We start from the raw sequence: 144,179 nt of genomic DNA, 5'->3' as shown, positions 1-144,179 counted from the left end.
AGATAACAAAGAAATGAAAAAAAATACTTAACCAAATAAGAAGTCAAAAGAGAAAAGACTCAAAGTGAATAACAAATTTGAAGAAAAATAGGAATTTTATTTCATTTAAATTTGAATAATACAAAGCATACAATGGTTGGATGAATGAAATATGAAAATTGGAAAATATAATAAATTAATAAAATACAATATAGTTACAAATTAAAAATAAAAAAAAATACGTTATTAAAAATATCAAATAAATTGAATCAAATTAAAACAATACAATAATTTGAAAAAATGCTATACAACTATCGAGTATAAAAAAAAAAAAATATTGACTTCATCATTTTCTCCTATTGTTCTTGACTTTGATCATCTATTTCAAGTGAAACATGAGGTATAGTATAATGTCCTCCTTTGTCTTGTAATTTACCATCAACATCCAGCCAATCTTTAAAATATATGTATATCTTTAGACTTTCATCATTCATACAGCTTCTCTTACCACCCAACACCCTAATACCTGCACTAAAACAAATCTTCGATGGAACTGTAAACACCGAAGGAGTTAGTAGATCATGTGTCATAGCGGCGAGAGCTGGATAATTTTTTGCATATTCACTCTACCAAAATATAAACTTTTGCTTGTAAATAAAAATTAAGTTCAGCAAATGAACTTGTTGTTGAGACAATGGATTTCTGCATCTTACTTGTTAAATAAAAAAGTTTTTCACTTCCAATATTGGACTCATGTTTAGAAGTGAAAGATGCAATTGTACAAGTTGTAGAATTTTTATTATACCATGTTAATTCAGATTCATATAAACTATACATTTCAAATAATAAACTACTAATTCTTATTTTTTTATTTCTAATTTCAATATTCATATTATCACAATATGTTTCAAGTAAAATATCTAAACCATCTTTCCTAATCTTAGGGTCTAATGTTGTAGCTAAGCAAGAAAGAGGAGAAATGTTCTCCTAATATTTTTTAAATTTATTTTCCATTAATTCAACAATGCTTTTAAATTATGAATTCTTTCTATATTTTGCAGCATAATCACTAACCATCATTAATTGATAAGATAAATTACAACTATTTGGATAATAAATACATAATAATTCATTAGTTGCATCATAAAAATGTTTTAAAAAATCTCTTATACAAATTGCCATTTCCCTGTGTTCCTCAAATATAAGATCGGTAGGTATTTTTGCATTATAAAAATCACTAAGAATTTGTTTGTGAGAAATACAACTTTCTAATATAGCATAGGTAGAATTCCACCTATGTTTAACATCTAATATAAAATGTTTATATTTTAAACCATAATTTTGACATAAATATTTAAATTCTTGTTTTCTTGCTTCAAAACTTCTAATATATATAATATGATTTCTAATTTTAGAAATACGAGTAGAACTAATATTTAAAGCATCCTGAATACATAAATTTAAGATGTGACATGCACATCTGATATGAAATAATTTACCATTTAAACATGGTTTTAATCGAGATTTTAAAATATTTATTGTTGAATCATTATTACTAGTATTATCAAAACTAATAGAAAATATTTGATTGTCAATTCCATAAGCATGTAAAGTATTTAAAATACTTGCAACAATAGTTGGGCCAGTATGTGGCCATTCAAGCCTAGTAAAACTTAAAATTCTTTTATTTAAAAACCAATTTTTATCAATAAAATGACCAGTAACACAAATATAACTTATATTAAATCTATAAGTCCAAATATCATAAGTAATTACAACTTTAGAATTAAGATTTGATAACATATAAATTAAGTTTTGTTTATATGAATAAAAAAAAATTAAAGAATCTGGTCTAATAGTATTCCTAGAAACTTTTTTAAATTGTGGATTTACAGAATTATGTAACCATTTTTAGTTTAGTATCTTCAGCTAACAAAAATAGTTGTTCAGCATATACAGTGTATTTTGCTAATCCGTGCCACATCTTTTCTTGAGAATGAATATTTAAAAGTACCAAACCCCCACCTTTGCCTAATTTGTGTTTGTATTGTTTCTCTCCCTTCTTCTTCTTCTTCTTTCTCATGGGTGAGCAAATGTTTGCCCAAATGGCCAGCACCAGCCTTACTACAATAGCTAAAGTTTTTCTTACATTTTTTTGGCAAACAACTCTTTTTCCCTTCTTCTGAACCTCTTCTACTTTAAATATTTTCCAAATCGGGCTAATCAACTTAGTGGCCTTCTTTTTCCTTCCCCTAGTATCAATACTAGGGGTGGAAGTTCTGTCAATATCAATAGCATCCATAGTGCTAACACTACCATGTTACGACTAAATATCGTCGACATTGAACATGTTGGGAAATGGTTTCAAGAGGAGCCCGGCCATTTTTTTTTAATTCTAAAAAAATTAAAAATTAGTTTAATTGCAATTACCCAGATTGCTAGTTTAGAATCTCAACTTGATTTCAATGGTTAAAGCCTTTCAACTCCAAGAGGCCAAGACTCCCAAATTGCTAACTTGAGATACTTGAGCTGTTGAAACTTCAATCAAGTTGAGAATTGGAGAATCAGAGAATGTATGAGAGATTGAGACTTGAGAGAGTATGAGAACTAGAGAAAAGATTAAGAGAATTTTTTAATTGGTGTGATGAGAATAGGGACTATATACCCCCCTATATATTTGTTAGGGGGTATTTTTGTAAAAAAAAGAACCCAAAAACCTAAAACTAGACATGGAAACCCCCAACGGTTGGTTCATCGGGCGGGCCAAGCGCGGCCAACTACGGGTCCACGGGCTATGCCACGTGTCATGCCGTGGGCTGGGCCATGCCGGCCTGTGGACCTGGAACCCCAGGCCTAGCATGGCCCAGACCATTGTGCCAAGCCTGGCACAACTCGCATGTCGTTGTTTCATGTCGTGCTGAGCCGGCCCAAATTTGGGTTGGGTCATACTGGGCCACGGGTGGCACAACCTGATTTACACCACTAGATCCAACCAAATGTTTTAAAAACCGACACTTCTGCCTTTGGGTCACAAGCCACTAGATCCAACCAAATGTTTTAAACTCGCCATTTATAACTCAGTTTTTTAAATTTTTATTTATAAAAAATGCTAAAAATTGTGATTTTTCCAAAAAAAAAAAAGATCACCATAATCGAACATCAAAATGCAAAATTATGGCCTCTGGAAGCATATTCATACATTGAGTGTGCAACTTGCAACCCGGTGACTAGGTTGAACAGGTTAATGATACAACCGCCTGGTCGAACGGTTTTTGATTAAGTCAACTTTTTTTTACTAAATGGCGAGTTTCAGCAGAACCGAACCCAAAATCAAAGTTAGATGATGGTTTCAACGGTTCAACTGATCAGGTCAATGGTAGGTTGAAAACATTGGATGTAACTTGGGCGGGTTCGGTTGAATTTTTGTCAAAAAAAAAAATGAATGAACCCATTTCAAAGGCCCAAGTCAGAAATAGTGTAAAACCGTGTTTTAAGACTCGGCCAGACCAAACAGTCAGACCATTAAAACTAGGGACCAGTGGCCTTTCCAGGTCCCGATTAAATGACAGTTTTGGCCGATTAGATGGGCAAACCGCCCAATTAACTGGTAAAACCAGGACCCAAAGAGCATTCCAGTTTTTACTCCGGTCCAAGTCTTTAACACCGTTGTAAAATGCTATCTCGAGCCAATCTAAATTGCACCCTTATTGAGATCAGATAAGCTTATGAATTCAGAGTTTTTGCATTATTGGGGTGTCACTCCGAAGTTCTAATTTGTTGATCATAAAATACTAACCACATCCTATGCACCATACATTGGAAACATCAAGAGATGTTTCAGTTGTGCAATTGTAGGGAATCTTGTACAAAGCATTTTGTGGTCAGCACATCCAGTCTTGTTATTCCCAAGGGAGTTTGATATCACCGAGAAGCAAAGGCAATCATGAAGTGATCTGCTGAAGATCGACACAGCTGATCATTTGGTTTCAACATTTGAAATTCTGAACTAGCTACGGCATATGAAGGCGTATGCATGCTAATTTGACGGGCTGACCAGGTCAGGCAAGGATGAAGACTGCATACTAGGGCTTGTGGAGGAGCCCACCACAGCCCAGCCCAGCCCAACCACTATCTTGGGTTGGGCCGTGATAGAACAGTAGAATTGTTGAAATTTGAAAATGTTTTAGAATTTTGAGCTTTTATGGTTCGATACCTCAATCGTCATCATTGTCACCGGGTAGCTCGGTATGCTGGCTGACAGGCCCATGCAAGAGCTCCGGTTGGGCCCATCTACGTTAAGCATACCAACCGAAAGAACAAGATCACAGAGGGCACCTCAGAAACGTCCTACATGCATATCTAGGGTAGGGTATTCGTGCAAATTGCCCTATCCATTATCAAATCCACCTATGTATCCCTAATTCTAAACCTGTCCCAAACCCATATAACTTTCCCTTTTAATTTCCCAAACCCATTAAACCCGTCCCACCTATTAAACACATTGACCAAATGTTTTCTACTAAAAAAAATTCTTAATGCTTACAGTGTCACTTGAACCCAAATCAATTAATGATAGCATCAAATCCCTTAGCACTACTTTAAGCCACTAACCCATCTAGCCTTTTGTATTATTTAATGAAATAAAGTAAATTTTATTAATTTTTGTGTTCATCAAAACAAACAATACATATTTATGATTAACAATTCCAACTAAAAATTAAAAGAAATGATATTTAAAAGTAGCATTTTATAACTAAAGGAAATAAACAATCTATCAAATCCAAATTTACATTAAATGATGATATTAATCCCAGAAAATTTATAAAATAAAATATTAATAAAGAATAATTATCTTAGTACTTAAAATTTATAAATTTGTGCATAAAATATAATATAATAGGTTCATATTTATGTATCCCGGCTATCTGGTAATCGGATACCCTAAAGTCAAAACCCAAACCCTATAAAATTGTACGGTTTTGATAAATGAGTCCTATTAGGGCCAGAACAAGTTGAATTCCCGAAAATTCCCGTAAAATTACCATCCCTATGCACATCTCAGCATATAGAACAAACATCTCCCGAAATTGTTAGTGGGAGATGTTCCCAATACACGATTAAAATATGCTGTGGGGCGTTTGCGGGGCGCCCTCTGTAAGGCGCAAATGTGAATTCCAAAAGAACAACCTCAGAAATTCCCATCCATTCAAATAACAGCCTCGGGGAATGGATTGGTCCAATTAAATGATATTTTTTGTTCGATTGCACATAAAATGAAGGAAAATGAATGATTCTTTGAAAATTTCTCCTGATGTTTGGTTTGAAAAACAAAATGAACCACCCTATTGGAAAAATGATTCACAGAAAATTAGGAAAATGTTATTTTTTCCTCTTCCTGCTCACTTTTTGGAAAACATTTATTTTTCATGACTATTATTGTAAGAAAATAAGTATAGTACAATAGAAATTTTCAGAAAATCATTTGTTTTCTTCATTTTACATGCAACCAAACAATGTCATGATGGTTTTCCAAAAAACAAAATATGCTCATTTCCATTATTTTCCCAAAATTATAAATGAGTTGGTTTCACTTTCAGGATAGAATAGGCTCCGCGTGCCACCATCTACTTTACTTACCAAAAACTTGTTACTCCAGACTGTTTATTTTATGAATAATCTTACAGATTCAGAGTTTTCAATTCAACCCGAGATTTTACCATTAAACCAAACAATGCCCCTTAAAAATCTCATCAATTTAACTTAGTAATTCTATCAGTCAAGATTCAGCATCAACACCAGCCTTCTTAAGCTGTTAAGAAGCTTGGCACATTACAGGAATCAAATTTTTTCAGATGATTGTTCTATTTTGTTCAACAAAGAAAATTTCTTTTCCTTTCCCTTACCAGAACACGAAGGGCTAATCAAAATTCCGAAACCCAAAATCATCTGCATGCATTACAACTTTTCCTACAAGAACCGTAGTAGTCAGGAGTACCAATCATGTATACAGGATTCCTCTGGCACTCTCCCAGAGCAGCCCACCTCGGACAACTTTCTTCTTCATCCGTGCACTCGCTGTTGCCTAATTCAGACAGAACCTTCTCCCCACTAATAGCTCTGATGTAGAAGAATTTCATGGCACACCACTTTTCCCCATCAAGGACAGGACATCTAGAATACGAGCTGCTCTCGTCAGGGATCGTATTGGGATGGGCATTAAAGAATAGTAGTGCATTTCCTTTAATAGGTTTGAGGGCAAAAGTATGTTTTGCACAGTCAGACCATGAGCCATCTTTCAGATAAGTGTTCTTGAGCTGTTGGTATTAAAAAATTAAACACCCATCAGATCTTACTATTCATACAAGAAAAATGATGGATGCTAGTATATAATTACTTCTATATCCCATGTTGTATCAAATTCCATTCACTACTAATTGTAAAGTAGAAAACAAATATCTGTCTCACCTTTAATTTGGGGAAGATAGTCTCACCACCTTGAGTGACATTCGACAGATACAAGACCACTGTTGCCATCAAAGGCTGACTCCTGCCTTCATCACCATGATAATCAAGATGCTTCTTTGTCTCTTCTATCCCATAATGCAAAACATGCAGAGGAGTGCTGCTTACTGAAGGGCAAAAGACATTTAGTAATATTTTTTGAAAATAAAAAACAAAACATCATCATACAGAAATAGGTACCAAGCAGTTTATGGAGTTCTAAAAACCTAAGGGCAGCAAGGATTGATACCTTTGGGAAGAAAGGTCCAAGTGGAAATTCTGTTCTCAATCCTTGCAACTACATCATCCTAGAGAAAAACAAATTAAAAAGGTCAGTGGCTTGTCACAGATCATTGAATGATAAAGAACTATATGCATTATTGCAGTTTTTGGATATTCAAAGTGTTAGCAGTAACAGGTTATGTCATGTCTCAAGAGTGCATTGAAAGTGATGGAGCACGATCCGGCTGGTCTTAGCTGTCCGCTGCCGTGCTTCCGAACGGGGTAGCAGGGAACCTGAAACGGAGGAGATGGGAAAGCTCCGGGGGGAACCCGGTGTAGAGGCTCCGAAGCTCAAGTTAGAATCCTTCAAAAGCAAGGTAATACCAGATAGCACAAAGTTTGCATACTTCCGTTGTCGGAGGGCAGGGGGCTCTTATAGTCACTTCGTGTACTCGTCCCGAGGCCCTTGTCAGATCGGGTATGATTACCCTTGTGCTTGTCAATTCGGTCGTCGTCCTTTCTGCTGAGACAGAACCGTCACTGCCTAACCGTCTAACTAGAGATGGCGGCGTCAGTGGTGGTGGCAGGTGGCCGTTTAGAGTGCTGCTACCAAACGTCAGATCCCAAGTCAATCAGGCGTGGCGCCCTCGGGCACAGACTTCCCTAGTGTCAGGCATGGTACGACTTGTTTGGCTTTGGTGCCCAGAAGGTGATGCGAAGTGTTGAGCGAGGCGGTCTTGAGCTCGGAGGTATCTATAGGGCAGGTCAGTTTCGGCGAGGTGTATCCCGAACTGTTACAAGGTGGGTCAGTTCGGCGAAGTGTATCCCGAGCTATTACAAGGTGGGTCAGTTCGGCGAAGTGTATCCCGAGCTGTTACAAGGGTCAGTTCGGCGATGTGTGTCCCCTTGTTCCCGCCTAGGCTTGGCCCCTTTTGTCAAGCTGTTGTTTCTGCCATGTGTCACATGAGAGAGGTCGGGCCAAATCTTCCTTCATCAATTGCCCCCCACTCCTTGCGCCGGGGGTCTTGCCATGGTGCGGGGAGTTTTCGCGAGGTAGCTGGTGGATTTGTCCCGTCCTTCGAACCTTCACTGCTCGAGACGCTTTTGCTAGGGTTCTTTCGGTTTCCGAGAAGGCTGGAAACGTGCTTACTCAAGAACGCTGGTGGTTGTGACCGGAAGTTGAGCAGGGCTTCTTTTACTTTGGCCAAATATGCGATCATGGAGAGATCGCATGCTTCGTATTCGCCGGTAACTTGGTTTACCACGAGCTGAGAATCACTGCAGATGACCAAGTGTTTTGCCTTAACCTTTCGCGCTAGGTCCAGCCCAGCGATCAGCGCTTCGTACTCTGCCTCGTTGTTGGATGCCGCGAACTCAAAGCGTAGTGCGTATTCTACTTTTGTGCCGCTCGGGCCGCACAAGACTATTCCAGCTCTGCTACCTTGCCGGTTCGAGGAACCATCCACGTGAAGGATCCAGGGCTCCTCATCCCAATTCGCTCTTCGCCTGACCAGGAGAGATGCCACACTAGCTGCTACTTCACGGGGTTTGGACTCTATGGGCTCAGGAGCTCCGGGTTCGCCGCAACTGGGGACCTCGGGCTCAACCTGTGGGGCTTCGTGGCTGAAAGTGCACTCGGCGATAAAATCTGCCAAAGCTTGGGCCTTGATAGCGGTTCTCGATTTGTACTGGAGGTCGTACTCGCTGAGTTCGATGGCCCATTTCGTCAGTTGACCGGAGACTTCGGGTTTGAGTAAAACTTGTCTATGAGGTTTGTCACTTAGGACGATGACGGTGTGAGCCTGGAAGTACGGGCGGAGTTTACGAGCTGCTATTACTAGGGCATATGCTAGTTTTTCTATCTCCGGGTACCTTGCCTCTACTCCCTGCAAAATTTTACTAACATAATATATGGGTCGTTGGACCCGGTCTGTTTCCTTTATTAGTACCGAACTGACCGCCTCGTCGCTCGCCGAGAGGTACAGTTCTAAGACCTTGCCCACCTCGGGTCGGGCTAAGGTTGGCACACTAGCGAGGTAACCTTTTAGTTCGTCGAACGCGAACTGGCAGTCCTGGGTCCACTCGAACCCTTTGCCTTTGACTGCCTTGAAGAAGGGTAGGCAGCGGTCTGCTGACTTAGACAAGAAGCGGCTTAGAGCGGCTATGCGGCCGTTTAGCCTCTGAACCTCTTTTACTTTCCAAGGTGGTTTCATATCTAGAATGGCTTTTATTTTGTCCGGGTTCGCCTCAATACCGCGTCGATTGACAATGTAGCCTAGGAACTTGCCCGAGGTGACGCCGAAGACACACTTGTTGGGATTCAACTTCATGCTAAACTGACGCAGGATTTGGAAAACAGAATCTAAGTCTTGTATTAACTCTTGTGAAAACTGAGTCTTGACGACCATGTCGTCTACATAGCACTCTATCTTCGTACCAATCAGGGGCCGAAATAGCTTATTTACAAGTCTTTGGAAAGTTGCCCCGGCATTTTTTAGTCCGAAGGGCATGACTTTGTAGCAATACAGGCCAAACTCGGTTATGAAGCTGGTTTTTTCCTCATCGGATGGATCCATCCTAACTTGCTTGTAGCCCGAGTAGGCGTCCAAGAAGCTTAGCAACTCGTTTCCTGAGGTCGCGTCCACTAGGCGGTCAATTCTGGGGAGGGGGAAGCAATCTTTCGGGCAAGCTCGGTTCAGGTCGGTATATTCGACGCACATGCACCACTTGCCGCTTGCCTTTTTTACCAACACCGGGTTGGCCACCCAGCTCGGGTAGTGGACTTCCCTTATGAAGTTTGCTGCGAGGAGCTTCTCAACCTCCTCGTCGACCGCTCTCCAGCGTTTTGGGGCTAAGTTGCGTTTCTTCTGTCTAACGGGTCTGACTACAGGGTCAGTATTAAGTTTGTGAGTTATTAGTCTGGGGTTAATGTCGGGCATGTCGGTCGCGGACCAGGCAAAAATATCTAAATTTTGAAGTAAAAAACTCACCAGTTCGGCTCGTAGGGGGTCTTCGATGGAAGCTCCGATGCTTAGTGTGCGAGCTGGGTCCGTAGCTGAAGTCGGGATTGCGACTGCTTCCTCCGTGGGCGAAGCTCGCTCCTCACCTTGCTCCGCCGGCCGCTCCAGTTCGAGGTCGTCGGCTGCCTTGGTTTTTCCCTTTAGGGCAGCAACGTAGCACTTGCGGGACTCGAGCTGGTCACCCCGCGTTACCCCTATACCAAAGTCCGTAGGGAACTTCATGGCCAAATAGTAGGTGGAGACCGCCGCCCGTAGGATATGCGTGATCGGCCGCCCTATTATGGCATTGTATGGGGAGGGGGTCGCAACTACCAGGAAATCATGGTTGAGTCTGACCGCACAAGGCCATGTGCCGACTTCCACAGGGACAGTTACTTTTCCGAGGGGCCTGACTTCCTCTCCGCTGAAACCTACCAGGGGAGTGTTCGCGGGCTTCAGCTCGCTCCTCTTTAACTGCAGCTGGTCAAATGCTGATTTGAAGAGGATGTCCGCTGAGCTGCCCGAATCTACGAGTACGCGCCTGACCTCGAAGTCGCTGATCCTTAGCTTAATGACAAGCGCGTCATCATGGGGGTAGTGGACTCCTCGCGCGTCGTCCTCCGTGAAAAAGATTGGTTCTTCGGTCTTTGGTCTCTTTGGGGGGTTCCGTTCTTCGAGGGCCGCTTCGCGAACTGAAGTCCGGGCTGCTGCCGAGGTACACCCCGCTACCACCGAACCTCCCACTATTACACGGATGGTTCCCCGAACTGGCCTCTCTTCCGGAGGCTGCTTCTGCAATGGTTCGGCAGGTCTGTTGCTAGACTTGGGGGCATCCTTTTCGTGCTCCCTTTGCCGACATGCTTTATTGTTATTGCTATGCTGTACAAAGTTTCTCAAGTATCCGCGACGGATGAGTCCCTCTATCTCGTCCCGGAGGTTATTACACTGTTCGGTGCTATGACCATGGTCTCTATGGAAACTACAATACAAATTCTTGTTTCTCTCGTTCGGATTTCCTTTTAGGCAAGGTGGCCACTTAACGTACGGAGCGTCTTTGATCGTCATTAAGATCTCTGTCTGCCTCGTGTTTAACGGCGTGTAGTCCGTCCGAACTGCTAGGGGGGCCCAGAAGGACTGGTTCGGCTTCGGCTCCCGGGTCGGGTTTTTTCTATTCACCGGGTTGGAGAGCTCGCCTTCTCTCTTTCTTTTCTCGTTCCCGCCTTCGGTTCGTTGGTTGATTTCTTCCTCTGTCCTCGTGAACTTATCCGCGAGTTTGAGGAATTCGGCCACGGTCGCGGGCTGGTTGGCCACCATGTGCCATTTGAACTCTTTGTGCGTCACCCCTCTTTTGGCCGCCGCGAGCTGCACTGCGGGGTCCAACCGCGGTATTTGCAATCATGCTTCGTTGAACCGCTTGATGTAGCCCCGAATAGATTCTCCTTCTCTTTGGACCACTCCGAAGATGCTTTCCTCTGTTCTGGGGCACCGTCGGCTGGTGACGAAGTGTGTGGTGAAGACTTGCACGAATTGGGCCCAGCACTTTATCGACTCGGGGGCCAGGTTCCTGTACCAAGTGCGGGCTACCCCCCTGAGGGTGATGGTAAAGGCCACGCACATGCACGATTCGCTAGCCCTGGCGAGGTGCATTTGCGACTGAAAGGTGTCAACGTGGTCGTTGGGGTCGAAGGACCCGTCGTACTTGTCCAGAGGTGGGAGCTTGAAGTCTCTAGGTAAGGGGACCGCCAGGAGTTCCGATGCGAGGGGGGAAGGAACGAAGAGAGCTGGGGCAGCCCCTACCTTGTCCGAGCTCGTGTCTTTGCCTCTGAATTCCGACAAGGCGCGGGTGGCGGTTTGGCGACTTCGCCGGCGCCTTCGGCGTTGAGCGGGCCTTGTGCTGGCGCTGCTGGCCTCCGTGTTACCGAGCTCGATGGGCCTGGAGTGCTGGTAGTCTGCCGCCAGGGCGCTGAATCGGTTTTCGGTGAGCGGGAGCTCGGGCTTGGAGCGCCGGGTGCCGACCTCGCGGACGAGGTTCCCGACCCGCCTGCGGGTTGCGAGGCGGGGATGACATTTTTCTCTCTTCGGCCTGGGGACGAGGCCTGGCTGTTGGGGTGGTTCTAGGGCCGGGAGGCCTTCGCCTGGCGGGGGCGCCCATCCTGTGGGGAGGCCTTGACCGGCCTCGGAGCGGGGTGGCGAGGTGGAAGTAGTGGTTGGTTCAGTGGCAGTTGGGGGAACTTTTGTTGATAGTGATACTGGGAGATGTTGTGTAGCACTTGGTGCTGGTGAAGCTGGTGTTGCTGGAACTATTGCATTTGGGCTTGCATTGCCCGCATGCACTGCATCAGGTCCTCCAATCGGTTTTGGCTAGCTGCCAGGGGGACGGCAGTTGGTTCAGTGAAGGTTGTCTCAATGGGGAGAGGAAAGGGGACGCTTGTGGTAGGAGGGTTTACGGGTGCCATTGCTTGTGGCGTGCTCAAGATAGGGATCCCATCCGCCGAAAGGGGGATGGTGAATTGTCCAACGCACACTACGGGGACCTGAAGTTGCTCCCCGATGGCGTTTGTCTCCGTGCCACGTCCGGTGTTGCTGGAGGAGGCCATGAGTGTTGGGTTTTTTGAAGAAAAAAGGGGGGTATCGAAGTTTGGAGGGAGACTTTTTGAAGCGATTCCCACAGACGGCGCCAATTGATGGAGCGCGATCCGGCTGGTCTTAGCTGTCCGCTGCCTAGCTTCCGAACGGGGTAGCAGGGAACCTGAAACGGAGGAGATGGGAAAGCTCCGGGGGGAACCCGGTGTAGAGGCTCCGAAGCTCAAGTTAGAATCCTTCAAAAGCAAGGTAATACCAGATAGCGCAAAGTTTGCATACCTCCGTTGTCGGGGGGCAGGGGGCTCTTATAGTCACTTCGTGTACTCGTCCCGAGGCCCTTGTCAGATCGGGTATGATTACCCTTGTGCTTGTCAATTCGGCCGTCGTCCTTTCTGCTGAGACAGAACCGTCACTGCCTAACCGTCTAACTGGAGATGGCGGCATCAGTGGTGGTGGCAGGTGGCCGTTTAGAGTGCTACTGCCAAACGTCAGATCCCAAGTCAGTCAGGCGTGGCGCCCTCGGGCACGGACTTCCCTAGTGTCAGGCATGGTACGACTTGTTTGGCTTTGGTGCCCAGAAGGTGATGCGAAGTGCTGAGCGAGGCGGTCTTGAGCTCGGAGGTATCTATAGGGCAGGTCAGTTTCGGCGAGGTGTATCCCGAGCTGTTACAAGGTGGGTCAGTTCGGCGAAGTGTATCCCGAGCTGTTACAAGGGTCAATTCGGCGAAGTGTATCCCGACCTGTTACAAGGGTCAGTTCGGCGAAGTGTATCCCGAGCTGTTACAAGGTGGGTCAGTTCGGCGAAGTGTATCCCGAGCTGTTACAAGGTGGGTCAGTTCGGCGAAGTGTATCCCGAGCTGTTACAAGGGTCAGTTCGGCGAAGTGTGTCCCCTTGTTCCCGCCTAGGCTTGGCCCCTTTTGCCGAGCTGTTGTTTCTGCCACGTGTCACATGAGAGAGGTCGGGCCAAATCTTCCTTCATCAAAAAGCATAGAAGGCTTATACCTTGAAGCACATTTTGATGCAAAGCTCAAATAAAAGGCCTCAAGGCTCAACTCTAGGGCTCCATTTGACAAGAGTGCAAATGCCAGTTTAGAGCATATATGCACTCTGGTAAAAAACTAAGGAACTATCCAAATTCTGTATAGCTCCTTTATATCCATCTTGTGTGATTACAGATGACATATTGACCATTCCATATATATGGTGTTTGCTACATGAACTCTGTGTTCCACCATTCCACTATGTTCAGTGTTGTCAGCACCCGATTTTTGCTAGGTTTGCCACCTGAACCCCCAATTCACCCCAAATTCCTGATCAGACCCTTCCAATCCCTCCAAAATGCCAAAAAAATCCAAAGAACCCAAATTTTGCCCCGAGAACCCTCAAATCCACCGTTAAATTTGCCCAATACCAATCCGATGGCCCCAATCAACCCGTCTACACTTTGACCCTCAGATCAAACATGACCATCAAACTCAAGACCTCCCAAAATACCTACCCAGAAAATCTCAACTCACAACTCCTCAGTTTACCCTCTCATCAAGCAAAGATTCCATTTCAGCCCCTCTTGTTAGCCTAAAACACCTACAACCTAGATTCCCTTGATCCAAACACACTTAAGCCAATTGAACTGTATGATTGAGTCCTAGATATACCAAAACACCTGCCCATAAAGTTTCAACCCAAAACACCCCCATTTATCCTTTCATTGTACTGAGATTCCATTTCGAGGTTCTGGATTGACCGAATTCCAAATCCGTCTAATCCGGACCCAATCGAACCCAATTTGACCCTACCAATCAACCCAGAATGCTCAAAAACCGTATCTTGTGAAATTTCAACCGAAAATACCCTTGGTTGCCCATTCATTCAAAAAGATTCAGTTTCGATCAATCTTATTGGCCCACACATGTAATTGCAAAACCCTTCACTATACCCAAAACCCATCTTAACCCTCTGATCATTGACCCAAAACCCCCCATCATTGAACCAAAACCCTAGTTTGGCCCCCCTTAGACCATTTTTTACCTAGGTTTTCAAAATTACAAAACTGCCCTTAAATTTCACAAAAATTATGAAAATACCCCTGGTGCTCAATATAAAAGTGACCAAATGTTTCAATTCGCCCTAATCTACAGTTTACTGTTCACCACTACTGTTTATCGTCTTCTTCGCTGAACAGTGGCATTTCCCCTTCTCTCTCAACAATATCCCTCCATCTTCGCCTTCCCCTCTTTTTCTTTCTGTTTCATTTTCTCTCATTCTTCCCGTTAATATTCTCTCCTCCTTTCTCTGGTCGTTGCTACTCCCTCTCTGCAAAAATAGGACACGTCAGTGGCGGAATCCTCATTTTCTACTAGATTCAGTGAGAGCTTCGTGGTCTTTAGCATCGTCTCTCCTATCTTGTCCGTTTTTCCGGTGGTGTTTTCTGCTCTTAACATTCTATAGCAAACCGAGACTTCCCCTGTTCCACGAGCTTCACCTTGAGTCGAGCAAGTTGCAGACGTTGTCGCCTGTTTGCTCACACTTGGAAGGTGGAAGCAAACTCAATCGACTTGCCATAGTCCCTGATCCCTACCTGCGGAGCACATCGAACCGAAATTTCTCTGCATTTGTTTTGACAATGAGGATTGAGGTTGGGGAGTAGATCGATGGAGTAGGTTCCATCGGACTCACTCCCGTAGATCTTATCCTCAACCCAATCCAACCTGAAATCTGCTGCCTACTCCATGCCTAGTTAGATTCGAAAGTTGCATCGGTAGGGATTAGACCGCTATTAGTCTTCTTTTGCTCTTTTCCTCTTACCGTCTTACCTTTGAGAAGTAGATTTTCTCATGTTTAATGCTGTCAATAATATGGTTGTTCGTCCAGCTCTGCCATCAGTTTCATTCCCCCTATTTTTAGTCTTATTCTCCCTGTTATGTAGGTTAGGTTGTGGATTGTTACAGATACGAGTTTTCTTTGTAATGGTGTTATTGATTCTATCTTTGAAGATCAAGACATGATAAAAAACAAAAAAAAAAAAGATGGTGAAATTTATATTCTGTTCTGAGATTATAATACCGGTTGTTAGTTTCGAATGAGAGTAGATTTCTTTAATTGTTACAGACATGATTTCGTTCATCTATTTAGTTGCAGCAGTTTATGATACTGATTATGTTTAGAATTTGTTCAAACGTGAGTTTCTCAGTTTTGTTCATTTTATTTTATTTTATTGTTTTTTCTTCTTTCTTAAAACTGGTGATTATGCTAACGTATAATGTTTGAATGGCAGTCTTAGCCCGATGGAATAGATGCACAAGAGTCTGGAAATGTGTTAGATTCAGTCCTACTGAGCTTTGATTTCACAAAGTCCTAGAAGTTGATCTGATGCCGAATGGACTGTAATAACCCAAAATGGAAAATAAAAAAGAAATATAAAATACATGTACATAAAAATAAAAATAAATAAAACGCAGAGTTGAAATAGGAAGGGTTTCCTTTTTGTTGATTTGTTCTATTCTCTCATATTAGCATGTTTCTATTGAATTAAATATTTGCATTTATGCTTGTTGGTATCCCATGTGGGCCCCACCTATTGGATCCGGGAGAAGGGTGCCTAACCCCTTCCCTCTCCCATCCGAGTCTTACCCAGACTGGTGTTGTGAGTGCCTGGGCTTTGGAGTCACTATTAAAACAAAAACAACTTTTGAAAACTATTCTCGGAGGTCCCATCACCTCTAATTCCTCCAAATGATAGGTGGCGACAGGCGACTCCAAATCCAGCCCAAGTGAGTCGTTTTCCGACGCTCACATGATTGAAATTACAAGCCATGAAATCATCACCTATGTTCTTCTTGGCCTGCCAGTACTATTAACCCTTCAAGTACCAATTACTTATTCTCACTGGTGTTGTAGATGGCTCTCTCTATGTCACCAAACCATTTTTTATTATCAATAACAGAAAATTTTCATTAATTAAGAAAAAGGTTTAAATACAAAGGTGGGGGGAGGCAAACTATCATAACTCTCCCCCAAAAGGAAAATTACAGTGTAGCCACAAATGACTTCTCCCCACCCCCTATTTAGCCAGAGCTCTGCAAATGAATTGGCACATCTTTTAACCCACTGGATACACACTTCCATTCCTTGAGTTAACCACTTGAATTGCCTTCGTTCATTAATGTATGTCCATAACCCATCATGTCTTCTCTATCCAGCCAATTACCACTTATGTATCTCCTTCAATAAATAACCTGTTTATACTTAGCTCATTAGCCCTTTTCACCCTCTCTAACAGAGTCAGAATTTCTACTCTCAATGAATCCCCGAATCCAATTGGTCCTGAAAAAAGAGCTATTATTGAACCTGCCTCTAATCTGAAAACACCACCAACCCCTGATGGCCCTGGATTTCCTTCACTGCTCCTATCAAAGTTGAGTTTGATAAAACCTTCCATTGGAGGATGGCCACAAAGGATGGACACAGATTCTGCTTGGAGCTGAGACTGCTATTTCTTGCCAGGTATTCACAATGGTCTCTATTGGAGCATCATCAAATAGGACCATTGTCTTTACCCATAGTCCCTCAAAGTAATCACTTCTATAATTGTGTCCCTGCTTCTTTCTTTTTTAGCAAATATCTTGTGGTTCCTTTCCCCCCAAATTGTCCAACAAACCACTTTCTTGGTGCACCTCCACAAGATTTTTCCCCTCTTTTTGATCCAGCTACCAATTGAAGAGACAAAGAGGCTTTGAATGCTAGACGGGGGAGTCCACCTACAACCAAATAAAGAGAAAAACCCATTCCCAAATAGAAGAAGTAAAATGATAGGATATAAGTAAAAAAGCAAGACTCACCATTGACTTTACAAAGGGTACACCAGTTCGGGGACAAGCACCAAAAAGGCTTCTTTCTTTGAAGTTGATCGCAACTATTAATTCTTTCCAACACTATTTCCCAGAAAAGTGCTCTGACCTTACGTAGGACCGATCTCCCCCACACTTCTTTAGAAGGAAAGGGATTGGAAAGAGGAGTGGGTTGAGTTAGGGCATTGAAAAAAGAAGCACAACTAAAAGAGCCTGAAGAAGAAAGGGTCCAAATTTAGGAATCCCCCCTAGACAGGTCCAAGAGGACCTTTTGAAGTACCTGAACCAAGGACCACACCACCTCCACCTCTAAATCTCTGAGACCTCGTCTAAACCCCAAATCCCAATTAAGTTCAGGCCCTGGACCAATGGATGAACTAAGGATGAGGCAGTCAAATTTTTGTACCTAGAAAGGGAGAACAGGGAAGGGAATTGGTCTTTTAAGTGGTGCCTCCCCCACCCACACATGTTCCTAGAACCTTACAATGTTTCCATAGCACAAGTTATACCTGATGAAAGGTAGAAAACAAGGAAGAATGGCATGGACGGCTTTCCAAGGTGTTGCAGTAGTTGCTCTAGCCAAAATTCTTGCATCCTATCCATCTACTGTCTACCCATGTATACTCTTAATCACCTTTGTCCACAATTTACCCTGATCCACTGGAAATCTCCATAACCATTTTCCCAACAAGGCTGTTTTCCTCTTCTAAATGTTCCTGGTTACTAGACCCCCTAGCTCCTTACTTCTACTTACCACTTCCCAACTCACCCTATGATCCCTCTTTTCCTCTCTCAGCTCCCATAAAAAATCCCTCATTTGTTTCTCCAACCTTCTACAAATTTCCACAGCATAGTTGTCAAGGCATCGCCTAGGCACCTTGCCCAAACGCCTTGACTTTTAGCAACTAGGCACCCTTCTAGGCGACTAGGTGCCCGCAGGAAACTAAGCGCCCACCTAAGCGACAAAAATGACAAGGCGGGTGCCTTTTATAATATCATTTACATTGTTGTATCTTATTAATGTATGTTTAATACATTTTACTATATGCTATATATATATACATATATATATATATATATATCAATAATACTTTGTTTTAATGTTTTACTATTGAAATTTAAAAGATCAAAGGGTTTTGAGAAGAGAAGAAGAAAGAAAGAAAGAAAAGAAAGAGGAAAGAAAGAAAAGAATAATAAAGTTCTTTTTTTCTATTCTCTTTCTCTCTAATTAAATAAACAGAAACTCCATCCTTGTTTTTTTTTTCTATTTTACTTTCCATCTTGAATATTTATCATATAAAGTTAATAACCTTCTTTAGTTGCTAATTAATATATGAATTTTCTCCATTAAATATTTATTATAGTAGTATTATTTTTTAAAATAATGAAATTAATATATGTAAAAGATTTTTATCTTTTAGATGTGATGATTTGCCACATTTTTAGAGAAAATTTAATGTTCTTAATAAAGAGAATTGCTATTTTTTCAATTAGCATACATGCTGAATGGTATATAAAACTAGGAAACTAGCCAAAAGCTAGTTTTTTATATTATAAAATTTTTATCGCCTAGGCAACTAGGCGATTAGGCGCCCCCGTGTCGCCCAGAATCGCCTAGACGCCTTGAAAACTATGTTCCACAGGTATCCTAAAAACTGAAAGGATGCAGACTGGCAGATTAGCCAAAGTTGATTTGATCAAGGTAATTCTTCCACCCATTGAGAGATAATTCCTTTTCCAGGAAGCAAGCCTTTTGAGAACCTATCCACCACTGGGTTCCAAAAATGCACACTTCTAGGGTTGCCCCCCGGAGGTAAACCCAAATAATTCATAAGCCACTAGAATAACCCAAAACCCAAAATTGTTACACATTCATATACCTCTTCATCATCCATGTTGATACCTGCCACACATGTCTTATTGAAGTTAACTTTCAGATTTGTCATTTTCTCAAAGACTTGGACCACCTCCTTCATATTCCTCACCCAATTTAGATCAGCTCCCTCACAAAATAGGACAGTATCATCGGCAAACTGCAAGTGAGTAATAGGCACTCTTTCTCTTCCCACCCTCCAACCTCTCACCAAACCCCTCAAATCTGCTCTCTGGAAAAGAATACAAAGCACTTCAGCTACTAGTGTGAATAAGAAAGGAGAGAGTGGGTCCCCTTGTCTAATACCTTTGATGGCTGGAAAGTGATCAACAACTTTGCTATTAACCAAAATTGAGTAATAACAAGTACTAACGCATCCTTTAATCCACTTGCACCACCTATCTCCAAATACAAAGTTTCTCATCACTTCCAATAAGAAATCCCAATCCACCAAATCATATGCTTTCTCTAGATCGAGCTTGCAAATCAAACTTTTCTTTCCATATCTTTTTAGCTTCTCCACACTCTCATTAGCAATAAGGATTTGATCGATGATCTGCCTATCCTTGACAAAGGCTCCTCGATTTAAGGAAATAATAGAAGGAAGCACTGATTTAATTCTTCTTGATAGCACCTTAGCAATAATTTTGTAAAGGATGTGAACTAGACTAATGGACCTAAACTCCTTGGGTTGTATTGCCTCTACTTTCTTTGGAATCAAGTCAATGAATGTAGAATTTAATTCTGGATTAATTACGCCTCTACAAAAAAAAAAACATCAAACACCTTTTGGATATCCTCCTTCAAGATGTCCCAACAGTCCTGGTAGAAAGCCATAGTAAAACCATCTAGACCTGGTGCTTTAGATCTATCCATCGAAAAAACTACTTCCTTTATTTCCTCCAAATTAAACCTTTCTAACCAACTTTTTTGCTCATCCAAAACTCTTGGCCACTCCAACCCTTCCACACAAAGTCTTTCTAAATATAGGTTTTCTAAAGATCAACTTGAAATGGTTCACAAGGGCACTAGCAATTTCATTTTGTTGATCAATAGTCTCCCCTTCAACTTCCAATTTGGAGATGAGATTTTTCCTTCTTCCATTATTGGCTAAGGCATGGAAGTGGTAAAAGATTCCCCAATGAATAGGTTCCACAGGAGGTATGTGACCAAGATTAAGTCACCCTCCTATAGGTCTTTGAGACACCAACAACATTCCTTTTTTTTGTAGAAGATATAATCTCTTAACCAAACTAAATCTGGAATGATGAGCATCAAAAGCCTATCCATTAAGATTAAGTCCTAGAGTGTTTTTTACCGGTAACCAAAAAGGCAAAAACTTGAATTAATTTGAACTCCCAACCCAAGCCAAACCCACACAAATCTTATGAGTACAAGTTAGCCCAGAAAAGTTGCTCCCTAGTCACCTGTTGCTTTTCTAAAGAATCTGCCAATGCATCTGCTGACCTATTAACCCATTTCAAAGTGGCCTAAACCTCTCTTGCTAGCCTCCTGATTTCCATTATTACACATCTGAATGCCCACAAACCCTCACTATTGTTCACCGTCCAGCCCCTTCACCAACATGGAGTTATCCTCAATCTCTATATGTTTCAAATTCAGCTTGTCTTGCTAATTTTAGAGAAGTTACCATCCATTATTCCACTACCAGTTTTGCTCCAACAGCTTCAACAACTTTATCAGACCCCACTGCTAATAAGTTGGAAGAAAAGGATTCTCCAATGGAGAAAAAGCGGTAATAATAGAGTAGCTTTCAGAAACCAATGCAGCATTCACCAGTGAAACTCTAGAAGCAGCCTAAGGTAGAAACCCCAATATAATTGTATACTTTGTGGCAATACAAACTTAAAGTCAAGAAAGAGAAACAAGGAAGAAGATGAGTTTATGGGAAATTGCAGATCATGCAAATTTTAATTCTAGTAGCTTGTATCTATACCAGATCACTAGAGCAGAAGTCTAAAGAGAAGCAACCAAGCACCAACTTGTAGCTGCAGTTACTGATAGAAAGCATCCATGCATGCCTCGAACTACAGTAGATAAAAAAGTCTACATTCATGACTGCAAGGTAAATGGTTACCATATTTTCCTTCTAATGCAATATCTATGTTGAATACATCCATAACATTAATTCTATATTGATAATTCCCATGTCCAACATTTATCCAAAAAAAATTCCCAAGTCCAACCACTGATGCTGCAATAGAAACTTACTTGGTCTGTTTCCAAGGGAGTTGCAGAACTTGAAAGTTGAGATTTTGTAACAGAACTCTCTGAGTCACTTTCATTTAAAGCAAACTTTTCTAGCTTTCCACGTGCCTGAACGCAAAACACAGTCTCAGAACCAAGGTAAGGGCAATGGATTAATAGATAGCAAGTGATAAGCCAGGAATTACCAACGAAACAAGGTGCCCACACTCCTCGTCAGATAGAAAACCTTTATACAAGAAGACCCTATTTCATTGAAAAAAAAGAAAAAGAAATGTCAGATGTTATAAGCAAACAAGGAAAAATCAATACAAATATGGACTTGTATTTTTAGAAGTTGAAGTCTTCCCTCCTCAATTCCATCTGGCAAAGATTTTCACTATTTTATGCTTAGTTTAAAATACAATGCCATCTCCTGACATTACTTTCCCAGAAAAGACAATGATCCACCATCTATCACCTGTTAGAAGAAGTGATCTATTACAAATTGAAGGGGCTAAATGAGCTAGGGAAAGACAGAAAAGGACTTGGGTTGAAGTAGTAAGAAACGATTTAAGCGCCCATAATTTAACAATGGATATGGCACCTAATAGAACGAAATGGTGAAACAGGATTCATCTAGCCAACCACATAGAGTTTAGATAAGGCTTAGATGATGATCGTGATCATGATCATGATGACCTATGTTTAAGAGATGTATATTTGCATATTTGATCAAGATGTGTACTCACATAAGACCACCTCATATGTGATGACACAAGTGACATAATAACAAATTTGCTGAAGTACATGACCTTGGTCGCCAAGAGATTTGGATAACCCGCGATGGGTCAACTCTTGTGGATTGAGCTGTATGGACCACTTTCACATCTTCCTGGTTCACCTCCTTATTTCGCAGCTCCTTCCTGAAACAATTGAAATGTGTGCCAAGACACAACAATAAAATACCAAAAGTTTACTAGATGAATCTCCATTCTTCCCTTATTTGGTACCAAGCATTCTTGTCTATGCTCAGCAAACTATCCAGAAACAGAACTGGAGCTCAAATTCATTATTGTCATTGTTGGAACAGTCACAACCAATGTAGGGGAGGGGGCCCAATAGAAATCAAAAGAATTTTCAGAACAATATGTAAGGTCATTCTCTTTAGGAACTGCTTCTAAAGAAGCTTGTTGGAACAGTCACAACCAAGGTGGGGGAGGGGGCCCAATAGAAATCAAAAGAATTTTCAGAAGAATATGTAAGGTCATTCTCTTTAGGAACTGCTTCTAAAGAAGCCTCATATTCTAAGTAGAATCCATAGCAGAATTTCTTATATCTTCAGAATTTCCATTTACAAAAAAAAAAAACAAAAAAAAAAAAAACAAACAGACAAACAAATATTCTCACATTTTACAGAGTAACCCGGTTGGCTATATTTCAGTTACTACATTATTTTCTGTCACTAAATATCTGGTAATGGAAGAAAGTGATAGAACTCATATGGATCTGTTTAATCAGAGGTACTAAATCGACAAAGGTTACAGTGAATTAGGCAACGATGGCCTTTCTTCACTACTAAATGGATTTCTCGACGTAATCTTCTCAAAACACCCTAAGGACCAAAAAAAAGGAAAATTTTATACCAGAATCACTGTCAAACTCGTTTCTGCTTGCTCTAAGCAAAGTCCACAAGCCCATGTCGAGAGTGACAATAGAATCTCCTTCACAATTTTTAATTCCAAAACAGATCCCACGAGCAAATAAATAATAATTAACATTATCTTTCATCAAAAACCAAACGTGTATCCTAACACAAGTTATATGTCATGGAATCTCGAACAAAATCAAAAGAAACCAACGGATAAAAGGTATTTCAGAAACCTCTCCTTCGCCAAAACAAGGATAAACTCATCCATGAAAAAAAAAAATCCCGCGATTCCATTGGGAGTCAGGCCATTAATGATGAGAAATCTATCCTTTACATAAAAGACCACAAACCCGGTACAAAAACCAAACTTTTAAGGCATTCTGACAAAACCCACTTGGATTTCATTACAAAATCCTTTTATGTACACACAGTAACAAAGACTTAATGAATATTCCACATTAAAGTAAAGTTGCATACAGATGAGAATAAAAAGCAAGAGTTCTTGCCTATAGGCTGAAGAGATAGAAAGAGAACATAGAAGCGCCAGAACTAGAAAAAATGACAGAACGGATTGCATGGAATTCCTGTGTAAGAACCGTCACAAGGTGATCCCAATGACTAGAAGACGAACAGAGATCTAAACGGAACCTGCAAAGCTGAAGTATCCGATTCGTTTTCCTCCCTTCTCTACGTTCTAGCGTGTTTCAGTGTTCCTTGTTATTTGGCTCATCCAATTTCACCGCCTACATTCAATAAGTCGGTAATCGCTCGGATCTGCCACCTACACGAACGGAATTTCACCCAACCCATAAAACTAAACTTTGGGCGTTCGATAATATGGTTGGTTTTGTTCTTGCTTTCAAAAACAAGGGTAAAATACAAACGTCTCGCTGAAGTTTTGACAATCATAAAAATCTCCCTATAGTTTTACTTTACTAAAAATCTCCTCTTATTTTTGAAAAATTCAATAAATACCTCCCTTTCGTATTGACGAAGACGGAAAACGTTAAGAAGATGATATTTTTTCAAAATATCTATTTTGCCCTTTTATGAATTAATATGCATTTGTTTTTATTAAAATAGCCATATCTCAACAACTCAGTGTTCATCTTCTTCCTTAAGAAGACTGCAACAGAATGGCGGTGAACTCCCCCCAACCTTCCCTCTACTTTAATTTCTCTATGATTATTTCTCTCTCCCCAACGATGTGGCCTCTACTTCTCTACTCCTCATCTCAACTGTAACAACCACACCTGTGGTTTGTCCCCGGAGAACACCATCACTGGCACTGTCACCAGCGATGAGCTTGCAATAGACGTGATAGTCCTTCCCTCTGCTTACAGATCAGAACCTGGCCCAATTGTTGTCGCCCATCACTTCCTCTTCTTGTGTGTTCCAACTCCCCTCTTGGCTCATTTGGCGAACGGTGTCAAGGGAATGGTGGCCTTTGGTCGTAACCGAATTGGGTTACCGTCGCAGCTCGCAGCAGCGTTTAATTTCGATCGGAAGTTCGCTATCTGTTTGACATCATCAACTGCATTTAGGAACGGCGGGGTGGGTTCAGGGTGCATTCCCCATCCCCGACCCCGACCCCTAAATCACCTCAGTCCCCGTCTCCGATCCCCGCGGGGAAAGGAATCCCCCCTCCATCCCCGCCCCCGACGGGGATGAATTTCCTATCGGAGACCCGAATCCCGGACGGACTAAGAGGTTGAGACAAAGAGAATGAGAGATTGAGACTGAGAGAGAGAGGACTCTTGGGAGAGTTAAGATCGGCGATGAGAGAGAGTGTGACGAGCTACGGCGTCACAACGACTGCGGTCAGTGACGATAGGCGAAGGTTAGAAGGACTGACAACTAAAACTCTTCTTTATCTATTCTCTATCATTCGAGAATGCACGAAACTAGGGTTTTGAATCTTCTGCGGCGATGACGGGCGACAACAACGGCGGTCGGCGATTCGGCGGTGAAGAATCAAAGATGAAGGAAGGCGAATCAGCGAAACTGTCCTAGAGAGAGACAAGTTGAGATTTCTCGACTTCTCCGAGTGTCTCTTCTCTTTGTCGACGGATTTAAACTTTAGTTTAGTATTTTACATTTTTACTAATTTTTTAGTTTTAATAATTAATATTTCAAAAATTAATAATAATATTATATATATTAATCGGAGATGGGTCAGGGTGGGGATTGCATTCCCCGTCCCCGTCCCCAATCGGCAATGGGCCTTATACGGTGGTTCCAAGCATTGACATGTCGGAAACACTTCAGTTGGAGAAGAATCTTGTACAGTTGGATGTGGGTGCTTCGAGACTAGGGTTCAGTTCTTCGCTCTTGACCAGACAAACGACGTGCTCAGACTTCAACCTCCATCCAATTCGTAGAGGCTCCTCATAGTTTTTTTTTTCCTCTTTGATTTATTAGGATTTGTATTAACAATTTTGCGCAATTTTTTTGGACTAAACACGTGAATTTTAATTTACTGATGTGTAATAGGATGTTTGTCACATGTGAGTGAAATTTTACTTTTTCCATCAAAGGAGATGGATAAAGGCAAATTCCCAAATAATAGTATTACACCAAAAAATCTGGAAAATTCATTTGAAATCTGACATGGGTTTTGCTTATTTGGCCTAAAATAATCGAACCCATATAATTTTCTAGAGTTTTTATTTAATGTGAGAGCAAAAGAATTTGCAAAAATCAGAGAAAAATTCGTGTGGGGAATTGAAAGACATGACTGAAATTTTTTCAAAGAAGGTTGGAGAATGGTGTTTTAGATCAGTTTATCAAGAGAACAATTCATTGGATGGCTGACAGTTCATGAGCCCGGAGGTGGAGATTGATAGTTAGTCCACCATCCCAATACCATCATTGGACGACTGATAGTTTGGATGGCCAGAGGTGGAGATCGAATTCAATCGCCATCGCTTGTTTGTTTTAATCGAAGAGAGGGGAATGATGAATAGTGCTATTATGTGTTGGTGGAGAGAGAGAGAGAATTAGAGGGAAATTAAAGAAGAGGGAAGGTTGGAGGGGGGAGTGCACCACCATTCTGCTGTTGTGCGTCGTGAGGAAGAAGATGAACAATGTTCGAGCAAATTATGGAGTTGTTGAGATAGGGCTATTTTAGTAAAAACATATGCACATTAATTCATAAAAGGGTATAATAGACATTTAAAAAATGATCATCTCTTTAACGTTTTCCATCTTGGTCATTGACGAAAGGGAGGTATTTGTTGAATTTTTCAAAAATAAAGGAGAGGTTTTTGCTAAAGTGAAACTATAGGGGAGTTTTTTATGATTGTCAAAAACTTCAAATGAGGCTTTTGTATTTTACCCCAAAAACAAAATGTTGTCCAACATCCCCTAATAGGGTCACTCGCTACATCACCCCACATAGGTGTTAGTGTTTATTGTGCATGAAACCATTGTTTGGTTTTAAAATTTATCAAATAAACACTAAAAAACATAAATGCTTAGGTGGCATTTGATAACACTTTTCAAACTTTTGAAGTCTGAAAATGTTGCTTTTTAAACATCAGAGGTGTTTGGAAGTGTATCTGAATTTGAGTCTAAAAATCATTTTCAGATCTAAAATAATAAGACATGGGCCAGGTGTTGAACGTGTTAAGATGTGTTTCAAACCTGACTGGAAGTCCAAAATACCCTTGAACTCTCGCCTCTCCTCTCTCTATCTCCCCTTTCTTCTTCTTCTTCTTCTTCTTCTTCTTCTTCTTCTTCTTCTCTCGCCGCTGCAACTCCTCCGATGAACTAGTGGTGGCGAGTTCCGGCCTTCTCTCTCTCTCTCTCACTATTGCAACTCCTCCGGTGAACTAACGGCGACAAGTTCTAGCCTTCTCCCTCCCTCCCTCATTTTCACTCTCCTTTCTTCTTCTTTCTCTCGTCGTTGCAACTCTCGCTGCTACAACTCCTCCAACAAACTAGCAGTAGTGAGTTTCGTTACTTCTTGACTTTGGCGAGAAACCTCTCCATAGTTCCGAGGGGGTTTCACTCCGTGGCACCAAGAAAACTTCTCATGTCAAACTCCCTTTATTGTCGTGGTGAGTCATACGGCCGGGTCGAGGTGCAGGCACTCTTCATTGAATCTGTTGATGTAACTTCTGATGGTCTCATTATCCCTCTGCACCACATCCAGAAAGTCGCTGCCAACTTCAAGCGCTTCTTACATGTGACAAAGTGGGCAGTGAATTTATCGGCAAACTGCGCCCAACTCTTAATCGAGCCCAGCGCTAGAATCCTGTACCACGTCCTAGTGGTACCACTGAGCATCGTCGAAAAGGCTACGCACATGCAAGCTTCGTCCGCTCCGACAAGGCTACGAACTAGAAGGCGTACCTGGGTCTTGGGGATTTATGCCCTTATATAGTAGAGTGTCGTGGGTTTCAGGAAATGTTTTCGAGATCCACTCTCGCGTTATTATGAGTATGTTCCGTACCAGATAGTAGTTATTGTGTCATCAAATAATGCTTATCGTGCCTGCTCAAATCAGGCGGGCTGAGGATAAAGCCATCGGTTACGAGGCATGATCCCAGAGGTGTTGGGGATGGCTGGCGGGCTTCTAGAAGGCTGCTATGTGTCACCTCGATAGGTTGGGCTGTCCTGAGCTGCTCCCACCTCGGTCATAGCCGAGATGGCCGAGATACCCAAGGTGGCTCGTCCTGCCGAGGTGATGGGGAGTGCTGAGTCATCATCTTGCTATCGGATTGCGTCCAAGTGTCCCTTGCTCAATAGGTCAGGCCGAATCAGCCTGCATTAGGTCTCTCTCTAATTGTAAGGACACATGTAATTTAAACAACCACTTTTCTCCTCATTCAAATCCTTCTCATTATGTTCGTTTGCATTGAATCCTAAAGTTTGAATGCCTCTAAAACTGTAACAATTACTTTAAGAGGTGTATTGGAGTTGGTGAACTTTTCTTGGTTCTGAAGTCTAAATGCAAAAAATGTTGTTATTAAATATGAATGCTGAATTCTAAAAAGTAACAAAGTCATTTTAGCCCTTTATATGAGAAAATTTCTTTTTTACTGGTAACAAACAAATTCAATAATAATAATTATTGTTAAAAATTAATATTCTTAAAACAATATTCTTAAAATAATAACAAAATAATAATAATAATAATAATAATAACAACAACAACAACAATAATATATTAATAAATATAAATAATATTTTAATCATTAATGGTAATGATAATAACTACTAATATCATATTTATTAATAATTATTGTTATCATTAGTAATATTAATATTAATTATTAATAATAAATATACATAATATATAATAATAATATTGATAGTAATAATTAACAATATAAATAGTATATAATTATAGTAATAAATACACATAATATATAATAACAATAATAATATTGTAGTAAATATAAATAAAAATATTAATAATATTAATAATAATAATTATATAACATATAATAATAAAGAGGAACAATAACAATCATATAAATAACAATAATAATAATAATAATAATAATAATAATAATAATAATAATAACAATAATAGTAATAAAATATTAATAATTAACAATATAAATAATGTATAATGTATTTCTTATGGATAGTGTAAAGTAATACAAAAAAATAACTATAGACATTAAAATTTTCATGGGCTCCTAAATAGGCCATACCCCCATAAACTCAAATTTGCTCATGGGCCATGTCCCATACTCTTAAATATGTGCATGGGCCTTAACATTTGGGCTTTTCTGTTGCAAATCCATTAGCATGGTGAAAGGGTTCATGTGGAACCCACTTTAAAGTCAAGCTTAAATTCAAATTTAAATTTAAATTACAAGTCCTAATGGTTAATGGAAATAATCCAACTTAGAGCCCATTTCAAGTCCGAAAGATGGAAGTCTAGTCAATGATTGAAGAGAGAATAATTGATTAAAAATCATTCTCTCTGTAAAGGGTAAATTACCAACCCTCTTCTTTGGAAAAAGTAACTAGAGTCAATCAAATCTCTAGTCAATCAAGACGCATCTTCCCATAAATGGAAATTAGTTAATAATTGAAGAGAGAATAATGGATGATAAATTATTCTCTTAAGGAAGAAAGAAGCACATACACCATCTTTTAAAGAGGAAAGCCATAATACTTTTGGCGTCTAGTAGAATCCTTCTTTTGGTCGAGCTTTCAAAGCCCAATTGAAGGAGGTAATTCCACTATTGTTTGAAGTATAGGAGTACATCATACAAAACTCTGCTTTAACTCAAATCTAAATCCTCAAGTTGCAAAAAACACTATCAAGAGATAATCAAAGGTTTTATCTCTTTTATAAGAGAGTTTCAAATACAAAGAGTTTGTATCCCATTTATTTCAAATATATAAGAAAATCAATTTATTTGAATTTGTGTTCATTTTTCTTTTATTTGGATTTATACATGAAATTTGTGTCAATAAATTTTTAGCACGCCTAGTGGAACACTATTTTTTTCTCATTTTTCTCAAGTTAACACTTTTTTTTTTTAAGTTATTAATTGACCAAGGGCTTCAAAAAGGTATTCTATAGCTATTAGCAGCAAGAAAATGGATGGCCTTAACTTACCTGTATTAGCACTAGCCATACGGGCCCAACAACTCGAGACGGGGTTAAAGATGGAGTTGCTCAACCATTTGGATGCACTTCCCTTGTAAATCATGGAAAGTCTACCCAACAAAAAGCATTCATTTCACTAGCTACACTTAAAACCAACATGGGAGAGGAAAGTGCATCTCCAAGACATGTTATGATAAAGGCTCCATCACAAAAGGATGCCTACACATCTTGTGATGAAAAGTCTATCACTAGATCAAGGCCAGGATCACCATTAGTGGCGTCATCATCACAAGAAGGGTTTTAAAACTAGGCTCTTTCTAAATCCTTGGGGTATTCTATTGTTATACTCGTCATAATGGCAAGGGATGCCAAAATTGAGGCACAACTTGCTGAAAATGGTTGTAACTATTGCAAAATTGACTTAAGGCAATGAAAGAGAATAATTTCCAAATCATTTCTCTTATGAATAGTTTAGAACGAGCTCAAGGTGTAACATCCAGCCAAGAACCTTCCCACGCACCTAGAACCACTCTACAAGCAAATTTTGTGCAAGACTTACGAGAAAATGTTCTTCCACATGATATTCAACATGTTTTAGTTGCATCCCTTTCTATGCAACAACTTCAAAATATGATTGCAGATACAATATGGGCCCAATGTTTTGGAACTTTGGGGGTTGATATCCCAAGGGCATAGGCAAGTTGTCAATATGCTCTATATACGTCTTAGTCTAGACTACAGAAGATTGTGGAATCATAGTTCATAAAAACACACAACAATGCAAAAACTTATGGTAATTTGATGGTGTAGCAATTTGTACATTCATTTAAGGGGAAATGCCTTTTATTAGTATACTGACCTCTCACCAATTCCATCAATAGTTGAGACCAATTGGAAAAAGAATTTTTGGATCATTTTTATAACACTTGTCATACGGTTAGCATGCATAAGCTAACTACGACAATGTAGAAAAGAGATGAGCTTGCTATTGAATACATTGATAAATAGAAAAATCTCTATTTAAACTGCTAGGATAAGCTTAGTGAAACTTTAAATCGATACATGTATTCAAAGAATGCATTGGGGGTTACACTATATCCTCAAGGGAATAAAGCCTTGAAGTTTTGAAGAGTTGACAACTCATGCTCATGGCATGGGACTAAGTGTAAATGCCTTTGGAGAGAAACAAGCTCATGCCTTTTGAAAAGAAAATGACATAAAGAAAGAAGAAAAATCCTCTAAGCCAATGGTAGTTATGACAATTACTATTGCACCTATTAAAATTTCAAGAAATAAAAAAAAAGTAAGGAAGAAACAAGAAAAATGTCTCTCAAGATAAAGGGAAACAAAAATTCACCTTGAAAGAAATGGAGTATCCATTTCCAGATTCTGATGTTCCAGAAATGTTAGATGCTTTCTTAGCTCGAAAGCTCATAAACAACAGACTTTAGTACTCTTGAATCATGTGTGGTGCCCTTCCATCCAGGATCATGTTGAAATCACATATAAGACATTCTAGTAGCATTACTTTCCATCCCTACCTCGATAAGGTATTGTCTCATCTTATGGTACAATTATAGGGATGAGAGTCCCATCCAAGGCACCAATCTCGCCCTTTGCCACTGTAAAACCATCGTTAGCAAAATGAGAAAACAATGACTACAAAAAATTGCAGAAAATAACTACAACATGCATACCTATAAAATCTACTGAAACCTCCTATGTTGTTTAGGGATATTTGGGTTTGGATCCCAAATCACTGGAATTATAATTTAACTTTCAAAAATCATTATGGCATCAAACACTTGATAAAGAACACATGAAAATCGTGTCCTTTGAATGCTAACAATGACTAACACATGGAAAGAACATTGCCATCTTCTCCTCAAGTGTAATTTGGCGGTTATCATGTAGCCACCCCTTTCTCAAAAGCGCATGTATGAACACCTAAATCCACTTATTGTCATCATAAAGAGGTTATGAGTTTATTCACCCCAACTTATTAATATCTCACTTGTGAACTTATGATCGGTAATAGAAGAAGTACATTATGGTCTCGGATGGATTAGCTTAAACTTTAACAACCATAGTTGAATTACAAGCACAACCAATGCTTTACTAGCCTCGAGAGACATCTGTAAGGAATTGTATACAAAATATCATGTAAATGTCATTTATGAGATAAATGAACATGATTTTCAACATGTAACCAAAATAATAATCAAAGACGATTCATTTAAATAAAATGTAAGCATAATGTTATACATTAAATAACCATCATTGTTAATCAAAATGTTCTGTAACACCAATAGAAGAAACTACCATGTCAATAAGACCACCAAAGTCATTCTATTTAAGCAATTTATATCAGAAATCTACAATATCTAAATAACCTTTTCACCATCATCTGCAACCACATGACTTGTACAGACACTTATGCACTGTTGTGCATGTGCATCTACTCTATTCAATACTTTACATCCTCAACAAATAGAATGTAGGCAGAAATGTACATTGGATGGGTGTCATTCACTCCCAACTATGTAAGTACTTCTATGCATTCAAGAACTATTGGCATTGCTTCAACTTCACCTATTGGTAGGGGTGGTTGTTGTTGGATTATTTTAGACTAGTCTATCAATTCACTAAATATGTGCACTAGTTTGTCAATGGACTGTGAAATCATAGCAATTTTTGCATTCAGGCCCCTCTTTTGCCTTTTGCTATAAGAAGTTGATGGTTTATAAAGATCAGGTATAGAAGGTGCAAGAGATGCATCATGATCTTCTTGTGAAGATTCATCATCATTACTTGAAACCTTTACCTCATCTTCTTGTTGAGAGTGAATGTCTAATAGCGATCCACTACTAAATTGAATAGTACCACCAAATCCTCATTTTGACCCAGACAATGAATTTCTTTGAATGGGTCCTCATGTTGCATGACCCTAACGATTTGAGCCTGTAACAACTGCCCTCATAAAACAATGCTCTACATTCACCTAAATTGTAGGGCTTTGGAATGGATTTGCTATTTTACCATATCATATGTTACAACTTAAAAGACGTTATGGATTATTTGAATGTTGAGTGGGTTTGTGAATATTACCTTTAGATACTCATCCCATTGCTCATTAGGTTAGTTCATTGTGCCGGTGGTTAGATTGTAGCCACCTCTTGTAACGTTAGTTAGGACCACCCATTCATTATATTGGCATTTCAAATAATCAAATTAAGTTTTAAATTGTCATTGGTCCATAATTTATGCATGCATGTACATTTGAGACAATATTAAATATAAGTATCAAAAACATATAGAAAATTAGAATTAAAAATCATACAAAAAGCAATTATACATATAAATACATATGCATAATTAAGATAGGACATAATACTATATTATATAATATTTTGATAAATAATATTATATTATATTATAATATATTATGTTATAATATACTACATATATAGTGTATATAGTATAATATATATTATCTTTTAAATATAATTTTTTGAATACGAAAGTGGGAAAATTCCCATATTTATCAGTTTAAAATATTTTATATCATAAATTTAATTTTTTAAGTTTACATATTTTGAACAAACAAACGAAACCGAAAGTCGACCCAAACTGATACAACCCGGTTGAGCTGGCTGGTTTTTACTAATGATCAGTCAATTTCGGGTTACCAACTCCTGACTTGACCAGGTTGATTTGGTTGGCGAAACAGCCTACAACTAGGTTGAATCGATCTGTGAATTATAATTTGAGTAACATTTAAATTTAATAATCCATAGAATTATAATTATATTATTAGTACATAATTTCATGATGAATTTTGTAAAAATATAGAATTATTAATAATATGAATATTATTAAGTCTATTATAATTTTTTTTGTGTTTTTAATAAATATTTTAAAGTTAGTATATACTTTTGTTGTAATATTTAAATAATTCTAAAATTTTTTAATTGAAACTTTCTTTAGATAGATATAGATAAAGGTGGGAGAGAGGATAAATATGAATTAGAGATAATTTAGGAGAAAGTGGGGATAGTGGTGCCTCTTGGCTAGACATTAAAAAAAGCAAATCCCTCTTTCTTTATGGTTGTTATAGATAATTTAGCCTATGTTGTTTCCTTATTGGAGAGATAGGCATGATGACATGGACAACCTTGCTTTGTATATGCATAGATAGATTGGTTATTATTAGTTAGTAATTGGTTATAGTTACTAGTTATAATTAATAATTATTATTAGTTACAATTAGAAATTAATAATTATTTCTAGATCGGTTCAAGAAAACAAAACGTAACCGGTTTAGTAGTTCAAACCAATCTAGATTGGGTTTAAAAACATGTACTTATGTTATAATGGGTCGGACTCAAGCGGGCTATCAAAAATCTGACCCAGTTGAATCATCTTCCTAACCCGAACATATGAATAATGGCCATAAAAACCAATTATGATAAGAAGTTTTCAGCATAGTTTTATATACCATTGACCCCCCAAAATATGTTGGGCAGAGTCATCAACAATAATAATAGGTGTTAAGAGTATAAAATTGAAAATATGATAAAATAATGGGGATTGATAGTATGAAATTGAAAAAATGATAAAGATTGTTTAGGGAGACTTAAATCTGACAATGGAAAAAACATAAACTTGCGATAGTGATCGTTAAGGGAGACTTTAACAATAACCTTAAAAGAACATAACTTCCTTGACCTCGGACAATGTCTCCAACCGAGACTTAAAGTTTGAAAATGTACATGTGTTTGAGATTGAAAAACAACCGATGACTAAATGATGGATAGTTGCAGAGGCTGATCACCTAAAAAATAAACGATTAGCAAAAAAACAAAAAAAAAACGAGTACAGACTCTCCCCTATTTTGGCCTGTTCAAGTATGAATACAATTAGCATAATAGACATGGGCATAAACACCAAAAGTACCTAGAAACACCAAACGACACCTCGACGGTCATACATTGGCGGTTACACCCCAATGGTCACACTTCGGCGGTCACACCTCAGCGGTCACACCTTGCCAGTCACACCTCGGCAGTCATACCTTGACGATCACACCTTGACGGTCACACCTCGACAGTCACACCTCGATGGTCACACCCCGATGGTCACACCCCGACGGTCACACCCCGACGGTCATACCTCGGCGGTCACACCTCGGCGGTCACACCCCGACGGTTACAACTCGGTGGTCACACCTTGGCAGGCACACCTCGACGGTCACACCCCAGTGATCACACCTTGGCAATCACACCTCGGTCGCCCCCTCTACTCGCCTCTCGATGGACACTTGACCCGCACATGGACTCCACAAGTCCTCGGCCCCAATAGCTCTCAGGCTTCACAGGTCAGTGACCTCAGCAACCCTTGGACTCCACAGGTCCTCGGCCTCAGTAGTCCTCAACCTCAACAGGTCCTTGGCCACAACAGTCTTCAGACTCCACAGGTCCTCGGCCTTAGCAATCATCGGCTTCAACAGCCCTTAGGCTTCACAGGTCCTGGGCCTCAACATCCTTTAGGCTTCACAGAGCTTTAGCCTCAACAGTCCTCGGACTCCACAAGTCCTCGGCCTCAACGTCCTTTAGGCTTCATAGGTCTTTAGCCTCAACAGTCCTTGGACTCCACAGGTCCTCGGCCTCAGCAGTCCTCAGGCCCCATAGGTCCTCAGCCTCAACAGTCCTTGGACTCCACAAGTCCTCGGCCTCAATAGCCCTCAGGCTTCATAGGTCTTTGGCCTCAACAGTCCTCAAACACCACAGGTCCTCGACCTCAACTATCATCAAGCCCCATAGGTCCTCGACCTTAACACCTCCATGCCTGAAGACCACTCTCACTAGTTCGGCCGTAGTTGAGGTCCTCACCATAGAAGACCACTCGATGCCTCCCAGCAAGGATGACACACTCTCTTCGGCCGAAACCGAAGTCCTCAGCCAAGACCTCCATCGTGGCCTCGAGAGTGGGGGACAAATGATGTAGGCACTTTAGGTAGGCCAGTAGTATGTTGACACACAGCTGAGTGCGGTGCACAGCATGGGAATAATGGCACGGCCACACGCAGTGAACTCAGATGGCAATCTCAAGTACAAATAGGCGCTACCCCCCTCAAGGTAATCATTTGAAACCTGGGCTAGAAACCCACTACTCCAAGCTCTCTAGCTCCTAGGCGACCTTGTTTGAGCTACTTAACTCATGCCTCATCCGCCCTCTTTACTGTGCCCTCACTAACTTGACCGTTGGAGTCCCTACCTTGGGCTAGCGCTTGGGGCCTCTGACGTCCCCTTCTTTGCAGGTCCTCGGCCTCGGCACCCCTCGAACCCCATAGGTCCTCGACCTTGGCACTCCTTGAGCCCCACTAGTCCTTGACCTCGGCCCTCCTCGGGCCCCACTGGTCTTCGGCCTTGGCCCTCCTCAGGCCCCACTGGTTGGCATTGGCCCTCCTCAGACCCCATTGGTCCTCAGCCTTAGTCCTCCTCGGGCCCCACTAGTCCTCAGCCTCGGCCCTCCTTGGACTCCAATAGTCCTTGGCCTTGGCCTTCCTTGGTCTCAGCCAACCTCGGTCACAACGAACTCTTCCATCTACCAGCTCATCCTCGGCCACAACACTCTTTCATCTGCCAGGAAGCGAAGCTACAAAGTTGTCCTCAACCCATTCTGAGCATCAACAATATATATATATATATATATATATATTAAAATTATGTATATATAATGATTTTATATATCATATAGATTGTATTCTTTATATATATACACGATGCAAAGATAGGGGATATTCTTTATGACAATTGTAGAACAAGTATCGCTAGTGGTTGGTGATCATTTCGACCACATCGGAATCATTGTTGGTGACCAGCAGCTGGATATCCATGAGCAATTCCTTCCATAATGATGGAAAAAAAAAACTGCAATGTAGGAAAATAGGGGAGTGGTGATCGTTTGACCACATGGGAAGCATTTCTAGCACCCCCTTGATCATTTCGACCATGCTAGAAGCATCACTAGCGACCAAAATACCCATGAATAGTCCCCTCTATAATTAAAAAAAGATTGTAGTGGCTAACCTGAATAAACGATTCAGAGCTGTAACCGATGAAACTACAACCGAAAACGCCTGTTTTGAGAACATGATCTCCTCTCTATAACGGTGAAAAAACAAAGCTACGACAGGGTGGAGGAGAAAATGACCGAAAGATTGTTCTACAACAACAAAAATTGCCTGAATAGGTGGGGTCACTAGGGGGCCAACATTTGCTTTAAATGGAGAATTGAGTGAGGGTATTTCGGGAATTACTCCAATTGAATATATTCTTTTAGTTGATGATTTAACATTTCAGACTTAAAACAATTTTTTGGTAGCCGAAAGCATTGAGTGCCTCTTAATTACTTTTCAGAGTTCAGCAATAGAGGTGATGTAACCAGTTCTGGTCATGTATCATTTTTTTTTGTGATGTGTCAATTTTTTGGCTAAGTACCTCGTCATCTCATCTGCTCCCATGTAGTCGGTGACTTAGAGGCTGAAGTGGAGCTCCCTGGTGGTGAACTACCTTGATGAACTGCTTGGAGGTGAGCTACCTTGATGAGCTGCCTTGAGGTGAGCAACCTTGTTGAGCTGCTTGGATGTGAGCTACCTTGATGAGCTACCTTGAGGTGAGCTACCTTGATGGGCTGCCTGGAGGTGAACTACCTTGATGAGCTGCTTGGATGTGAACTACCTTGAGGTGAGCTACCTGGAGGTGAACTACTTTGATGAGCTGCTTGGATGTGAGCTACCTTGATGAGCTGCCTGGAGGTGAACTACCTTGATGAGTTGCTTGGAGGTGAGCTACCTTGATGAGCTGCCTGGAGGTGAGCTACCTAGTGTAGTGCAACCCAACTGCTACCGATAGGAGGTGATTTGGCTACTAGTAACGACGGGAGCTGAGGAACCTACAAGAACCAAATCTAAGAACCCGGGGGTGTTTACCGGTGAGGTTACTCCGATGGCTAAATTAGAGCATAGTGATAGCAGTAGAGAGCTTGAAGATGATAAGAGAATGAGAGAGCTAGAGAGCAAAGGTTACCCATCCCTTTTTGCATCATCTTGCATACCTCCACCCCTGGGGGGTGAAGTCTTTATTTACTGGAGTCCTCATGGGTTAGGTGGAGCAGTTCTTGGATCCCAGCTGTGATGGAACTGGCTTGCGTGTTAGGTGGGTGAAATGCCATCAAACCGTAAAACTATCCCTTCCCGTTAGAATTGGGGAGTGGGTGAGCTGATATAGCCATTACAAGTCACAATCCCGTAAAATGCAAGGTACGGAGGTGTGTTCCTCAAGGTTGTTAGGTTGGCGCCTATGTCAAGCCGCCAAGTCAGTGCCTGGACCAGGCCACCAGCTCATGCCAGGGCTAGGTCGCGCCAGGGCCAAGCTGACAGATCGTGCCAGGGCCAGGTTGCCAACTCGTGCTAGGGCCAGGCTGCCAGCTCGTGCCAGGGCCAGGTCACGCCAGGGCCAGGCTGCCAGCTTGTGTTAGGGCCAGGTTGCCAACTCGTGCCAGGCCGCGCCTGGTGGGACACCATCAACTTGGCAAAGGCAAGTTGTTGTCAAAGTGGTCCCGGGTGTCGCCTAGTTGTTCTGAGGTGCCAAGCTACAAGATGGCAAGCTGCCTAGTGGCGAGTTGCCTATGTGTTGTAATGATGGCGAGCTGCCAAGTGGCGAGCTTGAGTTGTCTAGCTGTCAAGGGGCTGCACTTATTTGGCATGAGGTATCAGGTGTCACAATGTTGTTGGAGGGCCAAATCTGCCCTCATCAGTTGCCCCCCACTCCCGAGCTGAAAGTAACTCGGCAAAGGGAGTAGATTTCTCCTTTTGGCCCATAATTCGATGAGCTTGTAAGCACTGATTCAGTTTCTTAGGCTCTGGGAGCTACTTGGAAGCGAGCTGCTCATAAGGTGCTAAGGTCTCGTCCGGTTCGGTACTGTAGCCCTTAGGCTCTGGGAGCGACTTATAGTCAACTTTTGTTGATTTTGCCCATGCTGACGAAGCGACTGAGTCTTGTGCAGTATTACTGCCCATACCATAAAGGCGACTAGGTCTTTCAGCAATAGTGTTGCCCATGCCGTAGAGGCGACTGGGTCTTTCAGCAGCAGTGTTGCCCATGCTGTACAGGTGACTGGGTCTTTCAGTAGTATTGGCCATTAGGTTTTGGGAGGGAGCTGTAGTCCGCTCTTGAACTTTTGTCCATGCTGTAAAGGCAACTGGGTCTTTCAGCAATAATGTGGCCCTTAGGCTTTGGGAGGGACCCATAGTCCACTCTTGTACTTTGCCCATGCCGGAGAGGCGACTAGGTCTTCTTGTGGCCCTTAGGCTTTGGGAGGGACCCGTAGTCCACTCTTGAACTTCACCCACGCCGAAGCAGCAACTGGGTGTTCTTGTGGCCCTTAGGCTTTGGGAGGGACCCATAGCCCACTCCTGAAGTTTTGCCCATGCCGTAGAGGCAACTGGGTCTTGTTGTGGCCCTTAAGCTTTGGGAGGGACCCGTAGTCCGCTCTTGAATTGCTTTTTTACAAATCATACTTTTTTATCATTAATAAAAAATATTTTTTTACATATCATACTTTTTTTTTTATTTAGTATGATAAATATATAATATTAGAGATACACTCAATTCTTTCTTGTTTTCTATATTTTTAAATTTTAATATGTTTTGAAATTTTTGCAATTTAATTATGGTACCATCGATTTTAATGTTGAGAAACAAATATACATTATATATGGGACATAATGAAAGAGAATTGGAAAATGGTTTCATTTCTAGTTGTTTTAAATTTTATATTGCATTTCCATCATTAATATTTTTTTTTATTTATCAAATATGTGTCCAATTTTTTTTGCAAATTTTCTTTATATTTTATATTTGTGTACTTTATTTATTTTTTAAATTTTTATTATTTAATTATGGTATCATGGAGTCAATTATGGTATGTCAATTATGGTGAATTTAATAAGCATTAACTAAGGTAATTAAATTTGAATTTAAATTTTGAAAAATTATACCAACAATAGGTATGCATAATAAGGTTGGGTCATAACGGGTTTGGGAAATTAGGATGATGAATTAAACAGGTTAGGGATCAAGGGTAGTAAGTGGGTTCAGGAATGGGAAGGGCAATTTTTACAGGTAACCTAGTTGTTGCCATTCCTAGCCTCAAGACATTTTAAGGCACAAGCCTTGAACAAAAAAGAAAAAGAATGATATAATCCATAAAAACTAAAGACATGAAAAGCATAAAAATAAGATTTTATAAGTTTTTTTATATATTAAACATGGCTTCAAATCTATTTACCCTAAACTCTAATTACCATATAAATCTAGTTGCTTACCTCAAGGATATGAACCGACAATGTTTTAAGAACAAGGCATTCTTATTTATTTATTGAACCTATATGCATTAGTGAAGAGTGACCACCTATGTGATTCATGTGCTTTAAAAAAAAATAGATTATCAACTATGGGGTAAATGGGCAAGTGGGCAAGAATAACTCATGAACAAAGAAACAATCTATTTTCATATGCATTTATTTGGTATTTTTATATTTGTTTATTTGTGCAATATACTAATACAAAACAAGGAATTCTTTTCTGTCTTATTTTTCTATTTTACACTTATATAAACCTTGATATTCAACATTGGCATGCCAAGTTCTTGAGGTTCAAGCCTTGGATATCACAAGACCGAAGGCCCAAAGGCGTAAGCCTCAAAAAATTCAAGGCCTAAGCCTTTCTACTGGGGTTTGAAGCTACTGTGGCCAGGCTTTTTTTTTTTCTAGCCTCGCCTCATCAACCTTTTAAACAATGATTTAAATATACATGCTTTTCTTTGTTAAAAGTTTATATTGTATCTATGACTTAAATTGGATTTCACCAAAAAAATATATTACTAAAATTGGTTTGAATGTTTTGCTTTTACCATATTGTCATACATTCGTGTTTTATAATTTACACAAATTATTTTTCGATTCATTTTATTCATGAAACAAAATATCAAAGTTGCATTTTAATTCATTTTTTTAGTAATATATAATATATTGATCATTTTTAGTTTAACTCATTAATACTATTCAATATTTGATTACAACTTGAATTCAAATGAATTTGAATATAAATGAATCAAATTTATATCTTATATCAGATTCATTTGCAAATCAAATTTATAGTTTTTAGGACAAATCTCTTAAAGTATCCCTAAGTTTTAGGAAATTAACTAATTTTACCCCTACTATTTAGATATCGTCTTAAAGTGCCCCCAAGTTTTTTGATAATTGACTAAATCCTCCCCTGCCGTTAGCATCCATTAGCATTCCATCACAATCCATTCATATGTGACACCATGTGACGTATAGAAGTTTTTAAAACCCAATATTACCCTTTTGTGGTCGCTTTTTCCCTCTATTATTCTTGACATTTTCAAAATAAAATTCAACATCCACCTTGTAGACAAAAACACAACCTTCAACCTTTACTCGATTGAAAGTCAATAACACAAATGGACATTGAGCTAGGTAGAGTTAAAATGGCATCCTCAATATCTAGTTTTTGGGTGGGAGACGATCTCTTGTTCACTTGTTTAGAGATCTTTGCAGCAATAGAGAGAGGAAATGATCCCATCTAGTTTTTGGGTTGCAAATAGAAAAAGGAGAAAGATTGGAGAAGAAAGGAAAAAGAAAGGAGGAATTCGATAATCTCCTCTTTCTCCACTAATCTTTTAATAAATTTGCTTAAGTTACATAATTTACAAGATTGCCCTTAAGTAGGCATCCACATCAATACTATACTTAGAAAACACAAACAATAGCTAAAGGCCCATAAAGAAAAGGCCCAATAAGAAAACATAATAAGAAAGAACTAATAAGAAAGACACTAATGGGCTAGGGCCCATTCGGCCTAGTCTCTCTACACTCCCCCTCAAGCTAAGCATATATATCTATCATGCCTAGCTTGCTTATATAATAAACCAACTTTCCTTTAGGAACAACTTTTGTCAAAACATCAATCAACTGTTCTTCAAAAGCAACAAATGGTAGATAGAATTCTCCTAAGGCAACTCTTTCTCGTATAAAATGCCTGTCAACTTCAATGTGCATAGTTCTATCATGTTGAACAGGATTGTGTGCAATGTTGATAGCAGTCTAGTTGTCACAATATAACATCATTGGCTTCTCACAGTCTATACCCAATTCATCTAAAAGTGATATCAGCCACAAAAGTTTAGAAACTCCATGTACCATTGCGTTGTACTCTGCTTCAGTTGAAGATCTTGCCACTACAAACTACTTCTTATTCCTCCCTGATACAATATTCCCTACTACTATTGCATAGTAACCCGAAGTAGATCTCCTATCATCAATACATCCGGCCTAGTCAGCATTAGTGTATGCTTCTAGCTTCATGTGTCCATGTTAGCAAACAAGATACCTTTCCCTGGAGTTCCTTTTAGATAACACTTAACTCTCTCAGTAGTTGCTAAATGTGCATCTCTAAGTGAATGCATAAACTGGCTTATTACTCTATTCGCATAGGAAATATCTAGTCGAGTCACGCAAAGATAAAGTAACTTCCCAACCAATCTCTAGAACACCCCCTTATCAGGCAACAGTTCACCTTCAGTGGCTAACAACTTATGATTTAGGTCAATAGGAGTAGAAGTAGGTCGAGTCCCCAGTTTCCCAGTCTTTACAAGGAGATTAAGAATATACTTCCGTTAAGAAATTAAAATACCATCCTTAGATCTGGCAACTTCAATTCCCAAGAAATATCTGAATTCTCCCAAGTCTTTAATTTCAAATTCAATGTTAAGAAAACTCTTGAGATGAATAACTTCCCGAGTATCATTTCCTGTAACCACAATATCAACATAGACAATTAAGAGGGTCACTAAGGAATCTCTCCTCTTAACAAACAAAGTATGATCCGCTTGAATTTGTGTACCCAAAAGCAATGAGTTGTATGACAGGTGTTTGGAAATACAATGAGTTGTGCATTACCGTTTTCCTTTGCGAAGGGCAATAGGGGGATCAAGGTCAGGGAAGGTATCCGAAGTGGTAGAAGAGGGTTTACCTGTTATCTCAGTAGTGATGGAATGAGCAAGAGGCACACCTAAAGGCGTGGAAACAACTTGCATGTCTCTGAGTCTTTATCTCTGGTACCACCTCTAGATAATAGGATGGGAAGGAAAAGTAGGGGGTGAGTAGGAGGAGGAGAGGGAGTAGGGATAGATGACTCGATTAGAGGAGACTCTATAGAAGATTCAATGGGAGTTGGAAGAGGAACAAATGGTGACAATGCAAATAATTCGTCTGAATGCTCCCTCTCAAGTGAAGTACCAAAGAAAGGAATGAACTCTGCAAATGCGATATCTCTAGAAACAAAATGAGTGCCACGAACTGGACCAAAACAACAATACCCTTTCTGTGTGGAGACATATCCCAAAAAGACACACTCGTATGCTTTAGGCTCAAATTTATGCCTTTGATGACTGTGAACATGGACATAGCAAGTGCACCCAAACACCCTGAGAGGAAGAGGAAACATATCCTCATTTGGGAAAAGCAAGCTAAAGGGAGTTTTAAACCTCATAACCCAAGAAGGCATTCGGTTTCTCAAGTATGTAGCTATAAAAACAACATCACCCCAAAACTTAACAGGAACATGGGAAGCAAAAAGAAGGCTCCTCACAACTTCACCACATGCTGGTTTTTCCTTTTTGCCACTCCATTTTGTTGAGGATGTAGGAACAAAAACTCTAATTAATAACTCCAAAGGTATCAAAGTAGGAGGAGAGACTATTCTCAAAATATTCTTTTGCATTATCAGATCAGAATATTTTGGTCAAAGTGTTAAACTTGGTAAGTATAAGTTCAGGAAACTTTTGTACAATATTTGGTACTTCATCTTGGGATTTCAGAAGATAAATCTATGTGTAATGAGAAAAATCATCAATGAAAAGAATGAAATACTTGTAGCCCTCCATAGCAGGTAAATGATATGGCCTCCACACATTAGAGTGTACAATATGGAAAGGAAAAACATATCTTTTATTACTCACTGAAAAAGATTGTTTACAATGTTTAACAAGTTCGCATGACTCACAATGAAGACTTAATAGGGATATTCCCTTAAACATTTATGAAAACAAATGACTTAAAGCAGAAAAAGACAAATGACCAAATCTGAAATGACATGTCATGAATCTACTAACTAACTCTAATAAAACAGACTCCAAAGCAACTCCACTAGGTAATCCAGGACTTTGATCAAAGACATCCAACAAGTATATATCCCATTCGCCTCATGGCCACTCCAAATCATCCTCTGAGACTTCAGGTCCTAATAAACATAATAAGTAGGAAAGAAGTTTATGTTGCAGTTCATTGATTTTGTTAAACTACTAACAAATAAAAGGTTAGTGCTAAGTTTGGGAACATGAATGACAGAGGATAATACAAGTGAATCAGAGACTTTAATATTCCCCTTGCCAGAGATGAGCAAGAAATCCATTGGCAAGAGAAATCTTCTCTCTACCCAAGAGGAGTTGGTATGAACAAAAAAGGTTAGGTAGGATAGTCATATGGTCTGATGCACTAGAATCTATGATCCAAGGAATTCTATGATTACCTGAGACTATAGCATGATTTGCAGAAGCACAAATATCTTAATGGACAAAAGCGGATGTAGAGGAGGTGCTTAAGGAGGAAGATGCAATAGTAGACTCCAAGTGATTTATTAGCTTCTCATATCTCTCAAATTCTGCCTTCACTATTGCCAACTATTCCACAACAGATTTTTCTTCACATTCAAACACTGTGGCAACATTTGCATTCTTGGGTTTTTCAGACTGGCCACCCTTCTTAAAGTTGTTTCGAAACCTCTCAAGAAGAAGATCTGGATGAAGCTTCCAACAGGAATCCTTAGTATGTTTTGGCTTCTTGCAGTATTCAAATATCACATCATTTTTCTCATTTAGCCCCTTTGGTTTTATTCCAACATGTGCAAAATGTTCCAAAAGAGGTGGGGTATGTAGCTATACATGTCACATGCTTTCTTCACTGCTCACCATAGAGTATGCTTGTGCAAGTGACACTTCATCCTTGGCCAAGATATTTTGCCTTGTAATATCAAATTCAGGATTGAGTCCTGAAAGGAACTCAAACACCCTATTTCTTTCCACAAATTTCTTGAAAGTTTCGACATCTTTAGTGATTTTCCATACAAATGCTTCCAAAACATCCAACTCCCCTGCCATAGTGACTTCAACATCGAATAATAGACAGCCACACTAAATTCTTCACATCACTCTTTAGTTTGTAAGCCCTTGCAACATTTAATTTCTGAGAGTATGTCTTTGTCACACTATCCTGAATCTCTTTGGCTGAAGTCATCTACAGATAGTGTTGACTTATATGGGGCTGCATAGAATTTACCAACCACCCAATAATTGTGTAGTTATACTGCATCCATTTCCCATATGTAGGGTCAGACTCATCCGACATTGCCTTACTACCCATTAGAAACCCTAGTTTACCTCTACTATAGACATGGATCTTAATAGAATGTGCCCAAGCGAGGTAATTTGTTCCGTCAAGTTTAATTGTAGTCACTCTTGTCAAAAAGGAATCTACGAGACCAACCCCCCGACATCGGGATCTGCTTCACCTCACTTTCAAAATGCTCCATCAATCAAACGAAAAAAAAATGTTTTTAACATTTATAAACCTAACTAAGGTCAATCAAACACTCAAAATCCCCAAAACTAGGGTTTCACCGTACTTGCCCTTCGGAGAGAGAGAGAAGAAGTAACCGCTCAAACCAGATCTACCAAACCATTTCCAACTATAGCTGCCTACTTTTGGAGATAAAAAGGAACACTCCAAGCCTTAAGTGCCACACCCAAACAACCTCTTCAACCCATAACTAGAAATTCTCTAGTCGGCTAGGGTTTTGGAAAAAAAATCTTCAATCCCACTTTCTAGGCAATCTTCGACCAGATTTTGACTCTCCAAAGCCTCTACCAACTAGGAAAACAAAATCTCTGAATAATCAACAATTTATCTCTCCATACACCTTTCGATTAAAAAAAAAGGTATATGGAAAAAAAAGAAAAAAGGAAAAACAGAAGGGAAACCTGCTTTGATACCAAGATCTGATTCAAACCAATAAAATTAGTAGAATATTTCAAAATAAAGCAAACGAAATTAGGGAAGAAGAAGCAGACAACAAGACGAAGGAGGAAGATTGGAGAAAAAAGGAGAAAGAAATGAGGAGTTCGATAATCTCATCTTTCTCCCACTAATCTTTTAATAAACTTGCTTAAATTACATAATTTACAAGATTGCCCTTAAGTAGGCGTCCACATCAACACTATACTTAGAAAACATAAACAATAGCTAAAGGCCCATAAGAAAAAGGCCCAATAAAGAAAACATAACAAGAAAGAACTAATAAGAAAGACACTAATGGGCTAGGGCCCATTTGGCCCAATCTCTCTACACAAATAATTTCATTGGACATCTCTATCTATTAGAAAGCTATGCCAAACAAGGAAAAATTGCCATGAGGAGAAGACCAACAAGATGTTATCAAATGTTGTAATTTGAAAGTTTAAAGAAGAATGATGGATATATTAGTCTTTTTCATATTTCCATTAATGAAGACTAACGATATGGAAGGATTTAGCAATTGTCAAAAAAAAAAAAACTTCAGAGTATTTTAAGGTAATTTTTAAACATAGGCAATTACATAAAAAATATAATCACTATATATAAAAAAAATAATATGTATTCTATTCGATCTTTGATCATACTAATTGAATGGGTAAAGTGTAAACTCATAGAGTAAATTGCTAAATCCTTCCCTATGGTTTCTGAATGTAGTTGAATCCTCTCCTAGAGTTTGGTATTTACAATCACCTCCCCTAAACTTTCCAACACATTTGCAAGTAGACCCCTTTATCATAATCTTTTAACAAGAGGCATAAAAATGCCCTAAATACCCATCCAATTACATTTTACCAAAATGTTTATATTTCAAATTTTATCTTCTTCTCATTTGTTACCTCAAACTGTTCCAATAGGGGTGTCAATGGTATTCGAAAATCTGATTTCGAAATCGAGATTAGACATAATTGAATCAGTTTCGAATATTTTGAATATCTAATCGGTCGAATTCGGATATCCTCTTCATACTGAATAGCTAATCGGATTCGAATTCGGATATGACCTGATTCGATTCGATAAATATCTGAATTCGATCAATTACTTAATTCTTATATATAATATATAACATTTTAAATGTTTTATATAATTTTTATATATAATAATTAAATTATATAAATAATTTATATATTTATATACTTTATATAAGTAAAATATTTATTTTATATATTTATTAATTATCTAAAATAAATAATTAGTCGAATTCAAATTGAATCGGATATTCGAATATTTAATCGGATTCGAATTTGGATATTAATTTTCAATATTCGTCCGATATCGAATCAAATTTGAATATTGAATTTTTTAATTGGATTCGAATTCTTATTGCTTGATCTGATTCGAATTCGATCTATTTACACCCCTACGTTCCAATCTCTTTTCAAATTTGATTTATTTTCCAAATTTACCATTCTTATCAATCGCTCAAAGGTATTTTAAAATTTTTTGCGTCTAGAGGATTCTAACAAAGGGGGTCTAGCTTTAAAGGGAAGTGATTGATGATTGCAATTACTAAACTTTAAAGGAGGTTTCAGCAATCATAAAAAACTTGAGGGAATGTTTCAGCAATTTACCCTAAATTATAATATTTTCATACTAGTGTGTAGGGCTGTAATCAGATCGGATGCAGCAAAATCCGCATCCCATCCATTTATTGATAGCATACATCCGAATTTGATTGGATTTAAAGACTTGGATTCGAATCTGAATCCTAACAGACTCGGATCGGATTCAGATTTAATCCGATTCCACTACAAATTTTCTAATATATCAGAAATATTGAAATTTTGTTTACTTATTTTAAAGTTTATATAATAAATTAATATAAATATAACACACTAAATTTATTATATACATAAATTCACATATAATATAATATATAGAATATCTTTTTATAATTTTAAATATAATTATGTAAAACTTATATTAAAAATTAATAAATGTTTTATTATAATTGGATTGAATGGGCCAAATCCAAATTTGATTATTAATCGGATGTAAATTGTAACATCTGAATCTGATTCGATTATATATACATCATTCGAATTTGAGATAATTGGACCAGATATTGGATTGAATCTTGAATTTTTAGGTAAAACACTACTAGTCAAGACAATTGGACATGAAGCGAAAGCATGCATCAGATTGCTTTCTTGTAGGATGCAAATGGACCGAATCAAATTTGAATTAGGATATGTCCGAATCCAATCTGACACTGTTCATGTCGAATAAGATCAGATTAGATCGAATCTAATAGGCCTTGATTTGAATTCAAATCCTATCGGTAAGTGAAATCTTTGGATCTGATCCGATCTTACTTGTTTTCTTTAAAAATTAATAAATTATTAAAAATAAAATAAAATATACCAATTTAAATAAAAAACAATAAAAAAATATAAATACTTTTTAATTATTTCATTATATATACATATTTTTTATAAAAAATAAATAGTATAACAAATTTATAAAAATACAATATAATATAATATATTTATAAATAATATATATAGCATATATCGAATCGAATAAAGGGGTCATCCAAATTCGATCTGATCCGAATTCGACGAAATAAGATCGGATTCTTTCCAGTTTCAACAGTTCCTACAGATATTAACACGAATCAGTTGGTTCACGAACTAGTGCCCTCTGCAGATGACGCCCTCTAAACCCGCGTGCGTAATCCACACCATCGGCACGTGTGACACGTGTCGTTCGCACGGCCGTTCGATTATTTCTCTTGCCGATGTTCATTCGTGTTAGCATAAACTCAAGCAAGTGGCCGCACACGCGTGAAACCCTAGAATCCGCAGCTTCCCATGAACTCTTTCTCCGATCGCCGGAAACACGCCGGAAGTCACAAATCCGATCCATTGAAACCAAATAAAAACCTCCAATAGTCAAATCTGTAACAGATCTGTTTATGCACGCCGGAGAACTTCCAGTTTCGAGACAATTCGCCGGAAAAGGTTTCAATTCCACCGGAGAAGGCCTAGGAATTTCTAAAGCTCGCCAGGAAATCTGACATTGGTCGAGAAAGGTGAGATTTTGTTAGGTGACTTCGCCGTAAATGTCCGCATCTATGGGAAAGTAGAAAGTGAGGTTGTCAAGGATTCAATTAGTTCTGATTCAAGGGGAAACCCTAAGTATTGACAGAGAGGAGAGAGCGACGTGTTGAAGTGAGCATTCACCGTCTAAACTTGAAAGAAAAGCTGCAAAGAGACTCAGATTTCCATGACTTCTTAGGCGGATGGCGCGAATGAATCGGGATGTAGTTTTCCAGTCGACAAGATAATAGAGAAGGTAACATCGGAAAGCTCAAATTTATTCAAATTATAAAGGGTTTAATTTAATTTTACCTTCTCTTCAATTTCTTTGTCTAAACGAAATCCAATCCATACGCAGTTCGAAATAAGGCGGCAGAAAAAGTCAAGATCACCAGCAAAATTAATACATAATCTTCCAAATTTCACTCAGGAAATAGAGAATCACGTTTTATTGAGCTAACACCAGAGTCTGCAGCAATTCCACAGCCTTAAAATGAAAGGAGTGCTCAGATCTGGACAGCAGCGTAGCATAATCGCTATTTGACAGAAACGAATTATGCGAAGAAGGTAAGGAATTATAGTTTTGGCATTTCAAAAAGAAAATAAAGGTCAGGAATTATAGTTTTATCATTTTAAAAAAGAAAATAAAAGAAAAGGAGAGAAAAGAAACAGAAAAATAGGTACCATGACCCAAGAGATGGAGAAACTAGGGGGAACAAGCGAAGAAGATGACGAAGAAATGGAAATGGGAGTAAAAGAAGACGACGATGAAGACGAAGACGATGAAGGGAAGAAAGCGAACAGCGCGAACGAAATGGCCGTCGCGGATGAAGGAATTGAACCAAACAGCACAAATCAGTTTCAACAACAACATCAAGAGCAACTGTCTGCCTCCGGTGGGGTTCGAAGGTGTCGACCAAAAGAGGAGAAAGAACGAACAAAGCTACGAGAGCGGCACCGGAGATCGATCACAGCAAGGATCTTGGCAGGACTCCGCAGGCACGGCAACTATAGCCTCAGAGTTAGAGCTGACATTAACGATGTGATAGCTGCTCTGGCGCGAGAGGCTGGCTGGATCGTCCTTCCAGACGGAACCACCTTTCCGTCTAGAAATCAGGTGCCTTCTCTCTCGCCCCCTTACTCTTTTTATATGGATACATATCTGCCTTTGTTTCGGCGAAGCCTTCTCTCTCTCTGTTCTTTTTCCTTTTTATTGTTCGAAAATCGAAACTTCGAATTGAATTTCTACTGGCTCCTTCTGCTTCTACGGCTCCATCGAGTCACCGATCTCTTCGGAGTTCGGACGTTTTCTCTTTGCTTACTGGATTTTGATGAATGAAATGTTTTGTGTTAACCAGCAAGTCTCTGAGTCTCCTCTCTCGTAGCATCATCTATCACGAACTTTGATGTGATGGAATTCTATAGTAGTAGAAACTTACTTATAACCATCCGATTGGAATTGTTTTTCTGTGGACAAGTTAATGGAACATCGGAGATGAAAGATCCCAATTTAGTGGCATTTTTCATGAGGCTGTAGATGCCGTTTGGAGTAGCGTCACGTTCCTTGAAATCGCTTCGGTTCGGTGCAAGCTGAGTTTTTAGCTGCGAGACACATCACCTCTCGGACCCAGTATTTGATGAGTCCGGATCACCTGCCAACATAACATCTTTCAACACTACCAATATAATCTCACACCGCACATCTCGGGTTCAAGTCTAATGTGTGGTGTTACATCAAGTTCGTATTAGACTGGATCTACTCCACTTCTCCACACACCTGGCGCCTGGGAGGCGTCTCACACGGATATCCTAGAATATCTTCCGTATTTATTAGTTATTATGGGAGATGTTCTCAATGCGGTGGATGTGCATGTAAGGTGCCCAGATCCTGTCACTAAATTGATAGAGGGTTGGATGTTGGAATGTGTTTTATAGGCAGAACAGAAGATCCCATCCCATGCTGTCTTTTTGATCTTCTGCCAGCAAAGCGGCACATTAGTGTATTGTTGGGACGTTTGTTGGGATATCATTTGAAATGACCATGGATGTGCCTGTGAGGCGCAGATCCCGTCACTAAGTTGGTAGAGGGTTGGATGTTGGAACGTGTTTTGTTGGCAGAACTGAAGATCCCATCCCATGCTGTCTTTCCGATCTTCTCCCAGCAAAGCAGCACATTAGTGAATTGTTGGGATGTTTGTTGGGATATCATTCGAAATGACGTCTATGCTTCAAACGGTTATAACGGTTTCATGCGATCACCCAGATCATGGAACCTGCTATGCAGATTTGAAGCTGGACTTGCAGTCTCAAATCTGACAGCTCCTGTCACGGATTTCTTTCCCGGCCCCCTCTCTCGACCCATTTATCTGTGTGTTTGTTGTGCGCGCGCGATTGTTTTCAAGTTGGTTTGAGAATGCTAAATTCAGCTTGTGATCTCCATTTCTAGTCTAGGAAGTCCGAAAAAAACCTAAATGGGGATTTTATCTATTCAAAATTTTCAGGGTGCAAGGCCTGCTGGTGCCCCTTCTAATGCGGCCGCAACTTCGTCGTCGCACATGATGCCGGTACAGACTCCGCCAGCTTCCACGAAAGGAGTCTCATCTGGGTTCCACAGTACAGTGGATTATCGCTCTGGTCGTATGAAGAGTGTGTTCATGCCAACTTCATTGCCTTACCAGAGGTCATCCTCTACTCGGTCTAGAACGCTTGGCATGGTGGGAAATAAAGGACAGAGGATTGAGAATTCTCTTCTCGGTAGTGGTGCGGACACTGTTGACGATGATCAGGTACAACTGTGCAAGCACAAGTCCTTGTTCTGATTTTTTATTTTATTCTATTTATTTGAAATTTCATAATAAACACTGCTTAACTGTCTATGAGTTTAATTTCGAATTTTAATTCGTTGCCATTTTTAGTTTGGTATCATTCAACATGTGTCAGCTTTTATTTGAATGGTTCTAAATTCTAAAGTGGCCAAGTTACGTTTTAGTAAAAGGATTAGAAAAATGGAATATATAAGAAATGGATCAAACTGTTGAATAGCTTAGTTGAAACTTTGAAAGTTTGGCCTGGCACAACTCTTATTTCCATCACTGCGTGTTTGCTTTGGAACATTTTAGGAGTATATACCCTTTATTTGATGTGCAATGTCTTTCTTGTACATCTAATCTTCTATGTTCGTTCAGCTATCCCTTTGTCCTTGTATATGTGCATGTCTGTGTGAATGTAATCCAATAATGGCAGAATGGAATACTGTAACAAAATTGTGGGGCTAGAGACTGGGTTTTCTCTAGTTTTCTGTTTGTATGGAAGCCTATGCTGGTTGTAGAGTAGCCTGCTTTTGAATTATTCTGAAGAGTAGGCTTTTCTACCTTTTTTACCAATTTCATTTATAAAATCTCTTTTATCATTGTTACTGATAAAAAATATCCCATTATTTGCATAGGTAGGAAATAACTTTAGAAGTCTAGAGAGCCCTTGGAAACATATCTTTGTCAACTTTGTGGTTAGATCAGGAACTGGTTTCTCTTTTCTTATGGTAGGTATAAAAGAAACGACAATAAACTTTTTTTTTTTGTGTGTGCTGGAGAGGAGCAAAGAGCTGCAGGCACAATAAGCAGTTATATCTGTCACAATTCTCTACATCAAATCCCTGATGACCCTGCAAGTTTGGAAACAATATTTGCACAAACATTTGATGCTCTAGGTGGGCAGAAAACTTTTTTAATAGTTGTCCGAGGATATCTTTGGCTTGCTTTTTTCCTATGAATTTCTGAATCAGCAGTTTCAGATGGCAAGATGATGTAGGGCAGCTTCAACTCTTTGTAGGTAAGTCAAAGACTAAGGCTGCGGTTTGGTCATGGTTACCTGGTTGAGTTGATTGGATTTGCAGTTGTAATTTTCTCTCCCTAAATGAATCTGGTTTATTAGGGGTAGACTCCTAAAATTAGTGTTTTGGTTCACTTTCCTTTTTTCATGATAGATAAATATGATTTTGTTTCACTTATGTTCACCACAATTGGTTATTTGAAAGGCCTTGACTAGGGGTGATCATTCCATTGCAGCCTAGCTCAACCAACTAATTTCGGGCCTGGGCCTGGGTTTTGAGTGCGCGCCAGGGTCATAGTCATTTTAGAACACCTCCCTTGATTTTTTTCCTTCTTTCCATCTCAGTTTCCACTTCCTCCTGACCAATCCAGAAACACCGAGTGGTTTATATGGCTGGAAAGTTTTAGTTTAGCGATGATTTTAGCACTAAGAAGATGATGCTTAGAGGTTAGGACTCAACTGTGAAGAAATGTAGAATTCATATGGTCAACCCCAAGGATATGATCTATAGGTAGTTTACAAATTATGAGACACAAGAGAAAAGTATTAAAGAGATGGACGATCCTAAATCTCTCAACAGATGCCTAGAATCACTCTAAGGTTTATGCAGTATGGTTCTTGATAGGTTAGAATGGGAAAATAGAATTTATATGGCTAATCCCATGAATGTGGGATAAAGATGCTGAAAGGGGGGGGGGGGCATAGTCCTAATTTTTTTTAGTTGCTAGAAAGTCAACAATATGATCTTAACAAAAGAAAAGCAATTTGGAATTTACACTTAGGTCATCAAATCTAATTCAGTTGTGACACCAATCTGTGGTGTAACTTCGGTCATTTTTGAATTTGCTTCTGGTTTTCACATTCTTACCCACACCATGCAATTTTACCTTTTTGGTCATCAACTAGCATCAAAATTTTATTTATAATTTAAAAGTAAAGAGGAGTGCTCAGAATTGCATGAGTATGGTTATCCTCCTTGTGGAATACAAATTTGTGCTAAACTTTGGATTTACACCAACATTTGGATGGTTTGCACTGAAGGATTTCCAAATCACTTTATGTTCTCACTGCCACATGTTTCTTTTTCTAAATCAGGTAATGGATGTACCTCTGAAGTTGCAAGAGCGAGACTTTGCAGGCACCCCTTATGTTCCAGTTTATGTAATGTTACCGGTGAGGTCTCTCTCACTCACTCTCTCTCATTTGATTTTTTTTAGCATAGTGGATTGTTTATTTTGCAACAACTCCTTACTTTGCCTTTTTCTTAAAGTGTTCAAAGTTCTGATCTTTGAGAAATGGTTTTGATTCGAGGTGGTGGTTAATTTGTAACTCGGATGATAAGAAGAAATCTTTTCACTTGTTAAGGCTTACTTTCATATCTTATCATTTTTGGCAGCTGGGAGTAATTAATATGAAGTGTGAACTGGTTGATCCAGATGGTCTACTAAAGCAGTTAAGAGTACTGAAGTCAATTAATGTTGATGGCATTATGGTTGATTGCTGGTGGGGAATTGTGGAGGCACATTCTCCACAGGAGTATAATTGGAGTGGTTACAAGCGGCTCTTTCAAATTGTGCGTGACCTCGATTTTAAATTGCAGGTGATGTATAACCCTTAATAAACCTCATTCCTCAAGCATGGAGATGAGTACCAGAGTATCAATACACAACCAGCCAATGGATTAGGTAACAAACAAAAAACAAAGTTTACATTTTAATCCCTGACCCTGGGCCTGGGTAATCCCACATTAAACCTTCTCTTACTGTCTCATCCCAAGCCAAAGCATCTGCCAGACTATTAGCAGCCTTAGAGACCCACTTGAATAAGCAATTCGTATTTAGCCTTAGAGACCCACTTGTTTGTTACATGTGAACATTTGATATGAGAAGTGATATTTTTTTCAATCCCTATAGGATCTAATTTTTGGATTCTTCAATTTTTGATTGGGGCAGGTGGTAATGTCATTTCATGAATGTGGAGGCAATGTTGGTGATGATGTTTGCATTCCTCTGCCCCATTGGGTGGCAGAAATTGGTCGGAATAATCCTGACATATTTTTTACAGATAGAGAGGGAAGGCGCAATCCTGAGTGCCTCTCATGGGGAATTGATAAGGAACGAGTTTTAAGAGGCCGAACTGCTGTTGAGGTATGTTGATGATGGGCTTATTTTTATCTCTTTCATGTCTATTGTGGGCCTGTTAGCCTTTTAAATTATTCTTTCTTATTGGGCCCAATGGGCCTTGTATGTTTTTTTATTTTTAGCCTTATATTGCTGCCACCCTATGAGGGGTGCATATGTAATTTTACATTGATTTATGATCTACTATAAATTCTAGTGGGACTCTAATAGAGTACCGTGATCTGTTCTACCTAGAAACTCTTTCTTCTCTTGTTCTTTCTTCCTCCCTTATCTTCTCCCTTTCTGAATCTCTCTTCCTCCTTTCTTCTCTTAGCCTTTGCTGTTTCTGTTTAACCTTTCTTGCTGCAACCAACAAGTTGGTATCAGAGCTACCACTCTAAAGCTCTTGTAGGCAGTTTATGCAGTCTGTAAGACTGCTAGATCTCATCACCAGTAGGTGTTGTTATCATTTTTCCCTGTTTGTTTTAGTATAGATTAATCTCTGTACGAGATTGATTGGCATTATTGGACTTCCTGGATAAGATTGATCAGGTTTCTTGGTAGTTTTCTGCTTTCCGCAGTAGGGGATTCTTGGTTTGACCAATCCAGTGTTGGCTCTAGTGGTGGATCATGATCTTTTTTGGTTGTACTGATCTGTTTCTGAAATCGTTTAGGTGTTGAGGCCTTTTGGACTAATTTTAAGTTTCCAAATTGTTGATTTTCTTGGCCTGGTGTTATTGGGGTTTTTTGGACTAAGTCTGAACTATCAAATTTGTGTTCCTTTAAAAGTCTTTGAAAGGAAATAGAACCTAGTGGAAGTGATCAGAAAGGTTTCTTGGATCCCAGAGTTCAAGAGAACTTGGTTATCATTAGAATGGTCTCGGACCATGATGATTGCTATTGGTGGTCATGGGAAGCTTGGTTATATTATTTGGGACATGGTAAAACCAGATGCTAAGGCCCCCGTTCACTCTAAATGGATACAAAATAACTACATGGTAGTATCCCAGTTGATTAATACTATGCAGCCTTATTTTAGGAAGAATTATATCTGGGTGAAGATTGCAAAGGAACTGTGGAATAAAAAGCCTAAACATACATGAGAGAATTGTTGGAAGTTGCACCCCATTTGGTTCCAACAAGATTTAAGAAGGGATGTAAGAAAGACAATGCTAATAGTCTCCACTACCATAACCCCATTAGCTACTAGACCTTCTGCCGTTCCTTTCTATCCAACAATGGAGTCTTTAGTTGCTACTAAAGCTTGGATGAAAGCCCAATATGATAAAAAACATAGAGCGGTAGAATTCCAGGTTGGGAAGTGTGTATATCTCAAGCTACATCCATATAGACAAACCTCTCTAGCCCTTTTATCTCTCCAGCCTGGAAAGGGTGGCACAAATTATCACCTAAGTTCTATGGGCCATTCTAGATTACTGAGCATATTTGGCTTGTGGCCTATAAATTGAATCTCCCAGGCACATTGCGAATACACCCAATTTTGCATGTATCTCTCCTTAAACAATGTGTGGGAACCAACATAACAAGCTCCATCATTCTACCTGAATTTGATGACACGAGCACGTTACAACTACAACCACGAGCCATCTTGGATTGTTGTTGGATCAAAGTGGGGAAGCAAATTCAGCAACAGGCCTTAGTAGAATGGGCAGGATAGTAGTGCATGATGCCACCTCGGAATCTTGTGCAATTCTCAAACAAAGGTACCCTCAACTACTCCTCGGGGACGAGGTGATTCCAATGGGAGGACTTGTTAGGAGCCAAGATACAGCCAAGGCAATAATAATACAACAAGTATACTCTAGATGGAAGACGAGAAGAGCCACCCAACAAATTCGTCGCAACAAAGCAAGTGGGGAAAGAAACAAACATCAGACTGTTAAGATCTTGATGGGATAACATGTACAATATAAAAGACCAAAGAAATAAGGTGGATCTGCACCATTCGAACAATCTTTCTCTCTCTCTCTCTCTTTCCATCTCTCTATCTCTCCCATTTTCTCAGGAGGTCGCACCCCCTCGAAATGGTGCCTAACACCCTCTAACCTTGATCTTCCTACTAATTTATGTAAGGGCAAGTGTTGTTATATCATTGCTCTTAGCATTGCCCAGCATCAAGGTTTCAAATTTCGATATGATACGCCCCTTATCGGGCATATCGTATTATATCTTTAAAATTCTGATATGAGATATTGGTGGAAAATCAGTGGTATTGTCTCTTTTCCATTGTATCGGGCCATATTGGGGGTGTATTAGGGCGTATCGACCGATACACTATGACAAAGATACGGACAAAAAATGAAAAAAAAATGAAGGGGGAAAGAAAGCTTCTTTACCCTGTAATAAACCTTCTTTAACCCCAAAATGACTCTAAAACTCCAAACCCTATTCCTAGAGTGTTAGATATGCAAAAATATGCAAGAAACAAGTGTAAATCGTTAATGTTTTTTGATGATTTTTCAAAATTTGAAAAAATATGGCAAAAATAGGTAAGTTTTTTCAAATTTTCATAATATCTTGTGATTTCTTTTTTTCTTGAATGTTTAAATCTATGTTGATCTACATTTCTTACACTCAAAATCACTTATTTTTGGGAAAAATATAAAATAACAAAAAAATTGAAAATGCTATTTTTTATCTGCCTATGAAGACTTGATATGTTTTAGATCTATCATAACCATAGAGCAATTGAAATCAACACAAAGGAAAGATGCTCCTTCCCCAACGTGGTTTCCACTAGCTGAAGGATTCATTAAATTAAATTTTGAAAGAAGCATTGAAGGTAACCTAGGACCTTCAGGTATTGGAGGCATTTCCAGGAATGCGGATGGACAGGTTTTGGCACTTTTTTCTGAGTCAGTGGGTGGAGGGGACTCTCTCAAGGCAGAGGTCTTGGTTGTGTTGGAAGGGGTAAGAAGAGCAAAAGAATTAAATGTTCGAAACCTAATCATTGAAGGCGACTCCAAGTGGATGGCTGAACAAGGAAGAGAATGAACTTTGGGAATATGCAAATGAAAAAAGGGAATTTAAGTGGCTGTCAAGGGGTATGGTCGTAAGGCTTCAGTGGGTTAAAAGGAGTGCTAACTCATTTGTTGACGCCTTAGCTAAATAGGGGGTGGGAAGGACTCGGTCATTGTGGGCATATTTGTAATCTTTGCTTGTACTTTTCTAACCTTGGGGAGGGTTAAGAGTGTTTATCCCTTCCCTTGGTTTCTGTATTCTCTTTTATATATCAATTATTAAAATTCTGGTTATTGATAAAAATAGTTTTTTTTATATTTTTAGAATTAAAAATAAATAATAATTAATTATATTTTATCATTTGATCACAACGATTGAATATATTATAATTCTATGGATGATCTATCATATTCATAGAGCAATCGGAATTTCTTCTTTAATAAGTATTTTTTTTACATTTTATAATTAAAAGATGTAGAGAACACTGATGTGGGCCCCACTGTGTTCGTATGACAGCACATGCAATCTTTGTTAGTTATATCAGTGTTAGTTGGTAGTTATTTCAGACAACTTGTTATTTCAGCTTATTATTGTTTTATTTTCCATGTAAGCATTAAGGGCAATTCTGCCTTTTTCTACATTTAGTGAACATAACTTATAAATATTAAGAGTGGGGTGGTAGATTCAATCAATCTGTACCTCTCCTTTCTAAACCCTTGTGTACTTCTGCTTCTCCTCCTTTTCTCCTTCTTTTCTTCTTCTTTTCTCCATCCGAAACCTTTTTGGATTCAAGACTGACTGTAGTCTTGATCGACTACTTGGTATCAGAGCCTATCTAGGGTTTCTCATGTGTGTCTAGTCCAGCTGACCACATGAGAACTGCCTAGGGCTGGAAGCTTACAAAGAACTGTTCGTCGGCTGATTCTTGGAGGTTACCAGAAGGGTTTAGCAGCTGTCCAAAGGCTTGTATAGGCTTGGAGAGTGTTTTGGTAATCGGGAAGAATCAGAAAAGGTTAAAAGGATCAACATTAGGGTTCAGGCCGAGATTGAAGGTGGTGATCAGAGTTTTCTGGGTAAGTTTTTTATTTTTCCTTGAGATCGTCGTCAGTCAAAGATAGGTTGGACCTATCTAGGAGGAGCAACTGAGCTCTCCTTTATTTTCTCAGAGGCGACCAGGTTTTTTTGATTTTTTTTAGGGTTTGTCATTAACCCTATGACCAGATTTGACTGTGAACCTATTTGGAAGGTGCGGTTGAACATTGTTAATGTTCTCACAAAGGTTTCTTTAACCCTATGATCAAACCCTAAATCCGCTTCAGCATTACAGATTGTTTTCTAAGTGGTTTCTAGACCTGTTTTGGCTTCAAAGCCTGTTTTGGGGTGAGAACCTTTATTGGACTGCTTACATTCTGAACTGCCGATTGGTTTCAAATCAGATCCGAACTGAATTTGTACAGAATTCTGACTGTGATCAGTTATCTAAGTGCTGTTTTCTATTGCAGTAGCTCCAATAGTTCTTAATTAATGATTCTTAACCAAGAATGGAGTTCAAGAATCAGGGGGAAGGTGTTTTTGGGAACAGTAGTTCTGGTAATATGTCTAAGACTGCGTTTCAGATTACAACTGTGAGATTTGACGGATTCAATTACTTAGAATGGGCCCAATCGGCCATGATGGCTATTGGGGGAAGAGGAAAACTTAGCTACCTATTGGGAGATGTGAAAGAACCTTCCAAGGAGGACTCAATGTATACCAAGTGGGTTCAGGAGAACTACTTGGTTATGACATGGCTGTGCAACTCTATGCAGCCACATATCAGCCGAAATTATTTGTAGGCAAAAACAACCAAGGAGATCTGGGATGTCATGAAAGAGACCTACTCCCAACCCTTTAATGTTGCTAGAGCCTATGAATTGAAGTGTGAGGTAAATAACCTCAAACAAGGAGAGAAACTAGTCTCTGTTTATTTCTCTACTTTGAAATCTCTGTGGCATGAAATTAACCATCTGGAGACTCTTGAGTGGGAAAGTCCGAAAGATACACAGACCCATAGAAAGCAAGTTGAGACCAATAGGGTGTTTGAATTCCTAGCTGGTTTGAATTCTGATTATGACATTGTGAGACAGCAGATACTGACAAGAGACAGTGTGACCTTATCTCAAGCCTACTCTTTGGTGCATAGTGAAGAGACTAGGAGAAAAGTAACGATGCAACATCAACCTTTCCCCCCAGCCCTAGCAGCAGTTAAACCTAAGTCTGGGGGTGATACAGAAAGGGACATGAAGAAGGAAGATAAGCGGGATCTCGTGTGTGAACATTGCAAGAAACCCAAGCATACTAAAGATACATGTTGGAAGCTGCACCCTCATTTAGTCCCAACAAAACTACGGAACAAAAGGGGTAATGCTCAAATGGCTGTTAATACCGATTCTGCATCCTCATCGGGCACAAAAGGCACGCCCCTAGACACCTTAGCTGCTGTTTGGGCTGCCCGAATACAGTTGGAAAAGGAGGTTGAGAATTCAACTCAGTCATCTCAGTCATCTCAGTCATCATCATCCTTTGCCACATTAGCCTTTCATTCAGGTACTTGGGCCTCAGCTTACCATGCTTCAGCTCCAGGTAACACTGAACATTGTTGGGTAATAGACTCAGGTGCATCTGACCATATGACTAGCTTGCCATCACTGTTCACTACCTATCACTTATCTTCTGGTAGAGATAAAGTATCCATTGCTGATGGTTCCCTTGTTCCCATTTCTGGCAAGGGAGACATCAAGTTGTTTGATACTATCTCCTTATCCTCAGTCTTGCATGTTCCTAAACTTGATACTAATTTACTTTCAGTCAGTAGTATTACAAAACACCAGAACTGTTTAGTAACCTTTTTCCTTGACCGATGTGTTTTTCAGGATTTGGAGACGAAGAAGGTGATTGGGACTAGCCGTGAGACGAATGAGATCTATCTGCTTGGAGAGAATTCTCATTGGAAAGAGCATGTGGATAAGATGTCTTTTGTTTCTCAGTCTGTGAGTCCGGTTATGCTTTGGCATAATCGGTTAGGTCATTTATCATTTCGGTCTTTGAAGAGTTTATTTCCTAATTTGTTCGAGTCTGTTGAGATGTCAAATTTGAGATGTGAGAGTTGTGAGCTTGCAAAGCATTGTAGAACATCTTATTCCTTGAGTAATAAAAGAATTAGTAATTCTTTTGATGTTGTGCACACCGATGTTTGGGGCCCGTATCACATCCCTTTTATGGGAGGGTACAGATATTTCCTGTTGTTTGTTGATGACTATACCCGTTTTTCTTGGGTTTACCTTATGCATTCTCGAGATGAGGTTTCCGCTCTGACACAGACCTTTCATCAGATGATTTTAACCCAGTTTAGGGTCAAAATCAAAATCCTCGGATCTGATAATGCGAAATAATACTTTGCTAAGCCACTGGCCTTTTATCTACTCGATCATGTGGTTATTCACCAGAGCACTTGTCCTTATACACTACAACAGAATGGGGTTGCCGAGAGGAAGAATAGGCACATTTTGGAGGTGGCTAGAAGCATTATGTTTACCTCCAATGTGCCTATCTGTTTCTGGGGCGATGCTATTCTCACAGTAGTGTATCTCATTAATCAGGTTCCCTCACGGGTTCTTGAGGAATTATTTACTGTTCCCCTTAAAACCTTTGGTTGCACCTGCTTTGTTCAGATTCTTGGCCCTCATCATTCCAAATTTGACCCTAAGTCCTCCAAATGCATTTTTCTCGGTTATGCACAAACTCAAAAGGGTTATTGCTGCTATGAACCTATTTCCGGGAGAAGATTTGTCTCGATGGATGTCACTTTCTTTGAGGAGGTACCCTATTACCCTAGGGTTTCTCCTCAGGGGGAGAGTAGTGAGAATTTGGGCCTTTTTCCTTAGGGGGAGAGCAGTGAGAATGGGGTTAACTCATCTGAGGTTCCTTTACCCATTCCATTGAGTGGTGAGGGCTGTAATGGGGAGGGTTGTCAGGAGTTGAAAGTCTACCACAGGCGGTGGAGGCAGGTTGATTTCGGTCATCAGCAGTCCAGGTCAACCCTAGTTCCTTCTGCAGATCCAGATCTAGGTGCTACAGTCCCCTTATCAGATCCAGGTCTCACTGAGATACCTTCCACTGTTGCTACTTCCCTTCCTTCGGATGACCTTGACCTCCCCATTGCAGTCCGTAAAGAGAAATGGCATTGCACCACATCCACAACTCATTGCATTTCCCAGTTTCTGTCCTATGATCGCCTATCTCCCTCTTCCAGGTCCTTTCTCACTTCCATTGTTGATATTCCTATCCCTAGAACAGTGCAAGGAGCCTTGTTAGTTCCTAAGTGGAAAGATGCAGCGAAGGTTGAAATGGATGCCCTTTTGAGAAATAATACTTGGGAGCTAGTTGACCAACCCAAAGACAAGAAACCGGTTGGATGTAGATGGGTATTTACTGTGAAACATAATGCTGATGGTTCCATTGAAAGGTATAAAGCCCGGTTGGTTGCAAAAGGATTTACTCAGACTTATGGTATAGACTACTTGGAGACTTTTGCCCCAGTAGCAAAGATGACCACTATTCGAGTTCTGTTAGCCCTTGCAGCGAGTTATTCTTGGCCTTTGTTCCAGATGGATGTTAAAAATGCCTTTTTGAATGGAAACTTACAGGAAGAAGTCTACATGCAATTACCCCCTGGATTTTATGATGCAGAGACATGTAAGAAGGTTTGCCGACTGAATAAAGCATTGTATGGACTAAAGCAGTCCCCAGAGCTTGGTTTGATAGATCCAGACTAGCCCTTGGAAAATTCGGCTATGTACAGGCCCAGTCAGACCATACATTGTTCGTTAAAAGAGTGAACTCTTCTTTAACCTTGCCTGCTGTATATGTGGATGATATTGTAGTGACAGAGAATGATAATAGTGAGATTGAGTCCCTCAAACGACTCCTTCATCAAGAGTTTGAGGTGAAAGATCTTGGTGCACTACGATACTTTTTGGGTATTGAGGTTGCTAGATCTAAACATGGGACCTTTATTTCTCAAAGGAAGTATGTTCTAGATCTGTTAGCAGAAACTGGAATGTTAGGTGTCAAGCCTGCAGATACACCTATTGAACAGAATCACAAGATCAGTGCAGAGGGTGGAGAGCCTCTTGAAGACAAAGCTATGTTCCAACGGTTGGTTGGAAAACTCCTATATCTTTGTCTCACACGACCAGACATCAGTTATGCAGTCAGTGTTGTTAGCCAGTACATCATTCCCCCAGAACTACTCATCTCCTTGCAGTTGAGAGAATATTAGCATACTTGAAGAGATGTCCAGGTAGAGGTATATTGTTCAAGAATAATGATCACATGAAGGTAGAGGTCTATATAGATGCTGATTGGGTTGGGAGTGCTGATGACATGAGGTCTACCTCTGGATATTGTGCTTTTGTAGGAGGTAATCTTGTCTCTTGGAGGAGTAAGAAACAAAGTGTTGTTTCTGGCTCTAGTGCTGAAGCTGAATACAGATCGATGGCTAATGGAGTGGCTGAAATCCTATGGCTGAAGTCACTACTTGAAGAGTTGGGTATTGATTATGAGAAGCCCTTGATGTTGTATTGTGATAATCAGGTGGCTATTAATATAGATCACAATCCGGTGCAGCATGACAGAACTAAACACATCGAAGTTGATGACATTTTGTCAGAGAAGGGGTCTCATCTCAAGAAGTGTCTCCTGTATATCACCTCCAACATGCAGCTCGCAGATCTTCTCACCAAGGCTGTTCCAAGGAAGAAGTTAGATGCAGACCTATGCAAGTTGGGAATGACAAATATCTATTCCCAACTTGAGGGGGAGTGTAGAGAACACTGATGTGGGCCCCACGGCTGTGGTCCCCACTGTGTTCGTATGACAGCACATGTAATCTTTGTTAGTTATATCAATGTTAGTTGGTAGTTATTTCAAACAACTTGTTATTTCAGCTTATTATTGTTTTATTTTCCATGTAAGCATTAAGGGCAATTCTGCCTTTTTCTACATTTAGTGAACATAACTTATAAATATTAATAGTGGGGTGGTAGATTCAATCAATCTGTACCTCTCCTTTCTAAACCCTTGTGTACTTCTGCTTCTCCTCCTTTTCTCCTTCTTTTCTTCTTCTTTTCTCCATCCGAAACCTTTTTGGATTCAAGACTGACTGTAGTCTTGATCGACTACTAAAGATAAATAATAAATAATTATATTCTATCATTTGGTTATAATGATTGAATATATTATAATTCTATGGATGATCTATAATATCCATAGAGCATTTGAAATATCTTCTTTAATAATTATTATTTTGAATATATTGTACAATGTTTATTTATTTATTTTTATAAATTTTTTAAATAAAAATAAATAGTAATTATTTAAATAACAATATTAATTATATTTTTCACTTAGAAGTTGTGCCAATGCATCTTTTATTGTTGGATAGGATAGTTGGGTTTTTCCCATCCCATAAAACTTTAGAATTATAATTTATAAATTATAGTTAAGCATAGGTTTTTTAATGAAATTATAATCGACTACAATGTATTTCTTCATAAAACCATTAAAATATATTAATTTAATGTATGTATACCTCATTAAGGCCTTATATTTAGTGTTATTGATGTATATGTATGATTTATTGAAGTACTTATAGTGTTTTCATGTGTATCTATGCGTATCTTAATTTTTCTCTGATATGCATGCATATCCAAGGCGTATCCCACTACATCTCTTAAAATTGCCTTTCTGATACACTTGGCGTTTTCGAAACTTTGAACCTTGCCCAGCATATCTCTTATAATTAGTTAACCCTTGCATATAAATCCTTTCTTGCATTTGTTGCATCCATGTCTATTCCAAGGAATATGGCTAAAGCAATAGAGCAACTTGAGTGGAAGGTTGCTATGCAAGAAAAGATGGATGCCTTACTTAAGAATTATGGGGAAGACACCTATTGGTTTTTATATTGGTTGTAAGTGGGTGTTTATAGTGAATTACAGGGCAGGTGATGATATAGAAAGGTATAAGGTGAGACTTGTAGCTAAAGGTTGCACTCAAACTTGTAGGGTCGACTATGGGGAGACTTTTTCTCCTATTGCCAAGATGACATCCATTAGAGTTCTTCTGCCCCTTGCAACCCATTACTCTTGTCCTTTATAAGTCATACATCAATAATGCATTCCTTAATGGTGATCTTCATGAAGAAATGCACATGGATATACCTCTTGGCTTCTATGGATATTTGCCTAATGGGAGTGTTTGTAAGCTTACTAAAGCTTTGTATGGTCTCAAACAATCTCCTCGAGCTTGGTTTGATAGATTCAATGGTGCCTTATTAAAGGTTAGGTGCTGTAGTGTGATTTGGCTGCTCCCTTGTGTCAGGTTACTCGGATGTTGATTTAGATAGTATCTTGTTAGGGCCGAGCTGTTGTGTTTTGCAAGGAGGATTAGAGTGACTGGGCTATCTCTACCCGTTGTGGGCACTCCAATGCTTAAGTCAGAAAGTTTCTTAAAAAATCTTTTTAGAGAATGAGAGAGCTTGTAATCGCGCGTACCTTCACAGGTAGAAATGAGGACTTTATATAGGCGTTAGTGGTCTAAGCCTCCTTACAACGGGTCTCATCTTCTCACGGAGCCGTTTCTGCGTAGTCGGGTGATTTATTACATCAGTTACGTAATTTGCATGGGGGTTATAGTCCGTCCGAATAACTCTGGTGCGTGCGGTGCGGTAGGCCGGTCTAATGGTTGAGGCATTAATGCTCCGAAGATCTTGGGCTGACAACGTATCTTTGGGACAAGTCAGCAGGCTCGCCTGGCAGGTCACCATAAATTGTATATGAAACTCATTGTATTTGTCGTAATTGCAGCTATTGTTTTATTTATCTTGTCTCACAAAATGAATTAGTTACAATCTTTTTCTTATAATCCTGTTCTTTTAATCAACTATGCTTTCATATTATCAATTGTAGCACATGTCTACAAGGGATTTTATCATCATCATCATCACCTAAGCCTTCTCCCAACCATATGGGGTCGGCAACATGAATCCTGTTTCACCATTCCATTCTGTAATGCCAATCTATTGTTAAATTATGGGCACTTAAATCATTTCTAACTACTTAGATCCATGTCCTTTTTTGCCTACCCTTAGCCCTTCTAGCCCCTTCAACTTGCAACAGATCAATTATTCTTATAGGTGCTTTTCGTGGTCTTCTATTTACATGACCAAACCACTTAGCCTACTTTCTCTCATTTTATCACCTATTGGAGATACTCCTAGGTTCTTTTGAATGACTCCATTGCTCACCCTATGTTCTTTCAAATGACTTGATTTCTATAAGGGATTTTTTTATAGTATTCCTTCTAGTGAATTTATATATCCAAGACATATAGGACCTTAGGACTGCAGTCTGGAAACAAAGTATTTATCCAAACCAGCATTGGACAACATGCTAAGTGAAATGATAACTATTTCACCTAGATGAGAACAATTATGTTAACATAATAATTGTTTTCTGGATGGCTCTATTCACTTCTTAATTTTTCATTATTAGATCTGTTTAAAGTATCACTTTTGACCTATCAATAAAAAATATTACATTTGACCAGGCAAAGATTATTTCTACTGATTTTTTAGCATTGGCATCCTGTAATAAATTACATGTAGGTTTACTTTGACTACATGAGAAGTTTCCGTATAGAATTTGATGAATTTTTCGAGGATGAGATCATTTCTGAGATAGAAGTTGGATTAGGTCCCTGTGGAGAGCTACGCTATCCTTCTTATCCTGTAAAGCATGGATGGAGATATCCTGGCATTGGTGAATTCCAGGTAGCTTTCTAATTCAGTATTTGACTACTTAGATGGTCTTTCACTTTGGATGTACATCTATATATTTATATGTGTGTCTTTCAGTCATTATGACTGTTCAATTATGATCATGAGTTACACTCGTTCCCGGCAAGTTATTCTTATTCAATTTGACTGTATTGTGATCCAATAGTTTTAAAGTGATCTCATGGTGAACTGCTGATGTGGTGAGGCATACACATCGAGGCAATGATCTTACTAGATAATACAAATTTCATGTCAAAACATAGAAAATCTTCAAATTTATGAGAAAAATGGTATTTTAAATATATTGATATCAACTTATCAATATCCCAAACACAATATCGTAATGAAATAAATATTTAAGGGAGCATGGAGCAATTGCTGATTAAAAGAAATTTGCAAAATAACCAATTAAACAACTAGAAGGGGCATCTGCCCCCATTTTGGTCCTAGAATAAGGAGGGGAAAAATTAAATTAGAAGAATGAGATAAGGAGGATGGAGCCCCTGTTGCTGTGCAAGAAAAAGAACAGGAGATCACAAAAGAATTGAGAAATAAAGGAATAGAAGGTGGTGGAAACCTGTTTCAGTCCGTACAAAAATTTACTTGGAAGGAAAGAAAAGGGGGGAAGAGCCCCTATAAGAGGGACATTTAGTCCAAGAAAATGAATTACAAACTCAGAAAAAAAATTAAGAATAAAAAGGGTTAGAGCCCTTATTTTAGTCCAAAAAAATGAATAAAAAAATTCAAAAATGGGGGAAGAGTCTGTTCACTGTTCAGGTCTTGTTCAAGTCCCTTCTCTTGTAGTTAAACTGGTTTGTGTCTGTGGACTGACCCTTAAATACAGTAATTTCATAGGGTTAGAACCTTCTGTACCAGCTAAATTTTGTTCCAGCTGATATTACAAGTAGGGCCTGTCTGATGGTGCATTCTGATGCTCCAAAACATAGGACAGGTGGAAAGTGGTGGAGACCCTAGACCCATATACAGTCGTGTATTACCAGACCCCAGCTTTAAATTAATAGGATGACTCCAACTTTTATTGTGGTTAAAATATATGATTCATCTAGATTTTGATAAGCAAGCATAAAAGTATTTCATTAATCTTGTTGGTTCGGCTGATATGTTGTTATTCTCTTGTCTGGGCTGGGTATTAGAGTCTCTAGTTAACGGGCCTTAGCAACTGGGCCTAATTGTATCTTGTGTTTTATTAGACTGGGTGTCCCATCACTAATCAGGGGCATCCTGGTCCTTTCATGTAAATTATGTATTGCTCTTATATTAGTGAACAATGCCGGCTTATGAATAGTACCCATTCGAACACATCAGACTCTCCTCTCTTCTTCTTCTCAGCTCTCTCAACAGGTTCAGTTCGGCAAACATGGAATCAGAGCTCTAGGTCTGGTCGTAGAACACCTCTCTCGACTGGTTGCAGCAGCTGTCTCGCACTTCCCTCTCTATCTTGGTACTGCAAAGAAACCCTAGGTCTGGTCGTAGAACACAGCAGAACCTATACCTAAGGTTTCCCTTGATTGTAGGGCCCAAGGGGAGTTAGTCCCAGTAGCTGATGCCCTAAGAGATACATAGAGCAAGGTGTAGCCATTCGGCTAAGTGAGATCTGTGTAAAACAGACCTAGAAGAGAGGACTGATTTGAGCAGTCCTAGAGCAGTTCGTGGGTGAAGGTTAACCTGCGATAGCAGTGATTGGTGTGTGGTAGAAGCCACAACAGCTAGGTCAGGGTTGTGGCAACAGGGGCCAAACACAGCGGAGTTTTTTTTTTTTTTTTTTTGGCTTGGCAGTTCAACTGTAAGTGGCAGCTTGTGACAGCAGCAGTGAGTGGAGCGGTACAGCAGAGGGTATTACAGCCCTAAAACAGACCCTCAGGTCTGAGATTACAGTGCTGCAAGGTCCGGAAATATGAAGAGGTTTCACATAACCCGTGTGACAGTTTTGGTACTCTTGCAAGTCGGAGAAGATGTCTTCCATATCTAGGGAAGTTTCTTCTAGAGATATTAGGACTAGTGGGAGGTCTCCTAATCTGGAGAACCCTAATTTGCACAGCCTACAGATAACAAGTGTGTTACTTGATGAGTACAACTTTAGGGAATGGTCTGTTTCGGCCATGCTCTTTATCACATCCCAGGATCTTACAAGCTATTTGGACGGGCAGAAGAAAGAACCCGAAATAGGGAGTGCTGAATATGCTGTTTGGAGAAGAGAGAATGCTACAATCATGTCCTGGCTGCTTGCTTCAATGACTCCTAGGGTAGCTAGGACGGTTCAACACTTCTCCGCAGCTGCCAAGATATGGGAGAAGGTGTCTAAGACCTATGGGCAGAAAAAGAATAATGCCCGAATCTATAGATTGAATCAAGATATTGCTGCCCTGAAGCAGGGAGACATGAGTGTTGCTACATACTTTGCTACATTAGAAGGATTGTGGGAAGAGCTGGATCACCACCTCATCATAGACTAGGAGAATGCCAAAGATAAGGAGAAACACGACAAACAAGTTGAAGAGGGTAGAGCATTCAAATTTTTAGCTGACCTAGATCCAGTATATGAGAACATAAGGTCCCAAATTCTGGGAAGAGATGAGATGCCTGATCTACATCATGTCTACTATCTTGTGAGAAATGAAGATGTGAGAAGAAAGGAGATGCAAGTTGATGCCTAGACTAAACCAGTAGAACAGTCTATAGAACATTCAGCTCTCATTTCTACAAGCCAAAGGGGGAACAAGTTCTTTGACAAGCGACACCTGAGGTGTACTCACTGTGGGGGAGAAAAACATGTGAAAGAGAATTGTTGGGTTCTCTACCCTCATTTGAAACCAACAGCATTGAGGAAAGAGAAGAAGCACCAGAAGGGCCATTCGGCAAGTGTGAACCTAGCAGCAAGTCACAGCGATGGAGGTTCCAAACACTCATCCACAGTTGCTTCCTCTTCTTCGGGACAGACTACCAGTTCCCAAGGACATTGGCCTATGGATTTCACAGCTGATGAGGTAGAGGTACTTAGCCGGGCACTGGCCCGCCTAAGGACAAAGTCTCTTGCTTCCACCTCCCTTGCCAGACTAGGTATTGTTTCAGCCTTTAGTGCAACTAGTTCCATTGATCTAGCCTCCTGGATTATTGATTTCGGTGCAACTGACCACATGACTCACATGTCTTCCTTATTCTCTTCCTATCATTTAATGTCTGGTCAAGACAAGATGAAGGTTGCTGATGGTTCCCTCTCTACCATATCTGGGAAAGGAGTGGTTGACCTAAGCAAGGACATCTCCCTCAAATCTGTCTTATATGTTCCCAATCTCTCTTCAAATCTTTTATTTGTTTCAAAACTTACAAAGAACTTGAATTGTAGCATAACCTTTTTTCCTACCCATTGTGTTTTTCAGGACAGTTTGACGAAGAGAACGATTGGGAGCGGTCATGAGCGTGGAGGCCTCTACTACCTAGATGCAGACATCAGTTCAGCCCTTTAAACATCTACTACTAGTGGTCAATCTAATGTGGAGTCATTATCTAAGTTGCACCTGTAGCATGCTAGACTAGGTCATTTACAGTTCTCGTCATTGGAAATGTTGTTTCCGGAATTGTTTCAAGGTGTGTCAAGTCAAAAGTTAGTCTGTGAAGTCTATCAATTATCAAAACAGTGTAGAACTGTGTACTCAACTTCTAGTAATGAAATTCAAGCACCTTTTGACTTAGTGCATTCTGATGTTTGGGGCCCTTCTCCCATTGTTTCTGTAGATGGCTATCGATACTTTATCAGTTTTATTGACCACTATTCTCGATGCACATGGATCTACTTATTAAAGACACGAGATGAAGTGCCGCGGGTAACCATGGCATTTTGCAAAATGATTGAAACACAATTTGGCAAGAAAATCAAGCAATTCAGGTCAGATAATGCTGCAGAATATTTCGAAAGTGTTAGAATGTTAGAGCGATGTTCGGCTGATAAGAGTTCTTATTAGCCCATTCTTATGTTTAACTTATCTTGTAACTGGGCTTGTGTTAATGGGCCTGGGCCTAATCCTGTTTAATGATTTAAGTCATCTGGGTGTCCCATCACTAATCAGGGGCATCCCAGTAATTTCTTGTACCTTGTACCATATTCATCTATAAATAAAGGACTGGTCGACTGGATAGAATGGTTCGACATTCTCTTCAGTTCTGTGGTTCTCTTCTCCTCCTTGCTACTTCGAGTATAGCTCTTCAGATTACATGGTATCAGAGCATTAGCTCCTTCCTGGTTTCAGCAGGCGCACCCTTTTCTCTTGCTGTCCTTTCATCTTATCTCTTCCTTTTCTGGGTTGCTGCAGTGAAGACCTAGGAGTGTAAGAGAGTAAAGCAAGTTTGAACCTAGGTTTTCTCTTGGTTGTAGGACTCAAGGGAAGTAAGACCCAGAAGTAGATGTCCTACTAGATTACACCAACAAGTAGTAGCTATTGGGCTACTAAGAGAGGTCTGTATAGGACAGACCTGGTTGAGGGCTGATTCAGCAGTCCTAGCACTAGCCGAGAGGGGGAGAACTTCCTCTACAGTTGTAGCTTCGTGCTCCAGCAAGACTTGTGCAGAACAAGTGGTAAAGACTTAGCTCCTTCAACTTCAGTTACAGATTTTCTTCAGGTCGGTTATCAGCCCTACTCTTGGACTGAACTGGTTCAGTTACAGACCTTTACCTTTTACCAGAACTGCGGCAACTTTTGCACCACACAGTTGCAGCCTTAAACTTTTACCAACACTGTGAACTGGTTCAGTTACAGACCTCTACTTGCTACTGTACCCGTACTGTGAACATAGTGACCAATTTGGCCAGTCCTTAACAGAATCACCTATAGTACTGTGAACAACTCTTGGACTGAAGTCAGGATGTCCTCACTATCCGGTGAAGTTTCCTCTAGAGATAACAGACCTGTTACAAGGTCCTCAAACCTGGAAAACCCTAATCTGCACAGCTTGCAGATTACAAGTGTGCTGCTAGATGAGTATAACCTCAAAGAGTGGTCTGTCTCAGCAATGCTGTTCATTACCTCTCGTGACCTCACAGGCTATTTGGATGGAGACAAGAAACAACTAGAAATTAGCAGTCCTGAATACACCGTGTGGCGCAAGGAAAATGCCACAGTCATGTCTTGGTTGCTGGCCTCTATGACTCCTAGGGTGGCCAAAACTGTTCATCACTTCCCCACAGCTACTAAAATTTGGGAGAAAGTTTCTAAGACATATGGCCAGAAAAAGAACAATGCTAGAATCTACAGGCTGAACCAAGACATTGCAGTCCTAAGGCAAGGAGACATGTCTGTGGCAACTTACTTTGCAACACTGGAAGGCCTTTGGGAAGAGCTTGACCACCATTTGATCTTGGATTGGGAAAATGCTAATGATAAGGGGAGGCATGATAAGCAGATTGAGGAGGGCAGAGCCTTCAAGTTTCTGGCGGGTCTTGACCCTGTATATGAAGGTATAAGGTCACAGATTCTAGGGAGAGATGAATTACCTGAGCTTCACCATGTCTACTACCTGGTGAGGAATGAAGAAGTAAGGAGAAAGGAGATGCAAGTTGACTTCCAAACACAGTCAGCAGAACTACCTGGAGAACATTCAGCCTTAGTCTCCACTAAGGGGAATAGATTTTCAGACAAGAAGTCCCTCAAGTGTACACATTGTGGTGGTGAGAAACACACAAAGGAGAAATGTTGGGTCCTGTACCCTCATCTGAAGCTAACTGCTCTGAGAAAGGACAAAAGGCAACATAAGGGCCACACAGCAAGTGGGAATCTTGCCACCAACAACAGTAGTGACAACTCACAGAGTATTCAGACATTGTCATCTTCCACCACAAGGCACGCTGCCGACTCCTCTGGACCAAGTACTTTGGGCTTCACAGCTAGTGAGGTAGAGGTTCCCAGCCGAGCACTAGCCCGTCTGAAGAACAATTCTTTAGCTTCCACCTCTCTTGCCAAATCAGGTACAACCTCTGCATTTAGTGCATTTAGTTCCATTAATTCTACCTCTTGGGTGATTGATTCAGGAGCCACTGACCATATGACACATATGTCCTCCTTATTCTCCACATATCATATGTTGTCTGGCCAGGATAGATGAGAGTAGCTGATGGGTCCCTCTCCACCATCTCTGGAAAGGGGGTGGTTGACCTAAGCAAGGATCTCTCTCTTAAATCAGTCCTACATGTTCCTAGTCTTACCTCAAATCTGTTGTCTGTTTCAAAGCTTACAAAAAACTTGAACTGTAGTATAACTTTCTTTCCTTCTCATTGTGTCTTCCAGGACAGATTGACGAGGAGAACGATTGGGAGTGGTCATGAGTATGGGGGCCTCTACTATTTTGATGAAGATGTCAGCTCAGCCTTGCAAGCTTCTACTACTAGTCCGGAAAGTGTGGAGTCAATAGCTAGGCTGCACTTGTGGCATGCTAGGCTAGGTCATTTGTCTTTTTCTTCCTTAGCAATGTTGTTTCCCGAATTATGTAAGGGCATTCTGAGTCAGAGTTTAATTTGTGATGTGTGTCAAATGTCAAAACAATGTAGATCAATGTATCCAATTTCTAGTAATGAAATTCAAGCCCCTTTTGATTTGGTTCATTCTGATGTTTGGGGTCCTTCACCCATTGTTTCCATTGATGGCTTCCGTTACTTTATTAGTTTTATTGACCATTATTCTCGGTGCACTTGGATTTATCTGTTGAAAGGACGTGAAGAAGCTCCCCGGATAACTATGATGTTTTGCAAGATGGTTGAAACACAATTTGATAAAAAAATCAAGCAATTCCGTTCAGACAATGCAGCTGAATACTTTGAAAGATCCCTGAACTCATTCATGGAAGATGCAGGCATGTTACATCAATCATCATGTGCTTACACCCCTCAGCAAAATGGGGTTGCTGAGCGCAAGAACAGGCATCTATTGGAGACAGCTCGAGCCCTTCTTTTCCAGCACAATGTGCCCAAGCAATATTGGTCTTAAGCTGTTCTTACTGCATCTTACCTGATAAATCGGATGCCATCTAAGGTACTGGGTATGAAGACCCCTTTCTCTGTTTTGTGTCCCACTCTTCCAGAATTTCCTCTTCCCCCGCGGGTTTTTGGTTGTACATGCTTCATACATGTGAAAGATCCAAAGAAGACCAAGCTGGATCCTAAGGCTACAAAGGGAATATTTTTGGGGTACTCTCCTACGCAGAAGGGGTATAAGTGTTATGATCCTGTCTCCAAGAAAAAATATGTCACTAGGGATGTAGTCTTTTTTGAGTCTCAACCCTATTTCCAGTCTTCTCAGAATCCTCTTCAGGGGGAGAGTAGTGGGTTGGAAGAGGATTCTCACTCTCCCTTCTTTTTTGTTCCCATTTCATCACCTTACACTACTACTAGCTGTAACATTCCGGGTCAACCTAGTGAGACTTCTACTTGCCAGTTGCTTCTCCAGATTCGGCTGATGCTCCTGAAGGTTCCAGTAAACAAGAAAAAGAGATACTTACATACAATAGAAGGAAGAAGGCCCCTCAACCTCATGACTGCAACCAGTTGAACTCAGATCAATCTGTCTCTGCAATCCAAGGTAATTCTGATTCACTCAATTCAGATTTGGATCTTCCTATTGCTCTCCGTAAGCCTGTTCGTTCTTGTACCACTCGGCATCCCATAGCCGATTATGTTTCTTACTCACACTTATCCGCTGCCTATCATTCCTTTGTGTCTGCCCTTTCCTCTGTATGTGTCCCTTCCAGGTATTCAGAGGCGGCATCTGATCCGAGGTGGAAAGAAGCCATGAATGAGGAGATGAAAGCCCTAATGAAAGCAAGGACATGGGAATTGGTGGACCTGCCAGAAGGGAAAGGCACTGTTGGGTGCAAGTGGGTATTCACAGTAAAGCACAGGGAAGATGGGTCAATTGAGAGGTACAAGGCCAGACTTGTGGCAAAGGGATTTACACAAAAGGAAGGAATTGACTACAAGGAAACCTTTGCCCCAGTAGCAAAGCTCAACACAATCAGGGTTCTACTGTCACTAGCAGCAAAATTCTCTTGGGAACTTCATCAGCTGGATGTGAAGAATGCCTTCCTAAATGGTGATCTTCATGAAGAGGTATTCATGGAACCCCCACCTGGATATGATGTTGGAAAGAAGGTATGTAAACTAAGGAAAGCATTATATGGTTTGAAGCAATCTCCCTGGGCATGGTTTGAGAGACTTTGTTTGGCCATGAAGAAAGTAGGGTACACTCAGAGCAGTGCAGATCATGCATTGTTTACAAGGAGACAGGATGACAAACTTACAGCACTCATTGTGTATGTGGATGATATGGTGATTACTGGAAATGATGTGAAAGAGATGAAGAGGCTGAAGGAGTTCTTAGCTTTAGAATTTGAGATCAAAGACCTGGGAAATCTGAGATACTTTCTTGGAATTGAAGTTGCTAGATCAAGAGAAGGAATCTACATATGTCAAAGAAAGTATGTGCTAGATCTCCTAGAAGAAACAGGCATGATGGGGTGCAGGCCAACAGACACTCCAATAGAACCAAGCCATGGATTACAAGAATCAATGGGTGAGGAATACTGTGATAAGGAAAGGTACCAAAAGTTGGTAGGAAAACTGATATACTTATCCCTTACTCGGCCAGATATTGCCTATGCAGTGCATGTTGTCAGTCAATTCATGCACTCACCAAAGGCCCCTCATATGAGAGCAGTGGAAAGAATCCTCAGATACTTGAAAACTTGCCTAGGGAAAGGAATTCTATTCAGAAAAAACAGCAGACTTGAAATTGAAGCCTACACTGATGCTGATTGGGCTGGGTCTGTTGGAGACAGAAAATCAACCTCAAGTTACTGTACATTCTTGGGAGGAAACCTAGTCACATGGCGTAGTAAGAAGCAGAATGTTGTGGCTAGATCAAGTGCAGAAGCAGAATACCGGGCTATGGCACACGGGGTTGCTGAACTCTTATGGCTCAGGACTCTCCTTAATGAGCTTGGTATCAAGACTGAGGGTCCTCTCAAGCTGTATTGTGATAATAAAGCTGCTATCAACATTGCCAACAATCCTGTGCAGCATGACAGGACAAAACATATTGAAATTGATCGACACTTTGTCAGAGAGAGAATTATTTCAGGAGAACTTTGTGTGCCTTATACTCCATCAGAGATGCAGATTGCAGATGCATTAACTAAAGGGCTGGCATCAACGAAGTTCAGGGACATACTTTGGCAAGCTAAACATGATTGATATTCATGCTTTGCTTGAGGGGGAGTGTTAGAATATTAGAGTGATGTTCGGCTGATAAGAGTTCTTATTAGCCCATTCTTATGTTTAACTTATCTTGTAACTGGGCTTGTGTTAATGGGCCTGGGCCTAATCTTATTTAATGATTTAAGTCATCTGGGTGTCCCATCACTAATCAGGGGCATCCCAGTAATTTCTTGTACCTTGTACCATATTCATCTATAAATAAAGGACTGGTCGACTGGATAGAATGGTTCGACATTCTCTTCAGTTCTGTGGTTCTCTTCTCCTCCTTGCTACTTCGAGTATAGCTCTTCAGATTACAGAAAGATCCTTAAACTTGTTTATGGAGGATGCGGGAATGATTCATCAGTCATCTTGTGCTAGTACCCCCCAACAGAATGGGATTGCTGAGCGCAAGAATAGACACTTATTGGAGACTGCACGGACTTTATTATTTTAGCACAAGGTTCCAAAAGGCTATTGGTCTCAGGCAATCCTCACTGCATCATATCTGATAAACCGAATGCCATCTAAGGTCTTGGGAATGAAGACTCCATTTTCGGTTCTTTGCCCTCATCTCCCTGTTTTTTATCTTCCACCGAGGGTCTTTGGGTGTGTATGTCTCATACATGTCAAGGATCCAAAGAAGACAAAACTGGATCCTCGAGCTACAAAGGGAATCTTCTTGGGTTATTCTCCTACTCAGAAGGGATACAAGTGTTATGATCCAGTCACCAAGAAAAGATATGTCACAAAAGATGTGGTGTTCTTTGAGTCTCAATCCTACTTTTGATCTTCCTCAGATCCTCTTTAGGGGGAGACTAGTAGGATGGAAGAGGACCCTTCGGTTGATTCTTCTATTCCCCATTTCTTTGTGCCCCTCTCTGCCTCGGATCTTCCATCTTCTCCTCTTGATCCTCCTAGTTGTGGTATCCCAGGTGAATCTAGTGAGGCTCCCATTGGCCCAACTACTACTAGTGGTGTGGAAAATATTACTAAAGGCTCTAACAGGCAGCAAAAAGATATCAGAGTTACCTACAATAGAAGGAAGAAGAGCCCTCCAACTTATGACAGCAACCAATTGGACTCGGATCAACCTGTCTCAGTAACTCAAAGTAATCCTATCAATTCCTTTGACTTGGGTCTTCCAATTGCACTTTGCAATCTACTCATTCTTGTACTATCAGATACCCTATTGCGAATTTTGTGTCTTACTCACACTTGTCCCCTAGTTATTGTTCTTTTGTGTCTACTCTCTCTTCTGTGCATGTTCCTACTAGGTACTCTGAGGCTGTGTCTGACCCAAGGTGGAAAGAGGCTATGAATGAAGAAATGAAGGCCTTGATGAAAGCAGGGACTTGGGAACTAGTAGATCTACCGGAAGGGAAAGGTACTGTTGGATGCTGTAGAGAACATTGATGTGGGGCCCACAGCTATGGTCCCACTCTGTTCGTAGGGTAGAATGTATCTAGTCACAGCTGCGGTTATTTTACTATTCTGTTATTTCTAGTTTCAGTTCTATATTGTTTGTTATTTGTTAGCAGTTATGATGTAAACACCAAGGGTAGATATGTCCTTTCATGTAACTAGCATAACCTATATATATTAACTTAAAATGGCGGCGGCAGAATATTGACATTCTATTCTTCTCTTCAAAAAACTGTGTTCTATTGCTCTTTCACCACTCTTTCTTCTACTTCTTCACTTTCTCTTCTCATCGAACCTGAAATCTCTTACTGGTCAAGACTGAATAGCAGTCTTGAAAACTTACATGGTATCAGAGTCAAGTTAGGATTTTTCATGTGAGTCTAATACCAGCCGACCACATGAGAATCTCCTAGGACTGAAAGCTGAAAAGGAGGAGTTCGTAGACTGATTCTTGGAGATCGCCAGAGGTGCTAGCAGCTGTTGGAAACTTGCTAGGGTTGTAGAGTGTTGGTGGTTAGGAAGGATCAGAGAAGACTAGGGTTCAGGTAACCCTAGAAGGCAGCGAACTATTTTTCCTTGTAAGTTGTTTACTTTTTAAGAGAAGTTCTTTCAGAGAAGATAGGTTGGACCTATCTGGAGGGGAAGGCCGAACCATTCTAGCTCTTTCTCTCTTCGATTCACTAGGGTTTTATAGCAAACCCTGGACCGAACTGTGTTTCTCTCTACTCTAGGGTTTGAAAGTGATCTGCGGAAAGCCCTAGTCTTTGACTGAACCCTATGATCTACCTAGAGCTACTCTTAAGTTGATTGGTAGGTCCGATAAGATTCTAGGGTTTCTTATTAACCCTACTGCAAGCTCATCTATACAGTTTGGATTGTACGACTGAATTGCTTCCTTTCAGGACTAATTAAAACCCTACTACAAGCTCATCTATATAGTTTGGACTGTGCGACTGAATTGCTTCATTTCAGGACTGATTAAAACCTTAACTTTCCCTAGCATATCAGTTTTTTTAAAAGTTGTTCTTAGAGTTCTAAGGGAGTTAGAGATCTACGGACAGCTATTGCTGTGTTGGCTAGTTGGTTTCAGATCAGAATTATTTCGGTTTTGTGCACATACACTGAGAATACAGATCAGGCCTATACTGCTTTGATTGTGATTGGTGCTTCAAGTGCTGTTTTGAGACTTGACATAAATGGAGTCTAAAATTCAGGCAGAAGACAGTCTTGGGAACATCAGTTATGGTGGTATTTTTGAGATGGGTGGTCAGATTATGACCGTAAAGTTTGATGGATCAAACTATTTGGAATGGGCCCAATCAGCCATGATGGCTATTGGTGGAAGAGGTAAATTAGGGTACCTCCTGGGAGATATGAAAGAACCTTCCAAGGGAGACCCGACATATACCAAGTGGATGCAAGAAAACTACTTGGTTATGACATGGCTGTGTAATTCTATGCAGCCTCATATTAGCCGGAATTATTTGTGGGCAAAGATAGCTAAGGAGATATGGGATGTTATGAAAGAAACTTACTCCCAACCCCTTAATGTTGCCAGAGCATATGAATTGAAATGTGAAGTGAACACCCTTAAACAAGGAGAGAAACCAGTGTCGGTCTACTTCTCTACCTTGAAGTCCCTGTGGCATGAGATTGATCACTTAGAGACTCTTTAAGTGGGAGAGTCCCAAAGATGCTCAGACCCATAGAAAGCACATTTAGACAAACAGAGTGCTTGAGTTCCTAGCGGGACTGAACTCAAAATATGATATTGTGAGGTAGCAGATTTTGACTAGAGACAGTGTGACTCTCTCTCGGGCTTACTCATTTGTACATAGTGAAGAGACCAGAAGGAAGGTTATGATGCAACCCACATCAGCCTTTGTAGCAGCTACACCCAAATCAGGGGGTGATTCAGAGAAGGACAGGAGGAAGGAAGACAAGAAGGATGTAGTATGTGAACATTGTAAGAAACCCAAACATACAAAAAAGACATGTTGGAAACTGCATCCCCGCTTGGTTCCTACGAAGTTAAGAAACAAGAAGGGCACTGCTCATGTAGCCATGAACACTGATTCAACATCTTCATCTGGCACAAAAGGAACATCTTTGGAGACCTTAGCTGCAGTTCGGGCAGCCCTAATACAGCTAGAAAAAGAGGTTGGAAATTCAGCTCAGCCACTGCAACCTCCATCAGCCCCTGTCACATCTGCCTTCGCCCATTCAGGTACTCGAGCTTCAGCTTATAATGCCTCAGCTTCAGGTACTACTGAACCTTGTTGGGTAATAGACTCAGGTGCATCTGATCACATGACTAGCTTGCCTTCATTGTTTACTACTTACCATCTGTCTTCTGGTAGGGATAAGGTATCTATTGCTGATGGCTCCCTGGTTCCTATTTCTGGGAAGGGTGACATCAAGCTTTCAGATACTATCTCCCTATCATCTGTTTTGCATGTTCCTAAGCTTGATACTAACCTTCTTTCAGTCAGTAGTATTACCAAGTATATGAACTACTCAGTAACCTTCTTCCCGGACCGATGTGTTTTTCAGGACTTGGAAACGTAGAAGGTGATTGGGACTGGCCGTGAGACGAATGGGATCTATCTGCTCGAGGAGCGGTTCCGTCAGGGAGAGTCAGTAGAGAAGTTGTCTTTTGTTTCTCAGAGTGTGAGTTCGGTTATGCTTTGGCATAACCGATTAGGTCATTTGTCTTTTCGATCTTTATAGAGTCTGTTTCCTACTTTATTTGAGTCTATTGAGTTGTCTCAGCTACAGTGTGAAAGTTGTGAGTTTGCTAAGCATTGTAGAAAGCCTTGTTTATTGAGTAATAAAAGGAGTGATAATTCTTTTGATATTGTGCATACTGACGTTTGGGGGCTTTATCATATCCCTTCCATGGGTGGGTACAGATACTTTTTGTTATTTTTTGATGACCATACCTGTTTTTCGTGGGTTTATCTCATGCGTTCATGAGATGAGGTACCTTCCCTGACCCAAAATTTTCACCAAATGATCCTAACCCAGTTTGATGCCAAGATCAAAGTTCTCCGATTTGATAACGCAAAGGAATACTTTGCTAAATCATTGACATCTTATCTTCTTCATCATGGGGTTATCCACCAGAGCTCTTGCCCTCATACACCTCAGCAGAATGGAGTTGCCGAGAGGAAGAATAGGCACATTTTGGAAGTGGCTAGAAGCCTCATGTTTACTTCCAATGTCCCTATTCGCTTCTGGGGGTATGCTATCCTCACGACGGTATACCTTATTAATCGGGTCCCTTCCAGGGTCCTTGATATGCGATCTCCTTTTTCGCTTCTACACCCACGTGAGCACTTGTCTTCTATTCCCCTTAAGACATTCAGTTGCACTTGCTTTGTTCAGCTTCTCGGACCCCATCCCTCCAAGTTCGAACCCAAAGCCTCAAAATGCATATTCCTTGGTTATGCACAAACTCAAAAGGGCTATTGCTGTTATGATTCTGTCTCCGGGAGGAAGTTTGTCTCCATGGATGTCACTTTCTTTGAGGGGACACCCTATTATCCTCGGGTTGCCCCTCAGGGGGAGAGTAGTGAGAGTGGGGGTTTGAGTTCTTGTCTTCAGGGGGAGAGCAGTGAGAGTGGGGCAGTTCTTTTACCTATTCAATTGGGTGATGAGAGCTGCAATGGTGAGGATGGTCAGAGGGATCAGGACTTGAGGGAAAGCTGCAATGGTGAGGGGGGTCAGAGGGATCAGGAGTTGAGGGTTTATCACAGGCGGTGCAGGCAGATTGATCTTGATCATCAGCAGTCCGGACCAGTTCCAATCTCATCTGCAGCTCCAGGTCCAGATACTTCAGTCCCAGAGCCCACAGAGACTTCCCCTACAGATGATCTTGACCTTCCAATTGCATTCCGTAAAGGGAAACGACATTATACCACATCCACAGCCCACTGTATTTCCCATTTTTTATCCTATGATCGCCTATCTCCTACCTACAGGTCCTACCTTAGCTCCATTTCCAATGTCCCTATCCCAAGAACAGTGCAAGAAGCCCTATCCATCCCTGAATGGAAAGATGCAATGCAGGTTGAGATGGAAGCCCTGTTGAAAAACAACACCTGGGAGGTAGTTGATTTGCCAAAAGGAAAGAAACCAGTTGGATGCAGATGGGTATTTACAATGAAGCATAATGCAGATGGATCTATTGAGAGGTATAAAGCTCGGTTAGTTGCAAGAGGGTTTACACAGACTTATGGCATAGATTATTTGGAGACATTTGCACCGATAGCCAAGATGACTACTATTCGAGTTCTATTGTCCCTTGCAGCAAGTCACACTTGGCCTTTATACCAAATGGACGTGAAAAATGCCTTTCTGAATGGAGATCTGCAGGAAGAAGTTTACATGCGTTTGCCTCCTGGATTCTATGATGCAGAAATAGGTAAGAAGGTCTGCCGGCTCAACAAGGCTTTGTATGGTTTGAAACAGTCACCTAGGGCTTGGTTTGATAGATTCAGACTAGCACTTGTGAAGTTTGGATATGTACAGGCCCAGTCAGATCATACCCTATTCATCAAGAGGTTGGAGTCCTCTTTGACACTATTGGTAGTATATGTTGATGATATTGTGGTCACAGGGAATGATAGCCATGAGATTGAGTCTCTTAAACAGATTCTTCACCAAGAATTTAAGGTGAAGGACCTTGGTGTACTCCAGTATTTTTTGGGTATTGAGGTTGCTAGATCCAAACAGGGGATCTTTATATCTCAGAGGAAATATGTCCTAGACCTGGTAAGAAAGTTATGTTCCAGCAACTGGACTTTAGTGCCGAGAGTGGGGAGCTTCTTGAAGACAAAGTAATGTTCTAGCAACTGGTAGGAAAGCTCCTATATCTCTGCCTCACTCGGCCAGATATTACTTATGCTGTTAGTGTTGTCAGCCAGTACATGCATTCTCCTAGAACCACACATTTTCTTGCGGCAGAAAGAATCTTAGCCTACTTGAAGAGATGCCCAGGTAGGGGTATACTTTTCAAGAACAACAATCACATGAAGGTGGAGGTCTATACTGATGCAGATTGAGCTGTGAGTGTTGATGACAGAAGGTCTACCTCAGGATATTGTGCCCTTGTGGGAGGAAACCTTGTCTCCTGGAGAAGTAAGAAACAAATTGTTGTGTCCCGGTCAAGTGCTGAAGCAGAATACAGGTCCATGGCCAATGGAGTGGCTGAAATCTTATGGCTAAGATCTCTACTTGAGGAGTTGGGTATTGAGTATGAGAAGCCCCTGATGCTGTATTGTGATAATCAAACCGCCATTAATATAGCACATAATCCAATAGAGCATGACAGAACCAAACACATTGAAGTTGATCGCCATTTTGTGCGAGAGAGGGTCTCATCTCAAGAAGTATGCCTCCCTTACATCACATCTAGTATGCAACTAGCAGACATCCTCACTAAAGTCGTATCAAGAAAGAAGCTAGAGGCGGATCTATCCAAGTTGGGAATGATGAACATATACTCCCAACTTGAGGGGTTGTGTAGAGAACATTGATGTGGGCCCCACAGCTGTGGTCCCACTCTGTCCGTAGGGTAGAATGTATCTAGTCACAGCTGTGGTTATTTTACTATTCTGTTATTTCTAGTTTCAGTTCTATATTGTTTGTTATTTGTTAGTAGTTATGATGTAAACACCAAGGGCAGATATGCCCTTTCATGTAACTAGCATAACCTATATATATTAACTTAAAATGGCGGCGGCAGAATATTGACATTCTGTTCTCCTCAAAAAACTGTGTTCTATTGCTCTTTCACCACTCTTTCTTCTACTTCTTCTTCACTTTCTCTTCTCATCGAACCTGAAATCTGTCAGTGGTCAAGACTGAATAGCAGTCTTGAAAACCTACAGATGCAAGTGCATGTTCACCATGAAGCATAGGGAGGACGGGTCCATTGAAAGATACAAGGCTAGACTCGTGGCAAAGGGGTTTACTCAAAAGGAAGGAGTTGACTACAAAGAAACATTTTCTCCTGTAGCAAAACTCAACACTATCAGAGTCCTACTCTCATTAGCTGCAAACTTCTCGTGGGAGCTTCATCAGCTGGATGTGAAGAATGCTTTTTTAAATGGTGATCTACATGAGGAGGTATTCATGGATCCTCCACCAGGTTATGAATTTGGTAGAAAAGTGTGTAGACTGAGAAAGGCACTATATGGCCTTAAACAGTCCCCTCGTGCCTGGTTTGAGAAGCTATGTGGAGCCATGAAGAAAGGTGGTTATACTCAAAGCGGGGCAGATCATACTCTATTTATAAAGAAGAGGAATGGGAAACTTACTGCTCTTATCGTCTATGTAGATGATATGGTAATTACTAGGGATGATAAGGAGGAGATCAACAGACTGAAGGAGGTCCTAGATGCTGAATTTGAAATCAAAGACCTGGGTCAACTGAGGTACTTCCTAGGTATTGAAGTTGCTAGATCCAAAGAGGGCATCTATATATGTCAATGGAAATACACCCTTGACCTTCTACAAGAGACAGACATGTTGGGGTGCAGGCCAGCAGATACTCCAATAAAACCGAATCATGGTCACAGGAGTTAGTGGGAGAGGACTACCCTGATAAGGAGAGATACCAGGAGTTAGTGGAGAAGTTAATTTACTTGTCCCTCACTCGTCCTGACATTGCTTATGCCATTCATGTTGTCAGCCAGTTTATGCACAATCCCAAAATTCCTCACATGAAGGCTGTAGAAAGAATTCTCAGATATTTGAAGTCTTGCCCTAGGAAAGGGATTCTGTTAAAAAAAACAATAGAATTGAAGTTGAAGGATATACTGATGCAGATTGGGCTGGTTTTGTGGGTGACAGAAAGTTGACTTCAGGTTACTACACTTTTGTTGGGGGAAATCTAGTTACATGGAGAAGTAAAAAACAGAATGTTGTTGCAAGGTCTAGTGCAGAGGCAGAATATCGAGCTATGGCTCATGGTGTTGCGGAACTATTGTGGCTTAAAATTCTTCTTGGTGAACTGGGAGTGAAGACTGAGTGTCCTCTCAAGTTGTACTGCAACAACAAGGCTGCTATCAACATTGCAAATAAACCAGTGCAACATGATAGAACAAAACATATTGAGATAGACCGCCATTTTGTTAGAGAAAGAATAGTCACAAGAGAATTCTGCATTCCTTACACTCCCTCAGAGATGCAAATTGCAGATGTTTTAACTAAAGGGCTAACCATAGTGAAATTTTTGGACTTACTGGGCAAGTTAAACATGATTGACATCCATGCTTAGCTTGAGGGGGAGTGTTGGTTTGGTTGATATGTTGTTATTCTCTTGTCTGGGCTGGGTATTAGAGTCTCTAGTTAATGGGCCTTAGTAACTGGGCCTAATTGTATCTTGTGTTTTATTAGACTGGGTGTCCCATCACTAATCAGGGGTATCCTAGTCCTTTCATGTAAATTATGTATTGCTCTTATATTAGTGAACAGTGCCGGCTGATGAATAGTGCCCATTCGAACACATCAGACTCCCCTCTCTTCTTCTTCCTCTTCTTCTTCTTCTCAGCTCTCTCAACAGGTTCAGTTCGGCAAACAAATCTAGATCAGACTTTTCAAACAAATTCTCAGCTTAAACTTATCAAAAAAAAATTCTCAGCTTATTATTTTTTTTTTCCATTAGCACTTTTAGCACTCCAAGAGATATTACATTCATATTGGAATATGTGCAATTCTTTTGATGATTTAACATGGTTTCAAAACTACTTTTGCAGTGCTATGATCAGTATTTGTTGAGAAGTTTGAGAAGAGCAGCAGAAGCTAGGGGACATTCTTTTTGGGGTAGAGGACCCGATAATGCAGGTTCTTATAATTCCAAGCCACATGAAACAGGATTCTTTTGTGACGGAGGAGATTATGATAGTTATTATGGAAGGTTTTTCCTTAAATGGTACTCTCAAGTTTTGATTGACCACGCTGACCGTGTACTTTCTCTGGCCAAGCTGGCTTTTGAGGGTACCTGCATTGCTGCAAAGGTTAGCTGTCATTTTACTGTATTTCTTAGATGAAGGCATAATTTCTTTACCCAAAATGGACAGGATCCAATAGGGAACATTGCTATCTTGGTGGTTTATATGTAGTAGTCAGGGAACAAGAGACGATTGGTGGTTGGTTGTCAAGTTATTAAAATTTGTATTTGAAAAGCCAAAACACATGGTGTGCAAGCTTTGTGGAAGGGTCAAATCACAAGCATATGATAAAACAGGTTTAAGTCTGAAGCAGCCAAGATTAGGACCATAACCTGTTCATCCCTCCTAGGACCCTGGATAACAGGGATCAGCATTTAGTAGTGGTTCCTTTAATAGCTAATGCAACTGTTAAGAGACCATATTCTGTTACATTGTAGATCTTTATAAAGCCCTTTAAATAAAAACTACTAGTAGTCATCATCCATGTTAAGATGCTATTACTCTGGTTCATTTGTACCTTTTTATTATTTTAGTATCATTTAAATAATTTGATAAGAAGTCCTTTGAAGGAAACAAAATGGTAAAAGAAGACTGCCACAATGATCATTAGAGATCCTAAAATGGTGTATAAATGTCAAGTTTGACCCTGTAAAGACCATTGGATTTGGCAGTTAGGTAGAGCTGTCAATGGGTCAGGTCTGGTTCTGGACAGGGTGTACCAGTCCCAAACTGATAATTAATTGGGTCCATATGACAGACCCGGAACCATCCCAATTATTAATTGGGACAATTGGGTCTGACCTGATTAGACTTGAAATCTATAATTATATATAATAAATAACAATTTAAAACTTTATTTTGATAATATATAACTTTAATAAATATGACAGTAGAATAGTAAACTGTTTATATGTTGTTCATAAAATAAGTGTTTTTAACCAAAATTATCTTATATACTACCTATGAAATTTACCCTTTTGGGAGGCCTTCATATATGTTATTAACTATATAATCGGTTAGGGCCTGAATTGGTTTGGAACAGCAAGAATTGGAACTGACCCAATTATTAATTGGGACAAAACCACAACCAGAACCAATATAATTGATTCGATGGTTTGGTTCTGTCAGGTAGACCCGACTCATTGACAGCCCTACAGTTAGGCTTTGATCAAACTTCTGAGTTATTTTACCAGTCATATGTCAATCTCATCTTTAAGTTGTGATTTTCTTTGATGACTAGTTATCAGGTATCCATTGGTGGTACAAGACGGCCAGCCATGCTGCTGAACTAACTGTTGGGTTTTACAATCCATGCAATCGGGATGGTTATGCCGCAATTGCTTCAATGCTAAAGAAGCATGGGGCTGCTCTTAACTTTACCTGTGTTGAATTGCGCACTTTGAACCAGCATGAGGACTTCCCAGAGGCACTGGCTGATCCTGAGGGCCTGGTCTGGCAGGTATTCAATTGGCTTCATCTCAGTCTTGTCTCTGCATATGCTGCCTTAGTACAGTATTACCTTCAGAAAGAATTTGGTACTATAGAGTATAGTGGGAATCATAGTTGTAAGCTTCTAAATCCTTATTGTTTAGCATCTGTGCTAAGGAGTTCGAACCAGTAGATAGAAGGGAGGAAGAAGAAGAACAGTTGATTCTGATGGGTAAACCTTATCAGTTGACCATATTTTAGATTAGCCTCTAATTAGTTGTATAAAGACTAAACTGCCCCCATTTAAGTATGGGACAGAAAGTCTCTATTAAAACTGCCACATAAGCACATAACTTAAAAGAAATAAAATGACTAATCTACCCTTATTTGGCTAGTTCTAACACTCCCCCTCAAGCTGGAGAATATATGTCATATAATCCCAGCTTGTTGCATATATAGTTCACTCTCCCTGAGTCTAAACCTTTTGTAAACAAATCTGCTCATTGATCACCTAAGCCCACATGTTCTGTGCTTATGTCCCCAGTAAGGACCTTCTCCCTTGCAAAGTGGCAATCAATCTCTATGTGCTTTGTTCTCTCATAAAAAACAGGGTTAGATGAGATGTGGAGTGTAGCTTGATTGCCACACAGTATTTCTTGTAGGAGATTCCTCAGCCATACTAATTCACATGTAGTGTGTGCCATGGCTCTGTATTCGGCTTCAGCACTGCTCCTTGCCACAACCGTCTGCTTCTTACTCTTCCATGTCACAAAATTTCCTCCAAGAAATGTGCAGTAACCTGTAGTAGATCTTCTGTCCGACACTGAGCCTGCCCAATCTGCATCTGTATACCCAATTACCTCAAGTCTTCCTCTTGGTTTGTACAATAACCCACGGCTTGGAGCTCCCTTCAGGTTCCTTACAATTCTAAGAACTGCATCCCAGTGAGGTATCTGAGGGTTCTGCATAAATTGGATCACCACACTGACTGCAAAGGAGATGTCTGGTCTTGTGATAGTCAAATAGTTCAGCTTCCCCACTAATTGTCTGTATCTTCCAGGATCAACAAATATTTCCCCTGTATCACTACTCAACTAAGCATTTGGCTTCATGGGAGTTTCAGCCGGTTTTGCACCTAACAGTCCTGTTTCATCCAATAGATCAAGAACATATTTTCTTCAACACAGGTTTACACCTTGTTTTGATCTAGCAACTTCTATACCCAATAAATACTTCAACATCCCAAGGTCTTTTGTTTGAAAATGGTTTTGTACAAAGACATTTAGTTTATTAATCCCCAATTTGTCACTGCCAATTATGACAATATCATCCACATAGACCGCTAATAAAATCTTTCCGACTTCTGAATCATAGCTGAACATTGAGTGGTCAACCTGACATTGTTTCATTCCAAAAATTTTCACCACTTCGCTAAACTTCCCAAACCAAGCACAAGGCAATTTTTTCAACCCATAAATTGCCTTTTTCAATCTGCACATCTTACCATCCTCCCCCTAAGCAAGAAACTCAGGTGGTTTCTCCATATATACCTCCTCCATAAGGTCACCATGAAAGAAGGCATTTTTAATGTCAAGTTGAAACAAGGGCCAATCATACATAACGGTCAGGGAAATTAAGACACAGACATAGCCAATCTTAACCACTGGAGAGAAGGTTTCCATATAGTCCACCCCATACAACTGTGAATAACCTTTAGCAACAAGTCCGGCCTTCAGACGCTCCACATTACCATCCGACAAGTATTTAATAGTATACACCCATTTACAACCCACAACATACTTACCGGGAGGAAGAGTAGTGAGTTCCCACGTTTGAGTATGTTGAAGGGCAGAGAGTTCCTCTTCCATTGCCTACCGCCACCCAAGTGAGGTAAGAGCCTCTTGGACATTCTTAGGTATAGAAATAGATGACAATAGTGAAACAAATTGGCAATGAGAAGCGGAAAGGCGAGAGACTGAAACAAAATTGGAAATGAGATGGAGGGTACAACTATGCTTACTTTTCCATAAAGCAATGGGAAGATCAAGTGCTAAAGGTGCTGGGATAGGAGCAACAACAGGATCCGCAGACAAGGTAGAAGTTGGAGGAGGAGCTGGTGTCTTTCGATGAGTATACACGTGTTGGATCGGTGGTCGTTCAATAGGGATTTGCATTGGAGGAGATGAAGGATCAGCCCCAACTAGAACAACCGGAACGGGATCACGAACTGGAAGAGGAAGAGGAAGCAAAGGTGGAGATACCAATACTTCAGGTCTCGAGAAGAAGGGGACATGCTCAAAAAAAGTGACATCATGACAGACATAGCACTTCCGAGTAATGGGATTGTAACACTTATACCCTTTCTAGGTCCGAGAGTAGCCAAGAAAGACACAGTTAATAGAGCGTGCATCCAACTTGTCTATCCCAGGACTCAGATTGTGAATAAAGCACACACAACCAAAGACTTAGGGTGTTAAGGGAAAGGGAGGCAAGGTGGGGAAGAAAATAGAAAAGGGAGACTGACCATGAAGAATGAAGGAGGCATCCGATTAATAAGGAAACAAGCAGTAAGTACAACATCGCTCCAAAATCATTTAGGAACACTCATATGATGAAGAATAGATCGAACAGTTTCAAGGAGATGATGCTTCTTTTGTTCAGCCACCCCATTTTGCTAAGGAGTGGATGCACGTGAAGTTTGCTAAATGATGCCATGTTGTTCTAAATACTGTTGAAAGGAAGTAAGAAAGTATTCGCGACCGTTATCTGAATGAAGAACTTTGATTGGAACACCAAATTGTGTACGTATTTCAGTATGGAATTTTTGAAAAATGGAAAATAATTCACTCATTTCTTTCATTAAATAAATCCATGTCATCCTTGAACAATCATCAATAAAAGTGACAAAATACTTGTAACCATTACAAGACTCTATTTTAATCGGACCCCAAAATCTGAATGAACCAAAGCAAAAGGATTCAACATACGACGACTATCAACCCTAGGACTGAAGGGAACCCGACGATGTTTTCCATACTGACACGACTCACACAGTAAAGACGACAAATGACTCAAAGACGGAACCAGTATCTTGAGTGCCTTGAGAGATGGATGTCCCAATCCACAATGCCATTGTAGAGGAGTGAGTGAAGTCTGAAGTGCAACTGACAATCCACCATCGTCATGGTAATACAATCCACTGGCCTCATGCCCCCCACCAATCTTCTTCCCCATCTTGAGATCCTGAAAAACACAAAAGGAAGGGAAAAATGTAATAGAGCAATTAAGAGTCTTAGTTAATTTACTGACAGACATAAGGTTGAACGGAAATTTAGGTACATATAGAACAAATGATAAAGAAAGAGAAGCCGTGTCAACATTACCAACACTACAGATGGGAGAAGAGGAACCATTGGCAAGGGTAACAATTTGAGATGTGGAAGTTTCAAAGAGGGAAGAGAACACACCTGGAGTCCTGGTCATGTGATCAGGGGCTCTAGAGTCAAGAATCCAGGGAGGCATGTTCTCCCCCTCTAGTACCACGTCCACCTCTTCTGGTTATCACAAATCTTGCGAAGCCGTGCAAAAACTTCCTCAAGTGTAGGAAGAGTAGAGCCTCCCAATATTTGGGCCCTAATTGGTTCATACTCTGATTTTAACCCCACTAAGAACCTAGTGACACCCAGTTGCTCCCTTTGTTGTTGTTGAACCTTAACATCTGGAGTGAGGGGATGATAAACATTGAGTTCATTTTTGAGGTTCTTCATACTGGCATAGTACTCTTCTAAGGTTTTATTCCCTTGCTGTAGATCAAAATACTCCTGATAGAGCTGATATACCCTTGTAGTATTATCCTGCCCAGAATAAAACTTCTTGGCATGTTCTCATATGTCCATAGTTGTATCTAAGAACATAAAGTTGGCACTTATTTTGGGTTTCATACTATTCCGTAACCATGTCATAATTTGGGCATCTTCTTGTTCCCAGTCATCAAACCCTGGAGAGTCAGCTGATGGTTTGTCTTCCTTCACGTGTTTCACTTTCCTCTTTGCCTTGAGGAAAACTTCCACTGACTTGGCCCATGGCACGCAATTCTCACCATTAAGTTTAATGGAAGTCATCTGCACACCCAAATAGTTGGAGGGGATCACTACACAGTTATCTCTAATGCTGCCATTATGTCCCCCCACTGCTATCTCTAATACTGGACTCTCAAACACCAACCAAATACTGCTGTCAAGGCAACACTACAGCACACTGATAACAATCTCACAACTAGTCACAATCAACACTTGATGTAGAGTAACATTCAGGTTAAGAACTGGATGTTTTAACCAGATTTAGCTACCATCCAGATTAGAACATTGATGAAGGCTATTCAGCCACTTCTTTCAGCACAATTTTTTTTTTTCTTTCTGTTCACACCACTACTGACACCCCAGAAATATTAAGCATCATTACAACAACACAACACTCAAGCAACCACACAAAAATTCTGTTCACACCACTACTAACAACCTAGAAATAGTAGTCATCATAACAGCAATGTAACCACTCGAGCAACCACACACAAACCCTCTTGAAATGGTTCAGTAGAGGGTAAACACCGCAAGCACCACCACACGACTAGGGCTCAGATTCACAGCCCAAAGAAGAAAAAAGAAGAGGGAGAAAGAACTTGAAGTCGCAGGATGGAAACCTTGAAGTCGCAGCCTTCTTCTCCTTTGTTTATGGCTCTGATACCATGTTTAACATCTGTGCTAAGGAGTTCGAACCAGTAGAGAGAAGGGAGGAGGAAGAAGAAGAACAGTCGATTCTGATGGGTAAACCCTATCAGTCGACCATATTTTAGATTAGCCTCTAACTAGTTGTATAAAGACTAAACTGCCCCACTTAAGTATGGGACAGAAAGTCTCTATTAAAACTGCCACATAAGCACATAACTTAAAAGAAATAAAATGACTAATCTACCCTTATTTGGCTAGCTCTAACACTTGTTAATGCATAGTTATACCCAACATTGAAAGTGTTCTTTTTTCTGGACTTTTTTTTTTTGATATGTACATTTCTGAAGATGCTATTTTCTTTTTCTTTCTTTTTCATTATTATTGTTGATAGGCTGAACAGGCCTGGGCTAGTTTTATGTATTACATTTGTTCTATTAATTCTTTATTAGTTCTTTTGTGGGCCCAATGGGCCACATACTAAAAGGGCATCATTGTAATTTCAGTTTAAATTATACTTAAAGTATAAAAAGAAGTGGGGATTCCCCATGAACTGATCTGTTTTTCTCCAGTCTTTCTTTCGTATTCTTCTTCTATTCTTCCTCTTGACTTCCTCACTTCCTCCTACCTTCTTTCTATTATTTTACTAAATTAAATCCATTTTTTGTCGTGCTGAAATCAGTCAACTATTGTCAAATAAAATGAACATCATTGTCTAAAAAAATGCTATTTTTTCTCTTGTTTTTTCATTCTTCCTTCTTTATGAGAAGCCACGGCTCCTTGCCTAAATCATTAGTCAACAATTGATCTAAAAAAAAAATCATTAGTGAACAAAAGAATCTTCATTCTGTGAATGCTATCCATTTTCAGGTACTCAATGCTGCATGGGATGTTTCCATACCTGTGGCTAGTGAGAATGCTCTTCCTTGCCATGATAGAGAAGGCTACAACAAAATATTGGCAAATTCCAAACCATTAAATGATCCAGATGGAAGGCATCTATCAGCATTCACATACCTCAGGCTAGGCCTACATCTCATGGAGAGAGACAACTTTTTGGAATTTGAACGGTTTGTCAAGAGAATGCATGGTAAAACCTTGGAACTTCTGTCATTTGTATGTTGCATTTTCTTTCGAACCTATAGATTTCTCATGGTAATTTGACGAATATTGCTCTTGATTTCTAATTGTCATTAATGGTAACTCAAATATTTTCTCAAAATGGATATAATGTTTTTTAAGTGATAATAGTTACAATATCTAGGGTTTTGTTACGTGTTAGTTTGTTACCATTCACTCTCTTAAACATGATATTTATATTGAGAGAAAAAAATTACAAGAAAGCCCTCACATGGGCATGCAAATACAAATACACATGAAAAGACCAAAAATCCCTTGCCTAAAACATTCTCAACAAATATCATATATAGCCATACTTGGGTCCTTATCAAGTCCACCTCTTCAAGACCTCAGATAGCTGGGACCAACATTGGGTAATGGATTTTTTATATTATATACAACTAAACTTGAGAAGATGCCTGTCCTTGTATCTAAGAAGTCTGAGGAGATATGATTGATTTTGATTAGGGAGGAGAGAAAGTGGCTAGACCCCTGAATGGGCTGCGCTATATACCCTCCAGAGAGGGATCAAGTGGGGGAGAGAGAGAGAGAGAGAGTTCCCCCCTTTGTGCTGGAATGGATTTATAATATATTTTCTCTTTTTTTTTAAAGAAATTTCTGGAATCTTTCTGTAACTAGGCCATGTCAACAAGGGTGACTAGCTGCCAGCCACTGGCCTGAGCTCACACTACTGTTATAACTTATAACTTGTGCTGAGTAACTATTTTTAACCTAGATCATTGGACTAGGCCAATTGGGTTTCAGTTCAGTATAGATTAAACGGGGTCTGTACTGAGTTGCAAGTCTATGCTCTTACACCTTGTCCTTGATTGAAACTTGATGCACATTATGAAATTTCATTTTTTTTTTGTACTATCATCATGTTTTATCAGCAACACAAAACTGTTGTTAATTACTTGAAAAGAAAAAGAGAGATTGTGAAATCTGAAAACCCTTTACAGCAGCAATAAAACCCCACCCTACTATAATTCAAACCAATACATTTGCTGTTTATGAAATCCTTGCTTAGATAAACCATCTGCCAGGCCATTAGCAAATTTTCTTACCCATCTTACTTGAATGTTCATGTTTCTTGAGAACCACTTGAGGCGTCCATATTGCTAAACCACCCCCTTACCTTCCTTTAACCTAAAAACTTTGAATTCCCTTAGTAACCAATCTTGTGAGTCCCATATCTTTTAGCTTTTTATTATCCCATAAACAACATCCATAAGTTCTGCCCTAACTAAATCACTCTATTCAATTGGCTTCGAATACAACTCGCATATAGTACCACCCTCGTCTCTTATCACTCCCCCAATTCCAGAAGGACCAACGTTGCCCAAATTGCTCCCATCAAAATTTAATTTCATCTAACCACCAACTAGGGGTGACTAAACGTCAAGGATTTTTTGTGGCCTAGAGGAAGAGTTAGTTGTTGACCCCCAATTCTTGAAGAAGTCCTCCATTGTATAATCTGAAAAAATTCACTCTCCTCCCAGTGTGCCACTCTTAATATTACAATCTCAATTATCGCCTCCTTATTCTTCTCTTTTTCCCCAAATTCTTGTGTTCCTCTCCTCCCAAACTATCCAAATTACCGCTACCCTTGTGCATCTCCATAAAATCTCGTCTCTTCTTTTTGTGCTCCTCAGAAAAGAAGGGCTAAAGAGTCTATCCAAACTAGGAGGAGGGTTCCACCTACAATCAAAAAGAGAGCAAAGCCATTCCCAAATACAACAAACAAAGGGACAGAAGATTAAGAGTTGATAAGAAATCTCACCACTCAACTTACAAAAAAAAGCACTAGTTGGGGGACAAGAACCAATTTGGTCTTTTCCTTTGCAACATGTCACAAGTATTGATGCATCCACGATAGACTTCCCAACAAAAAACATCAACTTTTGGGGGGATAGAAACACACCAAACTTCTTTCACATGAAAGGAAGGAGTTGTTTAAGGTGAAGTCCAAAAACAAAGGAAGAGAAAGGAGGATAAGAGAAGAAGGTTACGAAGGTTTGTCTCGAGTCACACCAGAGACAAAAACTTTATAATTTTGTTGAAAGTACAAGTTTTCCCTTACTTGAGCGCCCAAATACAAAGGAGAAATGAAAAACTCAAAAAAGACCCTTTCACCATATTGCATATTCTCAACACTCCCCCTTAAGCTAAGCATAGATATCTATCATGCCCAGCTTGCCTAGGTTATTAACGAACTTTGGGTTGTGAACTCCTTTAGTAAAGCAGTTAGCAATTTGATCCTTACATCTTACAAAGGGTAGGAAAATTTCTCCACTATCAATTTTCTCTCGGGTGAAATGCCTATCCACTTCAATACGTTTTGTATAATCATGCTGAATAGGATTATGAGCAATGTTAATAGCTACCTATTTCTCATGGTAAAGTTTCATAGGATTTTCTGTTGGAATTCCCATTTCCGTTAACAAGATCTTCAACCATAGCAACTCTGAAACCCCATGAGCCATTGCCTTGTATTCTGCCTCTGCACTAGAGCGAGCAACAACAGATTGCTTCTTTCTCCTCCATGATATCACATTGCCCGCAACTAAGGTATGTAGCCAGAAGTAGATCTTTTGTCGTCCATTGACCCTGCCCAATCTACATTTGTATAGGCCTCAATCTTCAAATGCCCATGATTGGAGTGTAACATTCCTTTTCCAAGCACCCGTTCAAGTAAGCGAGAATCCTATTGACAACTTACATGTGAGAGGTTCTGGGTTCATGCATTTGCTGATTAACCGCATTAACTACATAGGATATATCTAGTCTTGTCAAACATATATAAAGAAGACGACCAACCAATCTTTGTTAGACTTCTCTATCTGGAAAAACATCTCCATTTGTGGCATTCAATTTGTAGTTAGGATCAATTGGGGTTCCAACTGGTTTACACCCCAATTTCCCAACATCTTGGAGCAAGTCAATAACATATTTTCTTTGAGAAATGAAAATACCCTTCTTTGATCTTGCTACTTCAATTCCCAAAAGGTATTTAAGATCACCAAGGTCCTTGATTTCAAACTCAAAGACAAGAAAGGATTCAATTGAGAGATTCCAGAGATGTCATCTCCAGTCAAAACAATATCATCTACATAAATTGTTAGCATGGTCACTTGATCATCATACCTTCTTATGAACAAAGTATGATCAACCTAAGATTGAGAGAACTCAACTGTCAAGATTGCTCTTCTGAATCTATCAAATCAAGCTCTAGGAGATTGTTTGAGTTCATATAGGGACTTCTTTAAGCGACAAGCCTTTCCCTCACTATTAGGAAGGCTCACTCCTGGTGGCATGTCCATATAAAGTTCCTCCTGTAGGTCTCTACTAAGAAAGGCATTTTTCACATCCATTTGATATAAATGCCAAGAGAAGTGTGCCACAAGAAACAAAATCACTCGGATAGAACTCATTTTATCCACTAGAGCAAAAATTTCCTGATAATCAAGCTCCCAAGTTTGGTTCTTTATGAGGGCATCCATCTCTAGGTTCATAGTTTCTTTCCAATGAGGTGATTGCACTACCTCTGTAAACACTATGAGGAATTGAAACAGAACTGATAACTAAGATATAGGCACAATAAGAGGGTGAGAGAGAATCATAGGAAACATGATTGGTGATGGGATAGTTGGTGCACTTTCTCTTTCCCTTGTGGATGGCAATGGGAAGATCAAGGTCAAGTTCAATGATAGGAGCATCAATAGGTTCAAGAGGAGTAGGATCAAGGTTACTTGAGTCCGAGGTGCTCAGATTGTGATGGACATTCAGCATTAGGAGCCACCTTTTTCTATTGCCTAATAAAAAACTGTTGCCAAGACTAAGGATGATACACAAGAGGGGGAGGAGGAAGTGAAGTAATAGTAATAGAAAATGGATTGGAAGTAGGAGATGAGTCCGAAACAAGAAGACAAAAGGGAGTCTGATCTTCACTGACATTTTTCCCCTAAAGAGAAGGATGAGATGGCTAGAAAAAGGTGGAGGACTCAATGAATGTGACATCCTTAAAAACATATCTCCTTCTAGATTCAGAATCAAAGCAGCGATACCCTTTTTGAACAGGAGAATAACCAAGGAAAACACATCTGATAGACTTAGGATTAAATTTGTGTCTAGAGGGACTCATATCATGAACAAAGCAGAGGCAACCAAAGACCCTAAGAGGGAGACTAAAAGGTGGCTCATCAGGAAAAAAGAGTTGATGAGGAGATTGAAGTTTGAAGCTCCTTGATGAAAGGGGGAGACTAAAAGGTGGCTCATCAGGAAAAAGAAGTTGATAAAGAGATTGAAGTTTGAGACTCCTTGATGGAAGTCGATTAATGAGGTACACAACCGTCTCAATAGCATCTCCCCAAAACCGAGTGGGAACATGAGTTTGGAACAACAACCCTCTAGCAACTTCAACTTGTCTATTCTTTCCCTCAACAACCTCATTCTGTTATAGAGTACAAGTGCATGAACTCTGGTGGATGACTTCCTTTTCTTCAGGAAATACTTGCAGTTGGTGGAGTACAAGTGCATGAACTCTGTTTGGGCTTGCCTCGAAGGGTGTGATACAAAGGCGACTCCTAGAATCAGGAATGTAATATGTTTTACATCACATTAACTACTTGAACTATTACAATTAAGGAGGAAAAGAGATTGTGGGCTTTACATGCTTGAAAATGTTTTATATGTTTGATTTTTGTAGAGAACACTGATGTGGGCCCCACAACTATGGTTCCACTGTGTTCGTAGGGTAGAAGGCGTTCTAGTCATCCTAGGGTTAGCTGGTGGTCAGTTGGTTATTTCAGTTTTATTTTGTTCTATTTGTTATGTAAATACTAAGGGCAGATCTGTCCTTTCCATGTAATGAGCATAACCTATAAATACTAAATAAAGTGGCGGCGGCAGAACATTAAGATCCTGCTCCTCCTTTCAACTCTTGTGTTCTACTGCTCTCTTCTCTTTCTCCTCTCTTCTCTATACCTTTTCTTCTATTTCCGAACCTGAAATCCATTAAGGTTCAAGACTGATAGCAGTCCTGAACGTCTACTTGGTATCAGAGCTAGGGTTTCTCATTTGAGTTTAGTCCAGCCGACCACATGAGAACCATCTAAGGCTGGAAGCTGAGAAAGTAGAGCTCGTTGACTGATTCTTGGAGATCGCCAGAGAGTTTAGTAGCTATTTGAAGATTTGCCACGATTGCAGAGTGTTGGTGATCAGGAAGAACCAGAGAAGGCTAGGGTTCGGGTAACCTTGGAAGGCAGCGAAAAGCATTCTCTTGTAAGTTTTTATTTTCTGAGAGAAGTACTATCAGAGATAGGTTGGGCCTATCTAGAAAGGGCGGCCAAACCACTCTAGGGTTTTCATTCTTCTATTCTCTAGGGTTTTGTCTTAACCCTGCGACAAACCCTAATGCTGGGCCGAACCTTGTGATCTACCTTTGAAGTTTTTCTTAAATTCTCTCCTCAACATTGATCAGTTTTAGGGTTCCATATTAACCCTACTACAAGTCTTATCCGTACGGTACTGCCTGGAATGTGCGGTTGAGAATTTTCTTTTAAGGACTAATTAAAACCCTAATTTTGCTTCAGCATATCAGATTATTCTCCAAGCTGTTTTCAGATTTTTTTTTTGGGAGTTTCAAACTATTCTAAGGGGTGAAAACTGTACGGACTGTTGCTGTTGTGTCTGCTAATTGGTTTCAGATCAGACTTATACTTGTTTCATGCACATATACCGTGAATACAGATTGGTTCTATACTGATTTTTTTTTACTGTGGTTGATAGTCCAAGTGCTGTTTTTGACTGTAGTAACCCTATTTTTTGAGACTACTGGTTCTTGACCGAAATGGAGTTTAAGAATCAAGCAGAGGGCAGTTTTGGGAACAGCAGTTATGGTGGTGTTTCTGAGACAGGTTTTAAGATTACAACCGTAAGATTTGATAGATCAAACTATTTGGAATGGGCCCAATCAGCCATGATGGCTATTGGGGGAAGGGGTAAAGTAGGGTATCTCTTGGGAGATGTGAAAGAACCCTCCAAGGGAGACCCCATGTATACCAAGGAGATATGGGATGTTATGAAAGGAACTTACTCCCAACCCCTTAATGTTGCCAGAGCGTATGAATTGAAATGTGAAGTGAATACTCTTAAACAATGAGAGAAACCGGTTTCGGTCTACTTCTCTACCTTGAAGTCCCTGTGGCATGAGATTGATCACTTAGAGACTCTTGAGTGGGAGAGTCCCAAAGATGCACAAACCCATAGAAAGCACATCGAGACAAACAGGGTGTTTGAGCTTCTAGCTGGCCTGAATTCAGAGTATGATATTGTGCGGCAACAAATTTTGACCAGATATAGTGTGACCCTCTCTCAGGCATACTCCTTAGTGCATAGTGAAGAGACCAGGAGGAAAGTCATGATGCAACCTCAGCCTCTTACACCAGCCCTTGCAGCTATTAAACCCAAATCAGGGAGTGATTCAGAGAGAGACAGGAAGAAGGAAGATAAAAGGGATGTGGTATGTGAGCATTGTAAGAAACCTAAGCACACCAAAGAAACATGTTGGAAGTTGCATTCTCATTTGGTCCCGGCAAAGTTGAGAAGCAAGAAGGGTAATGCTCATGTGGTCGTGCCTACTGATTCAGCATCCTCGTCTGGCACAAGAGGCACACCCTTAGAGACCTTAGCTGCAGTTCGGGCTGCTCTAATACAGTTAGAAAATGAAGTTGGGAACTCAGCTCAGTCACCGCAGTCACCATCAGCCCCTGCTACATCTTCTTTTGCACATTCAGGTACTCGAGTCTCAGCCTACCATGCCTCAGCTCCAAGTACTACCGAACCCTGTTGGGTAATAGATTCAGGTGCATCTGACCATATGACTAGCTTGCCTTCATTGTTTACCACTTATCATTTATCTTCTGGTAGGGATAAAGTATCTATTGTTGATGGCTCTCTTGTCCCCATTTCTGGCAAGGGTGACATCAAACTGTCGAATACTATCTCCTTGTCTTCTGTCCTGCATGTCCCTAAACTTGATACTAACCTTCTTTCAGTTAGTAGTATTACCAAACATATGAACTGCTTAGTAACTTTCTTCCCTGACCGATGTGCTTTTCAGGACCTGGAGATGAAGAAGGTGATTGGGACTGGCCGTGAGACGAATGGGATCTATCTGCTCGGGGAGAGTTCTCGTCGGGAAGAGTTAGTGGATAATAAGTCACTTGTTTCTCAGATTGTGAGTTCGGTTATGCTTTGGCATAACCGATTGAGTCATTTGTCTTTTCGGTCCTTAAAGAGTCTGTTCCCTACTTTGTTTGAGTCCATTGAGTTGTTCCAGTTGAAATGTGAAAGTTGTGAGTTTGCTAAACATTGTAGAAACTCTTATTCATTGAGTAATAAAAGGTGTAATAGTTCTTTTGATATTGTGCATATTGATGTTTGGGGGCCATATCACATCCCTTCTATGGGTGGGTACAGATATTTTTTGTTATTTGTTGATGACCATACTCGGTTTTCTTGGGTTTATCTTATGCGTTCACGAGATGAGGTTCCCGCCCTACCCAAAACTTCCATCAAATGATCTTAACCCTGTTTGATGCCAAGATCAAAGTTCTTAGATCTGATAATGCAAAGGAATACTTTGCTAAGCCATTGGCATCTTACCTTCTTAATCATGGGGTTATCCACCAGAGCACTTGCCCTCATACACCTCAGCAGAATGGGGTTGCAGAAAGGAAGAATAGGCACATCTTGGAGGTGGCTAGAAGTATTATGTTTACCTCCAATGTCCCTATTCGCTTCTAGGGTGATGATATCCTCACGGCGGTATATCTTATTAATCGGGTTCCTTCCCGAGTTCTTGATATGAAACCCCCTTTTTGCCTTCTATACCCAAATGAGGAGTTGTTTACTGCTCCCCTTAAAACATTTGGATGTACCTGTTTTGTTTAGCTTCTCGGACCCCATCACTCCAAGTTCGAACCAAAGGCCTCCAAATGCATCTTTCTTGGTTATACAAAAACTCAGAAGGGTTATTGTTGCTATGATCCTGTCTCAGGGAAGAAGTTTGTCTCCATGGATGTCACTTTCTTTGAGGAGGCACCTTATTATTCCCGGGTTTCTCCTCAGGGGGAGAGCAGTGAGAGTGGGGATTTGAGTCCTTTTCTTCAGGGGGAGCGCAGTGAGGGTAGGGTTAATACTTTTGAGGCTGTTCCTTTACCTATTCCATTGGGTGATGAGGGTTGCAGTAGTGAGGGTGGTCAGAGGGATCAGGAGTTGAGAGTCTATCACAGGTGATGCAGGCAGGTTGATCCCAGTCATCAGTAGTCCATGTCAGCTCCAACCTCTTCTACGGCTCCAAGTCCAGGTATTACAATCCCAAGGCCCACAGAGACTCCTTCCATTGTTGCCACTTTACCTCCTGCAGACGACCTTGACCTTCCCATTGCCATCCGTAAAGGAAAACGGCATTGCACCACATCTACAGCCCACTGCATTTCCCAGTTTTTATCCTATGATCGTCTATCTCCCTCCTACAGGTCCTACCTTACTTCCGTTGCTAATGTCCCCATTCCAAGAACAGTGCAAGAAGCCCTATCAGTCCCGGAGTGGAGAGGTGCAATGCAAGTTGAAATGGATGCCCTATTGAAAAATAATACCTGGGAGCTAGTTGATCTGCCCAAAGGAAAGAAACTAGTTGGATGCAGATGGGTATTTACTGTGAAGCACAATGCAGATGGCTCCATTGAGAGGTACAAAGCTCGGCTAGTTGCAAAAGGGTTCACCCAGACTTATGGTATAGATTGCTTGGAGACATTGGCCCCGGTAGCCAAGATGACCACCATTCGAGTTCTATTATCTCTTGCAACAAGCCACACTTGGCCTTTGTATCAAATGGACGTTAAAAATGCTTTTCTGAATGGAGGCTTGCAGGAAGAGGCTTACATGCAATTGCCTCCTAGATTCTATGATACAGAGACAGGTAAGAAGGTCTGCTGACTCAATAAGGCATTGTATGGTTTGAAGCAGTCACCTAGAGCTTGGTTCGATAGATTCAGACTAGCCCTTGGGAAGTTCGGTTATGTACGGGCCCAGTCAGATCATACATTGTTCATCAAGAGGGTGGAGTCCTCTCTGACACTACTTGTAGTATATGTTGATGATATTGTGGTGACAGGAAATGACAGCCATGAGATTCAGTCCCTCAAACAGCTCCTTCATCAAGAGTTTGAGGTGAAAGATCTTGGTGCACTACGGTATTTTTTGGGTATTGAGGTTGCTAAATCTAAACAGGGGATCTTTGTCTCTCAAAGGAAATATGTTCTAGATCTGTTGGCGGAAACTGGAAAGTTAGGTGTCAAGCCTGCGGATACATCCATTGAACAAAACCACAGGATTAGTGCAGAGAGTGGGGAGCCTCTTGAATACAAAGTTATGTTCCAACGGTTAGTGGGAAAGCTCCTATATCTTTGCCTCACTCGGCCAGATATCAGTTGTGCAATTAGTGTTGTCAGTCAATACATGCATTCTCCTAGAACCATGCACCTTCTTGCAGCAGAAAGAATATTAGCATACTTGAAGAGATGCCTAGGTAGAGGTATACTGTTCAAGAACAATGACCACATGAAGGTGGAGGTCTATACGGATGCCGATTGGGCTGGGAGTGTTGATGACAGAAGGTCTACTTCTGGATATTGTGCTCTTGTGGGAGGTAACCTTCTCTCTTGGAGGAGTAAAAAATAGAGTGTTGTCTCCCGATCTAGTGCTGAAGCTGAATACAGGTCAATGGCTAACGGAGTGGCTGAGATCACTACTTGAGGAGTTGGGTATTGAGTATGAGAAGCCCCTGATGCTGTATTGTGATAATCAAGCGGATATTAATATAGCACACAATCCGGTGCAGCATGACAAAACTAAACATATTGAAGTTGATCGACATTTTGTATGAGAGAGGGTCTCATCACAAGAAGTGTGTCTCCCATACATCACATCCAACATGCAGCTAGCAGATATCCTCACCAAAGTTGTACCAAGGAAGAAGCTAGAGGCGGATCTCTCCAAGTTGGGAATGATAAACATTTATTCCCAACTTGAGGGGGTGTAGAGAACACTGATGTGGGCCCCACAGCTATGGTCCCACTATGTTCGTAGGGTAGAAGGTGTTCTAGTCATCCTAGGGTTAGTTGGTGGTCAGTTGGTTATTTCAGTTGTTATTCATTTCAGTTTTATTTTGTTCTATTTGTTATGTAAATACTAAGGGCAGATCTATCCTTTCCATGTAATGAGCATAACCTATAAATACTAAATAAAGTGACGGCGGTAGAACATTAAGATCCTGCTCCTCCTTTCAACTCTTGTGTTCTACTGCTCTCTCTTCTCTTTCTCCTCTCTTCTCTATACCTTTTCTTCTATTTCCGAACCTGAAATCCATTAGGGTTCAAGACTGATAGCAGTCCTAAACGTCTACTATTTTATTTTTAAATTTTCATTTGAATATGCTTTACATGTTAAGTTTATGTATTTTAATTTTAGATAATAGGTTTTTTAAACCATTAATTTTAGAATTTAAGTTTATATTTCTTATTAATATTTACTTATTTTTTTGGCATCTTTTTGAATTTTCTAACTTTTTTTTTTATTTTTTAGCATTTTTTTGTATTTTTGCGCCTTTCTTCAAAAAGGTGCACGCGACGCTTTGCGCCTCTCACCTCGGGCGCAAATTGGCCCTTGCGCCTTTTTTGCACCTTGTGCTTTTAAAACACTATTCTCAACATATTTTCTGTACTACTCCCCATCTTCTGGATCTTTCCATTCTAGGCCTCCAAATGATCCATTTCTTCCCATAGGAACTATAAGGAAAAGAAGTACATAGCTACATTCCTCTCTCCCTAACGCAAACTACAAGCTTCCCTATGGAGCTAATAAATCCTAGCAGTGTTTTTAGCTGAAGAATAGTAGTGTGTCTTGTGACCTTATCCTAAATATCCTTAGTAGTGGATAATAATATGTAGTTACAGGCTATATGTGGCTTTATGAAGCAAACCAGCCACGACATTACCATCAAATTGTCTTGCTCCCATTTAGTAAACTTTGGGTCTTCTAATTTAGGCTTAATTTCCTTTTCGGTGATAAAACCCAGCCTACCTCTTCCTCCAATGGTGAGCTTGGCAGATTGGGAGCATTCCAGGAAGTTGGTTCCATCAAGTTTCACAGTGGTTATCATGCCACAGAGGTATCCACGTTTCCTAGAAGCACTTCGTGAACAAGTGAACATCCTTAGTGTAGAGAACACTGATGTGGACCCCACTAATGTGGTCCCCACCGTGTTCATATGGCAGCATATTTCTGTTAGTCATATCAATGTTAGTTGGTAGTTATTTCAGTTTGTTATTTCAGCTTTATTATTAGTTTATTTGCCATGTAAGCAATAAGAGCAATTCAGCCCTTTTACAATTAGTCAACATATATAAATATTAAGAGTGGGTCGACTGATGTCTAGACCAACCCTCTCTCTTTTCAAAACTCTCTTCGTGTGCTTCTTCTCTTCTCTCCTCTCTTCTTCTTCTCTTCTGCAATTTCTTTGTTCTTTTTCTTTTGAATTCAAGATTGATTGTAGTCTTGATCGACTACTTGGTATCAGAGCCGACCTAGGAGCTCTTATGTTAGTCTAATTAGATTAACTACATGAGAATCTCCTAGGTTTAGAAGTTTTTCAACAAAGAAGGAGGATCGGCTGATTCTTGGAGGTTACTGGTAGTGTGCGGCTGCTACTAAGAAGATTGTAGAAGGCTGGGAGAGTTCCAGTAGTCAGGAAGAATCAGAAAAAGCTTCGGATCCTCAAGATTAGGGTTTTGCATTAGACAGAAAGTGGCGGCCAGAGATTTTCTTTCATAAAGTAAGTTTTTTCTTGAGAATAACTTTAAAAAAATCATCTTGGTTTATTTGGAGAGGTACAGCTGGAAAATCTATGTTTTTCCTTTAGGGTTTTGAGAGAAAACCCTAAAATTCAGAACTATTGTTGGTTTCAGATCAGATTTTGAATTGGTTTCATTCAATTGTTTGGGTGCTGTTTTTTCTATTACAGTAGTTAAAAAAATATTTTTTTTTATTACTTCTTGATCAAGAATGGAGTTCAAGAATCAGGGGGAAGGTGTTTTTGGGACTAGCAATTCTGGTAACATGTCTGAGAATGCCTTTCAGATTACAACTATGGAGTTTGATGGATCAAACTACTTAGAATGGGCTCAATCGGCCATGATGGCCATTGGGGGTAGAGGAAAATTGAGCTACTTGTTGGGAGATGTAAAAGAACCAACTGAGGACCAAACTTATACCAAATGGGTTCAGAATAACTATTTGGTTATGACATGGTTGTGCAACTCAATGCAGCCACATATCAACTAGAACTATTTGTGGGCAAAAACAACCAAGCAAATCTGGGATGTCATGAAAGAGACTTACTTCCAACCCCTTAATGTTGCTAGGGCTTATGAATTGAAGTGTGAGGTTAACAACCTTAAGCAAGGAGAGAAACCTGTCTCGGTTTACTTCTCTACCTTGAAATCTCTACGGCATGAAATTGATCACCTACAAACACTTGAGTGGGAAAGTCAAAAGGATGCACAGACTCATAGAAAGCAAGTTGAAACTAATAGGGTTTTTGAATTCCTAACTGGTCTGAATCCTGACTATGATATTGTGAGACAACAACTACTAACAAGGGACAGTATGACCTTATCTCAAGCCTACTCCTTAATGCATAGTGAAGGGACTAGGAGAAAGGTTATGATGCAGCATTAGCCCTTCCCACCAGCCTTGACAGCAGTTAAACCTAAGTCTGGGGTGATACAGAGAGGGATATAAAGAAGGAAAACAAGCGGGATCTAGTGTGTGAACATTGCAAGAAACCTAAGCATACTAAAAACACATGTTGGAAGCTGCACCTTTATCTAGTTCTAGCAAAACTCAAGAATAAAAGGGGTAATGCTAATATGGCTGTTAATACTGATTGTGCATCCTTTTCGGGTACAAAAGGCACACCTCTAGACACCCTAGCTGCTGTCCGGGCTGCCCTGACTCAGATGGAAAAGGAAGTTGGCAATTCAGTTCAATCATCTCAGCCGCCATCAGCTCCTCCAACATCAGCTTTTGCTTATTCAGGTACTCGGGCTTCAGCTTATCATGCTTCAGCTCCAGGTAACACTGAACATTGTTGGGTAATAGACTCAGGTGCATCTGACCATATGACTGGCTTACCATCACTGTTCACTACCTATCACTTATCTTCTGGTAGAGATAAAGTGTCAATTGTTGATGGTTCCCTTGTTCTTATTTCTGGCAAGGGAGACATCAAGTTATCTAATACCATTTCCTTATCTTCAGTTCTGCATGTTCCTAAGCTTAATACTAACTTTCTTTCAGTTAGTAGCATTACAAAGCATCAGAATTGTTTAGTAACTTTTTTCCCTAACTGATGTGTTTTTCAGGACTTGGAGACAAGGAAGGTGATTGGGACTGGCCATGAGACGAATAGGATCTATCTACTTGGAGAGAGTTTTCATTGGAAAGATAGTGAAGATAGGAAGTCTTTTGTTTCTCAGTTTGTTAGGCAGGTTATGCTTTGGCATAATCGGTTGGGTCATTTATCCTTTCGGTCTTTGAAGAGTTTGTTTCCAAATTTATTTGAGTCTATTCAGATGTCCAATTTGAGATGTGAGAGTTGTGAGCTTGCAAAGCGTTGTAGAACATCTTATTCATTGAGTAATAAAAGTAGTAATTCTTTTGATATTGTGCATACCAATGCTTGGGGCCCGTATTACATCACTGCTATGGGGGGATATAGATATTTCTTGTTGTTTGTTGATGACTATACCCATTTTTCTTGGGTTTACCTTATGCGTTCTCGAGATGAGGTTCTTGCTTTGACCCAGATCTTTCATCAGATGATTTTAACCCAGTTTGGGGTCAAAATAAAAATCTTCAAATCCGATAATGCGAAAGAATACCCTACTAACTCATTAGCCTCTTATTTGCTTGATCATGAGATTATTCAGCAGAGTACTTGTCCTTATACACCATAGCAGAATGGGGTTGCTGAGAGGAAGAATAGGCGCATATTGGAGGTGGCTAGAAGCATTATTTTTAACTCCAATGTACCTATTCGTTTCTGGGGAGATGCTATTCTTATAGTAGTGTATCTCATTAATCGAGTTCCTTCACGGGTTCTTGACATGGTGCCTCCATTTACCCTTCTATACCCCGATAATGAATTGTATATTGTTACCCTTAAAACCTTTGGTTGCACTTGTTTTGTTCAGACTCTTGGGCCTCATCGTTCCAAATTTGATCATATGGCTTCCAAATGTATTTTTCTCGGTTATGCACAAAATCAAAAGGGTTATTGCTGCTATGAACCTACTTCTGGGAGGAGATTTGTCTCTATGGATGTTACTTTCTTTGAGGATGTACCCTATTATCCTAGGGTTTCTCCTCAGGGGGAGAGTAGTGAAAGTGGGGTTAACTCATCAGAAGTTCCTTTACCTGTTCCATTGAGTGATGAGGGATGTAATGGGGAGGGTTGTTAGAGGTGTCAAGATTTGAGAGTCTATCACAGGCAGTGGAGGCAGGTTGATTTCGGTCATTAGCAATCCAGGCCAGCCCCAGTTCCTTTTGCGGATCCAGATCCAGGTACCACAGTCCCTTTATCAGATCCAGGTCCCATTGAGATACCTTCCACTGTTGCACCCTTACCACCTTTGGATGACCTTGACCTCCCCATTGCAGTCTGTAAAGGCAAACGACGTTGCACCACATCCACAGCTCACTGCATTTCCCAGTTCTTGTCCTATGATCGCATGTCCCCCTCTTACAGGTCCTTTCTCACATCCATTGCTGATATTCCTATCCCCAGAACAGTGTAGGAAGCCTTGTCAGTTCCTGAGTGGAAAGATGCAATGAAGGTTGAAATGGATGCTCTTCTAAGGAATAATACTTGGGAACTAGTTGACCAGCCTAAAGGGAAGAAACTGGTTGGATATAGATTGGTAATTATTGTGAAACATAATGCTGATGGTTCCATTGAAAGGTATAAGGCTTGGTTAGTTGCAAAGGGATTTACTCAGACTTATGGTATAGACTACTTGGAGACTTTTGCTCCAAAAGCAAAGATGACCACTATTAGAGTTTTATTATCCCTTGCAGCCAGTTACTCTTGGCCCTTGTTCCAGATGGATGTTAAAAATGCCTTCCTCAATGGAGACTTACAAGAAGAAGTCTACATGCAGTTACCTCTTGGATTTTATGATGCAGAGACAGGAAAGAAGGTTTGCCAGTTGAATAAAGCCTTGTATGGACTAAAGCAGTCCCCCAGAGCTTGGTTTGATAGATTCAGACAAGCCCTTGAAAAATTCGGCTATGTACAGGCCCAGTCAGACCATACATTGTTCATTAAGAGAGTGGACTCTTCCTTGACTTTACTTGCTGTATATGTGGATGATATTGTAGTCACAGGGAATGATAACAGTGAGATTGAGTCTCTTAAACAACTCCTTCATCAAGAGTTTGAGGTGAAAGATTTTGGAGAGCTACGATACTTCTTGGGTGTTGAGGTAGCTAGATCTAAACATGGGATTTTTGTTTCTCAAAGAAAGTATATTCTAGATCTATTGGAAGAAATTGGAAAGTCGGGTGTTAAGCCTGCAGATACACCTATTGAACAGAATCACAAAATCATTGTAGAGGGTGGAGAGCCACTTGAAGATAAAGCTATGTTCCAACGGTTAGTTGGAAAACTCCTCTATCTTTGTCTCACACAACCAGACATCAGTTATGCAGTCAGCGTTGTCAACCAGTATATGCACTCTCCTAGAACTACTCACCTCCTTGCAGTTGAGAGGATATTAGCATACTTGAAGAGGTGTCCAGGTAGAGGTATATTATTCAAGAATAATGTTCACATGAAGATAGAGGTTTATATAGATACTGATTGGGCTAGGAGTGTTGATGATAGAAGGTCTACCTCTGGTTATTGTGCTTTTGTAGGAGGTAACTTTGTCTCCTGGAGGAGTAAGAAACAAAGTGTTGTTTTTCGTTCTAGTGCTGAAGCTGAATATAGATCTATGGCTAATGGTGTCGTTGAAATCTTATAGCTGAAGTCATTTTTCGAGGAGTTGGGTATTGCTTATGAGAAGCCCTTAATGTTGTATTGTGGTAATCAGACTGCTATTAATATAGCTCATAATCCGGTACAACATGACAGAAATAAGCATATTGAAGTAGACCAACATTTTGTCAGAGAAAGGGTTTCATCTCAAGAAGTGTGTCTCCCATATATCACCTCCAGCATGTAGCTCGCAGATCTTCTCACCAAGGTTGTTCCAAGGAAGAAGTTAGGCAAACCTATGCAAGTTGGGAATGACAAATATTTATTCCCAACTTGAGGGGGAGTGTAGAGAACACTGATGTGGACCCCACCGATGCAGTCCCCACTGTGTTCGTATGGTAGCATATTTCTGTTAGTTATGTCAGTGTTAGTTGGCAGTTATTTCAGTTTGTTATTTCAGCTTTATTATTAGTTTATTTGCCATGTAAGCAATAAGGGCAATTCATCCCTTTTACAATTAGTCAACATATATAAATATTAAGAGTGGGTTGGCTGATGTCTAGACCAACCCTCTCTTTTCAAAAATCTCTTCGTGTGCTTCTTCTCTTCTCTCCTCTCTTCTTCTTCTCTTCTGCAATTTCTTCGTTCTTCTTCTTTTGAATTCAAGACTGATTGTAGTCTTGATCGACTACTCTTAGAAGCTTTCATTCCTTAGCCAGGAATAATTGTAAGAGTCACATAGAGTTCCAATGCACCACCGACACACAACAAGGCCAAGGGAAGAGCCAACACACGACTAAAGATGCAACAACAACCCCAAGAATAGTTTGGACTGCAAAGTATAGGAAGAAGAAAAAACACCAAAAAAATTCTAGGGTTCAAAAAATTACAGGACCACTTCCTGTCTTCCTAGAAATATAAAGTGAGCCAAATAAAATTGGTTTGAAGGAGAAACATTCCATTAAATGCGCTGAAACAGCCTCAAACTCAAATTTGAATTTTCTCTGAGTTTTCTTTAGGAAAAATCATAAAAAATCTCAGAGATTTCACATGGAGGTGAAACCTATACCAAAAAAAATCCCTAAATTCAGGCTGATTTGAACCATACCAGTTTCAAGAATGGTGTCTGCCACTTGTACGGGTTGTTGATGTCATCCGGCGGCAGTCTGATTTTAGTAGGTTGCCTTGAGGGTAACAAACACCAACAAAAGCTCACTCTTATTCTAAATGACTTTTAGATCGGACATCCTTTTAAAGAGGCTCACCACCAATTTCAAGTTCTCAAACCCAATTATACTCTCTCCATCACAAAAGATCAAAAATCATGTGCAAATTGAAGATGAGTTACCATAACTCTATCCCTCCCCACATCCAACCTTTATATAAATGCAGTCGATTAGCTCTAGAAATCAATCTATTGAGAACATCCGCCACCAAAGTAGAAAGAAATGGGGAAAGAGGATCATCTTGTCTTAGACCTCTAGTAGCTCCAAAGAAATCTACCACCGACCCATTAACAATCACTAAGAAGTGACTAGATTGCAAATATCCCTTGATCCACTTACACCACAAATCTCCAAAACTACAATTTCTCAAATTATTAATTAGAAACTCCCAGTCCACAAGATCATAAGCTTTCTCCAAGTCTTACTTGATTGCCACTCCATTTTTCCTTGATCTTTTTTGAGCCTGTACACATTCATTCGCAATAAGAATTTAATCCACAATTTGATTGTCCTTTGAAATTAAGAGATAATTGAAGGATGTACTTTCTTGATCCCTATGCTCTACTCCTTCCCCTTTGTTGTTCCTACTTAAAGAAGTCTGGTCAAGGCCAATTCCACCTAAAATTGCTAGTTTTTGTTGGGAAGTGTATTATGGTAAAATTAATATTGTGGACAATGTACAAAAAAAGAGACCTTATTCATGCTTGTCCCCCAATTGGTGCATTTTATGTAAAGTGCAGAATGAGGACTGTTATCATCTATTGATTTCTTGCTCTTTTACAGTAAATATTTGGAATTGGGTTTTTATGCTATTTGGGTACAGGTGGGACCTGCCTCCTGAAGTAAATCTGCTTTTTGATCCGTCTTTTTATGGTTGGCCAACAAAGAGAGGGAAAGTAATGTGGAAATGTATTAGGGAAGCCCTCTTATGGACCATTTGGGAGGAAAGAAATGCCAGAATTTTCTAGGAGAAGGAGAGAAGTATTGCTGAAATAAAGGATTGCACACTGACAAGGGCAATCCTTTGGTTAAAAACTACTGATCTCTTTGCAGATTACTCTAGTGATGACCTTCGAAGGAGTTGGGCAGTAGTGGCCTCCACATCATCCAAGAAAAATAGAACACAAGCAAGTTGGTTACCCCCTCCGGAAGGAGTTGTAAAGTTGAGCTTTGATGGGAGCAGTCAAGGCAATCCAAGACCTTCGGGTATAGGAGGGATCTTGAGGAATAAGGATGGCAACATTCTATACTTATTCTCAGGTCCAGTGGGTCATGGAGACTCTACAACAGCTAAGATATTAGCTGTGGTACAAGGACTACAGATTTCCAACCAACTTGGAGTGACTAATTTGATAGTTGAAGGAGACTCTAAGGTGAAAGTGGGATGGGTGTCGGACCCAGAAACTATTGTTTGGGGATATATGGACATCATCAAAAAAGTCAAATGGCTTACGAGAACCATGTCAGTTAGCTTTCAGTGGGTTAGTAGATCGGCAAATGCTTTGGAAAATTCTTTAGCTAAACAAGGGGCTTAGGGTGCTTCATGCTTGTACTATTTCTATCTGAAAAGAGTTGGGTTTGGAACCACCTTTAAGGGGAGGTAACACATCGTGCCTCCTATTACGGTGCTTCATGATTGTACTATTTCTATCTCTATTTAATAAAATACCATTCATTCATCACAAAAAAAGGATGCACTTTCTTGATCCTTAGAGACAACACCTTAGCAGTTATTTTATAAATGCTAGCTAAACTAATTGTTCCGAAGTCTTTTCAATGACTAGCATTAGTCTTTCTTGACACTAAGGTAATAAAAGTAGAGTTCAATCCTAGTTTAATTATGCCCCTCCTATGAAATTCCTTAAACACTATAATTAGATCCACCCTGATGATATTCCAACAACCTTGGTAGAAAGCCATTGAGAATCCATCTAGGCCTGGTGTCTTACATCTGTCAATGGAAAATACTACTTTCTTAATCTCTTCCTCAAACCTTCTTTCCAAGAGTTGGACTTGAGAAGCTTCTAACATTTTCCTAATCAAGCCCTTTAATTGACCACCTTTCATTAAGAGGCCTTCTATAAATTGATTTAAAATGATCCACAAAGGCCTTTGCTATCTCCCATTAATTTGTAACTCCATTGCCATCTATCTCTAAAAAATAGATTAAGCTCTTCCGCCTTTTACCATTAGCAATTACATGAAAAGACCTAGTATTACCATCCCCCTCCTTAATCCACTTCTCTCTTTATTTTGTTTCTAGCTGATTGCCTTCCTTAATAGAGTCTCCTTTAGTTCCTTTTTCAAATTCATCCTTAATCCCCTATCTCCCTCATCTATAGAACCCTCTACTTCCCATCTATTTCCTCAATTTGTAAAATCAAATTAGCCTTCCTCTCCTCTAGTCTCCCAAACTACAACTTATCCCACTCTTTTATTTCTGTCTTCAACTTTTGTAACTTCATAAATCTCAGGCCCTCCCACTTAGGATATTGTTGTTGGTTACTCCACCAATTTTTTGCCTTTTGTTTAAACTTTGAAGTTAGGAAGTGTAAGGCACATATTTTCAAATCTAAAAGGGGTTAGACCACCTACAATACCCTACTAAAATACATAGATAAGCCAATGCTCTGTCCAGACTATTCCAAATACATAGGAAGTGTAAGGCACATATTTTCAAAGTGTAAGGCACATATCCCACATATTTTCAAATTCAGAAGTGATTCTAGGCAGAGTATTTCTCAAAAGACCATTCCAATTTTCTTCCCAAGCAAGAGACACTAGGAATCTGTCCAGACTAGAACATAAAGGATTTTCTTGAAGATTTGACCAAGTAAACCTTGATTGCTCGAATGGAATATCTCTCAAGTCAAAGGAATCAATAAACATATTGAATATTCTCATACCAATTACCCTTTGTCTTGTGCTATTCATCTCTTTTGCAAATCTAACCAGTGTTTTAAAAGCAAAAGGTGCAAGGGCCATTTTGTGCCTGAGGCGCAAGGCACAAGGCGAGGCGTGCACCTTTTTTGAGGCAAGGTGCACAATTAAAAAAAAAAAGCTAATAAATAAATAAATAAATAAAATTATAAAACATAATATTAATAAAAATATAAATTTTAATTTTAAAATAAATGTTTTAAAAAACCTATTATCTAAAATTAAAATACATAAAAATAATATGTAAAGCATATTCAAGTGAGAATTTAAAAATGAAATCAAACATATAAAACATTTTTAAGCGTGTAAAACCCACAATCTCTTTTTTCTCAATTAAATCAAGTAGCTAATGTGACATATTACATTCCTAATTCTACGAGCCGCCTTTGTGCCATGCCCCTCAAGGCAAACCCAAACAAGTCCATGTTAGGGTCTTAAATTCTGATTTTTCACACAAAAAATAATGATTTTATAGTTTTAATTGCTTTTAAGAAGATATTTTATTAGGATGAATGAATTGATAACATTACCAAATAGGGGGTTCTCGAAGCTCCGGTTTCACTCACGAAGGGGTTTGGGGGCAGAGCCCCCGGCCTAGCTGCTAGACTCAAAAAAAGGAAAAGGCATTAAATTTTCAAAAGACACACGCCAGGGCTAAGGCACAAGGCGCGCCAGGCGTATGCCTAGTGGTGCGCCTTTTGAATGGGCTGCGCCTAGGACCCGGGCAAGGCGCCTATCCTAAAATGCACCTCGCCTGTGCGCTAAATAACTGAATCTAACCACATCAAGATCACCTCCTAGACACCATAACCCATTCCACATACCCCTTATATCTGCTAATTCTTCCCACATCAGATTCCTTTCCCTATAAGAGTTTGGCTTGTAAACATTGGTTAAAACCCATTCAAACCCATCTCGAACATTTTTCAATTTAACTGACACCATAAAACTCCAACTCCTCAATGCACTGTACTACATCTTCCTTCCATATTGTTGTTCTCTTAAAGCTCCCCAAGATGGAGTAAAACTCCAATTAACACCTCTTTTACCCCAAAAACTTCTTACCCATCTCCTATCAAGCTCATGACTTTATACTCTTGAATTAGGAGAGTATCAGGCTTTTCCTTTCTGAGTAATTCCTTAATTGCTTTCCTCCTTGTTGCTAGAAGTGACATGAATCGAGCTTTTGATGAGCTATTCAAGCTCAGTTCATGAAAAACTCAATTTGGCTCAATTTAAACTGAGCTTCGAGTCAAGCTTGATCCTAATGAAGCTCAAATTGTGGGGCTTGCGAGCCTAATCGATCTTATATTATATAATAATATTTTAATTATATAATAAATAATTTTTTATATGTATAGTTTTTACATGTATAATTTTTTATTTTTTATATGAAGCTTGGCTAACTATCAAGCTCGAACCAAGCCGAGCTCAAATAGCTAGATATTCAGCTTGGCTTGGCTTGAATCCACCCCTACTTGTTGCACTTCCTAACCCCTCACGTTCTAGCTAAAAATTTTCATTGTACATTGAAACTTAACCCAAACCTAACCTCTCCTTTATAGACCTACTTTTCTTCTACCTCCCCTCACACTTAAGTCTTTATCCCCTTCAATATCATTAATTAGCTTCTCCACTTCATTCATTTTCCTCCTTGCTCCTTCCCTTTTCTTATAAAAGGATTTCAGTTCCTTAGGGGAGCATACATCTAATCCCTCCCCAGACCCCGCATTGGCGGGAGCCTCGTGCACTGGGCTGCCCTTATCTATAACTATCTCTTCCTCCAACCCCAATTCGTTAGTACGCCTTTTACTACAAATGTTTTCTGTCTTCATCCCCATTTTTTTTCCCATTTACATCCTTCTTTCCCTTTTCCACCAAATCCCCCTCTGTTGATCTTGTATCCCCTTATCTGCCTTCCTTTTCTCTTCCACTTCCTCTCCTAAATGTCTAGAACTGCCCCCTGCATTCACCCCCCCCCCCTATGCTCCTTATTACTCTTTATAAGTTCACTGCAAACTCCTCCAAACCTCTCTTCATTATAATTTAACACTGCAAACTCCTTCAAACCTCTTGGTTCACATTCCTATTACATTCAGCCTGAGCATTTTGGAGAGTAACCTTGAGTGCATCCTTCTGTTGCAACCTTGATCTTGTTGTGGGTATTTTTGTTCGATTGCTTTTCCACCGTCCAGACACAGTGCTCTTGCCACTGATTCGTCAATAATCCCCCTCCTCTTTGATCATCATGTACTCCCCTGCTTTATTTGGTCTAAACTCTTTTCATCACCATCTAATCCGGTTTGCACCCTGATTGCATCTTCTACTTGAGCTGCATCAGTCTCCCACACCTCGCTAATTTTTCTAACTGAAGCTTACCACACACTTAATCCCCCTCTGGAAACTGCGTAAGATGATTCTTTCCAAATTGAAGAGGTCTGACCGTCTGACAAGTGATAATCTTCCTCTTGCTCAAGCAAAACTTGAACTGTACCTTCTACACTGCAAGTACTCAATTCAGCATAGTACTAGTTTCTTTGTCTTCCTCATGTTTAATCCAATCTCTACCAGTCCTTCCAATCATCTTTGCTTCTTGAGTAATTCAGATTAGGTAAATCCTGGTTGGGACTTGGGAGGGTGAAATTTTACCCACTGAAATGACCCTGATATTGATCCCTGGGACCTGTTAACCATTGATGGGGGTGATGATAGACCAGCTCTGTCATCCACCATTGACTTAGCCTTCTGCCTCTGGTATGTAAGGGTTAAGTTGTCACATGCTGATGGCCTGACTACTAGTTCACCCAGTTGGGAAGGCCTTAGATCCCACCGTTCAATTAAGCTCAAAAGAATTTAAATTCTTTCTTTAAAATGGAAGATGGGACATTTCTTCTCCTCTTTTCACCTTTCCAAGTTCCTCATTTATCACACCCAACAACTCCGCTTTTCTGCCACATGGCCTCCACCAAGCCACATCAGCACCATTTTCAACCTTCAGCCCTTCTTCCCACAGTGTCGCCTCATCTTCTGAAGCTACCCAGTCTTCTCCATCTCCCTTTGGTGAACAACTCTAATGCTCATGGTATCGATTCTGGATTTGCTCCCACTACCTTTTTGCACACAACATAAAGATCAAGAAGGTTTACAGCTTCTAAAACTCCTCCACAGACTCGCAATCTTGTCTATAAAACTTGGTCCGTCCACATCGAAAGGAAGACTGAGGATTTTTAGTTCAATACTTCCTTCCCCAACTCCTTTTTATTGCAGGATGGATTCCAACTTTCAATCATCACCATACCTTCTCTGGTATTCACCCTTATGACCTCTAAGCATCACCTAAGTAAAGGATGGCATTCTTCTCATCAAACGGCAGCAACCATGGTGATTCTTTGGTATGTATTACCTTCAAGATATCATCCAGCAGTCCCCTCCAGTCCCCCACCATTACTTTCGGTATCGCTGATGCACCACACAACACTTCCTCCTTATTCTCTTCCTTTTCATCTTCATGTTGTAAATCACCTGGATTGGTAACTACCTCTACTGAACACTGTTCAAATTCTGAAAATACCATCTTCTATGCGTACACTGCTCCAAATCCTCTGCTACGTTGATCCAACCCTGTTTGTTTCTTCCCTCTGGAAAACACACAATCTGCCTTCTTCCATTCCCAAAAGTTTCCATAAGCATTATAAAGAATCTCCTGCTATTGCATTGTACTACTATTAAAAATCTTCTTCCTTCCTAATCTCGCCTTGTCCCAAAGGTTTCTTGTAATATAATCATTTTGTTTCTCATTTTTTTAAAGATAAAATTATCCTGTTTTGGATCTCCACAAGTTCTCATGTTCTACGCTGCATGACTCGTTGCTTTATTTGTTAATGCTCTATTTCCTAGATAATAGCCTCCGTTATAAGCAGGAGTTTCAGGGTGTCTTACTTTTAGGATTAAAGGGTCCTCCATTTTATCTGGTGCATTTGAAGTTTTCAATGCCTATTTAGACAGCAGCATTTGTACAGTAATTGTGACCAGTTTGAGCACCTAAATTTTGCCATGTAGTACAGTAATTCATTAAACATGTGCACAGCTTTTTTGTTATTGCATTATTTCTAGAAAGTTTGCGTAGAAATAAACTTAAGTAGAGTTGTTTGATCGAATTACCGAGTTTTGTAATTGTAGCATTGAGAGTACATCACTGGGAAAGAATTATGATATGCAGAAGTAGATAATGTAGTCAGATAATGTTCTTGCTCTCTCCAAAATTGTTACATTGCGGTATTTGAGTTCTATGATTGACATGTCTCTCATTTTGGCAGGGGAAGCCGTTCTCGATCTCCAGTTGTAAGAGAATAGCGGTTCTCATCAGCTTCACAAATGATCAATCTGATCTACACCTACTTCTCTTCGTTGCAGGTGTAAAAAATATTGTTAGCATTGAATTAAGGATCTTATGAGTGTAAATTAAATCACATCAAATGAGACAAATAGGAGTTTACTTTTCCCATTCTTTTGTACGTTTCCTTGTTCTTTTGACTAAGAAGCTAACAACCTTTGTCATACTTGTTAAATTGGAGCAGGATCTGCTGCGCACAAAACCCTGTGTGATGCTATGAACAGAACACTATAGGAGGAGCAAATCTCCTTCGGCAGCAGCTTTTCCAACGGTATAGAGAATGGTTTAATTTAACCCAGCAGCGGCATAGAAAAAGGATTAATCCGGCAGTTCTCATGAGAGTTTCTTGGCAGAAACCCCTTTCTCCCTTTTCCCAACGCAAATTCCCTTTTTCTTTAACAAAAAAAAAAGTCCCTTTTATTTCTCCTCAACCCTAACCTAAACTGACCCTATGATACCCTTGACCCAATCCATCGTGACCCCTTTTCCACTAACCCAAAAGGGTTTCTTGACACATTGATCTAACATGATAGACGGATGGGTATGGGTGGATTTCCAAGTGAATGGGTTGGGTGAGTCAAATAAGTTAGGGTCAAAATTGTCAGCCTCAGTTGTGTCCTGTTCATAGCCTGCACACATGTTCGTGGCAGATCCAGACTTGTCAACTCACACTAAAAGATCAAGCTTTTAAAAAAACCAGTAACGATCACCAAAAAACAATATTAAATTACAAGGTCTGTGTGTCTCGATCTCGGGGAATATAGAAATTTCATCCTCTTCGGTTCCCTTGTGGAAAAGATACCTAGTTTTACATGCAAGCGACCAACAAGTTCTTTTATTTCTTTGGCACTGATAGTAATAAAACATAATCAACGGGCCTCAAAAAATAAATGAATGAATGAATGAATGCTGATTCCCCAAATGCTTTTTCCTTTGTAATAAAACACATCAGGAGCCATCACTTTGTGACTTCTTGAGCACCATCTGCCCAGTGTCATCCTTCTCAAAAAGACGCTCAATTAATTCATCCCAGCTTTCCCTTGTCCTGCTTTTCTTAGACGGACCTGATGAAGCTAATGAAGAAGCTTGCTTGGTTGTGCCACAGGAATTTTCCTGCTCATCAAATGTTCCATAAGGAGAAGGGGAGTAAGCATGAGGGACAGCCAACTTGACTGCCCGCTGTAATGCTGCCTTGTACTCCTCAGTGTGCTCTCTTGCAAGAGTCTCCCGGCGCTCCATCCTCTGCTTTGCTGGAATCTCCATAATTCGATCTTTCTCTATCATTAACTAAGAATTGGAGGAAAATTTCAGTTCTACAGGGATGATGAATGTTCACAGAGAGAGAGAGAGAGAGAGAATGGTTTAATACAGTTTGTTCATAATTCTGTCAAAACTGAAAAGAGATGTACATGGTTGAGTAGAGAAAATAATGTATTGACTTTCCACAAGTGGGGAGAGAACCAGTAGAATCTACTGTGTCATGAATTTATGCAATAACTAAAAAAGAAACAAGACGAAGAATGATAGTAATTCATTTATCCATGAGGCCCAGAGAACTTGATCTAGTTCTTTATACATCTCTGATCAGTGGAAAGAAACACAATCTAGGTGTTCATACATCTCTGATTAATGGATCAAAATGGCCAGTTATTAATCAATCCTCTGGGTATGGTGTTCAGTTCTTCAGGCCCAATGGGAGAAGGAAATCTCCAAGGACTAAGATTCTTGAACTTCTCCATAGCCTCTGTTTTCTACCAATGATCAATCCTCTGTTTTCTTTTGCTTTTTATCAAGATTGATGGCAGATCCTAGAAGCTGACTTGATGGAGGTGTTTTTTGAATTCCACCGCCAGGCACGAATGCTACCTTCTTTGCTCTAGTGCCCAAAAAGAGAGGTGAAAACCTCAAAGGATTTTAGGCCCATAAGACTAATTTGGAGCCTCTATAAAATCATTGCTAAAGTTTTGGTAGGATGATTGAAATCTGTGTTACCATTGGTAATCTCCCAAAACCAATGAGCCTTTGTAGAAAGGAGACAAATAATAGACCAAATCCTTATGGCAAATGAGAGTGTGGCTGAAAAGAAAAAATGAGGGAGAGGACTAATTTGTAAGCTGGATCTAGAAAAAGCCTATGATATGGTGGATTGGTCCGTCCTTCTAATTCTTTTGGAAAAGTTTGGATTGGGCAAGAGATGGAGGAATTGGATTAAAGGATGTACTAGCTCAGTACATTTCTCGGTTTTGGTAAATGGAATAGCTAAGGATCTTCTACCCAGCAAAAAGAGGTTTAAGGCTGGGAGACTTCATTTCTCCTTTCCTTTTTAACTTTGTGGCATAAGTATTAAGCAAATGGTTGTTAAGGCTGATCTAAATAATTTGCTTTGAGGATGGAGAGTTGGTAGGGAGGATTGTTGTCACTCACTAATTTGTAGACGACTTAATCATTTTTTACGAGGAATGTAGTGAATCCAATGTGAGGAACTTAAAACTTCTAGTTGATGGTTTGCAAAGGGTATCAATGCTGAAAGTGAATTGGGGGAAGAGTTGTGTGGCAGGAATTAATACAGGAGAACAAGATATTCGGGAGGTGGCAGAAATACTAGGTTAGATTAGGAGTTAGCCCCTAGAGTATCTTGGTATGCCATTGGAGGGTAACCCTAGGTCAAAAAGCTTTTGGAAATCGATAATAGAAAGGTTCAGAAAAATGTTAGCATTTTGGAAGAGGAGTTACATTTTTATGGGAGGAAGAATTACTCTGATTAGATCCACCTTAGCCAACTTGCCTACCTACTTCCTTTCCACCCTTAGAATACTGATCAGGATTATAAAGAACTTGAAGAAAATTATGAAAGATTTATTGTGGGAACCGGGGGATGAAAGAAGAGATCATCTTATAAAATGAGAACAGGTATACAAATCTAAAGAATTGGGAGGACTTAGACTTAGGAATCTAATAAAGACAAATACAGCTTTACAAGGAAAATGGCTCTGGAGATTTCCTTCAGAAAGTGATAGATTGTGGCTCAAGGTCATTGGAAGCATTCACGGTAAGGCAGAAAATGGCTAGGATGCAACTTTGACAACTCATACTTCTTCAAGATCCCCCTGGAAAGCAATAATAGAGGTATTACCAACCTTTCTCAGTTTCACTCGATTTGATGTGGGTAATGGGGAGAGGGTCCTTTTCTGGGAAGATCTTTGGGTTAGGGATCTACCATTGAAACAACAATTTCCCTTACTCTTTTCTTTATCCAGTTACAAGGCTGAACCCATCTCGGTTTTTCAACGGAACTTGGTATAAATTGGGATTTTGGATATATATGAGAGGTCTGAGAGATTTTGAGCTTGACTCCCTTGTCCTCTTACTATCAAAGTTGGAAAATGTTTTCTTGGACACCAACTCTCCAGATGGAAGAATTTGGTTCCCTTCACCTTATGGTCTTTTCTCTTGTGCTTCCTTTTTTAACCTTCTTGTCTTGTTAGAGCTTTTGGGGGAAACTTTCCCAATTAAAGAAATCTACTGTAAACCTATTCCTCCTGAAGTACAAGCTTTGTCTTGGGAAGTGTTCCTTGGGAAGATCAACACCTGTGACTTGCTACAAAAAAGAAGGCCAAACAAATGCCTTTCTCCTCATGTGCGTATCCTTAGCAAGGAAAGTGGTGAGACCCTTCCTCATTTACTTGTTACCTGCCCTTTATGTCTTGTATATGGAAATATGTTTGTTCACTCTTTGGTTGCAGATGGGATCCTCCACAGGATGTGGTAGGCCTATTCAATTCCAGTTTCTTAACTCAACAAAAGAAGAGAGGAAGAGTTATGTAGAGGATAGCAAGAGCAGCGCTGATCTGGACTGTATGGGAAGAAAGAAATCAGAGAATTTTTAATGAGAAGAGCAAATCAAAGGAAGAACTGTTTGAAGCCATAACAGTAAGAACAACACATTGGGTAAAAACTTTGGATCTCTTTAGAGAATTCTCAACAAACAACATAATACAATCCTGGACTGAAGTGGCACAAACAGTTAGACCTGCAGATAGTGTAAGAATGGTTTGGAAACCCCCATCTTTCAACAAACTAAAGCTTAACTTTGATACTTTGATGGTAGCTCATTGGGTAATCCAGGAAGGGCAGGAATAGGAGGTGTTCTCAGAAACCATGAAGGAGTGGTGGTGGCATTATTTTTAGGATCAATTGGTTTTGGAGATTCAGTACAAGCTGAAGTGATGGCTCTCTTACATGGATTAAGACTTGCTGTACAAGTTGGAGTGAGGGAATTAGAACTGGAAGGAGATTCTCAGTTAGTCATATCTTGGTCCAAGAATATCAGATCAGCTCCATGGAAATATAGACATGCTTTTAGGGAGATCGCCACCTTGGCAAAGAGATTCAATTCCACTTTTAGGTGGATAAGATGGTCTGCAAATGGAATGGCAGATGTATTGGCAAAGAAAGGAGCTGATAGAGATAGCTTGTTTTGGGCTAAATTGTAATCTGAAGTACTTTGGGATGCTGGGAACTTGTCAGCCTTTTTGGGAATTCTTTGCAACTGTAATTTGATAAGCTCTTGGGGATGACATCCCTGTCATCATTTGTACTGCTACAGCTTTCTTTAAATGTAATAAATTAATCTCTTCCGCTGATCAAAAAAAAAAAAAATACAATCTCTTCCAAAGACCTAAAAGCAAATTTCAAAAGTAGGTTGATGTGGATTAGTTAGTTGAGAATGAGGATATTTGGAATCCATATTTGTTAGCCACCATGTAAGTACTTAATAACCATACTTCAAGTAATCAGAACTAATTTTCATTTTCCCGCTTTGGCTATACAAGAATATGTAGAGTTAGGAGTGTTTGGAAGCACAGGAAGATGTCCTGCTGATACTGTCACCAGTATTCAATACTGGATCATTCATGGTAATTACTATGCCTTTTCCTATTCATTGTGGGATGGTTGTTCATGAGAACAGGTTTGGCTTATGATGTTTTTGGAAGCCCTTGGTCAAACAAACACAGAACCAACAGTGAATTCCATTAATAGCTTGCCATTTTGATTCTATGGCACCACTCACATAAACAAGATTTAAAGAGGGAGCTTGAGTGCCAAGAAAGGGAAGAAGTTATCTTACATCCAGAGCCCTTTGAGCTTCTCTCTCTATCCAAATGATTGCATGGTCTGATGTAGCATTGCAAGAGAGGACTATGTGCTCAAATCTTCCATCTACTGGCACCGCCGTTCTCACAACTGGGGGAAATCTTCCCAACCTGCAACCAAGATGCATAAACAAGGCTCCCATCATGGAAGAACTGCTGAAGCTTAATTTTCTTTGCCTCGTAAATGACCCAAATATGATTTGGTTCTGCATTTAAGATCTAAATGTGGTTGCCTGAGAATTTAAAAGATAGATATTTTTTTTATGAATAGCACAACTTAGGAGGAAATGTAGCACGTGGCCACATTATCTATGTGATTAGTTGGACTTTTCTTCTAGTCTTCTCAAGGTATCAACCCTCAGTGGACGGCCAACACTTTCTTTCCAAAAGGAGTGTTATCTTAGTGGAAGGAAATGAATCCTGTCTATAACAAGCTATACCAACCTTGACCAGACCCTATAGGATCAGGTTAAGGTCAGCTTTCATTGAGTCTCGGGTTGGGTAAGGTTGAGCAAGTCTGCACCAAACCCGATCTTCTGGCATCACTAAGTCAAAGATTTCTTCCTTTTCCATATTACTATAGGTGTTGTATAGTTATCGTTTCAATAATTTGGTGATATCACTTTTGTCTAAATCTCTCTTCTTCTTAGTTGGGAGGACAAATTGAAATTCTGTTTATTTTTCTTTAAATGAAACCAAAAACAATGTTTACAAAAAGCTCTAATGAATACACATCAAGTGACAGATATTTACAATAAAATGTTCATGAAACTTCTATGGAAAATGGCATAGTAACATTGAAAAAATTGTAAATATAATCTTCTTCACTAAGAATGGAGTTTGGTAATACTGTTCTATTTTGTCAGGTCAGGTAGAGTTGCAGTTTCCCCTAGTAATGCACATCAAAATCAACAATTGCAACATTCTCCCTTTCTTACTACACCAAATGTAATTTGCAGGGCTAGTAGTGAGATCACCTGTCACTTACTGATCTCTAGTCCCCCAATATCACTTGCATTTAGCAGCTTTTTTTCCATTTTTTTGGTTCCAGGTGCTTGCAACCTTCTATTCAAGCCATCTTTCTTTTCCCCAAGGACAAGGGAGAGGATGGTGTGGAGATGTTTAAGGACAATTCTACTTTTAAATGTTTTAAAAGAAATCATGATATTTTTCAGGATAAGAAATAACTGCCAAAAGTAGGGATCATTACTTGGTGTGATGGTAAAATCTCGGGCTGACAAGTGTGACAATGTAGGTTCAAGTCTGAGCATGGCCACTTTGTGCAAAAAAGAAAAAAAAAAGATTCCAGATAGCCAGGACCAACAGTGGGTAATGGCCACTTTTAATCAACTGCCAACAGTCTTGATCAATCTTATTAATTTTAGGGTGGTTCACTGGATCTGTACTAGAGAAGAATTCCATGTTTCAACTTTTAACATGAGTGAGATAGCAAAGAATGAAGCCTACCTCTTCACAGTAGCACTAACGGTTAAACAGAACCTTGATTGATGTTCTATGGGGTAATCTGGGTCCATCAGAGATAGGAAATGCATTTAAAGGTCATAGTCCACAAACATTGAATACTTGGGCCTTTTGGTTATGTCATTATTATTTGGGTTTATAAATCAGTTGCCACTTGAGAGTATACAGGTTTGGAAGTGGAAAAAGACTAAAGTAGTGATTAGATGGATGAGAGGTAGATAAGGTTCTTGGCCTATTTGGAACTTTCTGAGATAGGATAGAATTTTGGATTCAAGTTCAAGACCAAGCAGTAACTTGGTTGCTGATGCCCTAATCTGGGAAAGGTGTAAACAGAGAAATCAGGGGTGTCCATTTGATGTTATCCATCAAAATAAGCTTTAGCTGTCAAAGGCCTCAAGGCATCACCTAGGTAGGGCTGCTAATGGATTGGAATAAATCAAATTAGATATACCATCCAAATTTGATTCATTAATATTCAGATTCAAATTGAATTGTATCCAACAGAGCTATAATGGACTCATACCAAATTCAGATTGAAATAGGATATTGAATAGCATTAACAACTTTCTTAAAATATTATACTTTTAATGAACTAAAAATGACTTTGATTTTTTTTTTTTTTTTTGACTCCATGAGGGAGTGTAACCCATCCCCCAAACCCCAACCCTAGTGCAGGCAGGATTCGATCCCAAGTCTCCACTACAACCAGCCAGAGACCTTACCAACTAGCTAGTTGGCACCTTTTGACTTTGATATTATATATCATTAACAAAATGAATTAAAAATAACTTGTATGAATAAATTGGATTCGATAAGGGTGGATCCATAAATTTTAGGTGCTCTACTGTCACCTAAGAGTGCCCTCTATGCTTTAACAAATTTGATATTTGGTTATTTTGTTGTAAACTTGTAGGGACCATTACTTCGTGTAATGGTATAATCTCAGGCCGGCATGGGTGAGAATGCAGATTTGAGTTTAAGGGAAACCACTTTCTGTAAGGAAGAAAATTGCCAAAGGTTAGGACTGTACCCAGTCTACCCTTCCCAAGACCCCAGATAGCTGGGACCAACATTGGACATGGTTTTACTTATCAAAAAACATTGGGCAATGGTTGTTTTAGTAGTAAACTTGTAACGCAGTTTTTCATGATTTTCTTCTTGCAATATTTCCTGATATACTTGTTATCCATTTTCCTATCATTGATAAAATCCCATGATCAAGTTACCGAAAAAAAAAAAAAGATCTCTCTAAGAGATATTATACTTGCTGCTAATGCTCAAGAGGAAGAAATTTATGTCAATTCATAGGATTGCAATGCAGCTGATGATACCTGAAGATCTTCCTCTCAACAATGTGGTAGAGGCGACCAGGTGCATACAGACGCCTTGGATCTTTAATCATCTTTTCTTCCGGAATGCATGTATCTCTCATGCATCTTAGGCACAGCAAGCATGGCAAACTGTTCAGTAGAGGGAAAACCAGCCCCTTCAATATATTTATATAAATACTCGGAAGGAGAGAACCCAAATCATTCAAGAACTTGAATATTTAATGGCAAATTCTTAGGAAGTAGAGCATCCATTTCCTAAAATTGGCACTTTTCTCAACAAGCATCCCAGTACAAGGGTACAACTTGTGTGCATTCACATACAGAGAGGGCCGTCAATTGATTAGGTCATTATCTGGATCTCATTCACTTAAACAATGTATGGAGCTCAAAATGGTAGACCCCTTTACAATAAGTTTATATTGAAATCTAGACCAATCTGAATTGGGCAATGGCAAATAATGTCATAACAAGATTAGAAGGGACAAGCATGCTGAGATGGATAAGTGGCAAGACTAGAAAGGATAAAATTAGAAATGAGTGATTTCATGGGAATTTAGGAGCACCAGAATAGATGATAAAGTTAGATAAAGTAGATTGAGATGGTTTAAGGTAATGAGAAATATGGAGTGATCTGATGCAAGTTGATGATTCAAAACCATCTAGGGAGAGGCCAAAAAAACAAAACAAGGGTTATGGTAATGAGAAATGATTCAAGGCCTCATGACTTGAGAGAGGATATGGCCCTTGATAGAGTGAAATGGAGAACAGGATTTATGTAGCAGAGTTGTTTTAACTACATTGTTTACCAAAGGTCGTGAAAGCATTTTTTTAGTTGATTTTATCAAGGAATTATAATATCAGAATCATTTTAACCAACTTGGTTCAAATCCAAATATCCTATATATGCAATTTGGTTGAATTTGGATCTAGGCATATCCCATCAGAATCCACCCACCTTCAATGTTTGTGCACATGTGCATGTTGTGTATTCTGTTTTGGCCAAGACTGACTTACATGAGAAGAAAAAAAAGAGTTGGATTTCTCTGTCAAAAGCGTAAGCCACATTGTTCTCACTTGTCCAGAGAAATAATGGGGGACATGTTGGCCAACATAATGTAACCATGCTAAAAGGTTAGGGTCATTTCAAGGAAATTGATGGATTGGACTCACTAGTTTTCACTTGATAAAAAACATAAATGTTTAGAAATTACTGACTGTAGAAAGAACACATCATGAAAGATGATATAGACCAACTGTTTTCCCCATTACCAGAAAAGTGACTTGAAAATGTCTTCCAAGGGTGTGGCTGTCCGTGGCAAGAAATCATCCTGGTTCAATATATATAATCATTAGAGCAAAAGCATATGTAACTATCAGTATGAAGAAGGAACAGATAAAGCAACAATAAGATAACACTACTGGAGGAAATCAGAACAATAGTTGGTATTCATCATGAATTTAGAAAAAGACCAAATCAGCAAAATACTTTGCTCTGCATTTCTTGGTATGTTTCATATGGAAGTTAGGAATGTAGACAATAAGAAAATTGCTCAAAGTCCAAGGCAATAACATACTATAAGTAATGATAGTGATCCTTTATTCTATACTCCATGGAGGATGCAAATTTGGTTTCTCCAGTTAGGCTGCCAAAAGACGGTGCTTTATCTTGGCAGTAGGTGATTTCTTGTAGATGTGATATTGAATACCAGGTACCTCCTCTACAGAAAGAGGATTTCCACAATGTTGATATTCTGTAACAAGATCAAGAATTCTATTAATGAAGGGAATCAGATGAGAATAGCAGAAAGAGTTTGAGGGAAGAAACTTCCCACCCCTCATTATTGACACTCTTAAGCCCTTGTCAACATGTCTCCACCGGCCCACCCTAATCTCAATTTGGGCAATAGACCTACAAAAGGTAGCCCAACTTATTTGTTTGAGGGGCAAGATTGCCTCTGGCACCAGAAGATCCAGCATTCCAGCTCAATCCATGGAGTAGGTCAGACATAAAAAAAGGTGACCATGTGAGATAATACATGATAGATCACAAATAAACTTTACCGTTTAAATATACCAAGAAAATGGTAAAAAGGGGGCTATTTAAAATCTCAATCTGACAAAAGACTAAGAGCAGCTGCTTTCTGCAAGTAAATGCTGAAGATTGGGTCTCCATCCAGTCCACCCCACTCAAGACCCTGGATAGCAGGACGAACATTGGGCAATGGCCCTTTTTTATGGATAACTGAGATTTATTAATATCAATGGTGGAAACAAGTAATATTTACAAAGATATTAAACAACCAACAGAGAGGTAGCCAAGGAAGCCACCGCAAGGTAGAATTACTCTACAGTTTCTGTTGTACCACGGATTTCCACTTGTCTCCAAAACTGTTCCTAGTTTCCTGGTTTCCTGGTTTAGCCAACTCATCAATCATCCCATTTGCTGCTCTTTGAACCCATTTTACATGAATCACCCTTTCCCTTTTAAGCTCTCTAATCTCTTTCTTGGTGTTCCTGTATTACCATGTAAGGGCCCCTTTTTATATATATACTAAGCAAATGACATAATAAAAACAAATCCATATTCTTCTGCACAAGTTTTATGGAATAAGTAATAGTAAATGATACAAAATGAACACTCCAATAATCCTTCGTTGAAAAAGAGAAACCTATTGAGCAAATGTTTCCTCATCTTTCTTGTGTTTTTTTTATTTGATAAGTGTCCTTATCTTTCTTGTTGCTAATGCGTATCTTTCAATCTTGATAAATATCATTTATGTTTGATATTTTAAGAAATGAAGCCTAGTCTCCTTGTGCAGGCTTTGAATCCCATAATGCAAGAATCTTCTTCCACAAGATATCCCATATTCTTTTCATCCACCTGATAGAGAATCCTCTAGCATAGAAGGTCATTCATGGTTTGCTTACCCATGGTAGTCCATCTTCACTGCAAGACTGCAAGTTGCACGTTTTCACTTATTAATAGCAGCCCCCAAAGTTCTTGAAGCTTTTACTGAACTCCTTCAAAGAAACAATAGGCAACAAAAAGTGACTCTTTTGCCAAGTGACAAAGACCTAGAAGGTTAAAAGTTTATACATGGCAAGAATCCAACCAATGCAACTCATATATTTTCCCGCATCCTCTTCTTTTGAAGAGTTTCCTTCCATTTCACCTTATTGGAATACCCCCACCCATGATGTTACTGTATCCTTTGGGGAAAACAGAGACCTCGTTCTCACAGAAATGTCACTCTATGTGACAAACTTTGATTGTTTATTAAGCAGCATCTATGCATGTAAGAATATCATGCTCCAGGTACGTCATTTATAAAGCTTCAACAAGTTTTTTCCACCTAAAAGAAATAATGTTACCTAGATATGATGAAGACACAGCTGGAACAATATTGGATATGGATTTCACACTAAAAATTGAAGTGTCTGACAAATTTGGCACTCTTGTAAAGGTATGTAAGAATCATAGAAAAGGTTAAGCTTCTATATTATAATGATCAGATTGTTTCTTCTCATTTTCTCCACAATCCTTCATCTTCTGTATTTCTACATACTCATAAAATCAGACTTCTTTGCTAAGCTGTTTTATTGGAGGAAAATTTAGACTGCAATTAGATAAGCTTCCCAAAATAACTTTGTTGTTGCAACCAGAACAAAAGCCAAAAGAAAAGAAAAAAAAAAGTAGCAGATCTAGAAAACAAATATTGATTTAGCAATTTACCCAAGCAATAAAGACATAGTTGAGAAAAAGTCCAGAAGCCAAAGATTTCTTGAGCTCTAGCAGCAAAGTTGCCAGCTTCTAGAAAGACAGGGCTCTAAAAGCAGCCTTGTGCCAGAAACTCCTGTGCTCTTGTGATTCAAGAACAAGAAGCACAAAATCAGATGCAAAGTTACAGCATTAAAAACTCTGCAAGGGAGCCATAACCACACATTTCTTTTAACACAAGGAAATGAAGTAAAGTGGAGTATGTGAAAAAGAACAATTGGACTAAGGAGGCATTTTTCATGTCTTATAGCTCAATGACCATAGATAAAATCTCTCAGTCTAGCAATGGACTCCCAAATAATGGGAGCAGAAAATATGTTCTTCAACTGATAAGAAACATTCAGCAAGAGGTTTGTCTCTGAACATTTCCTCTTTCATGGAGAAGCAAGCAGGGAGAGAAAAAAGATGGGTCCTACAGCTAGTATCAGAGATCAAAATGTCCCAAATCTATATTTATTTTACTGTTGCATGCTTTAGCATCCAACATCAATAGGTCCACATTGGATCTTGCACATTCCCTATTAGAAACCACAACAATCAGTACTGAGCATAATCTGGTTTCCCACCATTTGGGCTCTTATGTGCTTTTTCTTTTTTTTTCCCATTTCTGTTTGGCTTTTTTTCTAGACAAAATCCCAAATACAATTTGAAGCATTCATTGGTACTTCTGCAATTGCTACATCCAGATATTTCCTTCTACTTGGCTAACTACTTATAACTACACACTCATTTTCTGCAAATGTCAGTCTCGGTGGAAATGTCAGTCATCCAAATATACGAAACATGTCAGAAATGTCAGAAATATCATGTGGAATCATTGTAAAAATTATAGACATGGTGGAAACATTGTAACATGCAAAAATATAGGATGGTATTTTATAACATGATAAAAGAAGCATAGGCACACCTGTTTAAATTATTATCTTGTTCCAAATCATTAAACAAAGCTAAGAAACTAAGGTTATAGACAAACAAATACATTTTGAAGTTGTCCTGTAAAACTTAAGATTCAAAGCTTCATGATTTTTTTTTTTTTGAAAAGATAAGGTAAAAAATTTTATTGATGAGATATGAAAATATTACAACAGCTTCATGGAGCACCTCACCCAAGAAGAAGACATCTTACAGACTCCAAATAGACTGAGAACAAAACAGATGGAACAAATTCTGAGATTTGAATTCAGCAGTTACAGACATCCAACAAGCAAGTTTAGACACTGCTGCCTGAATTAAGTCCTCAGGACTTTTCACTTTGTTGCAGAAAATCCAGTTGTTTCTTTCAGTCCATAGGGTCAGTAAAACAGCCACAGGAACTGTTTTCCAGATCAGTTTTCCCTTCTTCAGGCCAGGTAAGTTCCAGCAGCACAAAAGGTCCTTGACAGAACCAGGCATAACCCAGAAGATCCCAACAGCCTTAATAAAATGCTCCCAAACTCTTGCAGAAATCGATCAATGGATGCTAAGATGGCGGTGCAGGAGCTGAAGAGTCAAAATTGGAATTTTATGATATTTTATGTATTTCTGTATTTTTGGACAGTAGGGGTATTTTGTCATTTTTGCAATTTTCTGTGGAATCCAATGATAGGGTTTAAAATGTCTAGTTATAGTTTGTTTATTTTTATAATTTCAGTCATTGCATAAGTAGGATTAGAGTTATTGAGTCTTCTTTAAATTGAAATAGGATATGACAGCTTAGTTTGAATCCTACTAGGATTATTGAGTCTAACAGTTTGACTCAGTCTAACAGTTTGACTCTAGGATTATTATGAGTTTAGAGTCTATCGTTTTATATAAAGGCAATGAATTATATTGAGTTTTCTTCAGCTTATGTCAGATATGGTGAGTGATTCCCATGCCCTAGAGTGATTCTAAGCACCCTGTGAGTGATTCCAGGTATTTTCTCTCTTATTCCTTCAAAAATCCATTACAGCCATTGATAGCCATAAAACTATGATCAAGAAGACCATTCAACATTCTCTAAGGACTAGAACTGAGCTTGTCCTACATCAGTTGATATCAGAGCTAATGGTTTATTCACTATGTTCTCACAAAGTGACCAATTCTATAGGCTTAGGGTATCTTCTAAACAATCTTACAGGTCTAGAATCAATGATGATTGGGTTTCTGAACCATATGAAGGGTCTTTGGTTGACTTATTTGAGAAGATGGTGGAAAAAAACAGATCTAATAATGTTGGCTACGGGAGCAAGGTTTTCAAACATGTTAGAAGAGAAAGGGGAAATACCAGATTTCGAAGGAAATGATGATTCACAAGCATTCTTTGATTGGGTTGCTGAACTAGAAGAATATTTTGATTGGCATGATATGCTTGAAAAACAAAGAATTAGATTTGCACGCATTAAGCTAACGGGTCATGCTAAAGTATGGTGGAGAACTCTTGAGCAACGACTAGAAAATAGAGGTGCTGATCCAATTAGTACATGGGCAAAGATGAAGAGGTGTTTGCAAGAAAAGTACATCCCATTAGACTTCCATGATCTATTTATGGAGCTGACTAATTTCGAGTAAAAGAAGCAGAAGATTACAACAAAGAACTTGAAGTCAATGGGGAGAAGGTACAAAGTTGAAAAGAAAGTAGATGATTCCTTGCATGTTGATGCCTATCCTATATCTGAAGTTGAGGATGAAGCTAAAGAAGAAGAATTTCAAGCTATAGAAATTGTATATTAAAAATCAAGAGGGTGCATGCCAAGAAAAAACAATAACTGTTGGAGTTTCCAACACCCATGATAAGCCCGAGGTTAATGATCAAGAAGAAATAGAAGAGGAGCAAGTTAAAGAAATTCAACTGCAAGATACAAATGTGTTGATTGTAGTAGATCCTAACAAGAAAGTAAGTGACTTTACCTTTCAAGTTCAACTAGAACTAATTCAAGAATTACAACCTGGCATAGCACAAGTTCCACCAACATCAACAATGGAAGGAGTCCTAGAGTTTGTTGAAGAGCCAAGGATAGCAAAACACCTAGAGATGGTGATTCCTAAGCTAGAGGTCAAAGGAAAGGTTCCAAATGTTGCAGTTAAGAGTTTGGATAAGCGAGGGGAAAATTCATCACAATGGTTTGTTGATGAATTAAGTGTTCAAAAAACTAATGCTATCCATTATCAATGATTTAACAAAGATGGTTAGAGAAGGCAGTGTTTCAGAAATACATTCCTTTCAAGATCCTTTTCTAGTTCTGTGTGTGGCCTATACTCTATAGTTCAAACATGTAGTTGTGGGAAGTCCTACTCCATTTGTAATTAGGGCATATCAACTTTTCATCCTCAAGTTCTTCAAAACTCGAGGACGATTTTTTTCAACCTGTTGAGCAGGAGAAGGAGAAGAAGAAAGGAAAGAAGGAAGAAGAAGAGAAGAAGAGGAGGCTACTGAGTTAAGGCCTCAAAAGATAGTGCTTCAGTTGAGTGAAGCACTGTATTTATACTATACTGGTCGTACAACACAAGAGGTCTACAGAAATTACAAAAATACCCATGCGGGCACTAAACCTTTGTACAGTACATATAATACACCTGTCAACACTCCCCCTCAAGTTGGGGCATAGATATCAATCATGCCCAACTTGTCACTGAGACCTTGGTGTCTGGAATGGTTTAGCCCTTTTGTAAAGATGTCTGCTAGTTGGTCTTCAGAGCTGATGTATGGAGTGCATACTTCGCCTGTGATGATTTTCTCTCTGATAAAGTGCTTGTCAACTTCAATGTGCTTTGTTCTATCATGTAGTACCGGGTTGGCAGCGATACTTATAGTTGCCTTGTTGTCACAGAGTAGAGTCATGGGTTTATCTACTAGAAAACCCAACTCCCCCAATAGATTCTTTATCCACATACCTTCGGTTACTCCGTGTGCCATTGCACGGTACTCAGCTTCAGCACTGGATCTAGCTACCACGGTTTGCTTCTTACTCCTCCAAGTAACAAGGTTCCCCCGTACAAAGGTGCAATAATCACTAGTAGACCTTCTGTCACTTTGAGATCCAGCCCAATCCGCATCTGTGTAAATTTCAACTCTCAAATGTTCATGTTTCTGGAATAATAAGCCAGCATCCAGGAACTTCTTAAGATACCGCAGTATTCTCTCCGTTGCTTCAAGATGAGTGGACTTAGGTACATGCATGAACTGGCTGAGGACACCAACAGCATATGCTATGTCTGGACGAGTCATAGAGAGGTACAACAATCTCCCTACAAGCCTCTGAAATTGCTTCACATCCTTAAGAGGTTCACCTTGGCTGTCACTTAACTTATGGTTGGGGTCAATGAGAGAGTCAGCTGGTTTAACCCCAAACTTTCCAATGTCATTAAGCAAATCTAAGACATATTTCCTTTGGGAGATGAAGATACCTCTTTTTAATCGGGCAACCTCAATTTCAATGAAGTATTTGGTGGGTCCTAGATCTTTCACTTCAAACTGAGTGGCAAGGAAACCCTTCAAACTTTGAATTTCATCCTTCCAATCACCAGTAACAATTATGTCATCCACATATACTATCAGGGTAGTCGTTTTACCTTCTACTCTTTTTAAAAACAGTGTGTGATCTGACTGACATTGCTTGTATCCCCTCTGCTGAACTACAGTATGAAATATGTTGAACCAAGCTCTTGGTGATTGCTTTAGCCCATATAAAGACTTCTTCAACTTGCACATGTTTTGTTCACTTCCTTGAGCCAAAAAACCACAGGGTTGAACCATATAAACTTCCTCTTCAAGGTCACCATTCAAGAAGGCATTCTTGATGTCGAGCTGATGTAGATCCCAATTCAGATTGGCAGCAAGAGAAAAAAGTACTCTAATAGAGTTCATTTTGGCAACAAGGGCAAAGGTTTCTACATAATCAACTCCATATACTTGAGTAAAACCCTTTGCCACTAAACGAGCTTTATACCTCTCCACGGTTCCATCAGCCCCATGCTTAACAGTGAACACCCATTTACATCCAACTAGATCCTTTCCCTTAGGGAGATCAACAAGTTCCCACGTGCCATTCTTATGAAGAGCATCAATTTCTTCCTTCATGGCCTTCATCCATTCTGGTACTGAGAGAGCTTCTGCCACATTCTTGGGAATAGTGATACTGTCAATGGAGGTAAGAAAAGCATGAAATGAAGTGAGCACGGCCTCAAGCCAACGAGAGGGCATTCGGTTAATGAGGTATGTAGAACAAAGGACGGCCTCAAGCCAAAATCGTTTGGGAACATTCATGTGGAGTAGTAAACCCTGTGCCACTTCAAGAAGGTGTCGGTTCTTCTGTTCAGCCACACCATTTTGTTGTGGCGTGCGGGCACAGGAGCTCCGATGAAGTGAGCCATGTGAAGCAAAGAACTCCGTGAGGTCACTATGAAAAAATTCTTTTGCATTGTCTGATTGAAATATTTGAATTTCGATATGAAATTGGGTGAAGACCACCCGCTGGAAATCTTGGATAATTTTTTGTACTTCCTCACGGGTTCGCATCGGATATACCCAAGTGTATCTGGAATAATCGTCAATGAAGGTAATGAAGTACTTGTAGCCACTCTTAGAAGGTAAAGTAACAGGGCCCCACACATCATAATGCACAATGTGAAAAGGAAACTCATATTTACTATTTCTTTGAGGAAATTAAGTTCTACAATGCTTGCTTAACTGACACGTTTGACAAGAAAAATTATAAACAGACACTGACTTACACAGTTCTGGGAAAACAACTTTCAATGACTCAAAAGACAAATGACCCAAACAACAATGCCACAAATACATTTTACTCTTTCTGAACTGACTCATAGACTCTGTAACATGAAGGCCAGTCGTATTCTCCAACATATAGAGTCCATCAACTATGCATCCCCTACCAATCATCCTCCCTGAGGCCAGATCCTGAATCACACAATAGGAAGAGAAAAAAGTCACAGAACAGTTTAAGGAATTTGTAACACTACTGACTGAGAACAAATTCATAGGGAATTTTGGAACATGAAGAACATTAGAAAGAGTAAGGCCGAGGGGAAGAGAGAGTGTTCCTTGACCAGCTATGGAAGTGTATGATCTATCAGCTAGTCTCACTTTATCTCTTCCAGAAAGAGGGTGATAAGTTTGAAAGTAAGAGGACATACCAGTCATGTGTTTTGACGCTCCAGAATCATGATCCATGGAGAGTCAAGGTCGTGAGAAGCAACATGGAAAGCTGTGGCAGGATTACCTGATGTGGATGCAAAAGAGGTGGTGGAAGGAGCATCCAATTGGCGAATTGTTGTACCATAAAGCTCCAAATGGTCACGGAAGGAGTTTACAATATCCTCCCTTGGGTCAGATCCAGAGTAGCTATGTTGGCCATGTGGTTTTTGAGTCACAGCAAAAGTGGAGGGCTGATTCTCTCGAGTAACCATGTTGGTCATGTGGTGTTTCTTGGTACCTTGTTGCCCAGGTCTTCTAATTACATCTGAGCCTTGCTTCTTAGGTAAATCCTAAGCCCACTTTGGTTTCCCATGGAGATCCCAACAAGTATCTTTGGTATGTCGGGGCTTCTGACAATTAGTGCACCACAATTTTTCCTTATCTTCTGCTTTCTTCTGGAAATCCCCTCTCTTGGAAGAAGGTCCACCACTAGTAGAGGAACCCCCCTTTGCTGCCAACACAATTGCATCCCCTCCGGTGTTGTTCATCAAGTTTCTTCTATTCTCTTCAGACTGGACAAGAGCATAGACCTCCTGAATTGAAGGAAGATCCTTAGAACTTAGAATTTGTACTATGATGGATTCAAAGATAGGATTTAGACCATGTAAAAAAGCAAACACTCTTTGCTGTGAAACAAGTTTCTTATACAATTTTGCATCCTTATCACACTTCCAATTAATATTCTGGTAATGGTCCAACTCTTTCCAAACAGTTGTCAAGTCAGAGTAATAAACTGATAAACTCCTCTCCCCCTGTTTACAAGTAGATGAAGCTGCTTGCAGTTGATAAATCTTGGCATAGTGTCGAAGTTCAGAATATGTGGATTTTGCCTGTTCCCAGATCTCATTTGCAGTTTCAGCCCACATGAAGTTCTTCCTTATTTGCAGTTGCATGGAGATCAAAAGCCATGACATAACCATATTGTTCTCCCGATCCCATCTATCATGTTCTGCATTTCCAGAAGGTGGTTCTTTGATTCTTCCATTTATGTAGCCTATTTTTCCCCTTGCAGTTATGTATAGCTTGATCCCCCTTGACCACTCTAGGTAGTTTAACCCATCAAGAGGAACAACAGCCATACGGAAGGATAGGTCACTGCTCCCACTCATTCCATTCATCATTGTGGAGATTCCAGATGTAGCTGAATCTTCACTATTCATGATTCTAGTTTTAGAAGTACACAAAACCAAAAGGCACACTGCCTTACAGAGCTGCTACAGTCCATAACTGGGCACTTGCTGATTTTCAGTTTCACAGAGAACCAAGCATAAACACTACAGCTGCAATATTAGGTTGTATGACCTACACTATGTAGGAGTCCACAGAACAATATACGAACTACACTTGCAGTGTAACTAGGTCAGAATGACCTATAGTTTTACAACTTTAATGCAGCTTCTCAGCTGAAAAAAGAAACTCAGTAGGAACAGCAATACGAGTGGTGGTTCACCACACCTAATCGGCTGATATCCACTTTCCAGGGCAGCTGAACAGTCACTTAGGGTTTAGGATTCATCAATAGCCCCTTAGAGAGCTGAATAGAGCAACACACAATCGGAGGAAGGGGGACAGTCCCTACTCAGATTTTGGGACATTAATAGTCCATCGAAAAAGTGCAAGAAGAGAACCATAACAGAAAAAAATCAGTTCAGTACCTAGGTCACCCGAGTTGTGAATAGGCAGTATAGTCATGGACTCAAACTTCTCTTCAGGTCAGAACCCTCCTTCGTACATCTGGGATGGTTTTCTACAGTCTTCTTAGCCGAGCAACTCCAGTTACCAACACAAAAAAAAAAAAAAAAAAAAAAACTTATTGCAGAACGCTTTTCTGTGCTAGGAAGTTGAACAGTTAGCTTTCTTGTAGCAGAACCCTACTCGGCAGTGGAGACTAACCGCAGCACTAGAGGATGCTTCCTCTTCCTTGTCTTCGAGCATCAGGACTATAGCTCCTATGTAGCAATGGAGAGAGACCACAGCTGGATGTTTTCCAGGCCTAGACGGTCCTGCTCTGATACCATGTTGAGCAGGAGAAGAAGGAGAAGAAGAAAGGAAAGAAGAAGAAGAAGAGAAGAAGAGGAGGCTACTGAGTTAAGGCCTCAAAAGATAGTGCTTCAGTCAAGTGAAGCATTGTATTTATACTATACTGGTCGTACAACACAAGAGGTCTACAGAAATTACAAAAATACCCCTACAAGCACTAAACCTGTGTACAGTACATATAATACACATGTCAACACAACCGGGGGAGAATGATGCAGGAGTTGAAGAGTCAAAATTGGAATTTTATGATTTTTTATGTATTTCTGTATTTTTGGACAGCAGGGGTATTTTTGTCATTTTTGCAATTTTCTGTGAGATCCAATGATAGGGTTTAAATTGTTTAATTATAGCTTGTTTATGTTTAAAATTTCAGTCATTGCATAAGTAGGATTAGAGTTGTTGAGTCTTCTTTAAATTGAAATCAGCTTAGTTTGTGTCCTACGAAGATTATTGAGTCTTAACAGTTTGACTCCTAGGACTATTATGAGTCTAACAGTTTGAATCCTAGGATTATTATGAGTTTAGAGTCTATAAATATGTATGGACGTTTTACACAAAGGCAATGTATTATATTGAGTTTTCTTCGGTTATGCCAGCTATGGTGAGTGATTCCCATGCCCTAGAGTGATTCTAGGCACCCTGTGAGTGATTTCAGGTATTTTCTCTCTTCTCTCTCATTCCTTCAAAAAGCCCTTACAGCCATAAAACTCTGATCAAGAAGACCACATAGGCCACAATTCGGATCTGAAATCTGCACACCACGCCTATCCAAGTTAACTCTTGACAAGCACTTATTTAGGGCCATCACCCAATCCAGAAAATTTGATTTAGAGGAACTGATTGAGTTCCACACCTGCTTACTTGGGAAGCCAGAGATATTTGTTTTACTCAGACTTGGCACCATCGCCATTCCATTTCCACCTTCACTAATCCTCCAAATTAACTAAGATAGGTTGTCTCTGTAACAGTTGCAGAAGGTCTAGCAGCTGGTCCATCTCCCAATCAAAAAGATTTCATCTGAAGAAAGGACACCAGGAGATTGAGTCCACAATCACATCATCTGATTCAGCAACTGAAGCCTCAGGATCAAGGGCACATTGAAAGAGAAGAGGAAAGGCTTCAGCAAGAGGAATGTTTGAACACCAGGGGTCCATCCAAAACTTCAACTTATTTCCCCTACCAATCTTGAGAGCTAGACCCTCAGAAAAAACAGTAAAGGATTTCATAATTCTTTTCCACAAGGAGCATCCCCAACTTTGAAAAAGATCCAAGGATTTCCAGTTACCACAATCCACTCCATATGTAGAGGCTATTAAGGTCCTCCACCGAGCATTCCTTTCAGCACCAAACCTCCAAAGCCACTTATTGAGAAGAGCAGGGTTAAAGATCTTTAACTTCCTTATTCCCAAAGCTTCATAATAGAATAAGTTAAAGAAAATTTTGAACTCGTAGAAAATGTGTTGTAATAGATCAATCAAATAATCTATTACCCAAACAAAAACTAATATTTAACTTCATGTTTCATGTTTGAAATGAATATTGAGCTAGCTCAAAGTGATAATCACATAAGTTAGGTGGGCAATAACATTATTATTCCACATATCTACAATATTGTCACCATCTTATGTTATAATACTATCTCTTGTACTCCGCATAGTGCTGGTTGTGTTCACTGGGGAATATATCGAATCTAGCAAAATTTCATGTCGCTACCCATGATAGTGGAGATGGAAATATGTCTTTGAAGCTATTTCTTGTATTCCACATAGTGTTGGTAGTGTTCATTGGGGAATATGCTGATTCTGGTAAAGTTTCGTTTCGCTACCCATGGAAATGGAAATATGTCATGGAAATATTAGGGAAATTAGGGGCATTTTAAACCATGATTTTCTAAAGGGGAGCCTAACTTTTTGCACACTTCTAGTCTATATAGATTGCTAGAACCTACATTTTTAGGTGTTAAGATATATTACTGATTACTGCTTATTTTATTTTACCATTTAGTAGGGTTAAAGAGAATCCTGCATTCCTTAAACCAACCTCTCTCATAATGGTGATGCTAATCACATCTTAGAATGAAAAAGATGATACATATCTAGCACCAAAATAGGGGTCTTGAGTCCAATCATGAAATTAGTAAAGAGACCCAGAGTAGGTCATCATCATCATCCAAGTCTTATCCCAATCATATGGCATTGACTACATGAATCCTTTTTTGCCAATCAGTTCTGTTCAACGTCATATCCATTGTTAAACTATTGTCATTTAAATCATTTCTTACTACTTCTACCCATATCCTTTTTGGTCTACCCCTAGTCCTTCTAGCCCCTTCAACTTGCAATAAACCACTCCTTATTACATGTGCTATTGATGGTCTTATGCACACACAACCAAACCATCTTAGTCTACATTCTCTCATTTTATCACCTATTGGAGCTACTTCCAAATTTCTTCAAATAAATTCATTTACAATCCTGTCCTTTCTAGTTTTTCCATTCATCCATCTCAAAATATGCATCTCTACCAAAGTCATTTCTGGACTGCCCAAAATTCTACTCCATAAGCATAGCTGGCCTTACAATTGTTTTATAAATTTTCCTTTTAATCTAAGTGGTATTCACCCATCACACAAAACTCCTAATGCATCCCTTCATTTTGCCCAACCTATTCTAATTCTATGAGTGACATTCTCCAATTCCTCTTCAATCTCTCCCTTGTTATGAAGTATCAAACCAAGTTCTGCAAAAGGTCAAATTGAGTTATCCCTTGGTTTCTAATCTTAAGTGTACCTAATTTTTTTTTATTTTTGATTAGCAAGGAAAATTAACTTTACTAATAAGAGAGAAAACAAGTTACAGGATTACAAATTAAAATATATCACAAGGTATCGATGAAGCCCAAAAACAGACTACAATAATGCCCAAAACAATTGCTACCTATAGACCCCATGCTTGGCTAATGCGTCGGCCATCCCATTTGCAATTCTTCCGGTCCAAGAAAAGGTGACATTGAGTTCCCTTGGCCGAAAAAAAGACTACAAATCAGGTTTAGTCATTTATTTTAAAACCACTTGTTTCTAAGGTATTTGTCAATAAGCATAATTTTGCATTTAATCCTCCATCAATTAAAACAATGCCACCAGCAAACACCTACACCATGGGACCTCCTCCTATATATGATTAATCAATTCATTTATGGTCATTGAGTTCCCTTGGCCGAAAAAAAGACTACAAATCAGGTTTAGTCATTTATTTTAAACTTGAATACAATATATTCTGTTTTAGTCATTTATTTTAAAACTTCTTGTTTCTAAGGTATTTGTCAATAAGCTTAATTCTGCATTTAATCCTCCTATATATGATTAATCAATTCATTTATGGTCAATGCAAATAAATAAAGGCTTAAGTGATGAACCTTGGTGAAGACCCATCATAATTGTAAAATCCGATGTCTCTCTCATTGGTGGTTACACCCTCATACATATCCATAATTAGGTCTATATACCTATTCGGAATCCCTTCTTTTCCAAGACCTGTCATATTATATCTTTAGGAACTCTATCATATGTTTTCTCTATATCAATGAACGCCATATGAAGACCCCTTTTTCTCTCTCTGAACTTTTTTTATCAATCATCAAAAAAGAAAGATGGATTCTGTAGTTGATCTCCCTGGCATGAACCCTACTTGGTTCTCTGATAATACTTGTTTTATGTTTTAATCTTTGTTCAATTATTTTCTCCCAAAGTTTCATAGTGTGGCTCATAATTTTAATCCCTTGATAGTTCTTACAACTTTGAAAATTGCCTTTATTCTTAAATATAGGGACCATACTACTCTTCCATACCTTTTCACACTTCCATTGGAATCCATTGGACCCTAATACTTTCCCCTTCTTCGTCTTATTTAGTACTTCTTTCACACATGTTATTTTTAACACTATTAGTATTACTAATCTCTCCTTGATTAGCATTCTCAACATGTTGTTCATTTAATAATTTTTCAATCCATCTTGATTTCCTCATCTTTTACCAAGACTCCTTGATCTTCGTCTTTAATGCACCTAACACAGAACTAGAGAAGGTCATTTCTATTATATATTGCAAGTAGAACAATGACAAAAACTTTCTTCTTCTTGGTGGATGACAAAAATGAACAAATTCTCCTAAGACATTATATCCATAATCCATTTAATTTTTCTTTAGGGTCCAAAGTTGTTCCCATTGGTGTTTATCTCCGCATTGGTGCATCTTATGTAAGAAGAATGGTGAAAGCTGTTATCACTTGCTTGTTTCTTGCCCTTTAGTTTCAGAGATTTGGTGTTGGTTTTTTTCTTTATTTGGTTGCAGGCTAGCCCTCCCCTTCAAGCATGCAAAGCTTGTTCAATTCCACTCCAGTGAGGGGTTTAAAGAAGAGAGGTAAAATTTTGTGGAGATGTGCTAGAGCTGCTATTTGTTGGACGGTCTGGGAAGAAAGAAACCAATGATTATTTCATGACAAAGAAAAAAGCAAGGAAGCCCTCATATAAATTGTTTATGTTAGGGTGGCACACTGGGTCAAGTCTTTGAAGCTTTTTGAAGCCTATTCAGTAGGAGACATCATTAGAAACTGGGAAGAAGTGGCTCAGTCAGCTCCTATGTCTAGTGCTATTAGACCTATTTGGACTCCACCAGATTTGGGTTTCATCAAATTGAACTTCGATGGTAGCAGTGAAGGTAATCCAGGCCCTTCAGGCATAGGTGGTGTTTTCAGGGATGAAGAAGGTTGAATTATTGCTATGTTCTCAGGATCTATAGGCCGGGGCGATTCTCTGAGAGCTGAAATCCTGGCAGTTCTAGAAGGAGTAAAAAGAGCTAAGCAGTTGAATATTAGTAAGCTGCTGGTGGAAGAGGAGACTCAATTGACTGTTAGTTGGCTGCAGAAGGAAGAGTCTAGTCTGTGGAAGTTCTCAAATGAAAGAAAGAAAATCAAGCAGCTAACTCAGAATATGATTGTAAGGGTTCAATGGGCCAAGAGGAGCACTAATTCCATGGCTGACACCTTGGCTAAACAGTGGGTGGGAAGATCTAATTTCTTTTGGGCTATATTGTAATAGGTGCTTTCAGTTCTGTAAGTGAGGGTTAAGATATCTTACCCCTCCAATCTGGTTGTAATTTCCATATATTTTTAGTAAAATTACTGTTATTGATCAAACAAAAAAAAAGTTGCTCCCATTTAGAAAACAAGAAATCCATGAACTTGCCTGGAGTACAACAGAGTTGATGACATCTGCATATCTCACAGCCAAATTAAGTGACATACACCTCGCAGGTGCAATTGCATAGCATTTGATCCTCTTCCTGTCTATGTCCCCAAGTCTGTCCCGATTCTGCACCACCACCATCGTCAACAATGCCGCAACCCCTGACCCAAGTGAATGTCCAGTGAACGTCAATTTATAGTTGGGATACTTCTCAACCAGCTGTCTTAGAAGCTCACACTCTGCATCCAGTACACACCCAGCTGCCTTCAAGAGCCCATTATGGACATAGCCACCATCAAATTTCCTCTGTCCAAGCTTGTTATCAAGCAGAACTGCATAATCAGATTCCTTCGCCAAATTAAGGCCTCTAAAGGCCAGGACTATATCGGCATTATCATGATCAACGTAGATTATATACGGAGGAGCCCGGCCATAGGTGTCTTCATAAGTTCTCCGCACAATCACCCAGTCAGCATTGATTCCATACCCACCAGGGGGAGCCCAAAGAGGGTGTCGGAGGTCCTCCTCATAGACGGCGAGAATTAGGCGGCAGAGGCGGGGAACAGATTCAAATTCCTCAGCGGTCGCAAGACCCCAGTTTTCACTGTCATGGCCCGCAGTGTGGAGGCATCGCTTCCATGCCCAGCGAGCACAGGCCAGGCAGTAGACGCATTCAAGAATGGGGAGACCGCAGACGATCGACATCGATGTCTATGAATCCAGCATGTTATCAGAGATTATGAAGCTGATTTTGATGAGAACATGAAAGAACTGTAGTCTTTTCGCAAATTAAGTCTTCCCTCGTTTATCCCTTCTTAGAAGCCAGAGAAAAGCCTCCAAAGGTGGTAATGAGCATCCAAAACAAAGAAGAAACTAGAATTGCTCAGAAGAAAAAAGTTATTGAGGCGAAAAGTCAAAACACAATTTCGAAAATTGAACTGAAATTGTTTTATATCTGTACAAAGGATACAGGAACGAAGAGCTGAACGAGAAAGGCAGATACAGATAAATGGAAACAGATCAGTTAATCAATCAAACTTTCTACACTACGGAAAAGAAAAATAAGAAAAGTAAAAGAAAAACAGTTGCAGATGATAAATAGTTCTTTGGGTATTGTTTGGAGCACAAATTGGTTATTAAAACTAGGGTTTTCTGGGTGTAGAAGACTACAGACTACATAATCAACGAAGACATCACTGACTAAAAAAAAGAGGACGAAGAAGGTCCCAGAGATAACTCTGCAGTTATTAAAATAAACAAAAGAGAAAATGAAACTCAATGGAAATATGGTTTTTCCTAAAAATTTACTGGGAGTAGGATGCAAATTATGAGTTTCTCTTGTTATCTCCGAACGTATTTTGGATGAAAATTTTGTCGGAAAAGAGTTCAAATTTGACGAGAGAGAGAGAGAGAGAACTGATAGGTCATAGTCGTAGAGAGAGAAAATAAAAACGAAGGAGAAGTGAAAGTCAAAGGGCTCAAAACCCTTGGTAGTTGTAGTTGCTACTTGCCACCCAGTAAGTGAAGTAAAAGCTGGGGTCCGTTCGTCATCTAAAACCTCCACATGCTGTGATATGATGCTAGATTCCAGAATGCCTGTAATATCGTCGGGAGCTCCGTAAATTTCATTGTCTTCTGGTGGTATTTTAGTCCTTTCGGACCTTCGGTCCTTCGGTCCTTCAGCCATCGCGTGTGAAAAAAAAAAAAGCACGTTATTCTCTGACTTTTAAAATTAGGCTAAATTGCTGAAATCTCCGCTAGAAATTTATGGTTATTGTTGAAATCTCTCTATAACTTTGTTAATTGCAATCACTTTTCTGCATTATTTTCTAAATAATT

General features: G+C 39.7%; 3 protein-coding genes across 17 annotated transcripts; 1 reads left to right on the top strand and 2 right to left on the bottom strand.

Annotated features, from left to right (window-relative positions):
* Positions 1–5,711: 5,711 nt before the first annotated feature.
* On the bottom strand, positions 5,712–23,805 carry LOC148848661 (putative prolyl 4-hydroxylase 7). 3 transcript variants are annotated; one of them, XM_088951043.1, is made up of 7 exons: positions 23,368–23,805; positions 22,026–22,136; positions 21,420–21,477; positions 21,238–21,342; positions 6,731–6,788; positions 6,445–6,608; positions 5,712–6,293 (listed from the first exon to the last, which is right to left on the bottom strand). In XM_088951043.1, the coding sequence occupies exons 1-7, from the start codon at positions 23,436–23,438 to the stop codon at positions 5,922–5,924; spliced, it is 939 nt and encodes a 312-aa protein (XP_088807169.1). In that variant the 5' UTR covers positions 23,439–23,805; the 3' UTR covers positions 5,712–5,921. The 3 variants fall into 3 exon arrangements, with proteins under 3 accessions (XP_088807169.1, XP_088807171.1, XP_088807170.1); XM_088951045.1 differs by having other exon boundaries at positions 21,963–22,136; positions 23,368–23,593; XM_088951044.1 differs by lacking the exon at positions 22,026–22,136 and having other exon boundaries at positions 23,368–23,750.
* Positions 23,806–48,108: 24,303 nt separating this feature from the next.
* BAM2 (beta-amylase 2) lies at positions 48,109–117,458 on the top strand. Of its 12 annotated transcripts, XR_016100777.1 has the most exons (12): positions 48,354–49,014; positions 49,117–49,875; positions 51,260–51,544; positions 53,682–53,759; positions 53,983–54,186; positions 54,539–54,733; positions 66,396–66,560; positions 85,011–85,271; positions 86,446–86,664; positions 92,228–92,447; positions 117,064–117,160; positions 117,325–117,458. XR_016100777.1 is itself a non-coding variant. In XM_088949869.1 (11 exons), the coding sequence occupies exons 2-11, from the start codon at positions 49,444–49,446 to the stop codon at positions 117,090–117,092; spliced, it is 2,088 nt and encodes a 695-aa protein (XP_088805995.1). In that variant the 5' UTR covers positions 48,354–49,014; positions 49,117–49,443; the 3' UTR covers positions 117,093–117,251. The 12 variants fall into 12 exon arrangements, 11 of the variants coding, with proteins under 11 accessions (XP_088805994.1, XP_088805995.1, XP_088805993.1 ...); XM_088949869.1 differs by lacking the exon at positions 117,325–117,458 and having other exon boundaries at positions 117,064–117,251; XM_088949867.1 differs by lacking the exons at positions 117,064–117,160; positions 117,325–117,458 and adding an exon at positions 105,967–106,265.
* Positions 117,459–117,825: 367 nt separating this feature from the next.
* On the bottom strand, positions 117,826–143,916 carry LOC148848659 (uncharacterized). 2 transcript variants are annotated; one of them, XM_088949879.1, is made up of 5 exons: positions 142,341–143,916; positions 126,376–126,434; positions 125,107–125,235; positions 122,269–122,404; positions 117,826–118,427 (listed from the first exon to the last, which is right to left on the bottom strand). In XM_088949879.1, the coding sequence occupies exons 1-5, from the start codon at positions 143,043–143,045 to the stop codon at positions 118,089–118,091; spliced, it is 1,368 nt and encodes a 455-aa protein (XP_088806005.1). In that variant the 5' UTR covers positions 143,046–143,916; the 3' UTR covers positions 117,826–118,088. The 2 variants fall into 2 exon arrangements, with proteins under 2 accessions (XP_088806005.1, XP_088806006.1); XM_088949880.1 differs by lacking the exon at positions 125,107–125,235 and having other exon boundaries at positions 142,341–143,914.
* Between the last annotated feature and the right edge of the window lie 263 nt (positions 143,917–144,179).

The sequence above is a fragment of the Nelumbo lutea genome, chromosome 6, assembly GCF_056320005.1.
Source record: "Nelumbo lutea isolate HS-2025 chromosome 6, American lotus-T2T, whole genome shotgun sequence".
Taxonomy (NCBI): Eukaryota; Viridiplantae; Streptophyta; class Magnoliopsida; order Proteales; family Nelumbonaceae; genus Nelumbo; species Nelumbo lutea.
Note: the sequence above shows the minus strand (reverse complement) of the source record. Positions and strands in the feature narration are given on the sequence as shown.

Coding starts and splice junctions, on each gene's coding strand:
- LOC148848661 (XM_088951043.1), bottom strand. CDS start 23,438: ATGCAATCCGTTCTGTCATTTTTTCTAGTTCTGGCGCTTCTATGTTCT. Junction 22,137..23,367: donor TCTATCTCTTCAGCCTATAG/GCAAGAACTCTT, acceptor CAATTGTTTCAG/GAAGGAGCTGCGAAATAAGG. Junction 21,343..21,419: donor GTGGGCACCTTGTTTCGTTG/GTAATTCCTGGC, acceptor TTTTGCGTTCAG/GCACGTGGAAAGCTAGAAAA.
- LOC148848659 (XM_088949879.1), bottom strand. CDS start 143,045: ATGTCGATCGTCTGCGGTCTCCCCATTCTTGAATGCGTCTACTGCCTG. Junction 125,236..126,375: donor ATTTTCAAGTCACTTTTCTG/GTAATGGGGAAA, acceptor TCTACTGAACAG/TTTGCCATGCTTGCTGTGCC. Junction 122,405..125,106: donor GTTGAGAGGAAGATCTTCAG/GTATCATCAGCT, acceptor TCTTGGTTGCAG/GTTGGGAAGATTTCCCCCAG.
- BAM2 (XM_088949868.1), top strand. CDS start 49,444: ATGACCCAAGAGATGGAGAAACTAGGGGGAACAAGCGAAGAAGATGAC. Junction 51,545..53,681: donor ACACTGTTGACGATGATCAG/GTACAACTGTGC, acceptor TTTCTAAATCAG/GTAATGGATGTACCTCTGAA. Junction 53,760..53,982: donor CAGTTTATGTAATGTTACCG/GTGAGGTCTCTC, acceptor CATTTTTGGCAG/CTGGGAGTAATTAATATGAA.